At 43.9% G+C, this 128,521-nt stretch overlaps 1 protein-coding gene and 1 long non-coding RNA gene across 3 annotated transcripts; one reads left to right on the top strand and one right to left on the bottom strand.

Moving 5' to 3' along the window:
• Positions 1-21,909: 21,909 nt before the first annotated feature.
• LOC121824799 (uncharacterized) lies at positions 21,910-47,518 on the bottom strand. The gene is made up of 3 exons (XR_006066795.2): positions 47,433-47,518; positions 34,455-34,497; positions 21,910-22,678 (listed from the first exon to the last, which is right to left on the bottom strand). It is a non-coding gene; the product is annotated as an uncharacterized LOC121824799 (long non-coding RNA).
• A 123-nt stretch (positions 47,519-47,641) lies between these two features.
• Rtkn2 (rhotekin 2) lies at positions 47,642-111,253 on the top strand. 2 transcript variants are annotated; one of them, XM_076557055.1, is made up of 13 exons: positions 47,642-47,901; positions 55,585-55,781; positions 66,945-67,003; positions 71,184-71,237; positions 72,606-72,723; positions 75,798-75,992; positions 90,059-90,153; positions 95,528-95,634; positions 96,531-96,662; positions 105,017-105,179; positions 107,644-107,751; positions 108,986-109,324; positions 109,361-111,253. In XM_076557055.1, exons 1-13 carry the CDS (start codon positions 47,863-47,865, stop codon positions 109,570-109,572), a joined length of 1,818 nt encoding a protein of 605 aa, XP_076413170.1. In that variant the 5' UTR covers positions 47,642-47,862; the 3' UTR covers positions 109,573-111,253. The 2 variants fall into 2 exon arrangements, with proteins under 2 accessions (XP_076413170.1, XP_015846149.1); XM_015990663.3 differs by having other exon boundaries at positions 47,679-47,901; positions 108,986-111,253.
• Positions 111,254-128,521: the final 17,268 nt, after the last annotated feature.

Genomic DNA, 128,521 nt, shown 5'->3' with positions numbered 1-128,521 from the left:
CTATCAAACAGAGGATCTCACCTATGCTAGGCTGTGAAAGATAAGTACTCTACCTCTGAGCTACAAGCCCCAACTGAGTATATGAACTTTCACCCTGAGTTAAGGCTCACTAGAGAGGACTAATAATCCAGTCTCTTGATTCTAGAGCTTTCAGAGATGATAGAAACAGGAGGTACATAAATCCAATAGATAATAGATGTTGTGGCAGTTGGGCATTTGGAACATCACTGTTTGGTCTGTGGAAGTGGATTTTTACTTTTATTAGATTTGAATTATTTACATATAAGTAAAGTTGACATTTAAATCTCACATAGCTAATGATTATAATGTTGGATATTACAGTCACTACATCACATTGGACTTTACCCTGATGAAAAGAGAAATCTGTATCTCTTCCATGTGCATCCCCCTGGAGTCCTGAGAACTTTACCACATGCTCATAATTGCCGTATAAGTTGTGAATGGTTCCATGTGCAAACCCAAGAGACAGAAGAGCATCCCTTACCGCACCCTACCCCACCCTACCCCACCCCCAGTGGCCTCGAGTTAGTGAAGATGGGTCTAGAAATCACTACTCCTAGAATGTAATGATACCTTGACTGGATGGCAAATCCACTAGGAGACACACCTTTGGGTGAGGGCACTCTCAGGGGGCTTTAGCTGAGGATCAAAGACCCTGGATGTGGGCAATGCCATCCCATAGGCCGGGATCTCGGGCTAAATAAAGCCAGGGAAAAAGAAGAAAGCAAGCTGAGCGCTAGCATTCATTTCTCAGTTTCCCAACTGCATGTGCTTAGCGACCCGCCTCCTCCTGCTGCCATGACTTCCTGTCCATGATGGGCTACATTCCCTCAAATTATGGACCAAAGTGTGTCCTTCCTTCCAGAAGTTCCCTCTATTGGGCATTTAGTCACAGCAATGAGAAAAATGAACTAATACAAACAAAAAAAACAACAGCAACAAAGGCAAAAAAAACCCCTCTGCCTTTTCCTCCAAGTCTGCAAGTGAACTTGGGGGGAAACCTGTTACCACGGGAATTCCTAAGAGCTCAAATTTGAGTAGCCTTTGAAATTCAAACCCAAGTTTATCGGTATACATACTTTGCTCCCCAAACACTTCTATAAAATGGAAATGATTTATCCATGGGACTTTTTTAACCTCTTGGACCACACTTTGGGAATGCTGCTTCACAACACAGCTGAAGACATTTTAGTAAACTGGGGTAAATGTCACAGTAAAATAACGAATACTTCAACCATGAATTCTGCATGATAACTTTCCAAAATCAATTCCATTTCCTTAACTACAAAATTAATCATTTGATATTATTAAGCAAATACGAGGCAAGATTGAAATGATGATGTTCATTTCCTTATACGTTAATTTAAAAATATTTATTGAAAACAGTATAATATTTTTCTTGGAGAATGCAAGATTGCAGCTAAGAGCTGATTTGATTACCCAGCAACTAGGCTGCAAACCTTTCAAACACCTTCTCCTGTCTTTTTTGTTGTGAGTGTATCCTTTAACAGCTGAGCCATCTCGCCAACCCTTAATCATTAAAACAAACAAACAAACAAACAAAAAACATTGCTACTTCTTGAAGGCAATATTGATGTGTATGTGAACAAAGCTATCATTTTCTACTCACCTGGCAATGAGCCATAACTTTTCCAATGATCCAAGGGCAAATGACTCTTTCAAGTACTTTTATTAAAGAGAAGTTTTTGCTTTCTTAGGAGAAGGGCATTTGTTCTGTCTCCCTGTCTAATTTAACATCACAGAAATTAAAATTATTTGTTACTTCCACTGCCCAGGAAGCCTCAAAGGATTATTTCTAGAATCCATTTCGATGGAGCCAGCTGGTTGAGGAAAACCAACTAATTATCCAACCACTTAAAGATCTGGTTAAAATGTGAGATGATGTTTATTCCCAACTTCCTAGTCGCAAAAATTTTATTGTGACTAGTGGTCTCTAAAGATCGTTTTTCTTCCAGGTCACTCCTGGTGGATGTAAGACTGACAGGTTGGTGGTAGAGGGGTAGTCTTTTAAAGAGGCAGAGTCCTGGGTCCCCAGTCCAGAGTGATTTCAGTGGGGAAGGGGAAAGAAAGCCAATGCAGAGATTTCTGCTAAAGCTGCTGAAAGATCACATGCCAATCCCACCACTGAGTGGGGTCCTCTCGCTCACCATACACAGGTGGGACCTGGAGACCAACTGGCTAAGGAGGTGGTGGCCATTTCAGTGTTTTTGAGGACCATCAAGACATGAATTTTAACATGGCATTGTTCACAAGTTTTTGTGTGAGGCTCGTCAAAGGGATGCCTCTGGGGCTACCTCAGACAAGTGAAGGGGTACCAGGGAGAAGGGAGAGACTGACCTCCCTCCAGGATACCACTCCATTCTGTCTGTATATTGAGGTCCTTCTATTTTTGTTTTGGAAATAGGTTTCCACTGCTCAAGTATGCCAACACTGAGATCGGCCATGTAAAAATGGGACCATAGTGCAACCAGTGTCCACGTTTGAATTGTTTTTCACTGAACCTTAGGTATCAGACCTCACTTCTGTTAGGGAGATGTAAAAACACTTGAGAGATGAGTGTTCATTCTTTTTCTTTGAGTCCACAGGTGTTTGTTCTCCAGTTTCGGATTTTCAGACATTTCATGAACTTGAAAGACAAACTGAGCTTAAAAAAAAAAAAAAAAAAAAAAAAAAAAAAAAAAAAACTGCACCCCTGAGATATGGATGGGCAGATAAAAACCTCGGCTCTCAAGTGTCCTGTTGGTGCTGAGCTTGTTACAGCCTAAGTCAACAACAGGGCATGGCAGGAGGAACGCTCAGCATGACATCCCAGACTTGGCCCCTAAAGATCATGCACCCTCTTTCTTGTTTCCTGGACCCTTTTCTTCTTGGAGCCTTGACCTACCACATGAGACCCTGACCACCTTTGAGCTTGCCTTGCTGTAAAGGCCTGGGAAGGCCCCCAGATTACCAGTCACTGCAGATGCAAGGCTCTCAGTCAGCCAACCCAGCCATCAACACAGATAGATGAGTGAGGCCGACCTCAGTGTTCCAGACTAGCTCATTTTCCAGCTAGCTACCATCAGGCACACAGAGAAAGACAAGTAAAATAAACCTAGAGAAACCATGCTGAACTGTTAACTCTCAAGCTCATGGAAAGCTGTTACAAACAGCAAGTTAGACAGCCGTCGCTCCACACAGCATTAAGAGACAAGAGAAAAATATCAGACAGATAGGAAGTGGAATTGCAAAGTCGTGATGCTTTGTTTTTTCATCACAATATCTTTTCCTTTGGGTTGTGAAAATTTCCAACTAGGACCTGAAAAGAAAGGAAAAGAGAGATGGAGGGAGGGAGGGAGGGAGGGAGGGAGGGAGGGAGGGAGGGAGGGAGGGAGGGAGGGAGGGAGGGAGAGAGGGAGAGAGAGAGAAAGAAATGTCATCAGGGAAAGACCTTTGCCACAGAACAACATGTAATCCAGGTCAGGCAGGGCTACACAGTGAGACCCTGTCACAATCAGAGAAAAGGAAAGCAACAAGCTAAAGTAACCCAGAAACAGAGTCACCCCCCACCCCTTAGACAGCAGGGCCATGCACAAAAGAGCACAGACCAACGTGGGGTGCTTCAAGGTGCCAAGACACATTTCCTCAAGTGTATTAGCTTTGTGGCTTTCTTCAGCTTTGTCTAGGGAGAGCTCCAGGGATGTCCCGGAGTGCCATCCTTTCCAGGTAGCATCCAATACAACATTCCATCAATCTAGATCAAACTAGACCCAAGTGGGAATGAGTAATAGATAAGTTTCAAAAAAAAACGAGGCCCTTTGAGGGGATCTGTGAAGGTGAGCCACAAGAAACCAAGGCACCGCAAGTCAGCCCCCCAAATCCAACCTTCTGGGCATGTCAGCTGCGGAGCCTGAGGAGCCAAATGGCTGTCGCTCCCCAGCTGACACAGTGGAATCTTCATTTTGGAAGGTGCCAAAGGTATATTTTAAACTTTCTATTTTCATGTCCACTTGAATAGACGAAGGGTCTGCTGCAAGCTTTGAGAACTCAAGCTGTAAGAACAATCTTTCCAACTCATTCTCTTCTTTCAAATGACTCCAATTTTGGCAAATTTCATCTGCAATTTATCCACAAACGTTACATTTCATGGCTCCTAATTTAAACTAGAAAAGTGTTTTTTTCTTCATTCAGTGGAGAAAGCTCATTTTTTCCCCCTGGCATTGTTAACATGGAGTAAATGTCCTATGGCAAACTAAAATTCTTACGAGGATCCATTTTTGTTCTATATGAATGGCCAGGTTTCACAGCTGAGAAATGTAAACAAAAATATCTCACAAAAACATCTCCTGATGAGTTTAATCGTGGTGGTTCCAGCGGTACAGGTGGTGCTGTCCCCAACCTTGTCCCCAATTATCTACATAATAGGAATACATTGTGACAAATATTGGATTGTGCCTCTGCTATGCACTGAAAAAAAAACCCACAAAAGTCCTTTAAAATCAATCTCCTTTGTGAGTTGTTATTATTATTATTATTATTATTAGTAGTAGTAGTAGTAGTAGTAGTAGTATTTACTTCAGGTTTCTTTTCCTATAGAGCCTCCTTTAAAATGTTAGTATGGGGCCCAGAAGATGGCTCAGGCAATAAAGACACTTGCTGCCAAACCTTATAACCTGTATTAAATCTCTGGGAAGATCTGACCTCTAAACATGTACCACGGTGTGGACACACACACACACACACACACACACACACACACACACACACACGTACACCCTGGACTTTGTGTGTGTGTGCAAATTTTTTTTTAAAAAAATCAATGTTAAACTTAACATATACTTGTGCATCTCCCCCAAAGAAAGGTGACTTGTTTGTGGCTCTGGCTAGAAGTGTTACATCTCTGTGAGTCTCTGTGTGTGCATGTTTGCGTGTGTATGTAAGAGTGCTAGTCTGTGCACGTGGGTGTGGAGGCCAGGGGTAGACAGTGGGATGTCTTTCTCCACGTAATTTTTGAGACATGGTCTCTCACTGAGCCTAGAGCTCCACATTTTGGTTAGACTGTCCATCCAGCAAGCCCTTTGGGGTTCCCCCATCTCTTCTCCAAACCTCTGAGATTCTGAGGGCACCACCATACCTGCTTTTAGGTAGATATTGGGGCGGGGGGAAGTGTCAAAACTCAGGACTCCATGTGATAAATAGCAAGCCCTTTACCTCCTGAGCCATGGCCCCAGCCTGGGTCGCATCTTAAAACTGTATTCCTACAACACCCCGCACCAGAGAACGAGGATGGGAAGCTGCTGCTTCCAGTAAGCTTGTTTTGTTCTGTTTTCTGGGCGGAGAAAGTCATCTAGAAACCGAGGCTGAGGAAAGCGTGTCAGTTTTGGAACCACAGTATTGTGTGTGTGTGTGTGGGGGGGGGAACTGGGACTCATTTACACCCCTAAGCCCTTCCTCCTCTCACAAGGGGTCTTGTGAGAGTGCAAGTTGGTTCCTTCTGTTCAGTTGAAAGCTCCGCAGAGGCCTCACTCTCCACCTCCCCTGTTCCAAACCCTGCCCTTCTCCGAAAGCCCACCAAGTGGCAGCTCTTCCCCGAGAGCTGCTCAAGACTTCGCCTGCAGGGTAGTTAAGCTCGGGTCCCTAGACCTGCCATATGCATTCTCTTCCTCCCTCCTCCTCCTCCTCCTCACTCCTGGGGGGCTTAAGAGTCACCCTGGGCTGCTTGGCTCATTAAACCTGGACTTTTAATTCAGCTTGATCTGGCTTATTGTGTTGGTGGAGAATCCTACTACAGGGGATCCAAAAATACCACATTCATTCATTCATTCATGCACTCATTCATTCATGGGCACTGGATCTCTTACTTTAAATCACAATCCTTATCATGGTTGGCGTTTCCACACATTGCTTATTTGTTATGTATCTTTCCAACCTGACTGCAAGTCCACAAGGGCAGGGAACAGAGCAGCTGAATACCAGTGTATCCCGCTCAGAACTCACCCTGGCACCCCCTGTGCAGAGTGGAAATTCGAGGCGTATTTGTTAAATATAGGAAACGCCACAGAAGTGACAGAAATTCTTTTCCTATCCCGTCTCCCATCTCTAAGCTCCAGCAGTATCAAAAGGCCTGTTGACCATCAGCAGCGAGTGGCACCGGGCAAATGGCGCAGCCAGGGCTGGTGCCAGGGACCCGGGTCTCTAAAGACCTGGCCCCTCTCAGGACCACCCACTGACATTCATTCTCAAGTACTAGCTGTTTGTCTCATTCAGAAGCTGCTCCCAATAGACCCTGGCACTGTCTGCAGCTGACTTTCTGCAGAAGAAGAAGAACATTTAGAATTCTTTGTTTGCTAGACACTTGGTTTTAAACATATTTTAATCCTTTTTGTGTGTGTGTGTGTGTGTGTGTGTGTGTGTGTGTGTGTGTGTGTGTGTGTTGGCGGGTCCTCTCTCTGTAACTCTGGCTGGCCTGAGATGTGCTGTGTAGAGCAGTGTGGCTTAAGCTCACAGAGATCTACCTGCCTGCCTCTGCCTCCCAAGTGCTGGGATTAAAGGTATAAGGTACCACACCCAGTCCATTTATTTATTATTTTTTTTAATTTAAAAAAAAAACAGGATGTACCTGATAAGAAATTCAAATATAACTCTTCCAAGAGTCTGGTTCTATTTATTTCCTTCCGTCCTTTGTAGCAGGAATCTTAAAAGCTCTTATTAATAAAATCAAAACCAGGGCCAGTTATTGGGGTGAAATGCTAGATGGTCAGAGAGACAGAACAAGCCACAGCTAACCTCACCTGGTCAACTTCTCAGCTGATCTTGTTTCCTCAGACTGGAAGCCTCTGTGTCCTCATCCACATGGATCTCAGCTGAACTGTGCTGCTAGAAGCCTGAAAGCTTAACCAGCCAAATGCTTCTAGTTTCTGGTCTCCACGCCTTATATATCTTTCTGTTTTTTCCATCACTCCCTGGGATTAAAGACTCACTTCTTGGGATTAAAGGTGTGTGTCACTATGCCTGGCTGTTTCCAATGTGGCCTTGAACTCACAGAGATCCAGGGGGATTTCTACCTCTGGAATGCTAGGATTAAAGGTGTGAGTGCCACCATTTTCTAGCCTTTGTATCTAGTGGCTGTTCTGTCTCTGACCCCAGATAAGTTTATTAGGGTGCACAATATTTTGGGGAATACAATACCACCAAATTCCTTCATTTATTTATTTATTTATTTATTTATTTATTTATTTTTTGTTTTTGTTTTTCTAGACAGGTTTTTTCTGTGTAATCCTGGATGCCATGGAACTCACTCTGTAGACCAGGCTGGTCTCAAACTCACAGAGATCTGCCTGCTTCTGTCTCAAAGAAAGCTTCTTTTCACTTCATCTGTGGCCTTTCACTAAGGATTTATTCACTTGCTCCTCCCTCCATTCCTTTCTCCCCCTCTCTCTTTCTCCATCTTTCACTCCCTCCCTCCCGTGTGTGTGTGTGTGTGTGTGTGTGTGTGTGTGTGTGTGTGTGTGTGTTCTCAAATATTTTGAGAACAGATGGATGGGTGTTAGTTTTCAGAATATAGTTCAGAGCATAAGCAAATCTTAGTGGTTCACAGACATCACCTCAAAAGTTTTCTCATTTACTTGAGTAATAGATCCCTAACTCCTCTTAGAAACAACAAACAAAAATTTTGAAGGTCTGCTGTGGGATGGTCCTTCTGTACGCTGTGAATATGTGTTGCTACCATTGGTTAATAAATGAAGCCGTTTGGCCAATGGCGAGGCAGAATAAGGTTAGGCGGTACATTCAAACTGAAGACAGAGATAAAGAAGGGTGGAGTCAGGGCAGACACCAACCTGCTGCCCAAGGAACAATATACCAGCAGACCAGTAACGCCACAGCCACTGGGCAACACATAGATTAATAGAAATGGGTTAATTTAAGATGAAGGAGCTAGCTAGCAAGAAGCCTAAGCCACAGGCCATACAGTCTGTAATTAATATAAGCCTTTGTGTGTTTATTTGGGACTGAACGGCTGCAGGACCAGGGTGGACAGAAACTTCCATCTACAAAGAAAGGTCTTAAGATTAAAAAAAAAAAAAAAAAAAAAAAAAAAAAACCTCTGGATTATTTCTAAATGTTTCACTGTGTTGATTATCTCATGATTTCTTCAACCTTCCTTTGGTTCTTTCCATCTCTTTTTAAAATTAATTGAGAATTTCATGCAATGTATTTTGACCTTATTAACCTCTGTCCCCCAGATATACCCACCTTTCTCTACCCACCAAACTTTGTGTCCTCATTTGAAATACAGCCAGTTTGTGCTGCCCACAGACTATTGGATGCATGGCCTTCCACTGGAGCATGGTCAGTCTAGTGGGAACCCCACTCTTAAAGAAAACTGATTCTTCCACTCCCAGCATCTCTCAATGTCCACACAAAACAGCAAGCAAACAAAAAACCGTCATGCCCACCTTCCCTCTTCCTGATGCTATTTTGTCTGAGTGGCACTTGTTCAGGTCTTGTGCATGCTGCTGGCACAGCTATGAGTCCCTAAGTGCAACTGCTCTGTTGTGTTCTGGAAGGCAGCTAGGCTAGCCATTACATCACCGATGCTCTGTTGGTTCTGCTAACTCTGTTTCCTCACACTCTCTGGCTCTTATGGTCCTTTAGTCTCCTCTTCCCCAATGATCCTGGAGCCTTGGGAGGAAGGGATGTCATGAGAGTCACCAACCACTTTCTGATTAGATTTAAGGCCACGAGGTGAAACCCATTACTGGGGCCAAGAACCTGTGACCAGACAGGTCAGAGGCCCCAAGGGGGAACCTAGCTCTCCTCCTCTGCTAAACCGATGCAGTATTAAACCGACTCCCAGTGACTTACCATTAAGCCATAGATTAAGGCCACTGTCAGCCCTGTTTATGGAGCAGATGGTGATTGACCCAGAGACCTACAAATGACCAAGGTGTGGAGAAAAAGAGACCACTCAGTCCTAAGTGGTACATCAGCATCACCACGCCTCCCCTCCCCTGCGATGAGTCTGCTAAACAAAACATTCTAGAAACCACTTACCAGCATAAAAGTCATGTAATGTGTTAAAAGAATAGTGAATGTCCAGTTCTGAGAACTGATCTCAAACCGGGGTGGTTGGTTTTGCTCTCTAGGGAAAGCCACTGAATTTCTCTCTGTGTTCATGTTCTTGTTAGAAAAAAAAAATCAAGGTAAGAATTTTATTTCTGTATATCTCAGAGATGTTGCAGAAATAAAACCAGATAATACAGTGTTTGCTGTCAGAATATTGAACATCTAATCAATACATGTCCTAAAGTAGTTTATGAGCCTTTTGGTCCTGGTATCCACACCAAGTTCATGCTGATATGAGTTAAGGAAGGCACATTCCCTTAGACCAGTGGTTCTCAACCTTCCTGATGCAGCAACCCTTTAGTACTGTCCCTCATGTTGTGGTGACCCCCAACCCTAAAATGATTTTTGCTGCTACTTCACAACTGTAATTTTGCTGCAGTTATGAATCATAATGTAAATATCGTAGATACAGGATATTTGATTTGTAACCCCTGTGAAAGGGTCATTTGACTCTCAAAGGGGTCAGGACCCACAGGTTGAGAACCACTGCCTTAGACTTACTCTTCCTTCTGTAGTTTTGTGGTAAAGTTTTCAGTGATTATAGGGAGCCTATGTGTAACCTACCAATTGCAGCATACTTTCCTCTAATTCTGAGGAATGAATCCTTCCTAACCGACTTTTAAAAAAAGAAAATGCACTGATGTTTATGCCCACGATTTGTACTGCCTTCGACCTTGGTCAGAAAAGCTGCTTCTTGCAGTGGGCAACAGTCAATACAGAGACTCCTAACCAGTCAAGGTGCTGAGAAAAGTGTCTGTGAGGTCTCAGCCATAAACAAAGCTCCCCTCAGGCCCCACCGAGGTTCCGGAAACACCAGGGGAAGAGCAGGCACAAAGAGCGTAAGAGACTGAGGATGGGGAGGAGAGCTGTGACATGCTGTCTGTCAAGCTGGACCCGACACGCTATTGCACTCAGGAATGCACAGCAGTGGCGATTATCTGCTTAAGGCTTGCACAAAATCCGGTCAGTCAAAATTCCAGCACGAAGCAGGGAGGAGCTCCAAAAGCTCCGCCCCTAGCTGAGGAACTCTTGGCCATTGGTCAGTTGATAGTTGCTGAAGGAAGGAAAATTGGGTTTTATTGTGGGTGTGGCCATCGGTAGGTTGTCCATGCTTCAGTGGATGGTCCCACACATAGGCACATAGAAGTGGCCCTGATTGGACTTGGTGGGTTAATTTTGGAAAGAAAAGAAGAGGAGGAGCAGGAGGAGGAGGAGGAGGAGGAGGAGGAGGAGGAGGAGGAGGAGGAGGAGGAGGACATAAAGTTTAGAGAAGGACACGTTGGAGGTGAAATCTGGTAACAGTTGGAAGAGAAAAGTAGAGAGTGGAGATGACCATATTTCATTGAATACACATATGAAATTCTCAGCAAATGTGATTTTTCAAAGAAAACGTTTAGATGAAGAAGATCAAAATGTGCAGCAACACCTTTAAGAAGTATAATTTATCATCTAAATCAAGATAGTTTCAAGGGTGAATAAAGTAATTATTCAGAGGTAGCAAGCAAACCAAGGCTAACTTGAATAATACTTGGCATGAGGTCATCCAAACTTGAAATGTTACCCGAATTCTTCTAGTGTACATCAATACTGTGCCCATTAATGGTCTTGTGCCTTAGAATATGAAACTAGATAGATGCCCCATCCTTTTCCTTTAGAGATTAATCTTGTGTGTCTGTGCAAGAGACTGAACCCTGGGCTTTGCACATGCTCAGCAACTAAGCCACATCCCTAACCATTTGCAACTCAGCCTATAATAAAGCTTTTCTTCTACCAAACAAAGAACTACTAATATCTCACTGGAGAGTATAGTATACAGTAAATTCCTTAAGCTTGAAAACTAAACAACTCAGCCAGGCAGTCATGGCACACGCCTTTAATCCCAGCACTTGGGAGGCAGAGGCAGGTGGACCTCTGTGAATCCAAGGCCAGCCTGATCCAGGACAGGTTCCAAAGCTACACAGAGAAACCCTGTCTTGAAAAACTAAAAAAAAAAAAAAGTAAACAAAATAGCTACAGGAAGTCCCTGAAACTGAGAAGAATCATTAGACCTCCCCACAACCCCTGCCCTGAGTATATAACCTATAAGAACTGCATACAGATACTCTCACACAAGCCAAAATGCCTAGAAAACTGACAGACAAGCTGTGCTGCCTGGAAGAGGCTCAAACCAGCTGAGCCACCTGGAAGAAACAGGATTCAGCCAATCTGCCTCAAAGAACTGGAGACCAGTGAGACTGCCTGTAAGACACAGACCATCCAGCCTGCCTGGAAGAGGCTCAGACCAACTGAGCTCTGTGTAGAGAACACTCTCCAACCTGTCAGGCTGCCTGCAGGCTATGCAGTAGTGTGCTCTAGGCTTCCATCTTTTGTGAGCTCTCATCCATGCTGCAGTGGGCTTTGGTGATGGAACACTGGACTCAACTCTGCTCCCGTAAGTAACCCCACACCCATTTTCCTGTAATTAACCCCAATACAACTCACTGACTGACAAAGTTGGACTTTGGTGGTATCCTTATGTTGGTCTGTCATTTATTCCTTATCTGGGGGTGAGTGGATACTTGTTCACATTTCCCTAGGAATAGTGCCACACAATACCTGCATGTCCTGTCCTTGTAAGTGGCAGTGATCTTTGTCTTCTTTCTCTTAAAACAGTTTTACATTAGTTCCAGTTTCAGTTATGTGCAACTACAAGAAATCATAGCCCATTAAAACAGAAACTACAACCCATAAAAATGTTTGGAAGTTGCTGTCTCCCTGTTGCTGCAAAGACTCAGTGATGTCATATAGATTGTCACGTACTGTCTGTACCACCCATAGCATGATGGTGTCTCACTTAAGGGTGGCAAGACAACTCCTGCAACTCTAGGCATCACAGTCAAGCTCTAAGCAGGAAGAGCTAAGGGGATATAAGAAGAGCCTTCTGCCTAGAATAATTAGTGCACTCTTTTTAAGTCTAGCAGGAGAAGCCTTCTACAGGAGAAGGCTGCCTACATTTCATTAGGCAGGATCTTAAGCATCCACATGAATGCTTAATCCAATAAATCAGTGGGTCACCACCAGACTCATGAGTCACCCTTAGGCCTGAAGCAGAGGCCCAACCTTCCTATCAGGAGATCTTTCCTTTCTAACTGAATGTCTGACCACTCACAGGAAAGAGGAAAAAACAGTTGCTGAACTGATAACAGGCAGCGTGAGCTACCACACTTTCCCTTGGGAAATTAAAACACGTGAAACCTTACTTGGGTTCAAACTAATTCTAAGACTCAAAACTAAGACCATAAACTCTGAAAGTCTCGTAGCAACCAACATGACCATTGATCTGTAACTCAACTTTGTCCTACCCCTTCAGTGGGGCAAATGACCTCGGGTTCTGTCCCTCTGAGTTGGAAAGCCCTTCTAGGTGGAGGATGACCTCAGCTGTCAGCCTTCTCTGACTGACTCCCCAAGAGCCTTTCCCTTCCAGGGTGACCCTGTGGGCAGCTCCTTCGCCACCTTAATCTCCCTGCGATGGAAAAGGGTCCCAAAGAAATAAGAGACTATTCTATATGGGTTAAACTCCTAAGATGCAACCCACTAATAACTCCTCATGACCACACTGGGCCTTGAGATCAACTGTATTAGAATAAGAAGACACTAACAAGAAAAATTTAGGAGTTAATAATTCCAAAATTATTAAAGTGGAACCCCTGGAAGGTGAGTTCTCTCTCTGCCATCTTACTGCCTAGAAGTGTTTTGGCCTTGAATAGTACTCACTATTGGAAATGTATCATATTCTCAGATATGTTTTTTTTATTATTTGTGTGTGTGTGTGTGTGTGTGTGTGTGTGTGTGTGTGTGTGTGTGTGTGTGTAGGTCAGAAGTCAACCTTGGCTGTTATGTTGTTTTTCAGGTGCTCTCCATCTTGTCTTTTGAGGTAGGGTCTCTCACTATCGTAGGGCTCACTGATTGGTTAGGAAAGCTGGCTGACCAGGGAGCCCTAGGGATCTGAATGTCTTTGCTTCCCAGGTTGCTGAGGTTACAAGTGTATGCTACTCTACCTTGTTTTCTATGTGAGTTCTAGGGATTGAACTCAGGTACTCATGCTTTCAAGGCAAACCCTTTACCAACTGAGCCATCCCTTCCAAGCTAAAAATGCATTTGTAGTTTGTCTTCTAACATTCATAATTGTTTTCAATGTCTAAGCTTTCTCAGCCAGGCATGGTGGTATATACTTTAATCCCAGCACTTGGAAGGTAGAGGCAGGTGGATTGCTGTGAGTTCAAGGCCAGCCTGGTCTACAAAGGGAGTTCCAGGGTAGCCAGGGCTACACAGAGAAACCCTGTCTCAAAAAATGATACACACACACACACACACACACACACACACACACACACACACACACCAGTACATCCTGAATGCTTCTGCACAACCTAGGAGGAATAAATGGGGCTGTGGGTGAGAGACAAGCAAGGGAAGAACAGATCTCCACCCCCTGCTTGTGTGGAACATCTGTTTCGTTCCATTAAATGGAAAATCCGACTCACCACAGCACAACAAAACAAATCCTGAGCTGTAATTGAGTAGTTAAGGTTCAAAAGGAATTTTTTGAAAAAATTTTTTTTTCTTGGAAAGTGAGACTTCAGGAATTTTGTATAAGACAAAATATCCTCTTACCACCATTCAACGCTGAATTTCACAACAGCGTTGAAAGTGCTTTACATTCATTCGGTCTTAAAATATTGGGCTGGAGGGATGGTTCAGGAGTGAAGTGAGCTTGGTGCTCCTGCGGAGGACCCTAGTTCAGTTCTAAGCATCCATACTGGGTGCCTCATAACTGCCTAGAAATCCAACCCACAGGGGTCTAACACCACTCTGGCCTCTTGGGACTTGCACACACATGGCACACACACACACACACACACACACACACACACACACACACACACCTAAATAAGTTATAAACACAGTCTGTGGCTTTCTTTTTTGAGTTAGACAATGCTAAGTCAGCAGTAAGATTAGAGGAATAAATTGGGAAGTGAGTTTTTTTCTTCCTCCTCCTCTTTTCCCCCCTCCTCCTCCTCTTCTTTTCTTCTCTTCTTCTGGATGTCCATAGATGGGCTGCATCTCTTATCACAGGCTTCGGCTCCCACCAGACAGCCCTGTCTATACAGTCATGGCCACACTCTTTAAATCCTTCCTACACCTTGCTTGGTAATTGCTTCTTTCATTATGTGATCCTTAAAGCAGCTCATCTGCTGCCCATAGCATCAGGAATTTGAGGGGTAAACTAGAAACAGTGTGTTGCATTTTCAGTCCCAACAGATTCCAGCAGAAACTTATCATTTGGTTTATAGTCACTTAACATTATACCATAAGCACTTTCCAGTATTTTAAAATACCATTTGTAAACATTATCTCCATTGTTTCATGATTTAGGCATTCAATAATAATCAAACATTTTGATCAGTTCTGATTTTCTTGTCATTATGTAAGTGACCATGATGAAGATTGTCATCTGGAATTCCTACTTTGTTTAAAAACATTTTCTCCTGTGGTGGGGTTTGAATAACAATATGGCCTCCATAGATGATATATTTGAATGATTGGTCATCAGAGAATGGCACTACTTGAGAGGGATTAGGAGGTGTGGTCTTTTTGGAGTAGGTGTGGCCTTGTTGGAGGAAGCGTGTCACTGAGGGTGAGCTTTGATGTTCCAAGAGCCCAAGTCAGACCCAGTGGCTCTCTCTTCCTGCTGCCTGTGAATACAGATGTAGAACTCTCAGTCCTTCTCCGGCACCAATCTGCCTGTGTGTTGCCATGCTTCCCACCATGCTGATAACAGACCTGAAGCTGTAAGCAACCCCCAATTAAATGCCTTCCCTTATAGTCATGGTCATGGTATCTCTTCACATCAATAAAACCCCAACTAAGGCATTCACTCCCCCACCATGGTTTTGAACATGTTTGCATGTAGTAGTTTCTGAAAGCTTTGCTGAGAGCAGGCTTGAAGATTTTCATATGTACACTCAAGCTGTCCCCGTGCCACTTATTGACATGGCCATCTTTCCACCAATGCTTTTCTATGTCATCTTCTACATCAGCTCAGTCTCCATGAGCGCAAAGAATTATTTCCATGCTTTTGTCTGTTCCAGTGGCCTCAGTTATCCAATTCTTATAACCAAACCATATTATTTCAGAGCCACAGCCTTATAATAAGTCTTGATCCTCAGAGAGGGAGTCAGGATATGCATAATTCCCGAGCACCAATGCTTGCCCATGCTGTCCCTCTGTGGGAATATCTTCGGACAAACATCAAAACACCTCTATTGCTAGAGCCTCTTTCTTTTTTTGACAGAGTCATCACAAGTGGAAGCACATAGCATGTAGCCCCTTGAAATGTATTTCCTTCACTTGGCACCATGCTTCTGATAGTCATCCAAGTGGTTGTGTGAATCCAATCATTGCTCTTTTTATTACAAGTGCAACACTCTGTTGGATGGTGGTACTAGTTCTGTTTATGCATGTATCATTTGGGTTGTCTCCAGAGTTTTATTTGCTATTACAGAGAACAGCTATGAACAGTAGTGTATGTGTTTTTTTTTTTGTGGGGGAGGGGGCTGAACATATCTTTTCATTTTATTGGAGTGCATGAGTTGGATAGTAAGTGGATGTTTAATTTTGTGTATTGTGTAGTACACCACATTGAATTTCGTCAGCAAAGTTGGGGGACTGCAGAGACCAAGCCCTTGATTTTGGTATTCTGAACCTGACTAATAGATTTAAAGTGGTATCGACTGGTAGTTTGGGTTGGCATTTCCATTGATCTTGAGGCTCTTGGCATAAGCACAATTTCCAAAGTATGTTCTCTTTGGTGAAGTGAATGTTCAAGTTGTTTGCCTGTTTCTTAGTTGGGGGACTTACTGTCTTATTATTGAGAATTTAAAATTTCAGTGTGTGCATGTGTGCTGTATGTGTGTGTCTGAGGAATTGGTTTTCTCTCTTTCTGCTATGTAGGGTTCAGGGATTGAACCCCAGGTTGTTGGTCTTGACTACGAGTGTCTTTACCCACTGAATTATTGCACCAACCCTTACTGTTGAATTTTAGGTGTATTTTCTATACATAGAATATGAGTATTTTTATAGGACATATGATTTGAAAATGTGATGTCTTATCCCATAACTTCTCATCTTGTTAGGTATTTTTTCATAGAGCAATTTCTAAAATCTGATGAAGTATAAATTATAGGGCTTTTCTTTAGGGATTAAGCCTTTAGCATGAAATTTATACATCTTACCTAAATGAAGATTATTAAGACTTTCACCTATGTTTCAGTCTAACAGTTCTATAGTGTTGTTTTTACATTTAAGAGAACATTACACAATATATTTTAACTTAATTTCTAAGTTAGATATTTCCATTAAGCATCTTGTCTGTGTGTTTCCTATTGCTTTTGGTGGTCTTGGCTTTGCCTGTGGATGACCCGTTGCTAGTGTTGAAAAGACAACCCTTTCACCAATGACTATCCTTTGTGCCTTTGTCAAAAGTTCGATCAGACTTAATACTCATAAATAAGAGCTAAGCTAATTATGACAGTACTCGGGAGTCAATGATGGAGTAGGGGTGGTAAGATGGGGGGTGCAGATAGGTGGCGCTGAAAGAAGAAATATATATGCAGTTATCCACACGTAAAATATCTATGAAGTATGAATGGGAAGTATACTTTTTTGTTGTTTTTTTTGTTTTGTTTTGTTTTTTGTTTTTTGAGACAGGTTTTCTGTCTGTAGACCTGGCTGTCCTGGAACTTGCACTGTAGACCAGGTTGCCCTAGAACTCCCAGAGATCTGCCTGCCTCTCCTTCATGGATGCTGGAATGTTGTGTGAGAACTGTTCATATAATCAATCCACTGTGACAATAAAGCCACCTGAAATCAAAGGATAGAGTCCGTGACTGGCTGACTGGGATTAGCCATAGAGTCCTTGTAGGATTTAGGAGGTTTGCTAGAGGGACAGGAAGAGAGGAGGGAGGATTTCTGGGGCTGGTGGATCTCAAAAACTGTAGAGAGAGGGTCAGCCATTCGACTCTCTGCTTTCCTTGGATTTACCGGGTTTTTATCTCAGTTTCTGACTCCCGAGTTTTTATTATACTGGAACAATTTATGTAATCACCACACCAGGATTAAAGGCATGTGCCACCGCTGTCCAGTGGGGAAGGGTACTTTGAACAGCATAATTTTTGGTGCCTTCGGATCCACATCCATGTATTGTCTACTGTGGAATATGGATGGATTTGACATGTGCAGCAGCCCTTTTCTCTCACAGCTAGTGGAGCTTGTTCATGGTGCTTCTTCTCCCTTCATAATCTTCCTTTCTTGACTCTCAGTGCAGAGAGATAGTGGGCCACATCTCCCAGACAGGTGGTATGTGTTTGAGTAGCTGCTTTTTTGTTAGAAAAGTAGATGAGCAGTTTCCATAAACTGAAGAGAGATCTCTGCCTCTGGCGCTGTAAGATGTGGCACCAGTGACCACGGTGAAGCTTCAGAAAGTCACCCGAGAGCCTCAGAGATGGCAATGGCATTGAGTCGTCAGAGATTGGTATGATAAGTGGTGACTCCCAAAGACCTTTACCTTCCAAGGGCAGACCAAGCCCATCAATAGCAGATAGCAACAGCAAGAGCATGACGATCAAATTAGATGTTGTGTGTGTGTGTGTGTGTGTGTGTGTGTGTCTGTGTGTGTCCTCACATGTGCACAGGCACACATGCACTCTGTACACATGCGTATGGAGACCAGAGGTCAAGCTCAAGTGTTGCTCCATTAAGAACTCTCCAGATCTCTCACTGGCTGCGAACTCACCGAGTAGGCTAGGCTGCCTAGCCAGTGAGTCCCAGGATCCTCCTGTCTCAGTCTCCCCAATGTTAGGATTACAAGTGTTTCCAGGATTGAACTCAGAGGCCAATGCTTACAAGGCAAGCACTTTATCCACTGAGCCATTGCCTCAGGGCAGCGGTCAACTCTTATCCCCCACTGTTGTGGAGTCCAGAGCAGAGAGAAGGCCCCTTTCGGGCAATGGTAAACCAAGGAGCTCTATCCTTTGCGCAGCATAGTAAGCTACAGTGTTTCCTCTCCTCTCTTCCGGGTTTCCTACTGTACTGACAAATGCTGCTGACTAGCCAGTTCGTTCAGTAGAATGAAAAACACCCTTGTCTTCCAAAATAATGGCTTGGCTTCATCTACACAGGGTTGAAATTTCCTAATAAAAGGAAACGCCACAAACACATTTTGAATAAGCTGTGTGTGAGCCCTCTCGTAGATTTCTATGTCAAAGCCTGGAGAAAGCCCATTATTCCTCCGAATGAGTTTTCTGGTCACTTAAACAAATAGAACATTCCATTCCTCTCATTATCCGTCACAATGAGTACTTTCAAATCAGTGTATGACAAAGTTAATATTTAAAGCATTAATGTTGTCTTACACATTCACTATCAAACTTTGAAACAAGCAGACCTTTAGAAGATTACATTTATACTGTTTCAAATATTTTTTAACGTTCATTTTATTTTCTCCCAATCTAATTCCTGAAAGAATAACTGAAGCATGCTAAGAGGTTCTCTCCTTGGAATAATTTCTCGAGTCTAATGAGAAATGCACAGCACTAAGAATGCTAAGCCTCAGCACTGAAATCTTCCAGTGTTTACCCAACAAATATTAACTTTTCTCTCAAGTTCAAGTTTCGAGTTTCACAGGCACAAGAATTCCCATGCTGTTTTAAAGTACGGGAAAAATCAAGATGGGGAGATCAGAATCCTCTTCAAGTTCATCTTAGTTTTCTATTGTTGTGGTAAAACACTGACCAAAAACATACAGGGAAAGGGTTTATTTCAGCTTACAGTTTATAGTCCATTGTGAAGGAAGGGCAGGGCAGGAACCTGGAGGCAGGAACTGAAGCAGAGCCCATGGAAGAATGCTGCTTACTGCTTGCTCCCTACAGTTAGCTCAGTCTGTTTTCTTATACAACCCAGGACCACCTGCCCAGGGTTAGCACGACCCACAGGGGTCTGGGTCCTCTCACACCAATCATTAATCAAGAAAATGACCTACAGATTTCCCTATAGTTTGTTCTAATAGAGGCATTTTGTCAATTGAGGGTTCCTCTTCCCAGATGACCCTAGCTTGTGTTAAGTTGTCAAAACACACACACACACACACACACACACACACACACACACACACACACACACACACACAATTTCCCAGCACAATGTCTATAGTGAAAGATGTTTTCTAAGATGAAATTCAAGTGTTGTCTCTCAGGGCTGGGGAGATAGCTCATGGATAAATACACTTGCCAAGATGTTATCTATCAAGATAGATTCGTTCCACGATTGTATAAACATCAGGACAGATTTTTAGAATAATGTAAGTTTAAAAAAAAAATCCCAGCACTCTCTCTGTGAGTTTGAGGCCAGCCTGGGCTACCAAGTGAGTTCCAGGATATGTGCAAAGCTACACAGAGAAACCCTATCTCGAAAAAAAAAAAAAAAATGAAGAGGTTACCTGGCAAAAGTACTTTGATAACATGGCAAAAAGGTTAGGATGAAGCCGGGTGACGGTGGCGCACACTTTTAATCCCAGCACTCGGGAGGCAAAGCCAGGCAGATCTCTGTGAGTTCGAGGCCAGCTTGGTCTTCAGAGCGAGATCCAGGACAGGCACCAAAATCACACAGAGACACCCTGTCTTGAAAAACAAAACAAAAAATTCAGATGAAGAATAAATCAAAATTTATTAAATGAAATGCATTCAAAGAAGAAGTGATGCATTTTGAATAGGTCCAGATGAACTGCCATCTGACTTGTGTTCTGAACCTCTCGCTGTGGGAACCATCCCAGGAAAAACCTTGGAGCATCTTTAATCTACCTTGGTAACTTCGGTCCCCTGACTGTCTCCCCTTCTCTTTATGGCTTTGCTGTATATACTTTACAGTCTGTGAGTGCAGTGGGGGCTTGAGAAGTCAGATTCCACTTGTAACACCTACCTACGCACATCCTAGCATCTGGGGAGACGAGTGAATGAACCCCAGAAGCCTTGTATGAAGAAAAGAAAGTCAAGATGATTTGAGTTTTGGCTTTAATTACTTGACTGTTACCAAACTATGTCTCAGAGAAGCGAAGCAATGCAGAAATGACTGCTAATTCACCTCTGAACTTGAACAGCAGGGCTTCCTGGGGAATGGCTGACTGGGAAATAGTAGGACATCACCATAGAGACGACGTTGTTCACTTCAGGATGGGCTCCCAACATGACCGTTTCTGTGACCTCTTACTCTCAGTGGCTGCACTCAGGTGATCTCTTCCAGTAATAATCAGAAAACCCGGCCGGTTGTCACTTAATTACACGATTGATCAAAATCAAACACTGGGTGTTTAGCTCTCTGTTGTATGAATTGGACCGATCTGTGCCAAGAGCTTGTAAGGTAGTAGTAGTGAGACTCCAGAGCTGGGGAGACAGCTCAGGGGTTAAGAGCACTTACTGCTCTTGCAGAGGACCCAGGTTTGGGTCCCAGTGCCCACACGGTGGTGCAATCTGTAACTCTAGTGCCAAGTAATCTGACACCCTCTTCTGGCCTCTGGGGTCACCTACATGTGCATACATGCATGCACACGCACACACACACATATGTATATATAGCATAAATAAGAATAATTAGATTCGAAATATGAAAAAAACTTAGGAACTCATTAAAAGGCCATCTTTTCACTACTTCCCAAACTCATCAGCAGTTTGTTTAAAGAACTCATGAATAGCCACTGGCAGAGCTGGCACTAGAATTAGCCAAGTACATGGAGTTCACTTTTCCCTCTCCTTTTGCCTGACATATACTCCCATCACAACTACCTACTACCCACTTGTCGTCTTTCCTATCCTTGGAAGGTTTTGTACCAACTTTCTGTCACTTTAGGTGGACTCTGATGCCCCTCTGATGGTTAGTGATGGCTGTCAAATTGACAGGACCCAGGACTGGATATCTTGATACATTAGTTGATGATATAGGACAATTCCTCTTGATTGTAGGTTAGATCAATCCCTGGACCAGGAGTCCTGAACTGAATGAAAGTGGAGAGGGGGAGAGGGAGAGGGAAGGGGAGGGGGAGGGGGAGGGGGAGGAGGAGGGGGAGGGGGAGGGGGAGAGAGAGAGAAAGAGAGAGAGAGAGAGAGAGAGAGAGAGAGAGAGAGAGAGAGAGAGAGAGAGAGAGAGAGAGAGAGAGAACTGAGCACTAGCAAGCATGTATCCACTTCTCTGTATCCCAATTGTATACACGATGTGGCCAGCTCCCTCCAGCTCCTGATGCCTTGAGTTCCCCACGGTGAACTTGAGCTGTGGGCTTCTGGGACCACCTTCTCCACTAAGTTGTTCTTGTCAGAGTACTTTGTCACAGCTATGGGACACTAAGCTGAGACAGTCCTCTTCTACCTTTGCTTTGCAAAACCCTGTGTGTGTGCAGGACATTTATCCGTTTTGTCATCATTGTCTTCCCTTGTCTCCTTCATCACATTGGAAGAGGCAACGCTGCATGCCTTCATTTCCGGATCCCCCAGCACCTACATGATAGAGTATATCCAGAGCTCAGCGATGGATTTCTTTTTTCTTTTCTTTTTTTATTTATTTAATATTTTTATTTTATAATTAACTTAATTTCACATATCAGCCACGGATTCCCTCGTGCTCCCTCCTCCCATCGCCCAGCCCTCCTCCCAATCCATCCCCCATTCCTACCTCCTCCAAAGCAAGGTCTCCAGCCTGGTAGACTCAGCCGAGGCAGGTCCAGTCTCCTCCTCCCTACACCAAGGCTGAGCAAAGTGTCCCCGCATAGGTCCCAGGCTCCAAACAGCCAGCCCATGCACCAAGAACAGGTCCTGGCTCCACTGCCTGGGGGCCTCCCAAACAGTTCAAGCTAATCAACTGTCTCACTTATCCAGAGGGCCTGGTCCGGTTCCATGGGGGCTCCTCAGCCATTGGTTCACAGTTCATGTGTTTCCACTAGTTCCGCTATTTGTCCCTGTGCTTTTTCCAATCATGGTCTCAATATCTCTCGCTCGTGCAGTCCCTCCTCTCTCTCGACGACTGGGCTCCTGGAGCTCCGCCTGGGGCTCAGCCGTGGATCTCTGCAGATGGATTTCTTTATAAGCCGGCCAGTAGAACTGAAGTTTCTCTGCTCGCGTCGTTCTTTGTCACTTTACATCCTGTATGTGAGTTATGTCAACACCCATTTGCTTTCACTACTGCACTGAACATCTGGGCCCCATTTCCTTACTCTTTTCGTCTGCACTGCAGCCGCCTGCATTTTCCCCTGGCCAATCACCGCACTCTGTGTACGTTGGGTGGGACGGAAGCCATTGCTAGCCCTGGCAGTGGTCAGGAGACCCACTCAGTATGTGTGGTGCCCCTTTTGCCAGAGGATGCTGTCTGTACAGTGTAGAACTCGTCAAGTGACGGGACGAACTCTGGGCCTGCTCTGGGGATTTTTCTGTGGGATATTTCTCTTGACCTGAAACTGAAAGAGGATGTTAGTTTGAACCTCCATGGGACCAACAATGAAGCCAACACCAAGAAGTACAGAGAAACGTTCAGTGAGCTTCTCAATCTTTTGAAGCCAGTCACGCCTTTCGTCTGCAATGTGAGAGTGCTTTTGACTACACACAATAAAACATTTCATCGAAAGTGAATATGGAGGTCGGGAGGATGGCTCAGTGGTTAAGGCATGAAGTGATAAGAGCGTGAATGTCAGAGTCTGTGTAAGAGCTTTGTGGGCATGCGTGCGTGCCTGTAATGCAAAGCAGAATCAGGGAATCCTTAGAGCAAGCTTGCAAGACTAGCCATATTGGTGTGCTCTGGGTTTGACTGGGAGACCCTGTCTCAAAAAGAGTAAGAGAGAAGGCAATTAAGGAATATTCTTGAAACACACATACACACATATTCACATGTGAACACACACATTCACATACACACACATATACACACATGCACACACACATTCATATACACACAAGTGCATTTACACACACACACACACACACACACACACGGGAAGAAAAAACATTTCTTTTCCTCATGGAGCAAGGAGCAGTCATAGATTTTTCTAGCATCGATTCAGAAGAATAAATCAGTTCTTGGCCCACACTTCTTATGCAGTCTCTATAGCATCATATCCTCATGCAGTTATACCCAATAAAACTAGATCCTCCTGAAGGCCTCTCTCTCTACTTTAATCAAGGAGAAAAGTCTACACAAGAGTCTTAAGCAGATGTCTCCTATGTTTCATTGATTGGCACTGGCTTGTGTGCCCATATGATAGCTGCAAGGGAAGCAGGGTAGGGCGGGTGTGTCATATTCCCATCTCCACAGTGAAAGCCAAGCTCTTCATCAAGGGGAAAAGTGTTAGTAGAGGAAGGAAGACCATTAACAGGGATCCCATGGCTGGATCATTGGAGTCTTATTTAATCATTAGTTAATGTTCTTGGAGTTAAGTTTCTGGCCTTTGCAGCCAATCACATGTCACACAATATTTTTAAATTTATGTTTTTATTATAAAGTTAAAAATATTTCAAAAGCAATCTCTTACAAATTAGGACACTATCACCAAATAAATTCATAGTTATACAAGTTCATTTTCATAATAAAGGGTGATTTTATTACGTTCATATAGGTGGGCCAATACATTAATGTAGGCTGAGTGAAGCCATTAACGTATGCAGTGAGCTAATAATTGAGTTGTTAATTCACAGCCAAGGCTTTGATGTTAATATCAAAATACAATTACTTCATATTTCATATGGTTCTTCACCTTATCCTGTTTTCCATCTTTGAGTTTAAAATATTTTAAGAGTAACATATTCTTTTACCCACTACACATTCTCTAAGTGTATGCCATTCTATTGGCCACTTTTTCTCTTTTCAAAGATAATTTTAAGGGCCAGAGAGACAGCTGAGTGGGTGTTTACCACCAAGTCTGATGACCTGAGTTTGACCCCCAGAACCAACAAGGAAAAATAAGAGAACTGACTGTCATGGGCTGTCCTCTGATGGACACCATAGCATGTGCACAAAAACACACACACATGCATATACACACACACACATATGCACACCATACATGCACACATAAACACACATATGCATACCACACATGCACATATACACCACACACACATGAATACACACCACACATACATATATGCACACATACACAAGCATACACACCACACACACATACACATGCACACACATACATGCATATACATACCACACACACGTATATATACACACATGCACATATACACCACACACACATGTATACACACACACATACACCATACACACACACCACACACACATATATGCACACATACACAAGCATACACACCACACACACATACACATGCATACACATACATGCATATACATACCACACACACATACATATATACACACCAAACACACACACACACACACACCACTAGATAAAATACATGAAAAACCTAGATGGTTTTACAAAGCAAGCATGGAACTGAAAGCTGTGCTCTGAAGACCAGAATACTAGGACTTAAACATGTTCTTAAAAAAATAATAAACCAGGCTGAGCCTAGAAAAAATGAATTTCTTTAGTGTATTTTAAGTGACTAACTTTTAATGACTTGAACCATTATAAATTAGATAACCTTTCCATTTTCCCCTAAATAATCCGGTTTTATTTTTTCAAAGACAGGACAGATGGCTGTTATTTTCAAACGTAATTATAGCTGTATATGTGAGAGGCACATTACTGCCTTTCACACCAATTTTTTGAAAAAATTGCAGATAATTTTATAAGTGCCACATTTTCTCAATTTTCCTAACGGTTTTACCAGGGGGAGTTTACTTGGCTAGTTGAACTAATCTGGAATGAGCAGTTTATAAAATGAGACTTACCCTGATGTGTATAATAAATATACCCTAATCTTAATCTCATTGAGAATATCAACTTTTCTGACTATTTTAGTTTAGTCAAAACATAATTTGGTTGTGGCGCTAAGGTTAATCCTATTTTGCATTTTGGGACCTTCCTTATTCATCCACAGTTTTTCCACCTATGATATAGTTCAGCCTCTATGCTGAAATATAATTAAAAATTAGGGGCTGAAGAGATGGCTTGGCAGTTAAGAACACACACTGCCCTTGCAAAAGACCTGAGTTCAGTTCCCAGTACCCACAGTTACTAACTCACAAACACCCTTGACTCCAGTCCCAAGGTATCCCATGCCTTCTGAATTCTGAGAGGACCTGCAAATGCTTGCACATACCTATCCCAAATGACACACACACACACACACACACACACACACACACACACACACACACACACACACAGAGTTAAAAACAAAAGTGAAATGTTTTGTAAAATGATTACAATTGATATTAGTCAATTAGTACCTAAAATCTGAAGAATGGCAAAATATGTAGACAAACGGAAAAAAGGGGGGGAGGGGAGTGATTGAAAGCTAAGGTTGACCATGCCTCAAAAGTTTCTCAGGTCCACTGACTCTTCAGTAAGGATGGTTCTTAGTGGGACTTTTAGGGCCCAGGTCTTAGGGAGTCATCTTGAGCACTGTGTGACCTAAAGTAGCTAATTTAGTTTCCTCTCTACATGTCAGTAACACTTCTCCCTTCTGTGACCACCAAAAATGCCTCTAGACACTGTCCTGAGGGACAAAAATGACTCCATCAGAAGACTTTTACTTGTAATTCTAATAACAATCTTTCAGAAATTCAGAGTATTGTAGTGGGTAGCCATTCCAGCTTTGATCTGGAAGTTCTAACCCCCATTGAGGCTTCGGCAACTGTCACGCCTACAAGGTGGGCCAAGGGAGGCGCCTAGAGACCCCAGCTGGATGGGCCAGCGCTCTTTCGGTTCCCAGAGCCTGGATGGTTGAGGTTGACCGAGCAGAGTTCCAGAGAACACCGCTGGACTGCGATACACCTTCCCCAAACCCCGCGACCTACCTATCCCTTCACTTGTAAGTTACCCACTAAATAAATCTTCCTTTTAACTATGTGGCGTGGCCTTAATAATTTCACCAATAGAGTACAGGTGGTTTGGAGACTTTTTGAATTTCTATTGCTGAGATGAAACACCATGACCAAAACGCAAGTAGGGGAGTGTTGTGAAATATCTGTTTAACTATGCAAAGATATGTTACATTTGTTTAACTGTGCAAAGATGTGTTGCGTTTGTTTAACTATGTAAAAGTGTGTTGCTGTTTTACCTTGCCTGCCTAAGACACCTGATTGGTCTAACAAAAAGCTGAACAGGCAATATCGAGGGAGAAGGTATAGATGGAACTTCTAGGCAGGGAGGAATTTAGGCTCAGAGGAATAAAGAAAAAGAGATACCAGGGAGATACCAGGGACACACCAGGGGCCAGACAGACAGACATGGAGGAAGCAGGAAAGTAGGACATACAGAATGAAAGAAAGGTAACAAGCCCCTAGGCAAAGTGTAGGTGAATAAACAGATTAAAGTAAGTTAAAGGAGCTAGTGAAACAAACCTAAGCAAATCCAAGCATCCATAATTAATAAGAACTCTCTGTGTCATTATTTGGGAGCTGGTTGTTGACACAAAGAAAACACCAACTACAAGGAAGGAAACGGTTTATTTGGCTTACATTTCCAGATCACAGTCTATCATTGGAGAAAGTCAGAACCAGAACTCAAGCAGGGCTGGAACCTGGAGGCAGGAGCTAATGCAGAGGCCATGGAGAGGAGCTGCTCACTGGCTTGCTCAATCTGCTTTCTTTATAGAATCCAGGACTACCAGGTGAGGGATGGCACTACCCACAGTGACTGGTCACCTACCCCATCAATCACTAATTAAGAGAATGCCTTACAGCTGGATCTCATGGAGGCATTTCCTCAACTGAGGCTCCTTCCTCTCTTATGACTTTAGTTTGTGTCAAGTTGACACATAAAACCAGCCAGTACAGAGACATAATCCAAAAAAAAAAAAAAAAAAGTCCTGAACCTGAGCTGTACTATAGATCAAATAACCTTTTTTGTTTTATTTTGTTTTTTGTTTTTCCTAAAAAGCCATCGGCCCACTGAACTATGTGAGCTGTGTTTTGACCCTGACTCCCATGAAGTATAAAATGATGTGACGTGAGAACTCTGCTCTCACTTACCAGGTAGCTGACAGGAGGATATTATTGGAATTTGGGGATTGAGGTCATGGCTTCTAAAATTTTTCTGTCTATCAGAGAGCCCACTGAAGGACTTCGGAAGCAAGGATATGTTGTTTGGGATAGACTGTGAGGGCTGGAAGAGGGGATGAAAGAAGATTGGCTATGGGTGGATAGTGTTGAAGTCACATGACAGGTGTGAGACTTCATCAAATTATTCTCTTTAGATCACCATAGTTGTCACAATAACACATTAAAAATATTTAAGCATGTCTTTCTAGTAGTTTTAGGCTTTGCCTCCTTTTTAACAGCTTAACTTTTTTTTTTGTTTTGTTTTGTTTTGTTTTGTTTTTTGAGACAGGGTTTCTCTGTGTAGCTTTGCGCCTTTCCTGGAGCTCACTTGGTAGTCCAGGCTGGCCTTGAACTCACAGAGATCCGCCTGCCTCTGCCTCCTAAGTGCTGGGATTAAAGGCGTGTGCCACCACCGCCAGGCAACAGTTTAACTTTTTTTTTTTTTTTCCGAGACAGGGTTTCTCTGTGTAGCTTTGCGCCTTTCCTGGAACTCACTTGGTAGCCCAGGCTGGCCTCGAACTCACAGAGATCTGCCTGCCTCTGCCTCCCGAGTGCTGGGATTAAAGGTGTGTGCCACCACCACTGCCTGGCAACAGCTTAACTTTTAAAGAAAGCGTGATTTAAGTTATTAATTACTAAGTATATCAGAAACAACCACAATGCTTTCATTTTCACATCAATTGAATAGATATATTGATCAATTTACAACACTATTACTAACCCCTTATCTTCTTCTATTAAGGGAACAGAGCAAAAACTATTCCATCAACTCTGGGGTCCACAAATATTTCAGTTACATTTCACGTTTTAAATATTTTTCAAGTGATTTTGAAATTGTCATTTAAAAACCCAACTTGGAGTCAGACATGGTTGCATATCACTGTAATTCCAGTTCTCAGGAGAAGAGACAGAAGGATTGTAAATTCAAACAAGCCAACCCAGGTTGGAGGACTATCTGCCTATTGCCATATTTGTAGGTTAACTTAAAAGTCCCAAGATTAAGGAGTCAAGTTACCTCTGCAATCACTGAGGAATGAATTAAAGAAAAGAACATTTTGGCATCACAAGGCATTTAGTTGAAAAAAAAAAAAACTAGTAATTTCCTTTCCTATTTTGAAAAAGTCTGAATTTTGTTAACAATTTCTAGTGTTTCAGAAGTGGGCATGTCTCAAAAATCTTATAACTGCCTTTACAACCATAATATAAAATATTAATTTAGTGGCCATTATTTTTAATCAATGTAATCTCTGTAGTCTAAATGTTGACGGCCACCTTCCCAGCTCATGTCTAATAGTCAATGAGATGATTGGATGAAGGTGAGGCTTGGGGGGAAGTGATTAATGATGGCTCCACCCTTGTGAATAGAATTAACAACCTTATAAAATGAAGAAAAGGAGCTGCTTTCTGTTTTCATCATCTGAGAACAGAGAGAAAGCACAGCCAATAAAAAACAGATCCTCAGTAGACACCAGATCTGCTTACAACTTGGCCATGGGCCTGCAGGACTCCAGCTCCAAAAAATAATTCTGTATAACTTCTAAATTCCTTAAGGTTTTATTATAGTAGACATACAGACTAATACTGGAATTGGTATTAATAGTGGATGTTTCTATACTACCTTAAAAAGTGTGAAAACCACTTTGGAATGGGGTAGAGGCAAAATGGATTTGCCTGTGTATGTTGGAAAAGGTTTCTGTACTGACATGAATGGACCCTGATGACTTAGCAGAGGACATGTCCCCAGTCCTTAGAGATTACCCCAGTCACTGTGATCAGAATGTGGCTGGAAATACAGATGATAGTTGCCATTCTGGTGAATTCTCCAAAATGAAAAAAAAAAAGGCTGCGCTTGTTAAAGTGGCAATGACCTTGCCTGAATTTTGTATGCTGGTCTCCTGAGGAAGCCAGAGCTTGCTGATGATGAGGCAGGCTAGTTGACAATAGAGATCTGTTCCATTCCACCCCATTCTAGTCCATTTGAAAATATGATACAGTTGGCTATAGAATGAGATAGATCTGCTTGCAGCTCCAGTCAGGATATTTGAGGTGCAGCTGGGTGATTTGGGCAAGTTTCTTTCTACATATGTACCTGCTTTGTGTTATAAGGATTACATAAAATAAAACATACAAAAAACTAGACGCCATGGTTGCAAAACAAAATCCCCAAACCAGCAGTAGGGGCATCTGCGATTGTCCTCTGTCCCGAGTGTTTACTTCTTCCTTCATATCATACAGCTATGGAAAAGATTATTATATTTTGGAAAAGATATTATTACAAATGCAAAATTATTTTTCTTCAATTTTCTACTATGTGCATATGTGTGTACTTGAGTGTATGTCTGCGTTTCACATGTGTGTGGTATCCAATGGAAACCAGAAGAGGATGTTGGATCCCTTGGAACTGGCATTACAAGTGATTGTAGGCTGCTATGCGGATGCTGGGAACTGAACCCAGGCCCTCTGGAAGAGCAGCCAGTGCTCTTAAACCATTGAGCAATCTCTCCAGCCCCCCTACAATTTCAATTTTATTTTTGTTTTGTTTTGAGACAAGGTCTCATATAGTCCAGGCTGGCTCCAACTTCACTATGTACCTAAGGATAACCTTAATTACGGGACCTTCAGTCTCCACCTCCCAAGGGCTGGGATTAGAGACGTGCAGGACCACACAGGCACTTAAATCCAGTTTTCAATGGAGTGAATGCTGAAAGGGTGAAGGAGAAACTCAAGGAGATGATCTGCTTCCAGCTCATTTGTACTGTGGCCAAGAGAAATAATCAATGTGTGAGTGTGTAAGCGACCATGCTGAAGCCACTAGGGGAAAATATGACTTTCCAATAACAGAAGTGAAAGAAGAATAGGACCACCACCACCCCCCAATCAAATTAAACGATAATCTGTACATTAAGAAAGTAACCGCATGGTGGAATTTTCCAAAACAGATTGTGTCCCCAGGATAATGACCCTGCTTATCTTTGTTCTGTAGTTATTTTTTTCTTCTTTTCCTCCCCCATTTTAATGTTCACTTATAACTTAGCAATTGCTAAGTGATGTGGTAAATTACCAGGATGCGTAACTTCCACAGCAACACAGGAAAGGCTTAACTCTTTGTCCCAGGCCCAGCATCCCTTCAATAGGCTGACGGTTCAAAGGTCTAACTCTTACTCAAATGTATCCCACTGCTGTAGTGCACTAGATAACAAGACTCTCTTGGATCCTGGGCTGAGGAAAAAAACATCAAAGAATTAGATTCTTAACCTCCTGGAATCTAGCTTAAATTAACGGGAGCTTTGAGTGCCAAATATTGAGTCAAAACAAACAAACAAACAAAAAATGAGGGCCAAAATGATTAAGAAATTAAAGATTAATGCCCTCCATTTTATGCTTTTAGTTAAACATTTTGAAAATTAGTTTCCCCTAACCAGTAGAGCAATAATGAGGGGGATGTTTGTACTCTAAAGTCAAATATGATTAATTTTAGAATAAGTCCATTTTAAAATGTCTTAGAACTAATAAAATTACCCCCTAGAACTATCCAGTTAGTGTGCAGTAATTAAAGAGAAAATAAGTATGTAAAATCTATGGGATAAAAACATGATTTATAACATCCAGGAGGATTAAGAACATGCAAGAGAATCACTAATTTCTTTAAAGAGTTTCAGTTTATTAGAAAATGGAAGTGTGAAACGACTTGGATTCATTTCATATTGACCCACGCTAGGGGGAAAAAGCAAACTGGTTATTAGGAAGTCAAATGAGAGCGAGCCAAGAGGAAGAGTCCATCTTCATTGATCACTAATTAATGTCTACTGGTTTTTCTTACAAGATATTTGTAATAAATTAGTAATATTGAAACGGCTTCAATAATTTTGCCAAGTGCTTGACATAAGTTATCTTAATGATACATGAAAGACATCTTGTTACCATTCTGGAATGAGTAACTTCATTCTTACAAGCATAAATATCATGGCCATAACAGCAGATGCAGACATGCTACCTCATTTTTTAAACAAATTGCTCTGGTATCAGACATTGTTCCTAGTGCAATGCAACCTTTTGATATGAATCTTGTTAGCTTGAAGTCTGCAGTGTAGCCACAGGAAGAAATAGTGGCTCTCAATATCATTTAGTTCAACATGCAGGGTTTCACAAAGTTTACAGGAGAATGGAGGTGGGGGTAGGGGGTTGAAAGGCTTTTTATTATACTTTACATCTGAAAAATTAAAGCCTTGCAATTGAGCAGATGAAAGCCTGTCTGGTTATTCTTCTAACAATGCCCTTTTCTACTCAGAGCTGAAGATGAATTCAGCGGTGCTGAGCCCGGCTGGCTTTGGAGAAACAGATGCGACTATTGTTCAAGATCTCTCTTAAAAGTGAATGCTTTGCTTGGGTCCTGAAAACTGTTGCCACCGTCGGGAAGGGAAAAAAAAAAACATATTGTGTCAGAGGACAAGTGAATGTATTTTTTTTTCTGTGATGGGCGATGCTATACCATACTAGTCATGGACCTGTGACTATCCTGACCACTGGGTACCAGCAGATCAAAAAAATGTGGTATAAACTGACAGGTATGTAAGGCAGAAGGACAAGGGACACAGCAGATTTTACACAAGGGGCATCTTTGCTTTTCCACTCTTTCCTTCTCATTTAACTGTCTCGCCTCCAACAACGGCTGGAAAAAAGAAACTACAGTAAAAGCCTTCTATACATTACTCTTATAGCCGAGAACACAAGGCCACAGTCCCAGGGAGGTAATGCCCCTGGGGGAAGCCACTACCAGTTCATGCCCACTGGTCGATTCTGCCACCCAAAGGGCCACATCAGCACATGTCCTGGAATGTTTTCTTATGAGATACAATGATGGCACTTGAAGATGTCTTATGGCTCATCAGTCTGCCTAAGAGATAACAAAGCTGCCAATGTATCGTATTTGTAGAGATCATTAGAGGAAAATCATGCACCCCCGTAGCCTCCTAAGAATACTTAATAAGTATTCTCTAGTTCAATGCTTTCAGATAGAAATCAGGTGGATGTTTACTACACAGAATATTTCAAAATATGTGGAGCTACACAAAAGAAGCCTGCATTTAGTGGTGAGAGAGATGACTCAGTAGGTAAAGGTACCAGTCTCCAAGCCTTAGGATGTGTAGTAGATCCCCAGGCCCCACATGATGGAAAGACAGAACTGACCCCTGACTCCCACAGTTGTTTTCTGACCTCCACATGAACACTGTGGCTTACACGGTCAAGCATGCGTCACACACACACACACACACACACACACACACACACAAGTATGGGAAAAAATACTTTCCAAAATTACCTTGAACTAAGAATCCTATAAACAAAGGCCAGGTAAGCTCACTTCAATAAAGATATTGAACTTTGGGAAGGAAGTCTTTGAGCAGGGAAATCTCTTGATCTTTTTCATATAATATTTCTTTACTATTTATCTGACAGTATGATAACTTTGTGAAAGCATGTTTTGGCTCAACACTTTCAAATGTTAATCGAGGGTATGCTTATGGTGGAATTTCCATATTAGGAAGGATCCCTTAAAGCTTGCTGAGGGTAAGGGATCTCTGCCAAATGGAACTCTAAAGCTGAGATGTTGGGGCTAGAAGCAATAAAGAGCACTCTCTGATGATTATGTTCTCCAGCTTGCAGAGACATCCTTTCCAAAGGTCAGAACTGGGACCACAAGTGATGAAGATTCCCATGTTGCTGTTAGATGCTCTTTTAGTCTAGGATTACTTATTTCAACTGGAAATTTTAATGTATGTTTTAAAAATGAATGGTCACCTTTTATTATGTAACCAAGAAAGAGTTTGAAGACATGAAATCATCATGTTCACGGCAGAGTAAATTGGCAGGAAGGAATTAGAACAAGCAAGTTTTCATTTTGCATTAAAACATCACTTAAATGGCTAACCCGGGCATAACTGCAGAGTGAAGTTTATTTAGCCCTCAGACTGTAGCTCAGAGAGGAGATAAAGCTAAGTTTTCCCTACTTTGAGTTGTGTGTCAATTCCCAAATGCCACCCCCACCCTCTTCCCTCACAGCCCTTCCTCACCACCACCACCCCCCACCACCAACCGCCTGTGGTAGATGAGTAGATCTAGCTCTCTGGGTATTAAAGCAGCAAGAACCATTTTGCAATTCAAAAGAATATTCCTTTGAGGCAGTGATTTTGAAAGCCGAGCTTTCTTTTTAATTCCATTGGCCATTAGGACAATAGGAATTAGACATGATTAGCCACTGAGTACATCTGCCGCATTGACCCACTTAGGAAGAGAGATTTGTTTTGGTGGGAGGGACTTGGTAACGTGAAATTTTCTCCTTTTATCTTTCTGTTTAAAACCATATTAATTATTCTATAGTGTTATTGAATATGTAAGTGGTACTGCTGAATAAAAAAATAAAGCACAGCTTTAAAAATTTAAAAATATAGACCGTCAGTTTAAGAGAAAATTACTTAACAGCTAATTTGAACCCAAATGGCCAGTGAAGTTTATTGACAGCTCAAAACACAATTTGAATCTTTTGGTCTTCCGAATGCAAAACTAGAAAGGACAGAGAGGGGTAATTTGTTCCAGGTATTTAGTAAGAGGAGGTACACACGGTCTGGTGTGTAATTATTCACTCTCCATTGTTATTCTTACTGTGGTGCCCATCAACGCAGCACTTCCGAGCATTACCGTGGGGCCCTGCCTGACCCGTTTGGACATTTCATATCACAGCAAATGGAGGGCCCCAAACAACAATGTCACAAGGCCCAGGCAGTGGTACCTCCCTGCTGACAGTTGAAGTGATGGGTTTATAGTCTCTGTTACCGAGGTAGAACCTGTTAACCAGCTTCCCAAATTCCCAAGTCATGACATCTTCTCCCGTCCTTCTGTTTGCCAGAAAATGATAGAAAAGGCTTGTTCCAAGATTCCGTTTTTGCTTTTTGTAATAGGGTGGTCTCATTGGGAGATAAGGATCAGCCCCCCTCCAGGGGCTCGGGAAGGAAAGGCACTTGGAGCTTGAAGTGGTTTAGCACACTCACCTGGAGAAATTGTGGTGGGTAAGCCAGCTCTGTGTTCGCTTTCCTGTAACAAAGCATAAAAGGCGATTATTTTCTACACTGAAACAAACTCTTGTCTCCTAAAATCGGCTTTGGTTTTATTTTTATTCGTCAAATGGTTAACTTATGATAGCGTTTCAAAAGCTTTGGGGCATCTTGGAAGCAGTAGGGTTGTCAGAGAGGGCGTGTGTGGTCATTGAGATGTTTTGGATGGCAGCGGTTCCACTCTGCTGAAATTTTCAAGCCCTTCATTCCACAGTTATCTCACTTAGACCATGAGTTTGGGGGTTCCTCCGGTGTTTTCTTCGTGAGGTTGGCATTTAACATATGAGAGTACACTGGCTCCATGTTGCAAGAGGTACTCTAGGCAAGTATTTGCACATGCTTTACATTTCTCAAACACCTTCTCAGGACACCCAAAACAAGCCTGGGGAGCAGACAGGAGAACTTTTAGTTCTACTTTATAGGTTAATAAACTGGGGTTCAGATTTGAGATGGCCCATCAAATGCTTATTAGGTAGTTGTAGCTAGCACCACACTGAAATCCTTCCTCTCCCCATTTGGGACGTCTGACTGTTAGCTTCAACTGTTTATCTTGACAAGATGTGGAGTCACGTGGGAAGGGAGTCTGGGAATTGTCTAGATCAGAATAGCCTGAGGGCATGTCTGTGGGGGATTTTCTTGATTACCTTCGTTGATATGGGAGGGCTCTGCTTAAAAGTGGACAGCACCATTCCCTGGTTCCGGGTCATGGATTATTTAAGGGTAGAAGCAGCAAGCTGAGCATTAAGCATTCACGTATGTTCCTCTTTGCTCTTCCCTAGGGATGTGCAGTACTAGCCGCCTTGACTTCTCTATAATAACTCTCTAATAAGCCTCTGTAACCAGGGACTGTGGGTAAAAATGAACCCTTCTCTCATAAGTTGCTTTTTGCCAAAGTGGATCATAGAAACCCAGATGAAACCAGGGCCAGACTTGCATCCCTCGGGGTGAGGCAGGTAATGCTGTTGCACTGAACTCCTCAGATGCATAAGCTCAAAGCAAAGGCTATGTTCTCATACATGCACCCCAAGATGACTCTTTAGTTCTCCCATTCTGAAACCTAAGCTATCACACCATTCACAGTCTGGAGACTTGCCTGTCCTTGGAATAAAGACAAAGAAAACTGCAACAGAGAGCCAACACACCCCTGCTTTTAAACCTGTTTTCTCAGCCTCTTCTGCCCATGGTTCGTCAGCTAAAAATCTCACAGAATGCCTGCCTCCAAACGGGCAAACCTCTGATGAAGCAGTACAAACCAGAATTATTTTAAGATGTTGTGAATTATGTAACAGGCACAGAATACTCACTCCATTCCCCCTCCTTTGGGTTACAGGCACTTGCAAACTGCAGGCGAAAACTCAGTTCCGTGGAGGGCGAACAGGAAGCTCACATTTGGGATCTTGAGTGACACACTGTAGCTCTTACCTCAGGACGATTTGTGCTTCCTGTATGGAAGTGTTCTGAGCCCCAAACCTGTGAACTTAACAAGGAAAGCCGCCTGCCCCCGTGTGTCCAGTACTCAGTCGGGATGTGTTTATGAAACAGCTTAGGCACTATTCCCATGTAGAAAGGAGAAATCTGGCTGTCGCTGGGAAATCTCATAGAGAAAATGTTATAGAGATCTTCTGACCCCAATGCGAGGGGAATTTTCCTTGAGCTGAGGCTGAGAGGGGACTTTGCCGTCCATTATTCTTCATGACCCTTGGTTCTCTTCCCCCGGAACCTATCTCCTTTTCTGTTTTGCTCAAAATGGGTCTTTGCTACTCTGTGTTCCCTGGTGCATGTGTGTATGTGGGAGTGTGAAAGAGAGACTGTGTGTGTGTGTGTGTGTGTGTGTGTGTGTGTGTGTGTGTGTGTGCAGGTGCCTGAAGAAAGTGTCAGATCCCCTGGGGCTGGAGTAACAGGCAGTTGTGTACCACCTGAAATGGGTGCTGAGAACTGAACCCTGATCCTCTGCAAGAGCAGCACACATGCTTAGTCACTAAATCGTCTTGTCAGCCCATGAATGTGATATTTTTATATTTAGCTAAGAATCTTAGCTAACTGACCTCATAGCCTTGTGGCTCCCCAGTAAAAGCATATGCTCGTCCTTCTCATAAGTAACTGTGGACAGATAAATAGAACACACAAGCAATAGTCAAAAAACCCAAACGAACAAGTCCCTGTAAGTAAATGCCAGAGGAAGTGACGTTAGATTAATATCCTCAGTAACTGCAGATACCAGGATGACGGATACAGAACAATCATGAAGTACAGAAATAAAAAGAAAGTCACAGAAATGAGTGGTCAAGAAAAGAGAATTCAAAATGATTAGTGAAGCCTGGGTGTGGTTGAGCAAGCCTATAATCCCAGCACCCAGGAGTTTGAGGCAGGAGGATGGAGAGTTCTGGGGAAGCCTGGGCTAAATAGCAAGAAGTTTCTCACCACACTCCTAGAAACCATCTAGGAAAGCTTTTAAAAGCAACAAAAATGATATTGTTATACACGAGAGGTGCAACTATGGATATAAACTTGATAGTTTTAAGAGGAAATGGGACGCAGATGAAGATACGTTTAGACCTTTGTGGGGAAACTGAAAGTTTTATCAAAATACATTGACGATCTAAATCTTCAACATATGTCTGGTTCATTGCCATGTCCTTGAGGCTTGGGTCCTGGAACCCTGGCTAGGGGTGGCCAGGGAATGAAAGGACAGACACATGTACAGCAAAGCTGGGGTCACTTGGGGTTCTCTAGAGCTACTGCCTGCTGACCAGACCCTCAGAATATTTATTCGGTACAGCAAATAAGAAAGGATTAGATGGTGTCCATTGGAGGTCTCTGTAAGCCAGAAGTCTCTGGCTGTAACCACCCAGGAGGAGGAAGTCACAGTTGCTAGTCTTTAAATACATTGGTCAACAGCTCATAAACAGACAAGGAAAGCTTTGCCATTCTTCTTGAGCCTGGCTCATATAGGTTAACAGCTTTGCCAATTTCTCATGGGCCCATTGGTCTTGGAATCCTTGACATACTGTGCTCACATCAAAATGTGAATTCACGCCGGGCGGTGGTGGCGCACGCCTTTAATCCCAGCACTCGGGAGGCAGAGGCAGGCGGATCTCTGTGAGTTCGAGGCCAGCCTGGGCTACCAAGTGAGTCCCAGGAAAGGCGCAAAGCTACACAGAGAAACCCTGTCTCGAAAAAACAAAAACAAAAAAAAAAAAAAAAAATGCGAATTCACTTACTCGGGGTTTCCTCCACTCCCTACAGTTCATAGACTGAAATAACCATCGTGGGGCCAGCAGGACGCCTCAGCAAGCAAAAATTTTGCTCTGGAAACCCAATGTCATGAGCTGCATCCCCCAGGAACTATTTCTTAAAATGTTGGTTTGCATTGGGGCCCATCTGTAATCCTAGCATTCCCACAGTGAGATGGAAGGCAGAGATGGGAATTACCCAGAGGTACTCTGGTCAGCTAGCCTGAGAGCCCAGCACGGCAGAGACGAAAGAGACCCTGCATCAAAAACAGCTATCTTTTTCACATGGGCACTGCGATACACACACACACACACACACACACACACATACACACACACACACACACACACGGCAATAATATTAATAATAAAATGAAACTAAAAGGAAATATTCACTATCCTAAGCATAAATGAGTTTCATTTTTATTACATTTATTGTGCATGTGGTGGGGGCATGCATGCTTCAGTGGAGGTCAGAGAACACCCTATGGGTGTTAGGTCTCTGCTTCTATCATGTGGGTCCCTGGGGTTGAACTTGGGCCATTGGGTTCAGAGGCAAGTCCCCTAACCCCAAGCCATTTCATTGGCTCTTCAATTGGTGTCTAATTTGCTCTTTCCAGACCTAAGGAGTTGAGTCAAAATCTTACATAAAAGAGCACAGGGCATAAATAGGAAAGATACTCCAGAAAAAGGCAGTATGTATCTATAAAGAGAATATTTCTAGATCCAAATGAGGGAGAGAGAGGCTGTATCTCTCTAATTTTTGCCTAATTCATAATAGCAATGCAGCTTGAGAACAAGTTACCCTGACAAACTGTTGAGGATGTCCTGGAAAGCTGGTGGGAGATTGCTGTGGGGAGCAGGATGGGAGAAGAATTTGCGGAGGCAGATTGGGTTCCAGGGCAGGGTGCCCTCTGCTCCCCACAGATGTATCCAGCTATAGTGGGAGGTTGAAATTAGCAGTTTCCAGAAAATATGCAAATATTAATACAAGATTAAAAAAAAACTTTACGCATACTATCTTTTAGGTATTGACCATGTATTAGAGATATGCTTTCATAGTAACAAAGAACACAATTCCTGGTGCAGTGAAAATAAAACCTATTAAAAGTGTAAGCATTATTTCTAGTAAGTGTAGTTAATGAAAGAGGTGATACTATGGTTCATTTAAAAAACAAAAACATTATCTCTGGACCCAATATTTTATTCTTCCCTTCCTTCTAAAATATGTGTATTTCCCCAGAAATGTACGCTAATGTAAAATACATTATGAACAAGAGATTTTTATTGCTCACCTTGCTGTGTTTTTCTGCAACATATTTGTATAAATTGAAATCTTACACACCTTCCCATTTTTTATGGAACGGACAAATCCCTTCTCCTCTGATTATTTCTGTCTCGATGAGTAAATATTACTTATGCTAGAATGCAACAGGGTTCCGCTTCAATTCCACACCTGGGGTTCATTTTTATAAACATGAGCATTAAGCTCCTGGTTCACTGCTATAGCAACATCAACACCAATGACCTTAATCATCCCTTCAGCTCCAGATGTATCTTTATAGCCTAGAGCAAAGCAGTGAGATCTTCCTTTTGTTGAGTGGGAAAAGGAGATTGTGAAAGTCCAAGATTAACAGAAGGTCCAGGAAGTACAAAGTTACTGTCAGGACAGTGAATACAAGCTGAGGAACTTGATAATGGGTTCCTTAGAACTGTTACATCATTATAGAGATGAGGGAAGAGTGCTGATTCATCAAAGTATACCCCTGACTGACTTAAGAGCTCCATGAAGAGCACCCTGGTGGTAATGTCCCTTGATTTCTTAGGAGAGTGTGTAAGGAGGGTCACATTAGCAGTAATAACTTCTGTATGCTGTAGTTGAGTTTGTTGTTGTTGCTGTTGTTTTTCACTTTTTGCACTTTGGGGGCTTGCCGCCCAGCTCCCAAATAAATACATGGAGACTTACTCTTACTTATAAATGCCCAGCCTTAGCTTGGCTTGTTTCTAGCCAGCTTTTCTTAACTTCAATTATCCCATCTACCTTTTGCCTCTGGGCTTTTATCTTTTTATATTCCTTTCTTCCCTTCTTACTCTGTGACTAGTTGTATGTCTAGATGGCAGGCCCCGGGAGTCCTCTCTTCTTCTCTTCTCTTTCTCCTTCTCCCTATTTATTCTCTCTGCCTGGTGGCGGCCCCACTTGTTTCTCTCTGCTCCCTAGCTATTGGCGGTTCAGCTCTTTATTAGACCATCAGGCGTTTTAAATAGGCAAAGTAACACAGCTTCACAGAGTTAAAGAAATGCAACATAAAAGAAGGCAACACAGCCAGGCGGCGGTGGCGCACACCTTTAATCCCAGCACTTGGGAGGCAGAGCCACGCGGATCTCTGTGAGTTCCAGGCCAGCCTGGTCTACAGAGCGAGGGATCCAGGACAGGCACCAAAATTACACAGAGAAGCCCTGTCTCAGAAAAAAAAAATGCAACACATCTTTGTATCATTAAACAAAGATTCCACAGCATAAAAGACTGTAACACATCTTTAATATTCTACAACAGTATGTCTTAACTTTGCCCCCACTTGTGGACAACTCATCCTCTTGTGAACTCCCTTGGATAGCCACTTCCCCAATAAAGCTGTGGCATACACAGCCAGCTGTTTTGCACCGAGCATTATAGCATGGTGCCCGGTTTTCAAATTAAAAAGGAAGTGTTAGAAATAGATCAAATGTCAAGTCAAGGTAGTCCCAAAGCTGTATCATTATTCTGCCAAGGGAATACTTTTGCCAATTCCATTTATTACCACCAAATTTCACATGGATGTTTCATGAGGTATAGAAGGCCAGGGAAATTATGGGGACGCAGGAAGGAAGAAGAACCTTCATCCTAGGGTCTGTAAAGCCTTCTGCCAGCAAAGAGGCAGGAATTCTGCACAATCAACATCTTCCATGATGATTCCTGACATAGAAATAATATTCCTTTCGCATACAGACATTTGATGTCAAAGTAACAATGGTCCAGGCTTAAGGCTTGAACATGTACAACCTTGGGTAGCAATTCATTCATTTATTTCCCAACATGGCCTTCCAATCTCAGACAAAACTCCTTACTTACTCTTCAGACATCCTACCCTCCTGCATCCTGTGGGTGAGACTTCTATCTTATTAACCATGCTTCTACCACAGTGATTCTCAACCTGTGGCTCTTGACTCCTTTGCGGGTTGAAGAACCCTTTCACAGGGGTCACTGAAGACTACCAAAAAACACAGATATTTACACTATGATTCATCACTGTAGCAAAATTACAGTTATGAAGTAGCAATGAAAATAATGTTATGGTTGGGGGTCACCACAACATGAGGAACTGTATTAAAGGGTCGCAGCATTGGGAAGGTTGAGAACCACTGGATGTTCCTCGAAAAACTTGCACCAATCTCATTTAAGTTCTTAGCAAACCCCTAAAGATGGTAACTTTAGGTGCCTCGTGAGATGGTTCAGCAGGTAAAGGCTCTTTCCTTGCAAATCTGGGGCCTGAGTTTGGTCCCTGGAATCCACCTACAGGTAGAAAGAGAAAACCAACTCCACATAGTAACTAGCCATTATCTGATTGGAATTAAGACCCACTCATGTGATGGAACCCATGCCTGACACTGCTCAGGTGGTCAAGAATCTGAGGCTGATCCAGGCGAGGGACCTGGGGGAAAATCAAATACTACGGTAATAGTACTGTTCTGCTAGAGGAACCTAGCAGTAAAATGACTCCCAATGACACTCTGCTCTACTTAAAGATTGGTGTCTCACTCAGCCATCATCAGATAAGCTTCCTCTTGCAGTTGTTGGGAATAAGTACAGAGACCCACAGCTGGACAATGTGCAGTGAGAGACTTTGGAACACTCTGACCTAAATGGGATGTCTCCATTAAATCTCTCCTCTCGGGGCTCAGGGAACTTTGGAAAAGAAGAGACAGATTGTGTAAGAGCAAGAGGGGATGGAGGACACAAAGGAAACAAGGTCTTCTAGACAGAACAGGGTTGATGCACATAGGAACTCATAGAGACTGTGACGTGACTAGCCACCTGAGTTCCTGCCTTGATTTACCCACAATGACGGACTATACCTGGGAGCTATAATATGAATACACTCTTTTCTCCCCAAAGTTGCTTTTTTGTTAGAGTGTGTAGTGCTGTTTGCATCATCTCATTCCACTTCTAGCTCGCTCTGCTTCCCCTTTGCAGTTGAAGATGGGATCTCTCAGCTTCCGGCTCCAGCCATGCATACCCCGCCATTAAGGACTCTCCCTCTGGAACCGTAGCCAAAATAAATTCTTCCACAAGTCCTTTTGGTCATTGTGTTTTATCCAGCAACAGAAAAGTAACCAAATGCACCAAGATTACACCCCAATTACCTATGCCCTCTGTGGTTGTTTTTGCTCTTTCACTTTTATGGAGGACCCGCCACCCAGCTCCCAAATAAATCACACATGGAGATGGAGGCTTATACTTAATTATAAATTGTAGCTGGAGAATTTCTCTCCAGCTTCCACCAAGTCCCGCCATTCCCAAAACCCACTTATAAAATAAACACACAGACCCTTACATTATTTAAACTGCTTGGCCATTAGCTCAGGCCTATCATTGTCTAGCTCTTACTCTTATATTTAGCCCATTTCTATTAATCTATACCTTGCCATGTGGCTCGTGGCTTACCAGCATCTTCAGATGCTGCTTGTCATGGCAGCGGCTGGCAGTGTCTCCCTGACTCAGCCTTCCACTTCCCAGAATTCTCCTCTCTCCTTGTCCTGCCGATACTTCCTGCCTGGCCACTGGCCAATCAGTGTTTTATTTATACAGAATGATATCCACAGCGGTAAATGCCTGGCCTTACTTTGGCTTGTTGCTAGCCAGCTTTCTTAACTTAAATTATCCCATCTATATTCTGCTTCTGGGCTTTTTCCATTCTCTTACTTCTGTAAATCTTCCTCTTACTCTGAGGCTTGCTGTGTAGCTGGGTGGCTGGCCCCTGGAGTCCTCCTCCTTCTCTGCTACTTCTTTCTTCACTCCTTCATCTCTTTTCTTCCTCTCCTCTTATATTTCTCCTTCAATATATTCTCTCTGACTGCCAGCCATGCCTATCATTTCCCCTGCCTTGCTATCGGCCAGTTCTTTATTAGATCACCAGTGTTTTAGACAGGCACACTAATACAACTTTACAGAGTTAAACCAATGGAAAATAAACAAAAGTAACACACCTTAAAATAATGTTCTACAACAGTCCTCTAACGAGGCCCCATCTCCTAAAGTTTTCACTACCTTATGGTAAGCCATCAAATCAATCAATGGAATGATACATTGATGAGGAGAGAGGACTCACAGTCCAATAATCTGCTAAAAGCCACATCTCTGAACATTGCTGCAATGGAGACCCAGTCCTCAACATTTGAGCCTTTGAGAAACACTTCAGACACATACCCTTCAAAGCATTGTCTTCTGTGTTAAATGTAAACTTTTTATCACATGGGTTCCAACAAAAAATATAGCTTCAATTCTCTGTGGCTGAAGTGAAAAACAAAACTATATCTACTGCAGTCTTCTGAAATTAGCTTTCTTCATTCTGTGAAATACCAACTTACCCAGATAACACACAGTTATGGTATGTTCCTTTTTAAAGATGTATGTCATCTGAGCAGAGTGCTATAATTTATTCACAGTCTTGAAATACATACTTAGGTTATTTTGGTATTTTTTTTCTATTACAAGCACAATGTTGCCAGTACAGTTTTGCAAGCATTTTTTTAAAGGAAAGGATATATACCTATGAGTGAAGAATTTATATATGGACACACATATGTATGTACATACATAGATTTTCAACTTTAGATTTTTTACTTTTCTCCCAAAGTGATTAGGCACATTTACATTGTCTTTGCTAATGTATCATATCGATCAGATTCCCACCTTCCAAACCTTAGCATTATTGGATTAGTATTGATCAACTTACTAACCATAAAATATTATCCCCCTCAATCTTTCATCTGCAATTTATAGGCTAATAATAAGCCTGAGCAATACTTATATTTTATTTGCTGTATGGATTTAATGTCTGCCATGTAGTTTGGGTACTTTCCAGCTGGATCTTTTGAGACTGTATTGATTTTCAGTACTGGGATTGAACCAAGTGTCTTTGTTGGGTACTTTGCCACTGAGCTAATATCCCCAGCCCCTTTCTATTTTATTTTGACGGGCTGGCTAAACTGTCCAGGTGGCCTCAAACTTTTAATTCTTCCTCAACCTTCAGAACAGCTGAAATGATAGGCATGCACCAGCCTTCCCCTGCCCCACACTTCCTTCACACATATTCTCAATATTGTCAAAGGGAGGTGATGAATCTTGACTATTTCTGAATAGATATGTCTTTCCCAATCCACTCTTAGAGTTCTTTGGGTCACAATGGTTGACTTCAGTTGCTGGTATATTCTTCCCTTACTAGTAATGGCTCATGTTTGTGGGATGAGAAGTTTACAGGACACTTTTGAAACCTTATCTCAAGGGACTGTCACTGTCTCAACTTGGAAAAAAAACAACAAACAACCTAGCTATTAGCATTCTTGTTTTACAGGTGAGGAAACTAAGCAGCCTTCCTAACACTGTAGGGCTAAGTCCTCAGACTCAGCATCCTACATCCTTTGTAAGATTATATGATGCTTCAGCTGTTTGTAGATTATGGCTTATTCATTTAAAAAATATTCTCTGCTTAGCATCATTATCCATTTCTCTCTCTCTCTCTCTCTCTCTCTCTCTCTCTCTCTCTCTCTCTCTTTCCTATCATTTCTTCTCCTCTCTTCCTCTTTCTCCTTCTTTTCCCTCCTTCTTCCCCCTCTCTCTCCTTCTCTTTTGTATATAGTACAAGCATACAACTCTTCTTTAGAGTCCATTTTAGTTCCATTATCTACAGAATGAATAGATAAGTAAATAAAGCCATAGGTAATTTTCTATAAATTAAAAAAATATTTATTTGTTTGTTTCTTTATTGTGGGGGGCAGGGTGGACATTTACATGCAGAAACCTGTGTGTGGCCAGAGGACAACTTCTGGGAGTGAGTTCTGTCCTTCTACCATGTCGGTCTCAGGGACAGGGCTCAGGTGTTCAGTCTTGGCAATAAGCTTCTTTCTTTAACTGCTAAGCTATCTCAGTGGCCCTCCAAGAAAAATTTCCAATTGGAATTTTTTTTGAGAGTCTTGAGTTAAATTAAAAAAAAATAGCAGGAGTTGCCTATTCTGTAATAAACTTTTTTTTTTTTTTTTAAGCAATGGTCTGGGTACAGTTGGGCATGTTTGAATCCCAGCACTCCAGAGGCATAGGCAGGGGGCTAACTTCAAGTTTGAGGGCAGCGAAAGTTAGGAAGAATAATAAAGGAAAATATACTTTTAACACTTGTTGTCTTATTTGGTTGCTTTCTTTCTACCACTCTCTATTTAATTATAAATTAATCTCCATTTGTTATGGCTAATTTAAATCATGCCAAGGTTAGATTTAGTACTGAAATGATCCCCTTATTCAACCTCCAGCTGAAGCAAATCTGAGCAACTGGGTGGCTATCTAACATCTTCTGGGAGAGCCAGAAGACAGGGAGTTGAAGGATGCCTCAATGTAGCTCGAAAATAGTTACCAAAAAAGTACTTATTATTTTCTTCTAGTTGCAAAATACATACATTGCTAGATCAATAAATTCTCAAGTTCATACAACTACTTCTTGAGTAGTCTTTAACCTGTTTTATTTTATTGTTGACAGTGTCCCCTTGTAGCCCACACCAGCCTCAACTCATCTTGTAGCCAAGGATAGATAACTTGAGACTTTTGATCGTCTTGCCCTTACCCCTGGAGTACCAAGACTATCCGCATGTAGCACCAAACCCAGTGTATGCCGTGCTGGGGGAATGAACTCAGGGCCTTGGACAGACTAGACAAGCATCCTGTCAACTGGGGCACATCCTCAGGCACCCCTCTTTAACCTCTGGCATTTTGATGGTTGGTTCTATTCTTACATGTATTATAGACATTGAAGAGAACTGTGTTTGATGAAACCAGCAGTAACAAGAAAGGACCTGGGGATAACTAAACAAACAGAAATCCTACTTTGAGGTACTCTAATCACCAGCTAGTTGGTAAGCACTTCAGTACTTCTGGGACACACCCCTTGATGACGAAGAAAGAGATAGGCCCACATCACTTCTTCCACAAAGAGAAAAGTCTTTAACATCAACTATCCGTGGTCTGCCGGTAAATACTAACATGGCCCTTTCTTGATTTCTTCCTAGGATTATTACACCTACAGTACTCACCCACCAGTATTTCCACATCAGCATCCAATTTGAAAATGGTCATCGCTTTGTTTTTCTCAAGGTGCTGCCCTGGGCTCATATTTTGATTTGGAGTCTGAGAGTTGTGTTACACTGTGTGTCTGAAGATGAGTTCTCTTCTGTGTGTATTTCTTTTGTGAGTCAGGTATTATGCCTGGCTCCTGCAGCTCACGGTAGCTGGGGATAATCACACCACAAAGTGGTAGCACAAGAGAGCTGAGTGTTAAGGCAAGGGGCACCTAATGACCATGGAATTCAGACCTGTGTCCTGGGGGGAACCGGGTGAGTTGGGTGTTGGTAATTTTGAGTTTCACATACTTTACAATTGTGGGTCGGTCATTACAGGCTGTGAATGTAAGAGTCACCCCTTCCTAACTGGGCAGCTTCTAGAATCACCTAGTCCAGAGGGTCTCAACCAGGCAATTATCCACTTGAGAGGAAAAGGAAAAAGTGTGTGTGTGTGTGTGTGTGTGTGTGTGTGTGTGTGTGTGTGTGTGTGTGTAGGCATGTCCATGTTCTGGTGTACATGTGGATATTACTTTTGGGAGTCGGTTCTCTCCTTCCACCACATGGATCCTGGGTATCGGAACTCAGGTCAGGAGGTCTGGCATCAGGTACCTTTAACTAGCTGAGCCATCTCACTGGCCCTCTCATTTTAATTTTAAGAAGTACATCTTCCAATTAATTGCTTTAACAAAGAGGTTTGTGAGTAAGATGACCATATAATTGAAAGTCTACTTTGGGACAAGGGTTAAGATAGGCGGGACTTTGGGACAACAAACCCGACAGGCGATGTCCCAGGTAAATAAATAAACAGGGTCTGACTGCGTGGAGAGGGAAGAGTGCCCCAGGCCTTTCATGAGATGAGGTAGGAGGGTTGATTTGGTAGAGTCTTCTTCCCTCAGGAGGACAATGCCCAAAGCTCTAGACATTTCCTGCACAAGATAAGCCAAGGGATAATTTTAAACACTTTACAGGGGTGTGTACATCCTTTAATTAAAAGTAGTGTTGGAGCTGGAGAGTTCACGGGTAGGCCAGTTGCTTGCCCTGCTGGAGGCCCCTAGGTCAATCCTTCAGCATCTCCCCCTTCCTCCGTCTTAAGGAAAGACTGTGCTAACGGCCAGGCTTCTGGAGAGCACTGTTTGCTGCCACTTTAGAAGGGAAAAAACCCAGAGACAGAAGCCCCCCAAACCTTACTAAGAGCATGATCTCTGGGTAAAGACACGTTTGAGAGCCAGACCATGGGCCCTTATGTCCCTGTGTGGTCCGTGCAGTCCGGTCTGTGCAGACCGGTCAGTCCATCCCTTTCAAAATGCAGGAGAAAGCTTACCTCAAAACCTGGCAGGAAAACCATCTGCCTGAACACTCAATGGAGAGAGACCTTGCTGAGGTTCCACCCCGCCCATGGGCTCAGGCCCCGCCCACTTGCCAAGCCACCAAGTTCTTACCTCAAGCTCCGCCCACCGCCACAGACCCCACCCACCCGGGCCGGCACGCTCGGCTCAGACCCCGCCCACCACTCTTCTCGGCCCCGCCCATGCCCCCCGCCCGCCCTTAAGGCCAGCTGTTGCAGAGGGGTCCGTTCAGAGCCCTCGGGTCTTCCGTCGGCCTTGGCCGCAAAGCCTGTAGTGCGCGTGCGCGGCGTCGCGGACCGGGTTTCCCCCGCAGCCCGGACTTGGTACAGCCGGGCGGTTGGTGCGGTCGGCAGCTGCAGCCCGGGGCGCGCTTTTCAAATCGTTCCCCGACTGACTTGCACCGACATGGAGGGGCGGCTGCTGAGGGGCCTCCCCGCGCAGCAGGTGAGCGAGGCCGGGGACTGGCGAGCTGGAGCCTGGAGAGAGATCAGGAGGCGAGCGTGCTCCGTGGCTTTGCACGCCCCTAGGCTGCACCCAAGGAGGAGACTGAGGCCGGGGCTGGAGAAGGACACCGGGGCCCTGCTCACCTGCGGGTACTCCTCAGGCTTGCAAAGCCGAGGTGGTAGCTGGGGAGCGGGGTGCCGGGGTTGCTCCCAGCGCCTCCTCGTCCTGCACCGCTGTGCATCTAATAGTGTGGGCGTGCATCAAGCTGGAGGGGGGCGGGCGGCGGGGTGGACGCTCAAAAGGGATGTTCTTAGCTTTACGGGAAGATAGAAGTTTAAACGAGGATTCTTGAACAAATGCTAGGAAAAAGGGAGGACACTGAATTGCAGACAAAGTCACTGTTTTTTAGTCACGTAAAATGAGTTCAAGCCTTTTTTACTCAGCGTAGTAGAGAAAGATTATTTCTTGACCACATCAGTTAGTCAAGTGTTAAAAGTATACTTCCTGTTCATTACTTTTAGCCTTTTAATTAAAAGAAAACTCAAATGCCTTTCAAGCTACATCTTCACTTCCATTTTAATTTTCACCTTCTTTTACCGGCTTCTGAAGTATAGTAATTTGCGCTATATACAGTTGCCAGATTTGTGGGTCAAGACTGGAAGACTGCTGTTGCATAGAATTTCCTTAGCAGATAAGGCATTGTTAGGAAGTAATTCCTCTGTAATTCTCTGAAAAGTTGAGCAGGCTTTGAGTCAATTGTGCAAACCGTATTGGTGGTAACAGGTGCTGTTTTCTACTAACATTCGCCAAACGTTCAAATCTCCTGTAAATTATTTCTTCTTATTTTGTTACGTATTTTAGCTGTCCTGTTTGCGTATTCCAAGGATAACCTTGCACTCCTGAAGCTCCTCTTGTGACCACCTCCCTAGTGTGGAGATGATATGAGTGCCCCACCCCGCCTGACCGATGTGGAGCCAGTCAAACCCAGCGCCTTGTGCATTCTAGACAAGCACTCTGTCAACTGACACAGACTTGATTTTTAGTGAACTGAAATAAGATCTGTTGAGTTTCTTGTAGGGATCATGTGAGTGCTGGTGTGTCCAAGTCCAAATGTGTTTATTAGTGTGTGCTGCAGCGACATTTAAGAATAGTGGAGAAGAGAAAGAATAAGAAAGTGTGGCTGTTTGTAAGGAAAATCACACACACACACACATACACATACACGTGTGTGTGTGTGTGTGTGTGTGTGTGTGTATGTGATACTTAAATATTATATATAGCAAATATGGTAAAACTAGTTTATATTAATATGGTAAGATATAATTGTTAGTAATTTCTGAGCATTATAATATCAAAATAAAATGCAGAATTGGTTTTTCTTTGGGTCTTTGAAGATAAACAACAAAATAGTAATAGGTTTCAACTTCACAGGAATACTGAGCCAGGAAGAGAATTTTATACTTGACTAACACTAAATTTTTATTTGGTATGTGTCCCCCACGCCCACCCCCCAAAAAAAACGAAATCTATGATCTAATAATAGGATGAAGCCAGAGGTTCGGTCCTTTGAGCTCTGCTCCAACCGTGGAGGTGTCTGGGAATAGCGTATTGGTTTTGGAGTGAGATCCAGGTCAAATCACACTCTGCTGTGCAATTCCCGATGACCCACGGCTTGCACTGAGTCCGGTCTCCACAGTCGCAGAGTGGCTGAAGTGCCTGTCTTAGGAAGGTCTTGGGATTTGATAGCCTCTCTATCTAAGGGACAGGACTAACACTTGTCCTGTCCTCTGAGCAGCCGAGGCAGCCACCTAACCCTTCCTTGTAAAGTTTAAGCTCCTGCAAAAAGCACCAGTACACATCAAGTTTGAGAAGAAGCATTTTGTCCCTGTAAAGTGTTTTCAGAACGTGAATGAGATTTTATCCTCGGTTCTCTAGACTGGTTAGTGTCAAAACAATTTCTTACATAAACAGTTCTTCAGTGCGTGGAATTTTGTTCAGAAACAGAGGTTAGGGCTGGTGAGAGAGCGCCAGGGTAAACGTGCTTGCTCTACGAGGTGGTGACTTAAGCTGATCTCTGGGACCTGTGGTGGAGGGGGAGAGCTGGCTCCCCAAAGTTGCTGTCTGACCCCCACATGAATACCATGGTACTACAAGTATCTGTGTATGCACACACACACACACACACACACTCACACTCACTCACTCCCTCTCTCTCATAATAATAATAAATAAAATGTTTTTAAAAGTAAACATACTCTATATAAGCTGCTTTTAATTTTCTTTATCTTCCCCTTGGTCTCTTTGCCAGCGTGGCATGGTTACAGTTGTTAGGCGGGCAGTAATTTCAGTCAGAATTACTTATGGAGTATTTCTCTTTTGTTTTTCCAAGCTCCCCATCCCTGCTTTCAATGTTCAAAGTCACTTCTTAGGATCAGCGATAAGGCCATTCTCTGTCTTTGTGCTGTTCTAGCTCTTAAACCCTGTCAGACATCTCTTCTCCATAATCTAGATGGGCTGCTTGTAATCTTGGCTTTTCTGTGGCGGTAGAGATCAAATTTAGGACCCTGTGCCTTCTAGAGATGCATTGCACTGCTAAACTAGCTCTGATCCCTCTTCCCTGTGTGGGTTCACACGTGTAGAGTTATGCTTGTCTTGTACACAGATGTGCAGAGTTACACTTGTCTGCACACACGGATGTGTAGAGTTACACTTGTCTATGCATACACATGTGTAGAGTTACGCTTGTCTGTGCACACACATATGAAGGTCAGAGGTCAGCTTCAGTTCTTTTATTCTCCACTGCTGCGTTGTTGATTTTTTTATTTTTAAGACAAGCGTTCACCATGTAGCCCCTGGCTGGCCTGAAATTCAGTATGTAGAGAAAGCTGACCTGAAATCACTGAGATCTGCCAGTCTCTGCCCTCTGCCTCCCCTGTGCTGAGATTAAAGGTGTATGCCACTATTCCTGTCTCTCTCTCTCTCTCTCTCTCTCTCTCTCTCTCTCTCTCTCTCTCTCTCTCTCTCTCTCTGTGTGTGTGTGTGTGTGTGTGTGAGAGAGAGAGAGAGAGAGACAGACAGACAGAGAGACAGAGAGACAGAGACAGAAGGAATCTTCTACTGAACCTGGAACTTTCCATTTGCTGCTAGCCTGATGGCTAGTAAGCCCAGGATCTATGTCTTCGCCTCCCCGGCACTGGGGTTACAGGGACACACCGTGGTGCCTGGCTTTTCTGTGGCTGAACTCAGGTCCCCATGCTCGTACAGCGAGCCATCTCCCTATCTCCCCATTTCTACTTTTACGTATCTTCAAGGTTTATTTTTATTTATGTCCATATATGTGTGTGTGTGTATGCACATGTGTGTGGGGCCCCTGGGAGGCCAGGAGAAGGTGCTGGCTTCCCTGGAGCTGGAGTCATAGGTGGTTGTGAGCTGCATGTTGTAGGTTTTGCCAACCAAACTCCTCACTGAGGAGCCGTCTCTCCAGCCCTTACCTTCTGCTTCTAAAGCGTCCAACGTTTCCGTTTCTAGCTTGGCTCTGCTCACTCCATCTTCGCTGCTCACTTTAATGACGTGTCGAATCAGGACAGCGACGTGAGTTTCTGTTTGACCTGATTATACGCATGCCCTTATTCAGAAAATGGAACCCTGGAAAAGAGGATGACCAGCCCCACTCTTCTCGGGGACTTGCTTTCCAACGACGCTCCAGCAGGATGCATATGGAGTGCCTTGTCTCATTGTCCATGGTCATCCTTTACTCTGCCTGGCTGCGCCCTTCGGGCCCAGGCATTAACAGTGATGATTTAAGTTCCTCAGTCCTCTTGGAAGACAGTCAGCATCACTGCATGCTCAGTAGACGCCCCTTTTCTCATGATCTTTATTCTCACGGGATCGCCCCAGACATCAGTTTCTCCCCAGCAGTACCATGTACACCTACTCAAAAAAGACTAGTCCTTCGGCTCTATAAACCATTACTAAGCTAATGCTGGTTAGCATTGGTCAGAGGTTTCCTTCTTCACAGACGTGTGCTAACAAGTTGTGTGGGAAGCATAAGATTGCTGTAGTCGTGGACACCGTCAACTGAGTGTGTGCAAAGACGATGTGTACATACACTTAGCAGTTAGTTCGCCCTGCTGAGGCAGCCCTCTTCCATCTGTTTGATGAGCCACAGGGAAGGAGGCATGGTCCAAGTCTGTAGTGCGGATTCACTGCAGTGGGGGTAAAGGGGAACATGGTAAATATTTTCCATTTTGCTGACCACGGCCTTTAACTTTCTCACCCTGACCCATTGTAGTTGGAAAGTAGCCACCGCCAGGATGGGAGAGAGTGATTCAGAAGGACTTCATTTATGCGCTAGTGTGATTCAGCACAACTTTATTTACAAAAGCGGGCACCCACCAGGCTCTAGTTCGCTAACTCCTGCCGTAAAGGACGACATTGTAGTAATAACTGCCACACATGCCTCATTTCCTTGGTGAACATCAACTTAATCACACGGATAAGCGTTTGTTCGTTTTTTTTTTTTTTTGTTTTAAGGCTTTAGGGTCCTTAGCTCTACTGTTTCCCCAGCCACTGTGATTTTGTGAGTCCTTTTCAACTGGTGAAGTCTGGAGAAGGCTCTCCTCCTTGATCAGCTGGACACCCTCAAGTCCAGGCTCGGGTGTTGTGTGGCTGTGGCCCCCTGCTGGTTCCTTCTGGTTGTTGCAGTTTTAAGATGGCTGGATTTCACTGTCCGACAATAGATGTTCACCCAAGCCACTAAAGCGAAGCTGCGACCCTTTCATACAGTTCCTCATGTTGTGGTGACCCCCCCCCCCGACCATAAGGTTATTTCATTGCTGCTTCAAAACTGTAATTTTGCCACTGTTAAGAATCATCATGTAAATATCTGATATGCAGGTCTGGGGTTGCGACCCACAGGTTGAGAACCATGATGCTAGAGGCCCTTAAAGGAATGCCCAGCCCTGCCTCCATAGACCCTGATTTATGGGGGTCAGGTACTTTAATCAGGCTCTTTCTCTGTGCCTCAGTGGATTCTCAGCTGTAGCCAGCTTTCAGAACCTCTGCACCAGCTCAGTCAACTGTCTCATTGCTGCGTTTAAAAGGCAACGCTGAATTTCGAGGCAGCAGATGGCATTTATTTATATTTGCACCGCGGGGTAAAGCCGTTCATCCCAGCATGCACTTGCTGGCGCTAACCAGCCCGCCACCGTTCATGACTGCAGACATGTGGGTCACGTCGATGGTTCTTATAATGAACTGCGGATGACGTGGAAAGAGAAACAGTCACTGGGCTAACGAGTCCTACACAGGTGACGTAAGAGTTGGGGAAATGCGGTCACGCGCAAAGAGAGGATACCGGCCCGGGACAGCGTTTATACGCCGGTGCCCCAGCCTGAGTTAGCACGCACTACGTGACGGGGTTCGCACTACGTGACGGGGTTAGCACGTGATGAGTCTGTGAGGTGGTGACGGAAGGTGATGATTAATCGGATTTGCCCTCTGCGGTGAATATCTCGGCTGATTCATCCTGGAGAGTCAAGTCAAGCCGTCTAGCAGTTGGCTCTTGGGGGTGACCGTCAGAAACTGTCAACTCTTCTAACTGGCGTTTTTTCTTCCTTTTTGGAATGATTGTCTTTTTAATATTCGGCACTTTCATCATTAGAGCCTCTTGGCATTTTTAAGTTGATGTACTGGTGCAGCGAGGAAGTAGTAGCTTTTACTGCCGAAGCCAGGATCGTCACTTGTTTTAGAACTAGACACACACGAGTTACCTGCTTGCGCATACAGAGGGCCTTGGTGACTTACAGTATTTACAAAGTTACTGTGCGTGAATTGAGAACCGTGCATCTTGTTTATAAACTTTTAATGATATGAATGAGACTCGTGTATTGAGCGAGCCCATTATGTTGCCATTAAATGGAACAAAAGACCAAGAACCAGAAATTCAACAAACGACAAAGAAATTTCTTGGTGACTCCGAAATAAGCTGGCCCAGAGCTGAGCCTCTGTCCCGGCAGCCGAGGCCCCTGGCATTTTCCAGGCACGGAGCTTTTAGCCTTGGCTTCTGAGTTTTGTTTCCACTGTTGACTGTGATGACCAGCACAGTTACCTCTCTGCTGTTACCTCGGCTCCTTTATTCAGCTGTCTGCTCAGAATGTTTTTCCTTGGTGAATTCAGTGTCCTTCAGCCATATCCGAACCTCCTTGTAGCACGCATGATCTGTGTATGTGTGCAGTTTGTGACTCACAGTTGTTAGTGTATACTTAAAAAATATTTTTATTTATGTGTGTAGGTTGTGTGTGTGTGCACGTGTATGTAGAACAAAGAGGGTGTTGGTTCCCCTGGAGCTAAAGTCACAGGCAATTTTGAACTGCCAGGTGTGTGTGCTGGGGACTGAACTCTGGCCCACTGTAAAGCAGCAAGCATCCTTAATTGCTGAACTATCATTTCTCCAGCTGCTTAGTGTACGTTTCCTAAGGCTACCATAGCAAAGGTAACAACTGACCAACGTGTCCTCCCCCGGATCTGGAGGCCAGAAGTCAGAAGTCAATGTGCTGGCAGTGCCATCCCCCTGTTCAGGCCCTTCCTTGGCTCTCCCAGGTTCTGGCTGCTGCCATTAACCTGCTGTGTTCCATCTCTGTCTTCACATGGTCTCCTCGTGTGTCTGTCATCAAAGGGCCTGCTCTCTGTGTGTCTTCATACAGCCAATCCCATGTGTGTGTCCACTTGTCACTGTCTCTGTGTGCCTATGTCTTTATGTGGCCTCTGTGTGTGTCTGTGTCTTTATGTGGCCTCTGTGTGTGTCTGTGTCTTTATGTGGCCTCTGTGTGTCTATGTCTTTATGTGGCCTCTGTGTGTGTCTGTGTCTTTATGTTGCCTCTGTGTGTGTCTGTGTCTTTATGTGGCCTCTGTGTGTGTCTATGTCTTTATGTGGCCTCTGTGTGTGTCTATGTCTTTATGTGGCCTCTGTGTGTGTCTGTGTCTTTATGTGGCCTCTGTGTATGTCTGTGTCTTTATGTGGCCTCTGTGTGTGTGTCTGTGTCTTTATGTGGCCTCTGTGTGTGCCTGTGTCTTTATGTGGCCTCTGTGTGTGCCTGTGTCTTTATGTGGCCTCTGTGTGTGTCTGTGTCTTTATGTGGCCTCTGTGTGTGTCTGTGTCTTTATGTGGCCTCTGTGTGTCTCTGTGTCTTTATGTGGCTTCTGTGTGTCTCTGTCTTTATGTGGCCTCTGTGTATGTCTGTATCTTTTCCTATCTTTTTGTGTCCTCTTTGAGTCTGTGTCTTTACATGGCCTCATCAAGATTTGAAACCCATTCTAATCCAGTGTGACCCCATTTTAATTAATAACAGTTGTAAAATTCTGTGTCCAAATAAGGGCGCCTTTTAGGGTTCTGGGTAGACATGAATGTTGAGAACTCTATTGAGTTAATGAAGTTTACAGTAGTTTTGTTTTTCTCATCTTTGATTTTATTTTGTTTAGCCAGTATGTTGGAAAGAATTCCTAATAATGAAAGAAAATTAAGAATTTTGCAAATAGCTGTATTTTTATAGAGTGACAAGTCAAACACTTTGATTCGTTCTCAGAATGGTATGAAAATAAGCGATGTCTAGTGCATTTCCCATTGCCTGTCTTCAGTGTAGTTCTAGACTATTGCTGCCTCATATAAACGCTTCTCTATTTTAGGGCTGCAACATCCGAGAGAAAATAGACTTAGAAATCCGAATGCGAGAAGGGATATGGAAGCTGCTCTCCCTGACTACCAAAAAAGACCAGGTTTTACACGCAGTCAAGAACCTCCTGGTCTGCAATGCCCGGATAGAGGCATACACGGCGGAGCTCCAGAGGTTAGAAGGACGGATTGCGAATCGACCTGGAAGATGGTTAGTGCTGTAGCATGCCTACTCTTTAATGTGCTTCGGTATTTGAACAGACGACACAGTGTCATTTAAGTGTAAGTAAAAAATGTCAGGTCACCAAACCTTTTAAAGGCCAACATGGAAGTGCCAGCCGATACCACGGTTGTGTGGACAGCGGAGCCCAGAGCGGACTCACGGAACAGCAACTCCTGTTGAACGAGTTCTCTCCTTAGCGTGGGGCTCTGAAGCGAAAGTGTTTTAAGAGCAAAGACTGGGGAGTGTTTTCAGAAGAAAGGACAGAGATGGAGAGAGAGTGGAATCCACAGAAAAGTGTCTTTAAGACTTTAATTACTGGTGCTCGGGAGGCGGCTTAGTGGTTAGGAGCACTGGCTGCTCACAACCATCAGTAACTCGAGTGCTAGGGTAACCTACGCCCTCTTCTGGCTTCCTCTGGGCTCCCGGCATGCACATGGTTCACATGCATACATGCTCACACAACACCCATACATCTGAAATAAAAATAACTCTTAAAAAAAATTAATTGCTTAGAAACACACCATGCTAATTGCTTATAGATGTCTATTTACCCCAAGACTAATAGCAACTGAGATCAGTTGAATTGAGTGGGCCACAGATCATAAACATGTAAGTGGAAGGAAACTTAAAATAGACAAGCACAGCCCTTCCTATGGTGAGCAAGTTCCACAGAAGGGAGTGGTGTCCTCAGAAGCATTGCCAACCAGTTCCAGTCAGGGCTCGCTGCTTTGTTTCTGGTCCTGAGGTCTCTTTCGCTCCACGTGGCCCTTGTGGAGCAGGTAGAACATTTGTGTATCACATAGTATCCTATCCCACAGACAATGCCAGCCAGCTCTTTTCTGGACCTTGGGTGAACTCACTTTAGAGGCTAGATTTCAGGGTCTCTTAGAATCGCATTAATCTCCCATGTTGTTTGTGGTTCTGGTACCAGTGAGACGTCTCTCTGTGCTCTAGTGGTCATTGGGTGGGGCACTGTGTCTATTACATTCCTTAAAAGTAAGATATGGACAGGTCAGACGGGTTTCTGTAAAAATAAAACAGGAACAGGGGTGTGATACAGTAGATACCTAGATATAAAGTGGCTTGTTTGTCACTGGCCTACCTTACTGAGGATGCTGTGACCTACCTTACTAAGGATGCTGGAACCTTCGTGCCTCAGCCTTGTGTTGCACGTACATTATGGTGTGATGAGGTGGTGCCTCTATGTGGGGTTATAGACATGTACCCAACGGGATGCTTTAGTACTAAGCAAATCTCCTATTTTCTGCATTCTATGCCCCAGCATTACTAATAAAAATATCCCACTGTCATCATCTAGGAAGGTGTTTGGAGGCTGATGTTCCCAAGCCAGGTCATAGGTCACCGAGAGGATGTGCTACGCCAGAGTTAGATGCTGACAGCACATGGCAGAGCAGAATGTTTTTAAGACAAAGCTTGCGCATCTGGAATGGGGTAAAGTTTGATTTATAGACTCCTCAGCTTTGATGAGGATTTTTTTTTATGGCGAGAGATCATTTAAATGGCAAAATTTGAGAAGCTTTGGTTTAAGAGAGTGTGAGACCAGGCATTCACTGTTATATTGTCTCTCTAGTCCTGGGAGAGTCTTCTGGGACTGTTCACTGCTCTTAAGCATTTGTGATCAGTTGTGAATTTAGCATGTTGTTAACTTGGCATTGCTTTTCTGGAGTCGATGACTTATAAAGATATCAAGAGAGCCGAGTCCACATTAGATTTATATAGCAAAGCTGGGGCAGGGGAATTGAGACTCTTAGTTGAAAACATGTCCACATTTGTGGGGGTTTTTTCCTCACTAGTAAAAATATCTTCTTTTCTATGCATGTACCTATTTTATATTTTCATCATCCATATGAAAGCATTGTAACTCTTTCCTGATATTTCCTGGGGTTTACAATGATTCCTGACTATCCTATGTGATCCACCGATTTCCGGTTTTCCTCCTTGAGGAAAACTAACCAGCTTGAGGCCACTGACCAAACTATAATGAGTATTATAGCACTTGCCTCCTTGTTGGAGAGAAGCCATCGCGAAGCTGGTGGAGAGTCCTCCCATAGCGTCTTTACTTCCTTGGAGAAAATGACGTAGACTCCACCCTTTGATCAGCCAGGTTCACCCGGCTCCCGCCAGTGGCAGTGAACTTGGTAAGCACTGTGCTCAGATGTCCCTGTCAGAAGAGCGCAGTGTGACAGTATGTCGTCCCGGGGCAACGGAAGAATCTGGAGCAAACGTGTTGCCTTTAGATACCATACCCTGTTCCTTAGTTTGTGTAGGCTCTGAGGGAGAGAAAAATGCTTTCATGTATACTTATATACATATGTAATATATATTACCATTAGTTAAAATACCATTTTAATGAGAAAGACACTGGTCTAACGCTTCTAAAACTTCACAATAAAATGTCAAGAATTACTATACCATTACTCAAAAGCAGTGGTTCTCGACCTTCCCAATGCTGCGACCCTTTTAATACAGTTCCTCATGTGGTGCTGACCCTCAACCATAGAATTATTTTCACTGCTACTCCATAAGTCTAAATTTGCTACTGTTATAAATTATAATATAAAGATCTGTGTTTTCTGATGGGTTTGGGGGGGGGGCACGACGCACGGCTTGAGAACTACTGCTCTACATCTTTTTCCAGAGCAGAATCAAATCAGAGGGCAGTCGGTATGGCTGAGGAACATCCGATGTGAACTGGATCTTGTGGACTGAAGGAAACAGTCCCACCAGATGAGGAAGAGGAGGAGGAGCGAAGCCGCTCCCCCAAAAGATATAGCTAATGCAAGCCTAGAGTAAAGGGTGAGCTAAAGAGGACCTGGAAGAGATGCTCTTGGTTGCCGAGCTATGTGGGGTTTATTGGCAGAAGACCTAGACTGCTAGGTGAGGTGTGGGACCACCGGGCATTGTGATGCCCGTCTTCACTAAAGGTCTGGAAACCAGGACTGTGAGCCTGCCCAGGGCGCATAGTGCTCCCAGAGCTAGGTCAGGGACCTGAAGACTTCAAAGTCTCTGTACCACCCCCCTGCTTCCAACCTAAAACCACCCTTGTTTCCTCTACCTCTCAACGCTGTCACGTGATTACAAGGTTTAATGTGCATCTTTTTAAAAAATTTCCTCTTACCATTTTAAGCGAAAAGAATCCATGATATAGTAGTATTTGGGGGAGATTGTATGGAAGCAGAGGACTATGAGCAAAATAATGGAAATAGCCACATCTGAAGACAGATAGTTAAGACAGGGAGCCGCAGAAACAGCAATGATCTTGATCTGGTTCTAATAATGAAATAGCTTTTGTGTGTTTTGTTAAGACAGGACCTCAGTGTGTAAACCGGGCTGGCCTAGAACTCATGGCATCCCACCTGCCTCTGCCTCCCTAGTGCATAGGTTACAGATGTGTGCCACCATGCCTGGCATGAAATTGCTTTAAAAAAAAAAAAGTTTACTTTATTTTTAAATGATGTGTAGGTGTGAGTGCATATATGAGTATGGGCGACCTTGGTGACCAGAAAACGGTACCAGGTCCCCTGGAGCTGGAATTACAGGCTGTTGTGAACCAGACTCAGGCCCTCTGCAAGAACAGCAGCACCTGCCCTCTGCTAAGCAATCTCCCCAGCCCCTGAAATGACTTGAGTGAATGAGTTTCCCTGGGCCTTACTACTGAGCCTTCACTTACCGTGTTCTGTTTCATAAACCGCCACTGACGGCTGATGAAAACAACCAGGTTGTCTCGCCGTGTTAAAAGCCTTGAAAAACCGGGGCTGCAGGCCACCTGCGCCGTGTGCGTCGACTTCATTCCTGTCTACTGGAGTAGTGCTGGGCTTGTGTCGCGCTTGGAGGAACTGAAAGCAGAGGGTCATCGCTCTGCAGTCAGGGAGGGGAGGGGACCACTTGCCCTGTTCCCTTCCTGAGTTACAGTGAACAGTAAGATTCACTTTGAGAGCAGTGAGCTGTGGGCTGCTTCCCCTTGACGCTTCCTTTCCTGCTCCGGGGTTCTCCCTGGCTACTGTTGCTCACAATGTCCCAGTGGGCCCACTTCTGCCTTTGGAAGAACCGCTTCTCCGTCCTGAACTCTCTTGTAGACAAACATCCGCAAGTGTTCACTGAGTTGGCCATTAATTTTGTGGCACGGGTGCTCATCCACTGCCTTCTCTCCCTCTCTCTCTCTCTCTCTCTCTCTCTCTCTCTCTCTCTCTCTCTCTCTCTCTCTCTCTCTGTGTGTGTGTGTGTGTGTGTGTGTGTGTGTGTGTGTGTGTGTGTGTATTGTTCTGTTGAAGCCTTTGAAAATGAGTTGCAAGTGGGACACGTGCACCTTAATAGTTTGGCATGTGTTTATCTTCAAGAACATTCTCCTGCATAGTCAAAATATGATTATATGCAGAATGTTAATAATTTTCTATACTCACCTTTATCCAGTTGCTCAAAATCTCTCCTAGTTGGGGTTATCTGTCTGTCTGTTTTTGCTAAAATTTGATTTGGTGTCATGCAGTGCATCTGGTTACATCCCTTTGGTTTCTATTAATTACCCTTTTCTAAAATTCGCTTTTCATTTATGCTTTGAAGAGTCTAGACATTAAAACCTTCTAAATATCCTACATTCTGAACTTGTATGGTAGTTGCCTTAAGTTGTCCTGGGGCCTTCTCCATATCTTCTTTACTAGAGCTGGAAGTTGACTGTGGGGCCCTTTGGGATTGAACCTCCTTTGGCCTTGCACATGGTAGGCAAGCTCTCTACCACTGTGGGATTGAACCTATGACCTTGTACATGGTAGGCAAGCTCTCTACCCCTGTGGGATTAAACCTATGGCCTTACACATGGTAGGCAAGCTCCCTACCACTGTGGGATTGAACCTATGGGCCTTGCACATGGTAGGCACGCTCTCTACCCCTGTGGGATTGAATTTATGGCCTTGCACATGGTAGGCAAGCTCCTTACCACTGTGGGATTGAACCTATGGCCTTGCTGCTGGGCGGTGGTGGCACACGCCTTTAATCCCAGCACTTGGAAGGCAGAGCCAGGCGGATCTCGTGAGTTCGAGGCCAGCCTGGGCTACCAAGTGAGTTCCAGGAAAGGCACAAAGCTACACAGAGAAACCCTGTCTCGAAAAACCAAAAAAAAAAACAAAAAACCTATGGCCTTGCACATGGTAGGCAAGCTCTCTACCACTGTGGCATTGAACCTATGGCCTTGCACATGGTAGGCACGCTCTCTACCCCTGTGGGATTGAACCTATGGCCTTGCACATGGTAGGCACGCTCTCTACCCCTGTGGGATTGAACCTATGGCCTTGCATATGGTAGGCAAGCTCCCTACCACTGTGGGATTGAACCTATGGCCTTGTACATGGCAGGCAAGCTCTCTACCCCTGTGGGATTAAACCTATGGCCTTGTACTTGGTAGGCCCGCTCTCTACCACTGTGGGATTGAACCTATGGCCTTGTACATGGCAGGCAAACTCTCTACCCCTGTGGGATTAAACCTATGGCCTTGTACTTGGTAGACCAGCTCTCTGCCACTGTGGAATTGAACCTATGGCCTTGCACATGGTAGGTAAGCTCTTTACCACTAAGCCCCATATTCGGCTCTTTTTCTGCTCTTTATTTTGCAGTAGGGTCTCACTGAGTTGCCCAGGTGGACCTTGAATGGGGGACCCTGCCTCCGCCTTCCCAGCAGCTAGATTCTAGGCCTGTTCCTCAACACCTGACTCAGCCCCTTTCAAATGGGACTGACTTCAGCTTCTTGTCACCTTTTTCTCTCTGTGCCTTTTGTAAGTGGAGCCTGAGTGCAGTTCCTGGTCAGACAAACCTCCAACCACTCCAACCAGCCTCGAGTTTCATGCTTGGCTTTCAGAGTATGGTAGTATCCCGCAAGCTTCAAAGTCAGTGGCTTTATCATCCATCTCTAATCCTCACCTAAATCACTTAGTACAGAGGGATTTGCAAACAGTGATCATTTGATGCTCTCCCTTCGGTCCCCATTGACTGAAATTCTTCCTTTGGACCTCCTGGATTTGTCTGTTTTTCATAACCGCCTCAGTCCATACTCTCTTGGGTGTGGCCGTCTATGGTTGACCCACATGGCCACACCATGGAAGAAAACTGATTCTCCCTCCCCCAGAAGCATTTTCCAGTAGCTCCTCCGCCAGGAGTGGGAGCCTCATGAGCCCCTCCCACTCTGTGCTGGAATGCTGACCGGCTTGATCCTGTGCAGGTCTTGTGCAGGCAGCCATAGCTCCTGTGAGGTCATGAGTGTAGGGTCCTTGTCATGTCTATAAGACACTATTTGGTTTTTGGTCCTCCCTGACCTCTGACTCCTAACAGTCTTTCCTCCTTCCAACTCTGGGTGGTCCCTGAGCCTTGAGAGAGGGGTTGTGTCATTTCTACTTTGGTAGCGTGGATAATATTTATATATTAAAGCAGTCATCTCCACCTGAGCTCTAGACTTCAGTCTGCTATTAAGCAATATAACATTCACTGCTTATCACTGTGCTTGCTGTCCAATGACATTGGACATTGTGCTGTCCAATACTGTCACAAGCTAGTAAATTTCACAAATGAGTGGTTTTCTTTCTCTTCACATTCTTGTGTATTTCAAGTATTTTCCCTTAGAATTGCTACTTAAAAGGGCAGTGTCTCCCAATTGCAAAACTTTCAGGCCACATTTTCTTCCCTTGAGTCTTGAAAATCTTCCATGACTTAGTATTTTTTTTTAAACTAATGTTTAATTATCTTTCTGTTGTAAACAGCTTGGCCTTTTTGCCTGGAGACTGAAAGTAGTGTTTGTGTTTGTGTTTGTTTGTTTTCAATGTTGAAGTGGAATGTGTGTGTAAGGTGGACTCTTAGGCTTAGTTAGGGATACACATACATACATACATACACACACACACACACACACACACGATTCTTTTATTTCTTGAAAAAAATTATTTTAGAAAATGAACTGTTACTATTATCTAGTTGTTTTTTTTTTTGTTTTTTTTTTTCTTATTTAAGAACTCTTACCACTTTCACAGATGTTGGACCCTGGCCCCATCTTCCGTGACTGTCCCTTGTGATCTCTTAGCACCCAATTATCTTTCTTCTTTCGGTCCTTTTTCTTCTGGCCAGCTGCATCCCAAATTTGCTTTTCAGTGTTGATCTCGGAACTGACTCGACTCCCTCCAGTCCTGCTCCTCATCCATTCCACCGTGCAGCTGCTGCTGCTTCATTCTCCCCTCGGAACGTCTGGGTTTTCCGTTCCTGCCGGCACATTTACCTCCTTGGTCTCACGGCAATGACCTCTTTAACTGCCGGGAATTCATTCTGGAGCGTTGTGATGTTCGAGTTTTGTTACTTTCTCTCTTTTGGAGGTGTGGTTGCTAGAACATTTTTTTTTTTTTATCAGCAGACTCTCTCCAGTGGCTGTGTGTGGATCTGAGGGTCTCTTTTTGGAGATTGTTAGGGTTGTTCATAATAGTTTAGTGGTGTTTCCCTGCACCAAGACCCTGGTGGGATGTTGTTAGAAGGGCTTCCTTGGTTTCTTACTCAATAGTGCTTTGTTTTTAGAGTAGTGGACCATACCTTCAATAATGATGCTTTTGAGGATATTGGTTAGTTGGCTTTCTGGTTCTTGGATATGACGTTATTTCTTGGGGTTCTTAAGGTTAGCTGTGTTCTTTTTATTTTCATGCCAAACTTTCATAGGACCTCTTTTTTTCCATGTGTGTGTGTGTGTGTGTGTGTGTGTGTGTGTGTGTGTGTGTGTGTGTGTGTTTGAGACAGGGCTTCTCTGTGTAGCTTTGGCTGTCCTGGAACTCGCTCTGTAGACCAGGCTGGCCTTGAATTCACAGAGATCCACCTGCCTCGGCCTCCCAAGTCCTGGGATTGAAGGTGTGCATCACCACTGCCCACCTGTCTCCTCCACAGTATTAACAATTGTTGAACCTAAGTACATTTCCACCCCCCAGGATCTAGTACTGTATTCCACAAGCTTTATGCACATTTTCATCTCTTCCAGGCTATTTTAATGTCAGCTAATGGTTCCCTGACTCTGTGGGACGAGGTCTCCAGGAGCTGGCTTTCATGTCTTCCAAAGATAGTGGTATTTGTGGCAGCCTGTTTTCTGGCTGTGCTGGTGATGGACGTTACAGGAGATCTTGTTTTTCTTGTTGATATGAAGGTTCTGGTGGGATATGTAAAGAGTGTCTTGGATGACTGTTTCACAGGAAATGCAAGTCAGACTCTGATCATGTTAGCAAGTGGCTTAATGTATCTTCCCCCTAAGCCTAGGCTCAGCCAAAACATCTGTCCTCACACTGCAGGCTCCTGTTGGTGTGACACCTTAGAGAATTCCACAGACTTATGCCTTAGAATTGTCGCTTTGTTGGGCAGCTGTGGGAGCTGACTAGGTATGTCCCTTCGGTCTCTGTGGGTGCTGTCAGACAAGCAGCAACTCACTGAGGGTGGTGGTGAAAAGTCCAAAGCTTGGGTCCAGATCTGCTGCATGCATCATTCCAAGGATGCGGCTGCCTGCCCTTCTCGACGGCAGTCCCAGATGCCCCTGGCCAGGTGAGGCGCTGTTCTGGGTGGGGCGCTCATCACATAGCAGTCCTCCTCCGCACTCACAGAGCTTAGATTTTAGCACTGTCCTCTGCCGGCCTCCATCCCCCACCCCAGCCACTCCATCTCTTCTCAGCTTAAAAGTCTGAAATGCTTTATTTGGCTTTGTTAAAAAAAAAAAATAATGCTAATTAGAGTCATTTATAGGATTTAATTACGTGTGTCATTCAACATAATTGTGAGTTTTTAATAGTGCTGAAATAACTCTGTGAGTTGGATGTGATTGCCAGCCCTCACACTCCAGTCTCCCACTTTATTGCTTACGTACTGTAAGTTAAAAGAAGAAAAGGCATAGATGGGAAGGAAAAATCCTGTGCTTCTTGTAGTAGTTCTGTAAGGAAACATGTATTTAAAGATCTGCTGAATTTATTTCTTAAATTTTCGATAGTTTGGTGTCTCTGGAAAGGGGATGATTATATCACACTTGTGGTATAATCTAGGGTATCATGACTCTCTTACCATCATATGTCATAGCTTTAGGGTGGCTTTAAATTCTACACTATGTGTTTCTGAGTGTTTTAGTTTTCACTTATTTGCGTAAAAGGTGGAGGGTTTTATACCATGCTTTCAAATGACAGAATACCACTTAGAACCCTGTTACTATTTCATTAAGAAAATGTAAAATATTGCTGTCATTATGCTATTCATTGTTCCAGTGCACCAATTTTGGCAAAGAAATGCTGTTTAAAGCCCCCATATGGAACAAAATAACACAGACCGAGCTGTGTTTACACAGAGCATTTTCATACAGATGTTTGAGCCACAGAGTGGCAGATTGGCTCCCTCTGTTGCTCATTCTCTGTACCTGCAGGCAGAAAGCTAGTGAAAAACAGTTGCCTTTTATGTGTTTATCGCTTAAATCAACATTTAGGGCTTGGGAAGTTACTCAGTGGTAGAGTAATGGGCCCTGGGTTTGATCCTCAGCTCTGAAGAAAAAAAATGGCGTGTACGGGTCTTCTGAAGAAAACATTCTAAACCGGGTTTGCTTGGATGAGGGTACACCATTTCGTGCCTTTGCTCTTTGCTCAGGTTGAGTCCAGTTGCAGCATTCAGAGCCGAGGGACCATTGCAGCTTTCAAGCACATATATCGTTAACGTAATAAAACCATATTTAGCGTTTCATGGTTAATTTGGATAAATTGGGGAAACATCCCCACTTTTGCACCTAAAATGGCATTTTTGAGCGTATTTAAACTGGAAATAACTGAAGTTTCAGAAAATCGAGGTTTGAGTTTTCTCGTATTTTTTTTTAGACTGACTTAATTCTGAAAAATGTTATGGTTAATTGGATTTATAGGATAGTTTGAGAGTATTTTTTTTAAATGTATCAAAGCTTTGCAGGGATCTGTTCTTTCTTGGCATGATCTGGGTCCTGGAGACCAAACTTGGGGCCCCAGGTTTGACTTCAAATGCCTTTATCCACTGAGCCACCTTGGCTTCCCTCGCTTGGTTAGTGGGACACAGTCTTCACAGGTAGCACAGGCTGGCCTTAAATGCGAGATCCCCCAGCTCGAATGGCGTCTCCCTTTAGCTAGAGTTTTCCTGCCTTGCCCACAGTCAGGACAGATCTTTGTCACCCGCCAGTTCCACAGCCGCTCAGACCCAACCAAGTAAACACAGAGGCTTATATTGCTTACAAACTGTATGGCCGTGGCAGGCTTCTTGCTAACTGTTCTTATAGCTTAAATTAATCCATTTCCATAAATCTATACCTTGCCACGTGGCTCGTGGCTTACCGGCGTCTTCACATGCTGCTTGTCATGGCGGTGGCTGGCAGTGACTCCTTCTGCCCTCCTGTTCTTTCTTTTCTCCTCTCTGTTAGTCCCGACTATACTTCCTGCCTAGCCACTGGCCAATCATTGTTTCATTTATTGACCAACCAGAGTAATTTGACATACAGACCACCCCACAGCATCTCCCTCTGTTTTGAGTGACAGGAAGTCCTAACTTTGGGAGCGAGGTTGTCGTTCATCTCAGGACTTCCTTGAAAGAGGTTTTCCATTTTCCTGTCTGCTTTCAGTTCTCTCGTATTAATCCATTGTGTGCTCATTCTTTGGAACTTATGGGAAATGAGATGTTATGCCAACTGCATGTAAATTATAGCGTAAGGTGAGCTGGGTTTTTTTTTTTTTCCCTAGCCTCAGGGATAGCAGCCCCACGGCATGACTTGGGCAGCACCTGACCCCTTCAGGCCAGTGTAGCCAATGAACTCGAAATGTTGGTTTTGCGATCGCAGTTCCAGGGACAGGGACGATACTGTCCATTGTGCTGAGTGTCAGCAAGGCCGCCATCATAGTGGCACCAGTACACGTTATCAGGAAGTTTAATAGTTTATATAAACTCAAAAGACAGTGCCTCTGCATCTCCATGAAGCGAGATGGCTGTTGATTAAACATCTTTTGAGCCAAATAATTCATGCTAGTCATGAATATCCATAGGTATGTATTGATTTTAAAGTTCAGCTATTTGTGAAAGACTTGAAATAACTGCTTATTTAAAAAGACCTTTGTTGGTGTCGATGTGTTTTTCTCTTGACAGTGATGTGAGTTGTGAGAGGCGAGAAAGACGGCCCTGCAGAGGGAAGATTGCCCTGTCAGGTACGCTCGGGACGCGCCACCGTGTGGTTGAATATGTTGTTGTTAAAGTGGCTAGCATGGCTGGCCTTGCACACTCTGTGTTTCTTGTCTCTCCGTTTATTGTCCATACCTCCATCAGAACATTTATTCTAAATATTTTATCATTATGTGCTACAGTGGCGTGGAACTTTGTGCTTTGGGGTAAACCACGTCACGTTACCTACATCGGGCGGTTTTGTCCTCTGTTCTGGCTGTGGGATGTGTGGAAGGTGTGTTGAGTGACCTGCTTTCTCTCCCTGACTTTTCTATTTAATGATTTCCAAGATGCAAGTTTCCTGGGGGGTTGGGACCGTGTTTATCTTGCTTATCGCATTATACCAAAGCCACCATCCCTGGCCTTGGCTCCTGGGGATTGCACAGTGAACGTTGGGTAGATGACTGACCACTTTCAGTTTGTAAAAACCAAAGGGCCCCAGCCCCGCCAAGTTTTCCATTCTGGCCCAGTTTTCTCTGTGGCTCTGTCTTCCGTTGCGCAGGCCACGTGCTTTGGGCAGATACTTTTTTTCCTTCCTTCGATGGTTGAGACACCTCCTTGGGTTGTGAAACTGCGGTCTTTTCTCCAGGATCCTGCCTGCTCATCTCTAAACCCTCCCCTTCTCACTCAGGCTGGAGTGATGTTTCCGGTCCGCAGAGTGAGAAGGCACCTGGCCACTAGATGGCGCTTAGGCTGTGTAGTCTCCGTTTCCTCCAAAATGGCAGGGCCACCCAAGACAATGGCATAGAGATGCCACGCGATCAGCATGGCAGGCTTGCAGATATCCCCCTCAGCACAGCCTAGATACACAGTGTGTCCTGCGCCGTGCTCCAGTCATAGCTGGCTTATTCCCCTGGCCCGAGGTAGAGTGCCTAGCTGCCGCGTCCCGGGGGCCTGCCTCGCACGGGACTGTCCCCCACCTCCATCGCTCCCAATCATGGCTGGACAAACGCTACCATGCAGGGAGAACAGACACACGTTTTATTTGGGACCTTTTTGGAGAGAAATTGCCCTCAGCTGAGCTTAAAAAGTGCTGCAGGTTATTAGAGGAGCCGCACAGAAACCTGTTGCCTGTTTGGTGATGGTTTGTGTTCAGGCTTGGTCTTCCGCTTGCCGCCAACGCAAGGACCCCTCTGTATTGCCTGTGTCCAATAACTACTGTGGATCCTTAGAGGAGATTTTCCACCCTCACTTAAACATTGTCCTCCTTCCTCTGCTTCTCCTAAGGCACCACCCTGTAGGCAGATGAGGTAGGTGGCCTGTCCTGTGAGCTCTGTGGTTGTCTTGTCATCCGCTGTCGTTTTGAGAGTGCTTGTTTACCGCCACTGCATTTAGAAGGGATTAAAAAAAAAATCTGCGGTGTGGGTGTGGGGGTCTTTTCATGATCACAGATACCTTTATACAGAAGCCGAGGTCGTCTTCCCCAGAGCATGTTTTTTCTTCCCAAGACATTTTTTAAATGAAATTAAGGAAAGAGCCCCCCGGAGAGGGGATGTGTATGTCATTAACGTGATTTTGACTCACTGGACATTTGCAGCCAGGTGTCATAATGTTCCTCAGATGGCACTGTAAACCGGACAGACGTGGGGTTTGAGTCCCCTGTACCTGCTTCCACTGGCCCCAGAGCGTCTTAACTATAAAAAGAACAGGTTCGTCTCCGATCCTTTCTGCGGCAGGTAATGGCACGGCGGCTGTTGGTGTGTGCTTTCACTAACTCCCAAATCAGTGACTAAGCCAAACCAGTCAACCGCACACCCCAGTGGTTTCATTTTTCGTTTCTTTTTTTTTTCATTTTTCATATGTGTGTATGCATGTGTGCATGTATGTGGACGTGTGTAAGTGCATGCTCGTATATGTACATGTAGGGTCCTGAGGCGGAGTCATCCTCAGTCATTCTTCCACTTTATTGATTAATTTTGAGGGAGGGTCTGTCGGTCAAACCCACAGGTAATGAGGAGTCTCTAGAGCCAGCTTTCTTTGGGGACCCCCACCCTCCCGAGGCTAGAGTTACAGATGATTGCCACAGCCATCCTGCATGTAAGTGGGTTCTCGGGACCCAAACTATGGCCATGCAGCAAATGCTCAGCCACTGAGCCATTGACCAGGTTCCCAGTTTTCTTTTTACAAAATTATAGACGTGATCTACCAGGTTAGCAATCCTGCCTGGGCTGTCTTAGGTTGCCGTAAACTGTCAACGAAGAGAAAAAAAACCGCAAAGGTGGACGGCTGTAAGCTACAACCCGGGTGGTCGTTTGTCAGAGTCTGGGGGTTGGTTTCTGTCAGGCAGAGCTGGAACCTTTGCTCTCTGAAGAGCACTCGGCCCACCGGGAAACAGATGAGAATCTTCTCTCCCTCCCTTTGCTTTACAGAGCTGGGATGAGCCTGGCCAGAGCAGGATTGACCCCAGGCTGTGGGGGAAGCAGCTAAGGAAGCCTGGGTCAGGGTCCTTCCACGAGAGCATGACTAGGTAAAGCTTGCCCACCACAGCCAGGACAGCTGCAGGGAGAAACCGTTGACCATTGTGGAATGAGAAGGGGCAGCCATTGCGGCCAAGCAAGAAGGGAGTTCTGACAGGCCATCAGCCGAGCGGCAGTTATAAGACAAAGACATTCCTATTAAAATTAAGAACAGAATAACAATGTCTATTATGTCAACATAATTTAACACTGGTTTGGGATGGTAGTTAAAATAATGACTGAAAAATGAAGCTATTGGAAATGAATAGGCAGACTGGATACTTTTTGAGGCTAATGGATGGCAGATGGATGTGACCTCAGGGCAAGTTACTGAGACACTTGAATTAAAGCATTTAATAAAATGTGACTGGATCTAGGATAAATAAATAAAAAGTGGTAGTTTTTCTTAAAACCAGCAATAACTTGCTAGAGAATATAATGGAAAAAAAGTGTAATTTACAATAAGACAACAACTCCCCTTAAAACATTAAATATACAAGAATAACCTTAATTAAAATGTAAGGGTAGGAGCTACAGGCGGAGCTCCGTGGGAGGTTCTTCCGAGCCACTGGACCTGAGCTCCAGCCTGCACACAAAAAGCCAAAGTCAGAGAAAATGTCAGAAAGTAAATATATTGTGTGAAGATAAACTATTGAAAAAGCTGTTACTTCCCCGGGGCCAATGAGAGGGCACAACAGATAAAGGCGTTTGCCACCGACCCTGATGACCTCAGTTCAATTCCTGGGACCCCATGGTAGAAGGAGAGAACCAAGTTCTACAAGTTGCCTCTGACCTACATACACACACACACACACACACACACACACACGCACGCACGCACGCACGCACGCACGCACGCACGCACGCACGCACGCACACACACACAGATATACACATACACAGATACACACAGACAGACATACACATGCAGACACAGAGAGAGAGACAGAGAGAGAGAGAGACAGAGGGGGGAGAGTAGATGCAAAAAAAAAAAAAAAAAAGTTTTGAGTTCCTAAGTTGAGAGGGAATTTTGACCAAATTGTAAAACTCATATAAAGAACCAGTGACAATCAGATGCCTCCGAAGGACAATTCTAGCACGGCGTTGGCATCGGGAGGTGTCGTTGTTGATAACCGATTTGGTTCCATCCTTGAAGTGTTTGGACTGGAAACAGACAGGGGCTCATAATGGTGCAGCTGATAAGGAAGGCATCATAAAGCTGGGCCGGGTGGGGGCGGGGGAGGGCACAGACGTAGAGCTAAAAATCATGATTTAAAAGAATGTGCTTTCACTTTCAGTACCCCCAGATTTCACACGCATTTAAGAAGTTCTAAAATGATCACCTATAGAGCTAGAGAGACGGCTCCGTGGCCAAGTGGGTATTGCTCTTGCAGAGGACCCGAGTGGGGTTCCCAGCACCCACATGAGGGCTCACAGCCTCTTGCAACCTCAGATCCAGCGCCCTCTTCCAGCCTTCGTGGGCACCAGGCATGCAAGTGATGCAGAGACATGCATGTGTGCGAAACACCCATGCACATAAAAATAAACAAGACATTTTAAAACTCAACTGTAAACAATAACTAGAAAATGTGTCGTGTATATTTCGTTTTGGCTTCAGTGGGCACAATCTACTATGGAATTCAGGGGTTCACCTCACGAGTGAAATAAAAATGATCAAAATAATTGTCTTTTTTTTTTGCCTTCTTTATAGATATTCGAATACCACTGATGTGGAAAGACTCTGACCACTTCAGTAATAAAGAATGTACGTATGTTTTTCACTTTGTAATCGGGAGTGTTTCCTTTAGTGCGCAGGACACAGATTTATGATCTCCGAGGACAAAACTCTGTAGTGCTGAGATACAGTGATGCCATTTGACAATAGGCCGGTGTTGGTGAACTGTTGTTCTCTGATTTGGGGTCTGCGTATCAGTTCCCTGGTGGCACATGCCAAGTACACTTTCCCATCGTTGATGGGAACCTGAGTGATGGGCTCAAGGTGGAGAGATAGGGAGAAAGGTAGACACACACACACACACACACACACACACACACACACACACACACACACACACACACCAGCCACACATTAAAAAACGGCCTGGAGTAAGTCAGCAAAGGTGGTATTACTGTTTTGTTCTCCGACGAAGGCCTGGGAGGTCTCTGCTTTGTTTTGTGAGGTTATTTAACAGGATGTAATGAAAAGTTTTCAGCTTGGTATGATCTTTTTTTTTTTCTTCACTGTTTTATTGGCTGTATGCAGTCTTCACAAATCTCTGTGTTGCATGGATCACGGACATTAACCTCAAACGTGTCCTAGCTGTGTGAGGCAAAGCCTGAGTGACCTGACAGTCCCTTATCTGCCTTTGTCTCGTGTGATGGCTTTGTTCTTCATATTCTAAAAGCTGAATGGGATCGGGCATAATTAGTTTTATATGAGGAATTTAAATCAGGTTAGTGTTTGTTTTTCAATTAGGACATAAAATTTACTTCCCCAAGGAAGGCGTGTGGGAATTGAGTCAATCCTCCTGATTACTAGGGAGAATAAACTTTTCCTAAAGAGCTACGTTCTCTCAATAATGAGGATTCAGCCCTTTAATCACCTAGTGTTTTTAAGAATGTCACCAAACTGAAAGGCCCAACAGTGCTGTTTTTTGCATCCCTCTGTCTGTTTTATTCCTGCTTTTTGTATTCCCTTGTCTTTTTTGATTGCACTGCCTACTTTTGGTTGTTTGAGGTTTGGGGGTGGTTTCTTCCCTTTTAGTTTGGTAGAATTTGGCTGATATTAATGTGCCTGCTCTTAAAAAAAAAATCACTTTTTTTCTTAAGATTTGGACATCAAATAACAGAGGGACTCGTTATGTGTGGTGTCTCATTTCCTGACAGGGAGTAGTAGAGTTGGTTAGTGATCAGATCTGACTCTGGGGATCTCTTTGGGATGCTGAGGGGTCTGATGTTTGTTTTTGGCGCTCCTTGGTTTGGGGTTGGTTTGAGTTGGGGTTGAGGGGCCGTTGCATACACAGGAAGCAGCGGCTTGAGCTATGGCGGGTCCGTGCTCAGTGTGTGAGTCGAGTGTCTCACACGGGTGTGATTTGTCCCACTGGTGATGGCTTCTTCCGTTGTCTCTCTCTAGGCACACAGCGCTATGCCCTCTTTTGTTTATTCCGGATGGGAGCTGAAGTGTTTGATACCGACATGGTGATTGTGGATCAGACAGTCACAGATATATGTTTTGAAAACGTCACCATATTGTAAGTGTCTTCAATCTTTCAGGAGTGAAATCTGAAGTTCTGCTTCTTTGTCTTATCTGTAAAGAAGGGCCGAGGGCTGATTACTACTGTCTTTGCTTGCTGATGGCCTACATCCTCATGGGCCTTGGATCCGTTTCAAAGCATTAACAGCTTTAAATGTTTAAAAGATAGACTTTTGGGGGGGGATTCAGAATAAAAGAGAAATCATGTAATTAATACAAACAGCAAATAGTTGACTTGTTGGCTATGATAAACTTTTTATAAATATTTGTATTTCTATCACTAACAAGCTGTGAGGTTAATGGCATCTCCCTTTATATTTAATGTATAGTGAATTTGAATTTGGGCATAAAGCTGATTTTTTTTTTAACTTCACAGGAAATTTAGTGCCGAAAGTAATAAAGTGATAGAGCAAGTTTACTTATGAGTTGTTCTCTAAGTTCTTATCATGGTGTTGGGGTGCTCTTTCTCTTACAGTGGACTTCTCGTGCATTCAAATAATGAAGGACAGCCTGGCTGTCTTGGGGGCTGTTTTATTGTCCTGCTCTGTGCAGGCTCATTGTATGATGGTCATCATACAGAGAGACAGAAACAGCTCCTTGGGTAGCCGTGGAGATCATGTTTAACCACCATGAATTTTTCCTGGCCTCTCTTTCAAAGACTTCGCTGGCCTCCCTCCTCCTTGTGGGATTTGTTTCTTGGGAGCCTTCAGGATGCCATTTCCGTATCGAGTGGCCGTAGCTGCCGAAACTGCTCACGTGGAATCGGTAGCCCATCCTTTGCCGTGACCATTGACACTTGAGACTTCAGAGGCCTGCTTTGCCGGTCACGTAACACTGACAGGACCATGACAGATAGCATCTGTGGCTTCTGTGCGAGTGTCCTGGAGTAATTGTATAGGACAAAGCAACATGTCACCCTGGGCTATTAGCAGCAGCACGGGCCGTTTTACAAGTTGTGTCTAAGCCAAAGGAATTTAGTTATGTCCCACCTCAGGAACAGTCCCAAGCCATTGTATAATTTAGGCTCCAGTGTATTTCCTTCATTATCTCTATATCTTTATTTCTATTTTCAGATGTTGCTAATGACATTTTGTTTCTTGCCAAAATTATCCCACTCACTCACTAATTGGCCCCTTTCTTCACATCACTCTGCCATTGTTTGTCTTTTACCACAAAGACAAAAGTTAGATGGACTCCCCTCCCCCACTGCAGGAAGAACAATACAAATGACTTGGAAGACAACATATGATTTATTGGAGGGTTTTTTTGTATAAATATTTTAAATTGGCCTAAAAATAGCTGCTGACAAATGTTCTAAATGTTAAAAAATGTGCTTTTTGTTATGATGCTTGTTTTTAATAAGTCTTCAATATTTATGAATCTCTGGTTTTCTTCTAAATATTGACATTTGTTACTCATTACCAGGAATACTGTATGTTTAGAAGTTGCCAAGTAAGAAAACTATAAAAATATCTGGAAGTTGGTCCTTGGCTCTCTCCAAACTGTAGATTGGGCCATTTGAATTGTAAACCCCGTGACTGACTACTTTCTGTCTTCAGGTCTTGTCTTCAGGTCCCATCTGCAGATGGATGCGGTCCTCAGTGTGTTCTGCTCTTCGGAACAACACAAATGGGTTTCTGTGCACATGGTAGCTTATTGTGCCTAAAAAGTGGGAAGCCGGTCTTTGTGCTCCCTAAACCATAGCGTTTCTATTGATTTCTCTATCTGTTGATTTCCTTTGTGTGCATGTTTGGGGGTGCGTGGGGGAGTCAGGGGACACTTGTGCAATGCAGCGGGGTGTGGAGGTCAAAGGACACTTCCCAGGGAGACCTTAGCCTTTTACCTAGTGTGAGCCAGGACCTGGTTTTTACTGGTCACTGTTGCATGTACCAAACAGGCTGGCCCGTGGGCTTCTGGGGATTCTCCTGTGTCTGCCTCCGGTCTTACCGCAGGAGTGCTGGAATTACAGACATGGGCCACCACATCTGATGTATGGGGTTGGGGACCCAAACTAAGGCCCTTATGCTTGTTAAGCAAGCACCTACCCACTGAACCATCTCCCTGGCCAAACTGGAGAATTTCTGAATTGGGTTTCAGTCAATGCCTGTCGGGTCCCTTCTGCTTGGAGGCACGGTACTTCCTGAAGACCCAGCCTTCATTCATCAAGGCAGTGCCTGCCCTCTGGGAGCCTATGCTTTCAAGTACACCCCTTAATCTTGGCTCTTGTGGTCCTTTGTGGTCCTTTCCCTCGCTGTAACCAATCAGTGAGATGTTGATAGCTGTTGGCGACAGTGAGGCAGTGGATTGACTGTCTGGGTAGGAAGACAAATGGGAATTTGAGGTCCCATGGATTCTGTTCAGGAGGGATAGTTCTTTCAGGAAATTACAGATATAATATAAATTCTTTAAAAATTTTGACGGTAAAGGACTGTGAAGGAGAAAACAGCAGGATCGGAGTGCTTTACTCTTTGTATTTTTTAAGTATTATGCCTGTGTATGTTGGCTCAACTGGAGTAAAGGACTCGCTCGTTTGCGTGTGTTGTGTGTGTGCCGTGAATGTGTGTGGGAGTGTTTATGCACATATGTGCATAAGTGTCTGGAGGCCAGAGGACAACTTTGGGCCCTGTCTACTGTGTTTTTAAGACAGTCTCTTGCTGGCCTAGAGCTCACTGATTAGGTTAGGCTGCCTGACCAAGAGACCACGGGGATCTTCCTGATTCCACCTCCCTAGCTCCTGCCACTGTGTTTGGCTTTATTTTTTTTTTTTTTTTTTTTTTTTTAAAAAATGGGTTCTAGGGAGTGAACTCAGGTACTCATGGTTGCTTGGCAAGCATTTCACCAAAAAAAAAAAATCATTCCCCAAGTCTCCAAGACTCTGGTTTAGGAGCTAACAGCCCTAAAAGTTACAGTGACCCTCTAAAGCTGTTCAGAAACTAAATAAACGTGGAAACTGTGTCTCCTCACGTATGTCTTAAATGCCGATGTTTGAATGTTGTTAAAAACGTCTAAGGCATTGCAGTTTTATCTTCTCCTGAATTCGACTCCCAGCATTCTGACGGCTCTCGTTCTCAGCCACGACGCCGGACCAGACTTCCGGATAAAGGTGGAGGTGTACAGCTGTGGTGCGGAGGACTCCAACTTCACCAACACCCCCAGAAAGCTGGCTAAAAAGTTGAAGACGTCCATCAGTAAAGCCGCCGGCAGGAAGATAAGCGCGGCCCTTCAGGAAGAGAACCCAGAGGCGTGCCTGCTCGTCAGCTCCGTTGCGTAAGCTTCCTAATGTAGCATGTGCGGTCTTTTCAGAGTATCGCCTTTAGACGTGTGTTTGGTTTTCAACGGTGCAGCATCCTGAAACGGAAGGAAACCACGCTCGCGTGGTATTGACCCAGCTGAGATGCCCTTAGCCCCTTCCTTTGAAGGATGGAAGTCAGGTGACCTGCTCTGTAGTTGTTTGGAATTCCACATCTACCAGAAAGACGAAGTGTTTTTCTCAAAGGGGGCCTGTATGTGTCAAGTAGCTGCTTCCTGAAGGTCTGCTAAGTGGATTTCTATATGTGTGCCATTTTTTTAAAATGTTTTATCCCTTTAACAAACCAATACAATATTATTATCACAATTAACGATTTTAAAAGTAAGTCCTTATGTAACCTCATAGTCTGTACTCAAATTGTACAGTCCTGAAGAAGTCCCTTTGAGGTGTGTTGGTTCAAATCAGGAGCAAATGAAGTCAGTAATGACACATTTGAGTGAGTCTAAATTTTAGGCTTATTTTAGTCAGTTACAATTCCATCCACTGGTTTTACTTGGCCTTATTTATGGAGGAGACCAGTTCTTGTAGGGTGCCTGTATTTGTAATCTAGCTGACTAGCTCATTGTATCTCTGTGTTCTTGTTAAAACATTTCCCTGCCTCCCGTGTTTCCTGCCCCCTTGTGATAGATCCGAGGGACTGGTTGGATCAGGTTCTCCTTAGGGCTCTGATGCTTTCTCTCTTTAGATGAACTTTGATTGTGTTTTCCCATCAGGAGGCCCCGCCCCATGTGTGAGTTCAGGAGTTTCCAGCCCGATGTGTCCACTATAAAGCTGGCTGCCTGTCCTCTAGTCGATGCTTTTAGCGGCCGTTGACCATGGCTCATGGTTTTGTTGGAGATTATAATGCCATGGCTCCCTACACATGGTCTGCATTTCTTCTTTTGAATGACTTCTTCGAGAGTTTCATACATGTGTTTGATCGCACTGGTCCTCTGTCCTCTTCTCCAGCTCTCCCCAGATCCATCCCCCACTTCCTACCCACCCAACTTTGTGTGTCCGCCCCTTCCCCAGACCCTTCAGGAGCGATCCCTGCTGCCTCAGTGTTCTTGGCTGTGTGGATCATGGTTGGTTTACCAGGGAATACAGCCTTAGAGAATGCTGTCCTCTTTGCCCGCAGCTAACAATCTCCAGTGGCTCCATGGCTAGTGGTGAGCTGTGTGTCCCACTTCGCTCTCCATGCTGGGATTTGGTCTGGCTTGGGCTTACACAGTGGTTGTGCACCCTGTCACAACCATTGTGAGTCCATACGAGCGGCTGCCCTGCTGGGCCCCTGAGGTTTCCTCGTGGTCATCTGCCACCTCTGGCTCTTAGATGCTTTTCACCCTGTCTTCCACAATGGTCCCTGAGCCTTGGGAGGGGGGAGATACAGTGTCGATGGCCGGCACTCCTGCAGAGAAGGAGGTGTATGCCTTCACCAGCTCTCCGGCTGCCAGGGCAAGCAAGTCAGTGGAGAGGGAAGAGAAGAACAAGAGGACTCTTAGACTTCAGCAAGTTCTAGATCTAGTGTGGGCTGGTCACAAGCATGTGTTATTGGAGCTCTCAAGTTTTTGCACATTGGTGTTTTCTCGTGTCGTGTCATAGTTCACATTCTCCGTCCTCTGTCACGGGAGGCCTTCAGAACGACCCATGCATCCTTTCATGGAGCTGAGCTTGGGAGGTGTCCTTGCTGCATGCCGCAGCTGGCTGTTCCTTGTTCATTGTGTTGTTTCCTGCTGAGCCTGGAATCAGCATTTCTGCCCAGAGCCCTGACTTCCCTGGTGTGATTTCTTTAAACATTGTGTTTTTCTCCACAGTTTTGTGTCTGTGTTTCATTGGGAAAGCGTTGACTCGGCCACATTCCTGGAATTTTTTTTTTTGTGTGTGTGTGTGGCTAGTAGAGCTGGCTCTTCAGCATGTCCAGAAGGGTCTCTAATTACAGACATAAGATATTCTAAGTGTTGATCCTGGAAGCCTCAGTCATCAAGATGTGGCTAAGAATTCTTCCCATGCCAGATGTCCTGATGGCTTTCCACTGCATTGTTTTGATGTCTTTTGTTTGTTTGTTTTGTTTTTGTTTTTTCAAGACAGGTAGCCCTGGCTGTCCTGGAACTTGCTCTGCAGACCAGGCTGGCCTGGAACGCTGAGATCCACCTGCCTCTGCCTCCTGAGTGCTGGGATTAAAGGCGTGTGCCACCGCCATCCCCTAGCTTTTTTTTGATGGTTTTGATAGAGGCTGGAACTAAGAACTGTGCTGTAAGCCGTGACTGACTGCACAAGTGCCTAATGGGTAACACTGTTAACACTAGGGATTTGCAGTATAATATTAGGTATATTTTTGATTAGAGTTCATTCAGATTTACCAAAATGCCACATATAAGTCATTGAATTGCTTTTATGATCCATGAATAAATGCATCTTAATTTGAGGTCTGAAAAACAGTCCCAAAAAAATGCTCTCTAACACAGATGTTAAAACAGAGGTAGGGGGCCTTTGTTTTTCTTCCTTGAGATATGTGTTTACATCAGGATCCTGTTGGGGGTTTGCTGGACTAGGATTTAACTCCATCATAAGGTATTTGTATTCATTACTTTTCTGTTGCTGTGCTAATACACTGTGACTGAGGTGATTTGTAGAAGGAAGAGTTTATTTGGGCTTATGGTTCCATGGAGTTAGAGTTCATGATGGCAGAGCAAAGGCAGGCAGGCAGGATCAGGAAGCTGAGAGCTTACATCTTAAAGTGCAAGCCCAAAGCAAAGAAAGTGTACTGGGAACTGCGCAAGGCTTTGAAACCTCAAAGCTCACCCCTGGTGACGTGACATGCTTCAACAAAGCCACACATCCTGAGCCTCCTCAAACAGACACACCAACTGAGGACAAATCATTCAAATGCCGGAGACTGTGGGGGACATCTCATTCAGACCGCCACAGTAGTAGAAGCATTTCTTATTTATAGAGATTACGTTGATTCCACTTTCAGATCAGGATACCTTGGAATGGAAAGAGACCATGGCGGTAATTACCTTGTTCAGTGGTTGCATGTCCAAAGAGCAACGCTGCCTAAGAACTGGCAGGACCACAAGGGTCTTCCAGCTGCACCTGCATGCTGCATTTTTCCTGGGCCCTTGTCTCCTCCTCTGGAAGGCAGAGGTGCTTAGCCCCGCCCCTTGTTTGGGGGGTTTCAGACATCCTGAAATTAAGTGACAATAATGAACAGAATTCTAAACACTTGAAAACTGCCATTTGATAATGAGTAACTTAATTTTTTATTCTATCACTTATTGACCCAAGGCAGATTAATATACCCTTTGCCCTGCCCCACACAAAGAGAAAAATGATAATAATGCAATAATGTCTAATTCTATAGTATCATTATGAAATTCAATAAGCTAATTCTTGGACTTTGTACATGGTAGGTATTTAATAACTGTACCTTTACGTTATTGTTACTGTTTTTTTTCCCCAGGGTTTTGTTTTTTGTTTTTGTTTTTTTCTGAGTTCTTGCAGAAGCACTACAGTTAGAACCTTGACACGGGACCACACAGTGTAGATGTGCTTTCATGTTCAGCACCCTTTATAATTTTGTAGAAGATAAAAATGTAGATGAGGCTGGACCCTCTGTTAGGCCTGTATTTCTCTGTGAAGCATGGCGGTTTTCCTCGTGGTCTCCTGTTTGTCAAATTGCTGCTCAGAGGGACAAGTGTCTTCCTCTTGATTCTTCTAGTCACATTTGGCTCCACGATTTGCACCTGAATTCAAATACTAATTTTTTTATAGACATGTTTCAGGAAAGTTTGATTATTTTATACCACTAAAAATCTGTCAACAGATGTGATAATACCACTGATTGCATTTTACCCAGCCATGTTCTCTGAGTTCCAGCATTTTCTTGGCCTTCAGGTTTGAACAAAGAGTATGCTGGCTCACACACAGCCTACAACTCCTCTAAACATTCACTTTGGTACTTGGTAGGAGTTTGTGAATAGCATTGGTATTCAGAGAGCATAACAGAATATATTTTTGCTTTTCTAATACAGATCAAGTTCAGTGTTGAGACTCCCACTGCAGGGCTTATTTAGTCTTTAACCAAAATGAGTGCATATAAAATAGTATGTATCTAGGAGATGGTATGTGACCAAATATAGCTATTTTTTTTCTTGACAAGAATGCATTTTTTTCTGACAGCCATCTAAGTAGTCTTTATTTTTCATATTACTTGAACCCTCCCCCAATATTATAGCAATCAGCCTACTTGATAGAAAAAAATGTAGCTGATTAAACTTTTGGGAACTCAGTATTAGGGTTGGCGCAAAGGAATGAGTGTAATGTTTTAGAAACAAAATGTTATCCTGACTAGAATGCTTTAAAAGTGAAGTCATTGTTGGTTTGGAAGATGCCCATGTAATTAGTCATGGGCTAAAAATGAAGCGACTTCAAATACCATCATAAAATGGTATTGTTGGGCTTCAAGAAGACAGTGAACATTTTTGGTAATTTTTAGTATGTTCCCTGATGTGACTCATTTTCTCTTTTTATCTGTGGGATTTAGGCTTGATGAAATCTCCTTAGCTAGATTTTGCCAGTTCCTCTAACAGCTGAATTAACTGTTTTATGCTTCTCGGTGACCAGGACAGTGTTCTTTGTTGTTGAAGCACACTCAAAACAAAAATTCCACCAAAACCTGTAGTATCATTTGTGATATTTTAATTGACTAAAAGACAAACTAAATTTAAAAAAAAAAAACAAGCTACTCAGGGGAAGAGATGGCTTCCTAGTTAAGAGCAGTGGTGCTCATTAGGGCCAACACTTGTCTGTGACACCAGTTCCACGTCATCTTCTGGCCGCTGAGGGTGCCGCACACACATGGTGCACAGATGTACCTGCAGGCAAAACACACACATATAAACTAAAGAGAAATACCCCCAAGAAGGCACCGTGCCGCCTCTTAAATCAGAATGCAGGTATAAACCAGTGCTCCTAACCCATCCCCAGCATGAAGGGGGCCTTTGCGGTTTGAAACAATGCTGTTAAAAGGTTGATGGTGGGAAAGCAAAGATGATTTCTAAATTTCACTGAGGAATCACTCAGCGTCCACATAGAGCAGGCCTCGGAAAGGACCACGTAGCAGCTAAGTCCTGAGGGCCCTTGGGCTTCAGAGCTTGCCAGTCACTCTGGATTCTTGCATGTGGTCACTGTGTTTTTGTTTTCTTTAAAAAGAGCCCTTTAATTTTAAGCTAGCTGTCAATGAGACATAAAGACAGCCTGGCATAGTGGGACACCCCCCCCCCCCCCCGTCCTTAGCTGCCAACGAGTCAGTTACATTCTCTGAACTCCATGCGCTTCATTTGCAAAGGTGAATCAAAAGTATCTCTACCCTGCTCATCCCGAGCCCAGAGATGCTGTCTCCCGGGGCCTTCAAGGAAAGGAAGTGGTCACAGTTCTGCCTGCCGTTCCTCCCAAGTAGGCATAGCCCTGAGATCTCTGCCAGCCGTTGGTGTGCAGAGGTGGTTTTCAGCTGCCACCACTTAACCACCCCAACCATGTCATCGGGAAAGTGGCAGGAGCTTCAGGACTAGAATCTAGAGAATGTTGTCGTGTGCACCTGCTCCGGAGAGGATGCTGTGTGCGTCTGCGCGGATGTCTTCCTCCCGGGCTCTTGAGCTCCCCCCTGTGCTGTGTTCACGCTTCTGCTTAGGCTGCACCCCCCAGCCTTCCTCCGAAGTCGCTCGGTAGTTGACCAGTTATCTTCCCTGCCCACATCATCTGTTGGCTGTATTCTAGCGTACCCATTTTAGAGGGGATTATTTATTAGCGCCTTTCTTTTTCATATTGTTCTTTTTAGATGTGCCCTTCCTAGGACCTGGAGGGTAGTGTTGTATGTATTTATCTGTTAGTATTTGGGGAAGGAGATTCTTGGGTTGGGTCGTGTTTTAAAGCCTGTGCTGGTTAGTTTTGTTGTTGTTGTTTGGTTTTTGTTGTTGTTGTTGTTGTTGTTTTTCTTGTCAACTGGACACAAGCTAGGGTCATCTAAGAAGAGTGAACCCCAGTTCATCAGATTGGCTTGTAAGCAAGTCTGTGGGGTGTTTTCTTGATTAATGATTAATGTGGGAGGACCCAGCCCAATGTGGGTGGTGCCACCCCTGGGCAAGTGGCCCTGGGGTATATAAGAAAGCAGGCTGAGTGAGCCATGTGGATTAAGCCAGTAAGTAGTCCCCTTTCTGAAGCCTCTCCTTCAGTTCCTGCCTCCAGGCTCCTACCGTGATATTTTTCATGACTGACCCTAGCTGTAAGATGAAATAAACCCTTTCCTTTCCAAGTCCCCTTTGCTGTGGTGTTTGTCACGGCATCAGAGAACAACCTAACCAATACAAAGCCTAAGAAAAGAATTTAAGCCTGTCATTCAGTCTTTGTATACATTTTTGCCTAATCTACCATTGCCCCGATGCTCCAAGTGAGCATACATGCATGGGAGCTCTCGGCACCAGGGGGCAGATCTCTAGTTCCTGTGGTCTCTCGCTTTACCTCCTAAAGGATTTTGCAGAATTTGCTTTCTTCCCTAACCCGGGAGATCTCTCCATTCGCCACTCAGAGCTGATCCTTATGTTCCAAATGCTGTGGGTACTCTTGACCATCACTGAATTCGCATGCCCTCGCCCCGCCCGATCCACTGCCCACGTCACTTGCTTCTGTGTGTCTAGGGCTCATCCTCTTGAGCACTAGTTCCCACTGGACCTGTCTTCTCAGTCAGTGACTGAGACGCTCCCTTCCCAATTCCTGCCTCCCTGGGCTGTCGTTAGAAGTTTCCTGTGTCCTGCCCAGTTCACAGTCACTCAGACCCCAATAAACACACAGAGGCTTATATTAATTACGAACTGTGTGGCCATTCACTCGGGCTTATCACTGCCTGGCTCTTACACTTAAATTAACCAATAATTCTTATTTATGTTTAGCCATGTGGCGTGGTACCTTTTCTCGGTTCTGCCTTGTCACCTTGCTTCCTCTGTGTCTGGCTGGTGATTCCTGACTCAGCCTTCCTCTTCCCAGAATTCTCCTCTTCTGCTTGTCCCGCCTATACTTCCTGCCCGGCCACTGGCCAGTTAGCATTTTGTTTATCAACCAATTGGAGCAACCCATATTCACAGCATACAGAACAACATCCCACAGCACTTGGCCATCAGCTTTTTTTTTTTCATTTTATCATCTCCCAAATATATCAACATGCTGAAGGACCTCTGTAACTCTTGGTCTAAGGAATCAGTTTCCATAGTCCGCTCTCGCCTTCCTCTCCTCCCATTCTCTTGTGTCATTTAGTTGATGTTTAATCATATCTCTTCCATCCTGGCCCACGGGAAGTCCTGTGGAGATCAGCCAGGCACCCACACTCTTGTCATATCCGATGCTGGTGTAAGCCCAGCTGGCCACTGCCTGAGAAGTAGGCTTTGACCGTCTTCTTGGTTTTTCCTTTGCCTTAGTGTGTAGTTGGAAGATCTCTCCAGTCCCACCAGGCCCACACACTCCCGTGACCTGCTTATAAAATAATCACTCAGAAGCTTATAATAATTATAACTGCTTGGCCATTAGCTCAGGCTTATTACTGACTAGCTCTTACACTTTTTTTTGACACACTTAAAACTTTTATTTATAATCTAGAATGATTGCAATATATATTACAATACTATTCAGTTCTACATATCAGCCATGGGTTCCCCTATTCCCCCCGCCCCCACACCCTCCTCTTACCCCCAGCTTACCCCCCATTCCCACCTCCTCCAGGGCAAATCCTCCCCCGAGGACTGCAATCAACCTGGTAGACTCAGTCCAGGCAGGTCCAGTCCCTTCCTCCCAGACTGTAGCTCTTATACTTAAATTAACCCATAATTATCATTGGTTAGCCATGTGGCTTGGTACCTTTTCTCAGTTCTGCCTTGTCATCTTGCTTCCTCTGTGTATGGCTGGTGATTCCTGACTCAGCCTTCCTCTTCCCAGAATTCTCCTTATCTGCTTGCCCCACCTATACTTCCTGCCTGGCTACTGGCCAATCAGCTTTTTATTTATCAGCCAGTCAGAGCAACATACAGCATACAGAATGACATCCCACAGCATTAGTGACTGCCCCTTGCCTGCCTCCTTTGCTCATTGCTTGTCAACTCGGTCTTAAACGTTGTATTTGATCATCACCCTTTATTTGGTTTTCTAACTTTCATTAAATTTCATCTCGTACCTGAAATTCCCAAATGTAGATGTTTGGTGTCATCTGCCTCTAGACTCAACACCTGCCTGCCTGCCCAATAACGGGCACTTAAATTGAATTACTCCAAACTCGATTCCATATCCAGTCCTCCTCCAGTCTGCCCCGTTTCAGGTAATGATTCCCTTTTCCTAGTGGCTTGAACACAAAGCCTTGACGCGAGCTGTGTTCACGCTGACTCAGCTTGGAGAACGCGTGAGGAATGTTACCTCCTTCTGCCCTGTCCCAGTTAATGCTTCTGTTTTCACTCTCATCCCCGAGGTCTGTCCTCCACACAACAGCTACAGGGACCACTGCATTCTGGTAGAACTCACGCCGTAGCAGTGGCCTCTATCTGAAACCCACCAATCTCCAGGTGTCACCTGGAGAACAATTTGGCATCTTTACGCTGCGCTCCGGTGAGGGCTGTGTGTAGCTTCTGCCCCTCGCTGGCCCACTGGACACTGGTGTTACTGCACTTCTCCCTCACTGCTGGGAATGTCTTTCTGGATGCTATGAATGTGTTGCTCTGATGGATTGATAAATAAAATGCTGATTGGCCAGTAGCCAGGCAGGAAGTATAGTATAGGCGGGACAAGCAGAGAGGAGAATTCTGGGGAGTAGAAGGCTGAGTCAGGAGGTGCTGCCAGCAGCCGCCACCATAAGAAGCAAGATGTAAGGATAAGCCACAAGCCACGTGGCAAGGTATAGATTTATAGGAATGGGTTAATTTATGATGTAAGATCTAGCTAGCAAGAAGCCTGAGTCATTAGGCCACATAGTTTTAATTAATATAAGCCTCTGTGTGTTTACTTGGGTCCAAGCGGCTGTAGGACTGGCGGGTGAGAGAGATTTGTCCTGACCACGGGCCAGGTGGGACATAGGAAAACGTCAGCTACACCTCACTACAGTCCAGCACCTCTTGGGTGTTTGAGCCACACCTGACCTGTGCTCCCATGGCCCTCCCTACTCTGACCATGGCTCCTTGCTCCCATTCAGGTCTCTGCACAAGCTTAGCTTATGTGTGAGGAGCCTCCGTCTCTGCTCACCTGAGGTAACCTCTTTTTACCTAGTCCTCCTCCTGTGCCTCAGTTCGCCTCACCTACCTGATACAATTACGTATTTTTTTTTTTTTCAGTTTTCCCTTGCTTGCAAGAGAACACGCCTCCACCCTTCATTGCTTACTGTTGTAGCCTCGGTGACAAACTCAGACAGCTCTTCCTCATTGACAGCAATCTTTTTCCAAGAGGCAGCACATTCTGCATTCAATCATTGATAGGAAGTCTGTTTCTTTTTCTTTCACAAGGGAAAATGATATTGCTTTATCAATTTAAAACACTTATAGTTTTCAAAAGATGTACTCGCATAAAACAAATGAGCATCTGGGGAGAATGCTTCATATATTATACCTTGTTACCACACAGCTGGCATCGTATTAGCAGGCAGCTTTGTGTGCTCTTAGCTCTCTCCTTGTGACTGCGGTCTTTGGCTACTTTGATTCATTCTCCAGTCTTCTCCAGTACTTCCTTAATTTTGCAGGGGTCACGGGGGACTCACATAGATGTTAGGGGAAAGTAAGAGCTAATTAGGAAAGGCTCTGTGGAAACGTGCATAGTGTGAGTCAGTGCTAGCAGAGGGTAGCCCACATGGAGCAGAGGATAGCTCACACAGCATGAGAGGTTAGTGGCCTCAGCGGCGATGTGATTCTCAGTGACCTTGTACAAAAATGTGCAAGTCTGGCGTCCCCGCAGCTGCTCAGAATAGCTGAAATTGTGCTCATGCCTCACTCTGTTGAAAGGGTCGAGTTGAAATATGGAGATAAAGACAGGAGTTTTCCTACATGAACATTAACTGGTAGCACTGTGTGTTGGAAGTTATTCTGATCAGTCAAAGTAAGGATTATACAGTAAAAAACCAAGAGGGGCTGGGGCAAAGGCTCAGCAGTTCTGAGCACTGGCTACTCTTCCAGAGGACCTGGGTTCAACGCCTAGTACCCACATGGCTGCTCACAACCGTCTGCAGCTCTGGCTCCAGGAGATCTGATGCCCTCTTCTGGCCTCCATGGGCACCAGGCACACATATGGTACACAGACATACATGCAGGCAAAACACTCCCTGCACGTGAAACTTAAAACATAATTTTTTTCAAAAGAAATTTCGCCAGATAACGTTCTCTGGAGCATCCTTTTATTTTAGAGGAGGTGCATACGTCCCTGTATGCTTGCTGTGTGAGCATTTTATACTGTAGAGATTCCATAAAAGAATGCCTACGTGCTTGCTAACTGTGTGCATATTTTTATTATGGAGATCCCATTAAAGATTTAGTGGGAGGTAAGTTTGTAAAAACATCACCTGGCACAGTGAATGAGAATTCCCATCAGACCTCTCTTTTCCCCGGAGGTGGCCTGTGTCTGTGTGTGAACGCGTGTACCTTTAACACACTCCTCGATGTTTGGAGAGAAAAATAATAAAACCATAGAAACTCATAAAATTAAGGTTACTAGCATAGAAAATACAGTTGTTATTTGTGAACAGTTTTTTTTGGGGGGGTCCTTTTTTGGGCATTGAACTTAGGCCTCACACACACTAGGTAAATCCTTTGCCACTAAGCTACACAACCCCAGCCCCAAATTCAATGTTTATAACCATTGACTGATCAAGATACAGATTTCATCTCCACAATGTCTAAGAATTCTGGCCAGTGTACTATAGTGAGTAGTGAGACGTGACAGCCTCGGCTCCCCACACAGCGGGTAGGAAGTACAGACCTTTCAAGTCCATGACCAGAAGGCGATTGCGTTTGTCAGACAAAGCCATCAGGAAATAAAGTGGTGAAGGCAGATGCTAACAGTGTACGCTCGCTCGCACAGGGAGCAGAGGCCGGCAAGGACAATGCTCCACTTTAATTTGTATTGAGGTGTTTTTAAGAGGAGATTAAAAGAGAGAGGCTCAGAGTCGTGGAAATGGAAAGGTCAGTCAGCCACAAGGAGAGTGCCGAGTGGGTCTGGGTGCAGCTCACCTGGTCTTACCAGCTGGGACATCAACAAGTTAGGCTGTCCAAACACACTGGGAGACGGGGACCCACCTGTCCTTAGCGGTGGGCTGAGACCAACATGAAGTTCTTCATGCAGCCTTGAGTTTTCTCGGCCTCAGACCGTGAGCTCTTAGAATATTGGTGTTGAATTCTACATAGGCCCAGGCTGAGGCCTAGTTCAGTGGAAGGCTCAGAGAAGCCTGGCTAGGGTTTGGTCAAGGTGGTCTCTGTCAGAGCCTACCCTGGGAAGTCCATGTAGTTCTGGGTCTCACTACCCTTCTCTCAACTTGGCATGATTTCCCCTGCCTCATAGACTTAAACGCACCCTTCCTCTAGGGCTCATGAAGCCTAGTGTCTTCTGAGCTCTACCTGCATTTCCAGCCTCGGGGTGCCCCATGAGTACCGGCCACATGTCTGCTTCCATTTCTGCTTTGTAGCTGTTTGCCCAGCTCTCCCTGCACAGGCCACGTCTCCTCAGAGTATCAAATCATCTGCTCAGCCAGATCTGGAGTGTCTATGTGTGTGCTCCAAACACTTGTCACAGTCAGGGGTCAATACTGAGTATCTCCCTTGATCACTCTTCACCTCATTTTGGGGTCTGTCCCTCAACCTGGAGCTCATCCATTCCGTTAGCACGGCTGGCCAATGACCTCCAGGGATCCACCCATCTCTACTACCCGGTGCTGAGGGTGCAGACATGTGCCCCTTGATTTTTACATGGGTCCTCATGCTGGCAAGCTAAATCAAACACCTCCTGAGCCATCTCACCAGCCCTGAGATCTCTTTGTGACTGCCTTACGTACCACTTCCTCAGAGACACTTTCTCTGACTTACCTTCCTAGCCTGGCGCTTCTCACCCACTTTGTTCCTTTCGTAGAAAAGGCTTCATCACCACTAGAAGTTGCTGGTATTTCATATATTTGTGTTTGTTGCTATTTACTCCTTTCCCCTCCTGCCCATACCGGAATATAATGCTGGATCTTATTTACAACTGAATGCCCGTCACCTAGCACAAGACTTAGCACATTATAGGGATTATGTAAATGGGTTTCTAACAAAGGCAGACCCTTCATTGAAACATTGGTGTTACAAAAAGCTTACAGATTTTATTGCCAAAATATAAAGCCATAAAGATGCTAAATTGGTTAGTAACGTGTACGGACTCTAAATCTGTCATCCATGATACAAATTTGAGGATGGGGAGACCCTGAGATAGGTCTCACTATGGAGTCCAGGACCACAATCTTTGGGCTCTGCCTCCAAAGTGCTGGTATGATAGGGCGTGACACCATGTGTGTCTTGTGTAACTAAACTTTTTTCGTTTTTTATTATGGCAGAATGTATGTGACTTCAAGGGACTGTTTTTTAACAGTTTTTAAGAACACAGTTCAGAAGTATAAAGTATGTTTGCTTTGCTGTCCTGAACGACCCTCCCCACCACCTGTCTCTACAACTTTCTCATCTTCCTGAGCTGAAATTCTGCACCCATTCAGCACTGACCACCACTACCCCCCCCCCCTTTGCCTATTCACAGCCACTGTTCTACTTCCTAAGGATTTGACTGCTTCCGGTGCTTGGTGTGAGAGAAATTGTAGAGATTTGTCCTTCTGTGGCAGAAATACTTCACTTAACATAGTGTTTTCAGGGGTCATCCATGTTGTATGTAGGATGTGTCAGAATTCGCTTCCTTTTGAAGGGTGGATAATCCTTTGCAGTGTGTGGATAGGTGATTGGTAGATAGATTGATAGGTAGGTAGGTAGGTAGGTAGGTAGGTAGGTAGGTAGGTAGGTAGATGACATTTATCCATTTCTAGATGGAAATCGGCCAGCGGTTTGGATAGAGAACACGCAGAAGAAGGAGAAGGTGGAAACTAGAGTTTGAGCTCTCTTGGTTCTGGGACAAGAGAAGACATGTGTCTCCTGCAGTGTCTCCAGCCAAAAAGCAAGGTCCGCTAGTAGCCACTCTGCCTCTCTGAGCTAGCAGGTGTTCACCCCAGCCTTTGACTCCTGAGTCTTATTGATAGGGACTTGATAAACCTACGCATCATGGCCATGGCAGAGCCCAAGCACTGTACCAGAGCCCGAAGCTCCACCAGGCTGTGGCCTGGGAGTCTGACGGGGGCTGCTGAGGGGCCGTGGGTGGCAGACGATAATTAGAATATCAGCAGATTCTAATGTGCAGCCACAAAGCCAACAGAAAAACATCAGATGGACACTTGTTTTTTTTCAGCCTCTCAGGTCCTGTAAATAATGCCTCTGTGAACATAGTGCTCGTATGTTTATTTCCATCCTTGTCGTCCATTCTTGTGGGTATGTATTCAGAAGCAGAACTGCCGGATCACCCTGCGATGGCCTCCTTTTTCAGTTTTTGGAGGAACCACTGCCCTGTTCTCCCCAACAGCTTCTTGCTGCCTCATGCTCCCCCCTTTGCAGACTGGCAGTTCTGCAAAGTTCCAGATCCTCCTTCGCCCAGCCAGCGTCCCTTATTCCTTATGGTCTGTGCCCACCACCCCAGATTTGTTTCCACTGGTGGCCATTTTTCCTAGTGGTAGACATTCGACGGCACCTTTTTGTGGTTGGTTTACACTAGAAATGTTCAAGATGTTTCTGCTGCTGTCTGGGGCCCCTTGTGTGTTTTTAGAGAAATGTCGTCTGAGTCATTTGCCCTTTTTTTTTTAAAAAAACAACAGGTTGTTTGTTATTTTTTTTTGTTGGACATTTGAATCATTGACATCATAGATATTGCACGTAAGAATGTTTAAAGATGCCTTCTATCTCGTTCTCAGAGGCGCGAAGTACCATCTGCTAGCTCATACCACCCTGACCTTGGAAAGTGTCGGGGACTGCTTCAAGACCCATAATCTGTCTATTAACGGCGATGGTGAGTGCTCTGTGTGTTATTTATTGTGTGTATCAGGTCTGTGCATGTGGTGACGCTGACTTCTAATTTTAGCATGCTCCCCTGGAGGGGATATTGACTTTAAAAATATACACATGGACGACTCTGGTTTTTTTTTTTTTTTTTCCCCAGCTTGTCTCTCTCTTCCTCAGAGGAGAAAAATAAAGGGTTTCTGTTGCTGTTGTTTTGCTAACCCTGACTTACAGTAGAAAGAACTGAAGTATTCCATGTCCTTATCTGTGGCTCAAAGTTGATGATAGTCCACTCTGCTAGCTGACAGTCGGATGCGTCTGGACTCAAAGTTAACGATCAGGACAAGCCACCCCTTCTGTTGGTAGAAAATAGAGGCTATGAAGGAAGCAGGGTGATGTTCATTTTTAACTCCTCTCTAAATAATAATGCTAATTTCATTTTTTTTTTTCTGAAGGGAATCTCTGGGCACGTGTCTAAGAACCACAGGCAGTAGGGATGGTCTGTGAGCACACTGCCAGCTTATACCTCCGATGAGAAACACAGAGCAGTGTTGGGCAAGGAGCTCAGTGGGAGGAACCGAGTTGCACACTCGTTCATTTTCTAGGGGGAAGGGTATGAAAGTGTGCATATGGCTACCACTTCCTTCATGCGAACTGCTGTAAAGATCAGAGGCCCCAGTGCTAATGGGATGGGTGATTTCATGGTGACTTTTAAAAGTTATAGTAAAATTTACTCAAAACAGAGGGAAGGTGATGGGCCGTAAAACACATAATTGAACCATTTTAAGGAGAACCTCTCCGCACCCATTCTCACTGATACCACATCCCCTAGGAACTCTGGGTGTGGATGTCCCAACTTGGGTTGCCTTTCTCTCCCTGCTGGTCTTTCATGACTCTGCTGTCTGTATGTCCTTCCCCAGACGCTGGGATTTGGACCGTGTGTGGACGGAGGTGTTCAGCCCTCTGAGTGGCAGGTATCTGCTCCTCCTCAGGGTGCACTGCTGCACTGCTTACACCAAGTTGTCTTAACGTGGCTGCTGGCTCTGCTTTCCTGTGTCCTGAGTCACTTCCCAAAAACTGTTTTCATAGGTCCACGTGGACTCGGTCTGAATGTGAGTTTTATGAACATGGAATCCCCGCAGTATTGTCTGCCCCTAATCTATTTCTTATCCTGACTTCTTTCCATCTTCTCTGTTTTAATGCTCATTCCTGAGAAGAGGCCCGTCAGCCTTTCTCACTAGCATGCTCATATTTGTTAGAAATAACAGTAGATATTTATTTACACAGTCGATGTGACAGGCGTCGTGAACAAATCGAGTTGTGCATTCCAGTTTTCGTGGCTACTCGATTTGCGTTGTCTGATTTGAGCCTTTGTTAACTGATGCACATAATTTTTAAATTTATTTTTACACACACACACACACACACACACACACACACACACACACACACACATTACAGGCCTGCCTCTTAAACAAGGGGTAATTACTTTTATCATTCAAATTTTCCTCTCTTGGTAAAATTACACATTATGTTGTAATATCTTAGAAATTACCCTTAAATTGTAATCACCAAAGTAAACAGTAAGAGCTTGTTTTCTCTTTTCCCCAGACAGTGTAAAAACTTTAGAACAGTTAGACTCCATTCCCTTAATCAGTGAATTCTTGCTGAAGAGTATAATTCTGTTTGTTTTTAAATTTCACAGGATACTCTGGGCTTTGACCATTGACCTCGTCTTACCCCATGTTCTAAGTGTCCATGGGGCTTACTTGACTTTCATATCTTGAATTTGGGATTACTTTCTTTCTTTCTTAAGACACAGTCCTTAGAGTTTCTTTTAGGAAGTTTTTTTTTTTGGGGGGGGGGGAGGTGGCGGCTGGGATTTTGACTTCACTTTTGAAAGCCATTTTTATGGGAAGTAGTTGGCACTTTCCTTTCCTGTTCATCCTGTCCTCGTGTGCCCCTTGGTTAGAAAGGAATGATGAAGTATTTTGACAAATGTTTTCGGCACAAGGATTGGAAGTGGCCTTGAGATATGGACAGAGTGGACTGTGGGAGTGAGGCTGCCCTGAGGTGTGATCAGAGAGGCAGCTGGCATGTGCCAGGGTACCCATAGGATACACACAAAGACTCTGCCTAAGGCAGGTGGTATTTTTAAGTGGAGAAATTGGTGCTCAGATGTTGAGTGTCCTGGAGGCCCTCTTTCTTGTGAGAGGCATAGAGAAGCTGTGATTGTTATTCCTCAGTAGTCTGGAGCTGTAGACGCCTAGAAAAAAAGTAGCAGGTGATGGCAGAGTAGGTGGAGCTGGGGACCAACATCTGCATCCAAGGATGATGTAGGAAGGGATTCTGCCTTCAGCACCCCCCCACCCCCCCGAGGGTACTGCAGGAAGGGATTCTGCATCCAGCATCCCCCCTCAAGGATGCTGCAGGAAAGTATTCTGCATCCAGTGTGCCCTCTCAAGGATGCTGCAGGAAGGGATTCTGCATCCAGCATCCCCCCCCCTCAAGGATGCTGCAGAAAAGCATTCTGCATCCAGCATCCCCTCTCAAGGATGCTGCAGGAAGGAAGAGTTTTTGCTCCCTTACATGAAATCTGAGCTCATTTTATGAGATGCACATTATGAGATGTGGTGTGTTAGGTTCAAATACATTATTGATTGCACAAACTTTATGGACTTGTCTTAGAATCCAATCATTTATAATTCTGTGTCTTGAGGAATTACATTCTAACTTAAAAAATAAGCAACTTACAGATATTTACAGCATAAGCCATTCATAAATTTGAAATTCCTGTATAAAAGAAATTTATGTGTTACTCAGACGCTTGGCTGTGTAGAGTTTTTATTTTGTTTACTGCTTATTTTAGAAAAGGTGACTCCCACTTACTGCTTTGTGTCTGTACTTTGAAAATCACTGTGTGTTTTGTGTAGATGTGTGTATCCTACCAGGTCGCCTTTGCTAAGTCCTTAATAAAAACAGATTGGATTAGTCCCAGAAGGTGTGTTGTGTGGTAGTCTATAATAGGCTGATGCGTGGGGGAAGTTGTTAAAGCATTTACGTTTTAGTTGACGCTCTTTATTTAGGCTGGTTTCCCGCCTTGACTGATAACTAAACTTTGGCTACCATCTATCTTAGTATATGCTCAGTGTCCCGGTCAGTTTCTGATACCATCTTGACAGACCTAGGAAGAGAGAGATAACCTCCCTGAAGAATCGCCTCCATCAGATTGGCCTGTGAGCATGTTTGTAGCCCATTTTCTTGATTGCTCCTTGACATATCAAGGTCTGGCCCACTGTGGGCGGCACCAACCCTAGGCAGGTGGGGCGGGGCTCTATAAGAAACCTAGCTGAGCAAAAGCCAGAGAGCAAGCTGAGAAGCAGCCTCCCTCCAGGTCCCGGCCTTGTGTTCCCCTCCCCTGGCCTCCCTCAATGATGGACTGTCACCTGGAAGTGTACACTGAAATGAGCCTTTCCTCTCTGAATTGCTTTTGGTCACGGTGTTTATCACAGCAGCAGAAAGCAAACCAGGACACTAAGTAACTGTACGTTTACCCAAACCAGTATTTTTTTCAGTGTTCCTAAGGCTCTGAGTAAATCATAATTGGAGCCAACAGCCAGCTATCAGGATGCAGTGAACATTCTAAAATCCTTTTCCAGGTGGGACAGCCTGAGTGAGGTGAGGGCATGTACCGGATGTTTGTTTACACCCGATGCACAGAATAAATTGTCCAGCGCTTTCCTTCCATATGGGGAGGAGGAATAGATGCCTACTGCTGCACTGCATCCTACGTCGAAGGAATGCCATGGTGTGCTCCCTTTTCTTCTTTTTTGAAAGAACTTTAAAAAATAATCTCAAACTTAGAAGAAACTTTCAAGTTCATGGCCAAGATCTTCCCCCAACACAAACACATGACTCCAAGTTGCTTCCAGCATGCTTCACAAACCCCAAGAATCTTAACATGTATTGAGTACTGTTGAGCCATTTGGCTGCCTACCACCACCACCACCACCACCACCACCCCTGCGCCGCCCCCAGCACCTGTCTCAGCAAGTGAGGCCCTTCCTAATGTGCAGACTCCATGCTTCTTGCCCTGCTCCGGTGACGTTCTGTTAAAAGGATGCAGCGCCTCGGCACCAGTTCCTAAGTCTCCCTCCCGACTCTCACAGCCTTGGCATTTTTAGAGCGATCCGCTGGTTATTAAGTAGGCGGCCCTTGTTTGTGTTTGCAGGATGTTGGCTCCTTCTGTGACTTGAGTATCTCCTCCTGGCCTTGCTTTCTGCCTGTAGGAGGCGGGTGCCTTTCCTGTCAATCAGAGCATCGAATGCACCAGAGTCCTTGTTCCCTTTGAAGTTGCATTTGTTGCAGATGTAGCCACAGGGAGCCACCCAAGAGGCTTCGTGTTATTTTAAGGCCTTTCTTGGAGTACTTTCTTGGCCCCTGGAATACCGAAACATTCCAGCCCATCATGCACTTTCCAACCTGCTCCGTCCGTGATGGGGAACCTTGGTTTCTGCTCCCTGTCACTTAGTGTTCCCAAACTGTCTGTCACTACTTCATGGTGTCTTCTCACTGCTCTCAGGGGCTGGACCGCCCATGGAACGTGCTCACTCTCTTTATTCGGCTTGGTTGTGACTCCTAACATCTGGCCCCCTCCGTGGCCTCACCTTAGGCATATGCACCCTTCTCGTTCTGCTTCTTCTCGGCTAGACAGACCCATCTGAGCTCTGCCTTGGTGTGGACGCCCATTGGCCAGCTCTGATGCCTTATGCTGGCCGTCCTCCTCTCCCTCCTCCTCCTCTCCCTCCTCCTCCTCTCCCTCCTTCTTTCCCCACTCCTCCAGTCCCTCTTCACCCTGCTTGATACCGTCACCCCGGGCAGACCTCACGGTCCCCTCCCTGCTCTCGCCCGCAGGCTCACACTAGAGACGACTTCTCATGGCTTCTGATTACTTGTTCAGTAGGGGAAGAGAAAGAAGTAGGGTTGAAGTGTTTACATGTCTTAACTTGGGTGAAATAATGTTCCATTTGGAGGCATAACCTTGCTAATTTTAATGAAAATTAGAGTAAGAAGGAAAGTTCGGTGAACACAAATCACTTTATTAGACTATCGTCTAAAAAAAAATCCCCTGAACAATTACTTTTGAATCAAAAGACTAAGGGCCACTCTTCTTCAGTTGACCCCACCGTGGGTCTGGGCCCGCCCTGACTTCTCCACACGCTCATATATCCTTTAGTGTGCCGTCAGAATTCAGGTAGATGAGCCTATATGTAAAAATTAACTTTGAAAGAATGTTATTGTAGAAAGGGGGAAAAAACATAAAAAGAACAACCTTAAATGTATATTTATACCTGGTTTTTCCCCTCCCTCTCTTCTTTACACAGAGGAGTGTTCCTTTTGGCTCCCGCTGTACGGCAACGTGTGCTGCCGGTTAGTGGCCCAGCCAGCTTGTATGGCTGAAGATGCGTTTGCAGGATTCCTTAATGAGCAGGTAGAGGACTTCATAGATCTGTGGAGGGCCAATCGGACTCCTAGGACACAGGCATTCACTCCAGTGGCCTTGCTGGAAGTGTTAGCTTCTTTAATATTACTGGACATGAACTGTGGAAGGTGTGGGGTGTGGAGAGCGGCCACAGGGGACGGCCTGCTGCAGTCTGGCCGACTCTGGGGCTGATTCTCCAGTCCCCTCTGGTTCCCCATCCCACGGGCACAGGCACAGGACCGTGGCAACGGTTGTCTTGTGGAAACTGACTCCGGCTGCCCAGCACCGTTCACATTAAGGCCTTCTGGCAGACAGAGTTTGGCACAGTTTGGGCCTCAGGGCTTCCAAAGCTGCCTCTGTGCCACCTACTCCTGATTTATTTATAGCCATAGTTATTTATATTCAGTAAATAATTAATTGTGGGCTTCAATGAATCAATAGCTTTTTTTCTAAAAGACTCCATTAGGAGGAAAGAAAAATTTGCATTCTTGCTAGGTAGTCAACATTTTCTAGTGTTCTGAAAGAGGTGAAGGGAAATTATTTTCAGTGTAGAGAGAGTTATTTTTATAATTTCCCCGAGTCCTTTGATGAATTGCAATGTAATTCTAAGCACTAGATTTTAATAGACCAGCTTTCCCAAATCTGTGTTGATTTATGATTTTGTGTGTGTAAAATTGTGTGGTAATAATTACCTTCATTTTGCTTAATGCTTCTGAGAATTCCAGACTTCCCTGCCCTTGGATTTGGGGGTACTCTGACTTACTGTGCAGCCAATGAATGGCTAATTCTGTCGCATTTGAGAAGTTCTAAGCCTCAACTGCTTGTGTAAATACCGAGCTGGGTTTAGAGTTAAGGTGGTAGTGATTTAGATGGATGGTTTCTTGACTTTTTTTTTTTTTCTCCAGCAAACAGTCAACGGTCTGGTTGGCTGGAGGAGGCTGTACTGTGCTCTGAGGGGGAGCAAACTCCACTGTTTTTATGGACCAGAAGAAATTGAAGCTAACGTGGAACCAACTCTGGTGGTTTCCATTGACAAGGTGAGTGGCCTGATCTTCTGCGGTAAGCACCACACCATTGAGCCATAGCTCCAGACGACTGAGATGCTGAGTTACCAAGGGCACGTCGGTTCATGACGTTTATGTTCGTGTATGTTCTTGACACCCTTGAAGTCATAGAGAATAGGAGGAAAGGATCGTGGGCATAGGTTATTAACTGAATGTTCCGTCTTTGCGTGGTAGGGGTTATTGATGAGACGGAACACTGTCTAGTCCCTAAGAACATATAATGATGGAAGTGCATGCTAGCCAGAGGCGTGCTAGCAGGAAGTGTGTGCTAGCAGACCGCTAGCAGAGTTATGACCCCACATTGATAAGATATTTGTGGGAGCTGGAGACTTGGCTCATTGGTTGGGATGGCTTTCTGCCCTTGCAGGGCTGGCTACCTCCTTTTGCGGATGTACTCTTTCTGTTTGACAGGCAAAGAAGTGGACATCACCCTTGTGTTGAATTTGCCGAACTAGTAAGGAATATTAGGCGACTTACTCTTTTCTGAGAAGGTAGAAAAAAAAAAAAGAAATCCATGAGCTGGGTTTATTTATTTATCTTATTTCTTGGTAGACAACACTGCTCAATAGGTTTGAAAGGCAGAACTAGACTTTTCCCGTCCCCATAGCCATTCTGAGTGGGATTTCAAAGTGACATGTAGCTCGGGACAGAAGGAATCCAAGCTGGAAGCAGCAGGCAAAAGTGCAAGCCTGTGCCCGGTCTTTCCCATCTGAATTCAGGAGGGCTTTGTGCGGAAACGCAGGTCACCACAGTCAGTGCGTCTACACTTCCTGTCTGAGGGTGAAGATGTCATTCGGGAAGAGCGGCAGCAGGCTCTGCCTCCTGACAGAGCGCCCCTCTTCCCAGCTGATGGGTCAGATAGCCCAGGTGGCTGACGATGCCGTCGTCCACCAGCAACAAGTGACCCGGGTGCCAGGAATCTTCACGCCTGGCAAGGCCCCTGCTTCTGCACAGCTCACCATTGTGCGTTCTCGGGGACATTATTTACCCAAGAATTTATGTAGGTTTGCCCTTAGACCTGGAGGAGACACAGGTGACATTTGACGACCTCTACATGCTGGAAAGCGCTTTATTAACCAAAGCTTTACCCGTTGCCCCTAGGGTGGGAAAGAGGTTTAAGTCTTTGAGGTCAGCAGTCTGTTTTAAGTCCTAGACATCAGCCATTTCAGTACGTTCCCGCTGGAACGTCAGTCTCAGAAGTGTTCTCAGGGGGCGCTTCCCTCTGCAGCTCTTCCCTTCCCTCCCTTGAGTCCTCCCATTCACCTCAAAACTTCCCACTCAGAGTCAGGGTCTCTGGTAGTCAGACCCGTCCTGCTGTCCCAGGCACATTGCCACTCCCTAAAACATGATAGTTATGTAATGGTTTATGCAGTTTTTCTCAATTCAGAAAGTGATTCAGATGCACAGAGAAGTTGGAAGAAACATTAGCGTGACCAGCCTCGAGCCCAACGCATAGATTTGACAGAACCATGGCCTTTGTGCTGTCTCTTCACTGGCGTCGTACCTTGGCTGACACAAGGCTGACACTCCTCCCCCTGCAGAACAGGCAACTTCTAAGACTCCTCTTTCAAGCCTGTGTAACCATGCTGGTGTTGTAGCTAGCTGGGCAATGTGGCGGTGTGGTCCAACATATAGTCCATCTTTAAATTTCCCCGTTGTTGTCTACAATGACTGCTGAGCTCGTGTTTTCAATGCAGGACTGTATCTCGATTGGCTTTCTTTCCCAGACAAGGAGCAACTGTCTCACTGGTACCATGCTGGCCCAGGGACTGTGTTGTGGTTTATATGGACGGTTTTCTCCAGCCCCTGCCTCATTCTCTCTCATTATGTGATAAACTCATACATTTTTGTATCTGTCTATTTACTTGGCTTTAAAAGACATAGTAGATTTCTTTTGATTACCTTTTCTCATGATGTTCAAAAAACAGTTTTGTTTAAGGCCGCTCTAAAGGTGACGTGAGCAGCTAAGTTTGGTCGCCGCTGCGGAACGTCCATTCCAGTTCTCCGCTTGGCTTGCAGGGTCTGCTCTCTGACTGTAATTCTTGTCCTTCTAAATAGCATTTCCTGTAAGGCCAAGTCGGTTCATTAATTTTCATAGGGAGCCATCTGTGGAAGCAGTCACATTAAGGGAAGAAAAGCCTAAAAGCTATTCCCCACCCCCTTTCAATCCAAATTTGAAAGGGTGATTTACTTCAAAGTGATTGCTTCGACTTCAGAAACTTCGCTCTGAATGTTGTGGAGCAAGACACTCAATGACGGGTACACAGCAACAGTCCCCTGTACACTGTGGAAAGTGCTTGATTAGCTGAGGCTTTATCCGTGGTTGGTGGGGTGGGAAAGAAACAGGAGCCTTTGAGATCAGCAGTCTGTTTTGATTTAAATACTATACATCTGTCATTTCAATAATGTATCTATGCTGAACCAATCAATAACTCTACTTGGTGTGATAGGTTATATTGAATTGTCTTGAAGATGCTTTTAACTATTGTGTTTATCAAGAGCTTTAGAGAGCCCAGTTACCACAGATTGCATGGCATGTTTTCCTGTTTGTGCTAGTCATTTTAATATCTGAACCCTTTCAGCTACTTATGTGTCCTTTATTGAATCTAACCAAAAACAACTGTTTATTTAGTAGCCTTTACCTTAAGGTGTTTATATCTGACACTATTGACAAAAATTGAAAGTAACTATTTCAGACTGGTATTGGCCATGCCTGATGCTTGGCTTAATCGATGACTGTGCTTCACCCAGTTTAGATGCCCCATTTATGCCTGCGGATGTGTACTTGCCCCATCACCAGACCTCTGTGGATGCCAGTGTTGGGTTTAAACACCACTGTCCTCATCCCCAATCAACCTGGCTTGAGACCCTGGCATTTTTCAGACCTCACTTGTCTTTATGACGTATTGTGAGGAAGGAATGAAATGTTGCCTGTGGCACTAAGAGAATTTTTACAACATAATTTAGTTTTAAATTTTTCAAGACAGTCAATACAGACTCGTGTAATTGAGCCCCTTTGAACTATTCTGTTTAGTCAGCCTTTCCAGAACTCAAAGCAGCGGCCCATTGAAGTCCTGAATGTGCATCTATGGTGCACATACTTTAATTTTTAATTTTCCAAACTCTGCAGAATGATACACATCCATTTGCTGAATTTCATTTCTTTGAGTACCCTTTGGGTTACTTCTTGCCAGTAGCGGAGTTTGATTATACAAAGAACAAGTAGGACATTTCCTTATAATTTCCTTGGCTTGTTGCCAAGTGATAAAAAAAAATCTTTCTTCAAACCTTTGCTGTTATCATGGTGTTTCTTATGAAATTTGGGGGCTTCTAGCACATTTCCTACCAATAGCTGATCAATTTCATCATTAGCTTGTGCTAGATAGGGCCTGGTAGACCCATATGGAACCTGATATGTGTTGTATACAAGGGATGATTTCTATTTTTAATTGCAATTGAATAAATAACAAAGTTAATTCTGAATCATCTGGAATAAGTTCAGTGGTTTCAGTATGTAAAACAACTCTTTCTGCATATTGAGTCAGTAACTATATTAAGAGGTTCTGAAAAAATCTAATAATACCATGAGAATAGCATATAATTCTGATTTTTGAAGAGAATCATGAGGGCTTTGAGCCACTTTACTTACTTTTCCTGACTTATAACTTGCCTTTCCTGATTTATTTGCATCAGTATAGAATATAGGGGTTCTAGAAATATGTGTTCCTTGTACAATGTGGGGAGGAATCCAATTAGTCCTTTTTATAAACTGAAGTCACTTGCTTTTGGGATATTTGTTGCTAATCTCTCCAAAGAAATTACTTCAAACTCTGCCAATGTTCATTTTATACCCATAATGAAGCAATTTCAGGATTAGTAAAAGGTACTACAATTTTTGTTGGGTCCATTTCTGATAATTGACAAAGTCTCAATTTTTCTTTCAGAATTAATTCGGAAACCTTTTCTACATAGGTCTTTAATTTTTCAATCGGTTTGTGTGGTAAAAATATCCATTCTAAGATATTATCTTCTCTGCATAAGAATTCCTGAAGGAGAATATGTAGAAGGTAGTATGACCAGGATACAATCCAGTTCTGGATCCAAGTGACATGTGCTCCTGTAATTTCTCTTCTACCAAAGCCAATTCTCTTTCAGCCTCAGCTGATAATTTTCTTGAACTATTTAAGTCCTTGTCACCTTGTAAGGTTTGAAATAAATTATTTAGTTCTTGAGTTGTCAACCCAACTGTGATCTGTAGCCAGTTAATATCTCCCAGCAGTTTTTGAAAATCACTAAGAGTTCATGATTCATCTCTCCCAAATTGTGCTTTCTGTTGTTGGATTTTTTTTATACATCTATTTTATATCCTAGGTAATTAATATAATCTCCTCTTTGTATTTTTTCAGGAGCAATTTGTAATCCCCAACAAGGCAAAAATTTCTTTACCTCTTCAAACATTTTTTTCTAAGATATCTGAGTCTGAGTCAGCTTGTAAGATATCATCCATATAATGATAAATTATAGCTTGAGGAAACTGTTTACGAATTATTTCCAAAGGTTGTTGTACAAAATATTAACACACAGTAGGTCTGTTTAACATCCCTTGTAGAAGAATTTTCTACTGATATCTTTTAATAGGCTGGAAATTATTATAAGTAGGTACTGTGAAGGCAAATTTTTCTCTATCCTGTTCTTGTCAAGGTATAGTTTAAAAGGCAGTCTGTTAAATCAATCACTATAATATACCATCCTTTAGGTAATAAAGAAGGCAAGAGAATTCCAGGCTATAGGGAGCCCATTGGCTGGATCACCTTATTTATGGTTCTAATCTATTAGCATTCCCAATTTTCCAGATTTCTTTTTAATGACAAATATAGGAGAATTCCAAGGACTGGTCGATTCTTCAATATGTTGATCATTTAGCTGCTCCTGCACCAGCTGTTTAATGCCTGTAATTTTTCTGATGGCAAAGGCCATTGTTCCACCCAGACAGGTTTGTCAGTTAACCACTTTAAAAGTAGGACTGTTGTTGCCTTTGAAAGATGAGCAGCTGTTGTGCCTTGTCCTTATACAACTTAAAAATTCAGTAACTGTTCTTTATAATACCTTCTAATATCTTTCTCAGAAGCATACCTTAGTTTCTGGTTTGTTTCTAAGATTGGAGGAGTGTTAATCTGTGTTTTCCATTGCTGCAACAAATCACATCTCTATAAATTCATTGCTATGTTAACCACATACGGTTTTAATTTTCCTGTCTGTCCTTCTGGCCCTAAACACTCACCCCATTTTGCACTTTGTTTTACCTGAGGTAAAGTTCCATTCCCTAGGAGCGGAATATTTACCTCCTGAAGAGGCCAATCTGGATGCCACCATTTTGCTGAAATTAATGTTACATCCATGCCTGTGTCTAGTAAACCTTCAATCACAGTGCCATTCATTTGTATTTTTAGCTTTGGTCTTTGATCATTTGTATGCCAAAAATACTTGTTTTATGGTCTCTCCTGAAAAAAAGAAAAATTTAATCTACTAAAGCTGTTCTATCATCTAGAGCAGTATGATTTTTCACAACAGGCATTAAGTCTTTTAATAGCTCTGTGGAGGAGTTTCCCCAATGCTGACAGGGAATGATTAGCCCAAATTTGATATGGAAGCCTGAGAGAGGTCCCCTAAGATGTTTCATGATACCAAAGGGTTCCCTTGCCTGTTCCATGTTAATCTGCCTTCATTAGTCCAGTGCTGGCCTTTATCACACATTCTGTTTGGATTATCTCTAGAAAAAGCATTGTTCCTAGGAACACCTTGCTTACAATCCCTTTTCAGATGACCTGGTTTATCACAATTAAAACATCTAACCTTTTGATTTTTTTCTTAAAATTTTTAGAAAAAAATTCTTCTCCCATCCAAGTTTCATCATAAATATGAGATCTAATGTTGTCTGCATTTAGAATCCATTTATCTATTGGTGCTGATCTTGCCTTTAAAGCCTAACCACCCTTTACATTTCGAATTAGCATTTTTCAAAAGCCAAAGATTCAGTTAGTATTTGTCTAACTTCTGGATCTGATATCGTTTTAGTTACAGCTGAAGTCAATCTTTATTTAAAAAAAAAAATCAATGAAAGCTTCTTTTGGGTCTTGTATAATTTTAGTAAATGACTCATTCCTGTTTCCTGGTTCTTCAACCCTGTCCCAAGCATTCAGAGCTGCTATATGGCACCTTATTTATGCTTCTTCCCTGATCTCATGCTTGTTTTGTTTTGTTTTGTTTTGTTTTGTTTTTGGAGACAGGGTTGATGGTTGGTTGGTTGGTTGGTTGGTTGGTTGGTTGGTTGGTTTGTGGTTATGGCTTTAAAATATTCCTTTAATAGACAGTATTTTAACATTTTGTTGTTGTATAAATGATTACTTAACTGAGATTGTAATGGGTCTTTCTTTGGACTGAATTAAGTATGAAAGCTTGGCTTTAGCTTAGGCTTGTTCCCAACTAGCTCTTAAAACTTTAACTAACCATTTATATTAATCTACATTTTGCCACGTGGCTTATTACCTCTCCTCAGTCCCGTATGTCCTACTTCCTCAGTGTCTGGCTGGCTAATCCTCCACCTCAGATTCTTCCCAGAGTTCCTATCTCTGCCCCTAAGTCCTGCCTATCCTCTCCTGCCTAGTTATTGGCTGTTCAGCTCTTTATTAAACCAATCAGAAGGTGCCATAGGCAGGTGAAGAAGGACTGAGACACATCTTGACACAGTTTGATCAAATATCCTGCAATGCACGAGATAATTCACACAGTTTATTACTTAGAGATGGGAATATACAAAGACCTTGTCACTTTAAAATCACTGTGTTGACCCTATGTCCCACTGCAATCTAGTGACCATCTGCGCTCCCTGATTTCCCAGTGACCACCAGGCAGACCCATCCCAAGATGGCTGCTAGTCCTTGTGTTTTGTAATATTCTAAAAGTTCAAAGACACACGGATGTTTTCTGCAGCATACATATTCCCAGGGGATTCTAGAAGAATTCAGTCCTCTAGAAATGAATTCCCTGTATGGTGCAGATGGTGTTCAGCTGCCAGGCTTCACCCATTCTTCAGGGAATCAAGTTTTCTTCCAACCCCATTACTTCTCTGATCTCACGTCATGGTCACTGCAAGTGTGTGCAAGTGTTTTTTGGGTTTGTTGTTGTTGTTGTTTTTCTCCCCACTCCGAATTGGTGTTTGTAGCTATAGGCCAGTACAAACATTCTGTACACATTGCAGCAGGCTTCACTGCCTCTCTCTAGACAGGACTGTATTCACAGGAGCCATCAGGAGCTGTTGGGTACTTAAGTGAGACAGCTAGAATTGAGTTGTGTTCTTAAACATAAACTACAAACTGAATTTTGAAGAATGAAAATGAAAAAATAATAGAAAGTATCTATTTTTATATATCAAATATGCCATTAAAATTAACTTCGCCCACTTTTACTCTTTAAATGTGTTTGTAAAAAATTTCTAAATTGCCCCTGGCTCCCATCATGTTTCTACTGGACAGTGCTGCCCTCAGATGATGGAAAAGGAATCTTTTGTCCCAGACTGCCTTCCCCCAGTATTCTGCACTCTAAGCCACATAGGGTTGCTGTTACTACTTGCCTGTGTGGGACTTGGGGACAGTCCCCCAAACCTTCTACACCGTGAATCTCATGGCAAGGCCCTACCCGATACCACTCAGAAAAAGACTGTGATTTCCAGCAGGAACGAGACCATTGCCCTTGTGGTAGAATGTTGTATTCAGCATTGAAGGAATAACTTGAACATGGGAATGTCCATAAACCTCATGGATCTCGAGCTGTAAGCATTACCAGTGAATGCCATGTGTGAAGTGAAGAAAACCTGTTGTTATTTATACAAATTGCTCCATTTTTCTACTTTGACTGATAACACTGTAATATGTATGACTATGAGAATAGAGAAGAAACAGACGTGACTGTTGGAAATGTAATTGATACTTTAATCCACATTAAAGCCATGGCACATAAAAATGGCTTTATAGCAATTTTAAGATATATATAAAAGGCAGGAATCTGAGATCCTAATGGAAGTTATATTCTAAAAACATAGAACATATCATATACATGTATGTGTACAGTATACCCAAAGAGAAAAAGGTCTCTTGAAGACATTCTAGATTTGAGATTGAATACTGAAAATTCTTCATGACATATTTTAAATTCCAAATTAGCAGCCGTAATATTATACACTTTGCGTAAATGTGGTAGCTAAGCAATAAAACATTTGGCCATTTCAGAAATAGTCTCTTATGAACCACCAATTTTATCTTAATTTTTAGGAAACCAGAATTCAGGCCATGGAAAAGGATTCAAAGAAAATACATCATTTCTCTGTCGTCAACACTGTTGCTGGGCAAGCAGTGACTCACATCTTTGCGGTTGACAGCCTAGAGGACCTTCAAGAGTGGATGGGTGCCTTCCGGCAGCATTTCTTGGATCTTAGTAAGTAGATATTTGTGTTTTCTAGTCGTGTATTCACAAGGCTTGGGAAGCTGGACACACAGAGGTCCAAAGATTAAAATAAAGAATTTGTACCGGGGATGTTTTTTCCCCTGGAAACCTTGGTTATGTATCACAAATCTTTTCCAGAGAACGATCATCCATCCTGAGATCATAGTGTTCAAAAGAGTCTCATTTTTGGTCACCTTCTGCTAAGTGCATATCTGTTGTGATGACATCTTGTGCTTCATCCAGAGATGAGTTTTAGCCCCATGAATGTCCTTTTCCATCTCAGTAGCACAGTCCAGCGCTGTGCATAAAATACGCAAGAGTCTCGGGTTTCACTCTCCATTCATTGGAGCCTTGCTTACAGGTAGATTCTTGGCCTTAGTGATAAACGGAGCAGCCTATGTGTGATCTGCGATTTTAATTTTGAAAATGGAGACTGTTGACGACGGCTACTCTGATCCATTTAAGCCTCCTGTTAGAGTCAGCCAGGATTTCCTGTCTACAGAATGCTACAGATTTGTGCCATGGAGTTGTTTGCAAGCAATGGGGTGATTTCTGGACCACTGTAAAGAGGCGGCACCTGCTGTCACCTGGCGGTACCCAGGCCTGCTCTGATGTGCAGTTCAGCAGGGGTCGGGGTGGAGGTTGGGAAAAGGAGGCAAGGACAGGCAGTGAGTGTGAACATGGCTCGGGGTTCCACGGCCCTGAACAGTGAGTAGTGTGGTGGAGGCAGCAAGTCTAACAACCTCAGTTCCGTTCCTAGGATCCCTGTGGTGGATGCAGAGACCAACTCCTACAGATTGTCCTCTGACCCTCACAGGCGCCACAGCACATATGTGCTTACGTGCACATGTTTGTGGGCACGCGTGCATGCATACACACACACACACATACACACACACACACACTAAATATGTGTAATAAGGTAACACAGCATTGTGGGAAACACCTCCTATCTAGAGCAGATTATGTGAACACAGTATATCCTTCCTGATATTTACCTTGTGTTGACAAATCGGCTATCGTGTATTTCTATATATCCAGACTTAGTCAGTGCAGAATGCTTCCGGCATAAAATCACCTCTGACACCAGGAGCATGTGGGACGGGACAGGGTTAAGGTCCCATCTGCAGCATGGTTAGCATTCCATTTCTAGTGCAGCCATGAACTACTTCATCTCCAGGTCCCCGGGCGGAAGTCACCACTTCACATTGTGGTACGCCTAAGAGCGTGAAAGACAAATGCTGGCCCCTTTTAAATGAGTCATAATTTTTCATCATATATGATGTTTCCTCACTGCCACAGAGGTGGAAAAAAAAGGCTTTTGCATATTTATTGAAAAAGGAAGGGGGTGTGTAAGAGGTCAGCTCTAGCTTCTGGCTTCAGGTCCCGGGGAGGAACCTTTGCAGCTGTGTGTCCTGCGGGGCCCGTTTCCTGTTGGTTTGCTGTGTGGCAATCAGTATCCTCATAAAACACCCCGATGTGTTTTTGATGTGTCTTAACTAGTTACGGTAATGGATTCAAAATGTAGGCGTTTATCACCATGTGCCGTGACAACAAAATGAATATGTAATTAAGTGAACATGAAGTGTCTTTGAAATTTTCAGCCATGGAAAGCTACCACGTTGGACAGATGGAATATACACATTGAAATTATTCAAAAAAAAAAAAAAAAAAAAAGGAAAAAGAAATAAGTCAACCTGAGAAGGCATCTGGTGTGTGTCCCTCCCTTTCTAGTGATGTGAGATAGAGGGTTGTGAACCCCGCGACTTCTATGATGTCACTGGATGGTCACGTGCTATGCAGGAATGCAAGTCAGCAAATACCAATCTTTTTTTTTTTTAATCCACAGAAAAGTCTGAAAACCTTAAGGCTTAAATAGTGAAACAATGAAAATAAACATTGTTGATGCCCACACTTTGAAATTTTAATTTAATAGTTGCGCTATTAAATAATTCTTACTTCTTAATTAAAATTTTCAAGTTAAAGATTTATGAGGACTTGAATTCTGTATTTCTTCTTCCATCCGATGACAGCTGGATTTCAGTGGGGTTTTATCTCCCACGTCTTGAATACTGGATGTTTTCATCTAAAGTGTAGAACAGAAGCCGTGCACACTTGCACAGTGAATTCCAAGGTTAATATGATTGCCAGTGGGTTTGTGTGGTAGTGTCCTGGCTGATAGCCTGGAGATCTTAGTGTCTACCCAGAACTGTGGGTTTTTTGGTTTGTTTGTTTTGTTTTGTTTTTTAAATGAATCTATCATGAAGAGTCAGCTTTGGAAACTGTAGATTCTACCAGGTTTTTATGCATGCTTCTGGAAAGCTAGGGTTTATTGATACATTTTCAACACACACACACACACACACACTCACTCACTGTTGTTATTGGCGGAAAATGAAATACATAGCTTCACATTTATATTTCAAACTAGCCTGCTCCTTTCTTTCTCTTGTAGGCCAATGGAAGCATTGTTGTGAAGAACTTATGAAAATTGAGATTATGTCGCCACGGAAACCACCTTTGTTTCTAACAAGGGAGGCGACCTCCGTGTACTACGATATGAGTAAGTGGAGCTTGCCTCCTCCGAGCCGCAGGGTGATAAAACCAGCATTGTCCACACCCCAGCCGCTCATTCTATTGACATTAAAATGCTAAAATTTTCAGGGCACAATCAAATTGAATAAAAAAAAAAAAAAGGACTGTGATTATAGACTGAGGAGCTCATGTTTAATAGATGAATTAATACGAAATTAATGAATGCGTATTTTTCATAGTTCAAATGCTCACGATCAAACAGAAAACGCCAGGCTGAAAAGAAGAAAGTACTGAGCTTATGAGATTCAGAAAATGTAAAAGTAAAGAGTCTAAGACGTGATCATGTTCAGTCATTGTTTACTGGCTTTGTTTTTGTTTTTTGTTTTTTGTTTATTTGTTTTTGTATTACAGACAGGGAAATATTAATGAATGGAAGCATTCGTGTCTGGTCAAAAATAACTAGTTAGGTCTCATATTTAAGAAATTTGTCTTTCTTAAATTTTTTTTATTTCACTTTCCTACACTTTGAATGGTGTTTAATCTGTGGGGTGGCCTCCAGGATGATACTCACAAGCTCATCTGGAGAGCAGTGTCCATCTATTCCACTCCTAATGTACTTGCAAGGATGTGTGTGGTTGTGTGTGTGGTTGTGTGTGTGTGTGTGTGTGTGTTTACAATCATAGATTCCAAGAGATGGCTTTAAAATGTCACAAATTCGATCAGCAGACATTTATCTCAGTTTCCTTATTTTTTCCCCAAGGAAAATTTTACCCAGCATCCTTATCACCAGAAAGTGAGGGCTTCGGACTCCTGCCCTGGGGCTTTGGTTTTGGAGGTTTTGTCCTTCACCCTTAGCAGAGACTTCAGGGGTCTGTAGGAAAAACTCTTGACTCATGACCTCCATCCCTGTTCATATAGCAAACTTCCTGGTAGGCAAAGTAAAGGCTTACATGTAAGAAAAGTTACCGTACGATAAATATTTATTAAGAGTTCAAGAAGCGCTCATGTGTGTTCTGTATGTGTGAGCGTATGTATTTTTCATATGCAGTGTATATTGTATATATGATATTTATTGTATATCTACAGTACAGTACATGATAGCCTTGTTTTAGGACCTTTGTGATAGGATTATTTTTACAAGTAAGTGTTTTTCTTACTTATCACGCTCCCAAGTTTTTGATGGTTGTGATAGGTAGCATATTGACTTGGAAAATAATAGCTTATTTGGATAAAGTACATATGACTGTTGGGTTTTATTGCAGGCATCGATTCACCTGTGAAACTCGAAAGTTTAACCGACCTAATACAAAAGAAAATTGGAGAGACGAATGGGCAGTTCCTCATTGGTCAGGAGGAAGAATCCGCGCCACCCCCGTGGGCCGCAGTCTTCGATGGCAATCATGAAATGGTCATCCAGAAGAAAGTGTTGTCCCCCGAGGGCAAACCGACCCCTGACGGGAAGAGGAAAAAGAGGCGAGCGCCACTTCCTCCTACAGACCAGCCTCCCTTCAGCATGAAGACGCAGGGTGGCACCGATCAATCCAAGGACAGCGGGGCCCAGGCCAGCGCCTCTGGAGCCTCGCCTTCAGACCCCAGACCGCCTTCAGACCCCAGACCGCCTCCAGACCCCAGACCGCCTCCAGACCCCAGACCGCCATCACCAACGCGTCTCTCCCAGAAACCGGTGGCCGCCCCTCGCAAACTTCTCCCTGCCAGGAAAAACAGTTCAGCTGGTGATGAGCACACGGACACAAAAACCAGTTTTGAAGGCAAGCCGGTGCCTGCTCCAAGGCAGAAATCCCTCAGAGGCATTCTGGACCCTCGATCATGGCTGCAAGCCCAAGTATAGGCAGCCTGTGCTGTCTAGATCCCAGCTGTGAAGAGCAGGTCAGAGGTATTGTGTGTGTAATGTTACATAATTGTATAGGTAAAGACCATGGTGATTTCCATGAACCATTAATAAGCTATTAGATACAGAAAAGCACCTTTTATGAGAGAATTGAATTTCTCTTTTACTTCTCATTTCCAGAATATAAATGATTTTTTTTTCTTTCCCCACAGAGCAAAAGAGCAGTTTCTAGACAGTATCCTAATTGTTGGAAGGGTTAATTTATTCCTAACATAGTAGCAGGCCATGAATAAGCAGTAGGCAGAAGAAAGCCTTGATGTTTCTTTTGGAGAGAGATTGTCTAGTAATGTAGAATGTGTTAAATACCAGCCATATTCTCATTGTGAGAATTTTAATACTTAATGGAATGTTTCAAAGGTTTTATTCAAACCACAAATTACAGAATCCACCCAAGAAAATTTCCCCTTCAGCTTTCTGGAATTCTCATCTAACGGTTCGCTGGCGCCCCTCTATTGTTTAACTTGATGGTTTATAGGCTTGACCTTTTAAATTCCTGGGATAAGTTTTAGAATATTAAATTCTTTGTCTTTAAAGGGAATTAGTAATCCGCCATTCAGAGTCATTTCCTTGATGAGCCCCGAAATCCTGTTGACTCTGCCGCTCATCAGTGAGGCACACGCTTATTAGTGAGAGAAATGGATATGAAATGTCCCACATTGCTCGGCTTGCTGTATGATGTTAATCTCCATTGTGCCCTCTGGAATTCGGGGAGGCAAGTAGCTGATTAATGTCTTAAAATTTATTTAATACTTATTTTAAAAGCAGATGACAGATTAAAAAATCATCAGAAAAGTTGACCATAGTAATTTTCAGGATTAATCCCTTTTCAGATTTTTAATTAGATTTCCTTTTTTGAGTAAGGGTGGATGTCTGGTATTGATATTATTCATTAAAACTAATATTCAGTAATCACGTTGGCATCATTTCCATAGGAGGTAATTTCCATAGCAACTAATCATAGTGACCTAAACAGGATTATGAATTGAATGGGGGATAAATAGCGAGAGGATGAATATCTTAAATGGACAAAAGAAGAATCCACTTTTTATAATAACCCTTTTTGTAAACAAGAACAGCAGAACGGTTTTAAAATGTCATCAGAATTTCCAAGTAAAATGTCCTAGAAGATGTCAAGCTCAGTCCTGAGAGTCCAGGACCACCCAAGCCCTAGCTGTCACCATATGCCATCAGGCTGTAGGAAGTAAACTACAGATAGAACGGGATCACATCGCCATCGTGTGCAGTGAATGTCGGGCCCACAAAAGCATTAATGGAACCTTTCACCATTTTAAGTAGCAGAAGAGGATATTCTGTTGTTCTGTTTTGCCTTGTTTTTGTTTTTCATTCCGACACTGTGTTGTGACTGCCGGGTAATACATACACTATTGCTAGCCCAGGACTCCCAGGAAGAAGTGGGACCCAGGAACACATTAAGTCTCTCTCTGGTGTCACCTTGGTTCAGGTAGAACACCGGGCAGAGACGCCTACACCCACGGAAACCTGAAGAGTAGATGGATGTGGGGGTTTTGTGTTTTGTTTTGTTTTGTTTTTGTTTAACTGAAAGGTTCTCAAAAGTTTTGATGGTGATTGTCGTTCCAATAAATCAAACCCTTAAGTTCCATTATAGTTCAAAATGCCTTTTTTTTTTTCAAGCCCTCACTGCCACCTCCAACAATGTCTGTGAACTGTTGGTACCAGTTCTTCTTTGCTGGTTTGTTTATTTGTGCTAGAAGATGCCGCAGCTGGCAAAATTGCTTCGGATCACTGGCACCCAAGTGCCCCCACCCCACCCCCAGTGCCCTTCAGTTGCCGTGTTCCTTAATTACAAACCAGTCCTTAAAAACACAAGTCACCGTCACCTTCTGATTTCCTGTAACAAGTTGCGGCCGGAAGAGTTTAGGTTGCACAGGCCAGAGAGAGAGAGAGAGAGAGAGAGAGAGAGAGAGAGAGAGAGAGAGAGAGAGAGAGAGAGAGTGAGTGAGTCCTGGAGACATCCTAGAGGAGTCATGTTCTCAGAGGGGAGCTTTGAACCAGGTCTGAAATCAGGTTCCTTCCCAGAGCCCCATGGGTGAACCCCCTCCCCAGCCCCGCCCCCCCTTTTCTGGAGGTCCAGCTCCGCGTCACTCTGGCCCTCAGACGCTGGTCCACCTCCATCCACCCCACATCAAAGAGCAGTGAGGACAGAGTTGTTCTTTTCCTTCTTCCCCACCTCTCCCCTAACTCTTCACACCTTCCCTCCCCCTCCCCCTCCTCCCTCTTTCCTTCACAGCCTAAAAATATCTGAAGATACTGACTTAAGAACTGTCCCGGAATTTTCCAGAAGTACTCTCTCATTCACTGAACTGGAGCGGCGATGGAGGGCCGTGCCACGTGGTGTGAAAGGCGCCAGGGCTTCGTAGGAGCTGGTCCCCACGTGGCCTTTCAGTTCGCCGCTTTGCTATCAGAGCTTGATAAAATTATAATTGGAGAAACCTAATAGAAAATAGATACTTTAAATTATGGTACTTCTGATGATGGGAAGATAATATCTTGGGCAATTGCGTCTACGTCTCAAGGTCTAGGGTATACATTACAACAGCATTTGCAGTGATATCATTTTTAATTGCTGCAAAAATAAAACCCCAGTAATTTTCCTATTTTAGCATCTTTCAAAGAGAAAGAACGCGTAAATGTAAATATACACTTCTCAAGCTAAAACCTATCAAAACGACCAAGCGTGGCAGCGCTTGCTGACTTCACAACATCGTAACTGTCTGCACTCCTTCATACACAGCCCCTTCAAACAGATATGGCTGTGTGTGGAACCTGCCTCTGCCCTTTAGGATAAAATGTCTCTCACTTGGCACCGTTTATTAAAAATGAATAGGCACCGTCTTGGCTTAGAGACAACCTGTGTAAGGTAGGTGGGCAACAATGATCTCAAGTCTTTCTCTTAGGTACCTCAGCCACCTACTGTGAAGTTAATTAATGCAGACCAACATGAAATTATAGGGACGTTTGGTGTCATTTATGTTAAATGCCACCACAGTGGGGACAGCCATGTTAGAGATGCAGCAGATGCTGGGAGCAAGCGGGGGAGGCGGGGAGAAAGAGGCTTCTGCTTCTGTGTCTCCTGGTCAGAACTTACCAGAACTCAATCGTATGTTCAAGAGTGGATTGGTGGATAGCAGATAAGCTGTACTTAATGACCATTTGCATTCTGGTAGTTGTCCTCTCTGTTCTGTTTCAAAAGCTTTTCTATTTTTAAATTGTGTGTGTGTGTGTGTGTGTGTGTGTGTGTGTGTGTGTGTGTGTGTGTGTGTGTGTGTGTACATGCGCCAATGGAGGCCAGAAGAGGTCGCCAGACCCCTGGAACTGGATCACAGGTGAGGTTCCCAGCGTGGATGCCAAAGAACCGAACCTGGGTCCTCTTCAGGAGCAGCAAGTACTCTTAACCACTGAGCCATCTCTCCAGAGTGAAATGTGTGTTAACTACCTTATTGCTAATAATAGTTTTATGAAAATTGTTGTTCAGGACTGTGCATTTTCCTAGCTAACCCTGGGGAAAATACTACTTTTGAGTTTCTTAAGGGATTTGTTTGTTTGTTTTTTAAAATTATGTTTATTTGTTTATTTATAAAGGTGCAGTGCCACCGCCTACATGTGGGGTCTGTTGACAACCTGTGGGAATCGGCTCTCTCCTTCCACTAAGTGGGTCCTTTGAATTGAAATCAGGTCCTTGAGTTTAGTGGCAAGCACCTTATCCACTGAGCCATCTAGCCAGCCCCACCTTTGAGTTTTTAAAAGGCAAGATTTCATTTGAAAGTAGATTGTATTATTTCCTAGCATGTTTATATAATTAGCATGTCTAATCATATGTGGATCAAATGTCTGGATTCAATAGTATTAATTGTATCAAACTTTTTTCTTTAAGGTCAAAAAATATTTGAAGGAAGTCTAAGTCACGTGATTAAAACTTGTGTAATAATTAAAGGACATGATTCCTGAAAATGTTTTCTAGCATGTTCTCTGAGGTTCTCCCTCTGGGCTGAACTAATGGAGATGGACAGACAGTTAGCTTCTGAGGAAACCCACCCTCAGATATTAGGAAACTCATTATCAGGCACCTTGAGGTCTTTAGCAGTTAACTATTTGCATGGAATCCCTAGCAAAATCTGCGTACTCCAAAAAAGTCTTTTGAGGTGGTCCTGTTTTGAATTTATCAGGCTAGGTTTTCCCCAGGCTGTAAGTCATTAGCCACAAGGAAACACCTTGTTTTAATTCCCCTCCCTCCTACATAATTCATTCTCTTGGAGCCCTTCAGGTGGAGAGAAGAAGTCTCTCCTCGAGTCTCTCATTTCACTATTCTATTTCTAAGTGTGTTATAGGGCCAGAAATCATCTACATTTCTTTCTTTAAAAAAAAAAATCCATTTTTCTCAGGAGAGAGACTAACTAATCAGTAGGCATGGATAAAAACAGAAGTCCTTAAGGTTGAGCAAATCAAAAAATAAATAAATAAATAAAATAAACTGTTACAGAAATGTCTGAAAGCATTGTTCCTCCTGTGAGTATGGGGAGGGGGCGGGGGTGCTGATTCTGGCTTGTTTGACGATTATGTAAGACCATGCAGAAAATTCTGTTTTCAGTGGGTAGCAGTTTGCTTTGGGGAAACATGGTGATCTCTCACCTCGAGTACTGAAGGAGAGATCAGTTGACAAAACGGAGTCTGCCTGCTTAATTACGCTGTGTCACAAGCGTGTGTCAGGACACCCAGATAAGCCCTGTTGAAGGTGGAAGAGCTGTGTTGTAGGTCAAAGTATCTACGGAAAAGAAAACAAATAGGGCTGAGGAGATGGCTCCGTGCGCACGAAACCCTGGATTCGGTCCTCGGTGTTCACAGCAGCAGCCTGGCAGAGCCACGTGTGCCTGTAACCCCGGCACGTGGGGTCAGAGACAAGAGGAGCCTGAGAGATCACTGGGCTACATCATAGGCTTCTGGTGCGGTCGAGGCCCTGCCTCAAGGCAGTAAAGGCAGGGTGTGGTGGAGAAAGACACTTGACATCCTGCTCTGGCCTCCCAGTGAGCAAATGTGGGTGTGTGTAACACACACAGAAAAACAAACAAACAAACAAACAAACAAGCAAAAAACAACACGTTTCGGTAGCATGAATCTTAAAAAGTTTTTATTAATAAGAATCAAACCTGAGGCCAGTTATTGGGGTGAAATGCTGGATGGTCAGAGAGACAGAACAAACCACAGCTAGCCTCACCTGGCCAACTTCTCAGCTGGTCCTGTTTCCTCAGACTGGAAGCGACTATGTCCTCATCCCAGTGGCTGTCAGCTGAACTGCTGCTCGGAAGCCTGAAGCTTAACCAAGCCAAATGCTTAACCAGCCAAATGCTCTAGTTTCTGGTCCTCACGCCTTATATACCTTTCTGCTTTCTGCCTCACTCCTTGGGATTAAAGGCTCGATTTCTGGGATTAAAGGCGTGATGAGTCACCATGCCTGGCTCTATCCTTGAACACATGGATTTCTGCCTCTGGAATGCTAGGATTAAAGGTGTGTGCTACCACTGCCTATCCTTTATGTTTAACATTGTGGCTGCTCTGTCTCTGACCCCAGATAAGTTTATTATCATGCACAATATTTGGGGGAACACAATACCACACATTTCCTTTTGGAGTTTGTGAATCGATACACTTTTGTAGAGTTTAGTTATCTGAATAAATACACATTTTAACTTAGCCTAGGATGCTTATCATTTTTCATTGAAAGAAGAAAAGGTATTGAGAACAGTCTAAACTCAAATTCTAAAACCAATGGGTTATATATGTGGAATATAGACCTGTAGGCTGAGAACTGTAGGACTGGACCGTTATGTTCTGTGATTGATTTTCTGTCCTTAAGTCACTATTTTTTTTTAACTGTGTGTGTGTGGGGGGGGGGGGTTGTGCACATACATGAGTATGTACGTATCCATGAAGGCCAGAAGAGAGTCTGGGATCTCCTTGGGGCTGGAGTTACAGGTAGTTGTGAGCTACTGTGTGGTGGCTGGAAGCTGAACTCAGGTCCTCTGCCACAGTGGTCCATGACTCTTCCCAAGTTCTCTGCATCAGCAAGATGTTCTCGCAAACTCGGAAAAGGCACTTTAAAGTCTCAATGAGTCGCCTAGCCTGAGCGTATGAAAGGCATTCTCCAATCCTCTGGGAGAATCCAATAGGTTCCCAATAAATTATCCCACTCGAGTTTCCTCTTCGGCTTCAGTTCCATTATGTTGGTTTCTACTTGAAGAAATGGAGGCCACAGGGAAATAGAGTGTTGAAGACCGAGTCACATACAAGGGCCAGTTTCAACACCACCTCCTCCCATCCTTCCTCCCAGATAAATACCAGATAGAGTGGCTCTCCTGTTCACCTTGCTAGCGATGCTGTCTGCAGCCTTATGATCAAGTCAGTTTGGGGTCTACCCTAATCCTCCCTTTGCTCACAACAGCCATCATCACATCTGCCCTGGGCAGAGCTTCCCGGAACCAAGATGGCTTTTTAGTTCAGGCTTTATTTAGATGGCCACATTTCCGTGAGAAGGAGTTTGGAGGTGTGTCCAGTGGGCTTGCTCAGGACGTGCATGTCACTGTCGTGTGTATTGGGGGTGTTGGTATCCGGGAGAGAATGAAAGCATTCCTTCTAGATCATGACTGAGGATGCTCAAATCCTGTCCTGGCTGCAGCGGTCCTATACCTCCAGGGGGTCCTCTGTAACGGTGATGATGACTGTCCCACCACCCCACGGAGGTAAGGCATGACGTAGATGAACCCAGGCTGTTCTGCTGTGTCGGGGACTAGCAGAGGCTCACTTGCTGGGCCCTGTCCCAAGAACATCAAGCTGGGTGCTATAGGTTCTCCAGATCAGAGAGAGACATTAGCAGTCGTTCCTGGCCTCTTACCAGTTAGGAAGGTGGAAAGGTGAATGAATAGCTTGTCCAAGGCAGTGTGGCTTAATGAAAGACTAGAATCCAGTTTCCTTTGTTCGTAAACTGAAGGATCTCTCCACTCACTCTGCCATGCCAGTAGTGAGGTTGGCTTCTCCTATAGCTTGCCTTAGTTTCTAGAACTGACATCCAGGGCTCTCTATGTAGTCCAACCTAGCCTACCTTCCTTCTACAGGGGGGTCCCGTGGATTGAACTGAGGAGGTCATCAAGCTTGGTGGAAAACATCTTTACCCTCTGAGTGCTCTCGCCAGCCCTGTGCTAGTGCCAGCTTTTTTTTTTTTTTTAAGATTTGTTTATTTATTATGTATACAGCATGTATGACTGCTGGCCAGAAGAGGGCACCAGATCTCAGATTACAGATGGTTGTGAGCCACCATGTGGTTGCTGGGAATTGAATTCAGGACCTCTGGTAGAACAGTCAGTGCTCTTAACCTCTGAGCCATCTCTCCAGCCCTGAGTTTAAAAAAAAAAAAAAAAAAAAAAAAAAAAAAAAAAAAAAACTAAAGAGAGTGAAGCATTAAGTTGTCTCTGTAGTGGATACCCCGCGGGACTGAGTTGATTGCTTCTCTTCTTTGTAGAGAGGTGAAGGAGAGGCCTGAAAGCTTGGAAAAGGTGACCCGTGGGAACGAGCAGATTGATGTAAAGGGTAGGTACTCTAGGGCAGAACTCAGATACACGCCTGTTCAACTTTGTAGAATGGACTTTTGTTTCCCTCTGAGGGAAACCTCCCTCCCTTCTCTCTCTCTCTCTCTCTCTCTCTCTCTCTCTCTCTCTCTCTCTCTCTCTCTCTCTCACTCACTCTCTCTTCATCCCTTGCTCCCTCCCTATCCACCCTCCAATGCCAAAGTCTTTCTTAAGTAGTCTACTATAAGAAAGAAAAAAAAACTTAGTACAGGCTTTTTAGGGAAAGTAGAAGTAATCGTGGGTTATCCTCATCTACGCTGAACCATCACACAGAAAGCAGCCCAGGAATTAATGCTCCATAAAACCATAAGATAGAATTCCCCTTTAGACTAATTTCAGCCCCAAACAGCCACTAAAAGAGTAGAGGAGTCAGAAGGTGCTGGACCAAATGTCTCACAAGTCTTACCGACATCAATGGAAAGTCTAAGTTTTCCGCCATGGATTTTCTGAAAAGCATTCAGCAACACCCTACAAGACCCAGTGTGGGGAGGTTGTCCTCTGTCTGCACTGCCTTCATCCCTGCTGTCTGTGGGTCTCTGCTAGCTGCCAGGGCATTTGAAGAGGGAGAACAGAGGCCAGTCTCTCACCTCATGGGACTGCAAATTAGTTGGATTGATTCTTGGAGTTCATTTCTAGTGTCAGTGAAAAAAAGCTGTTTACTGATCAATAACCAGAAGTAAAATGATTATTTTGCTATGTACTTTTGCCCTCCTCCAGCTGTGTTCCCAAATAAAATATTACTTAGACCTTCACTAAATAAAAGATCTGCGTCATAGGAGGAGGTGAGTGAGGAGCATTTGTCCACCCGTAATCCATGATGCTTCCCCTGCTCTAGTCCCCAGACTTCCAGCAGTTTCTTTGGGGGACTTTTACATCTCTCAGAATGATTTGAACACTGGTTTGATGTTGCTTAATCAGTCTTTTTCTTTTTTTCTTTCCAAGACAGGATTTCTCTGGGTAGCTTTTGAGTGACTAACTCCACTCTATCTGGTTGCAAAGAACCTTCTAGAACCTAACATTTTGGCTACTTAGTACTGAACCACCCAGTTGGAAACCCTAAACAATGCTTGTCTCAATAAAATACACTATACATACACAGGGAAAAAAACATTTTTCTCTTAAAAAATTTTTGGTTTTGTTTTTGGAGATGGAATCTCATGTAGCCCAGGCTAGCCTGGAATGTACCATCTTTTTGCCTCAACTTCCCCAGCACTGGAAAGACAGGCACCATCCCACTGGCAAGCATAGACTTTTCAATAAAGACAAGCGATCTTGGGACAGGGGAGATGGTCTGATGGATAAGGATGTTTGCTATGTAAGCACGAGGACCTGCCTTTGGGTCCCCAGCCCATGTCAATGGTTGAGTGTATAACCCCAAACACATGTATAACCTCGACACTGGTGGGCATCGGTGGCAGGATCACGGCAGGTTGCTAGTCACTCACACATCTGTGCTCACATACACACACACACACACACACACACACACACACACACACACACTTAAAACAAAATGTTAAAGCTCTTTCATTTCAGCACAGGGATAGGGTTTGTATTGTTTTTAGTTATGAAAGGATTGCAGGAGAGGGCACCAGTGTTAAGAGCATCCTATGGTATAATTTTCCAAAAGCCCCGGTGATGCCTGGGATATGATTGTGGTTGGAGTATGTCCCTTCAGCCCCCACGTCTCCTGCTTCTCTGTGGAAGGCAGAGTTGCTGTCTGTGGCCCTCCATGTCCATTCCTTCCTCAAATCAAGAGTTTCTTTTGTCAATCTCGCTGAAAGCTGATTCTTCACTCACCCACCCATAACAAGAGAGAACACTGCAAACTGTGGACGTGCAGTTACTATAACGACCCTTAACTGGGTTATGGAGAAAGGAGCCTTTTCAATCCCTCATTGTCCAACCGGCCACACTCAGTGAAAACTTGAATTGTAGAAAATTCCCAAATGCAAAACAGTATGAAAAGAAAGTATATGTGTTAAGAACAGAGGAGATAGAGAGACCGAGACACAGAGACAGAGAGAGTGAGTTTGGGGGGAGGATCCCAGAAGGAAACCAGGCACAGAAATATAACTGACAGCCATGTTGTTAGAAATGACTGGCCTTTCTCATGTTCTGCGCATCTTACAGTCTTATAGTAAGAGTCTAGCAGCCTCCACAAGCTGACCTTCAGCTGGTCAACTTAAGCCTGTTAAGGCCTAGACCTTATAATGTGGTGCCAAAAAGGCCTTACCCAGCATGTTATCAACTATATGTAAAGTTCCAAGAAAACAGTGAGTACTCAATTACTCAATAAAATTGTTACTTTGGCTATGATTATTGCCTCAAACCTAGTCATTGTTACATGCACAAGACAAGCAGGTAGACTGTGTAGGGAACTTTCAACTTCAAGGTTAGTGGGGAGTTAGGGGCCATGTGTAACAGTACCATCAATTCAGATGTTAGCTTATCCAGGTCTCTCCCTAAGAGAACCAAACCAAAGGCTTCCTTGTATGATGTTACCCTGTAACTAGGAAGTGAGTCTCAATATCTTTGTCAATGTCTTTGAAACGTTTGGGGAAACAGATGTGGTAACTGTTGAAAGATAAAATGAAAGCTGTTGGTACCCAGAACTGACATGAGGCATGTGAGTGTCAGATTGGGGAATCATAGGCAGTGAGAAAGATTTTAGCAAGATTTCATGTGAGTGGTAGAGGGTGACTACCTAGCAGCTAATGGTTGGTTTCCTGTGACATCAGACACATGGTATACCAGTGAGTGGTGAGGTTTATTTATTTTTTTATTCGTGTGTGTGTGTGTGTGTGTGTGTGTGTGTGTGTGTGTGTGTGTGCAGTGCTCATAAGGACCAGAAGAGGGCTTCAGATCCCCATGTAACTGGAGTCATCCTATGTGGATGCTGGAAACGGAATTTGAGTCCTCTGCAAGAGCAGCCAATGCTTTGAATTTTTGAGCATGTCATCTCCCCAGCTCTGGAGTGGTAAGCTTCCTGAATGAGCATTAGCCAAAAGAAATCTCCAGAAAACAAGACTTCCATTTTCTGTTTAGTCCTCCCAATGCCTGTTTGCTCTCCTAACTCATCTCTTGTTTGAGATCATTGCAAACTAATTATAAAATGTGAACAGAATATTTGCATCTTGGTACACTTGCTTATTGAGGCATCTTTCTCTGGAGAAAATGTAATTCCTTAATCTTAGTACATCAGAGCTCTTTAAGCAGAGAATATACCTCAAAGGCAATCCAATTTCTCTCACAGGCAGAAGCCATGTCCCAGTCTGAGATTAGCTAGCTTCTGACAACATGTTCTTTGTTCTGGTTTTATGTGTGTTGTGTATGTGTACATATTCATGTGTGTGTACCTGTGTGTGCATAAGTGTGGCCAGAGGTTGACCACAGGTGTCATCCTCAATTGCTCTCCAGCTTCGTTTTTGATGCAAGGTCTCTCACTGAACCTGGAACTCACCAATTTGGGTAGAGTGGCTGGCTAACGGGTTCCAGAATCCTCCTATCTCTACCCACATGCTCTAGGATAGGATTACAGGTGCGGAGAGTCATGTGCAATTTTTATAGGGTCCTGGGCACCCAAACTCTGGCTCTTACGCTTCAGTGGCAAGCAGTTTATCAGCCAAGCCATCTTTCTTTTATTTTAAGGTTATTTTCAGAAGATTCAGCCCTCTTTATGGTAAATTTCAGTTCTAAGAGGTTTTCTTACCTATCCAGAATCCATTATCTTGAAGCCAGCAACACTTTCTACTGATAGCCTTTATGCCTCTTGACTGGCCAAATTTCTGGGTTTCTTCTCATCTTTGTGGGGTTACAGATGACTTTCTTAAAATAGTAGTTGTCTTGGGGTTACTATTGTTGTGATGAAACACCATGACCAAAAGCAATTTGGGGAGGAAAGGGTTCATTTCACTCACAGTTCCGTGTAACAGTTCATCATCAAAAGCAGTGGGGGCAGGAACTCAAACAGGGCAGGAACCTGGAGGCAGGAGCTGATGCAGAGGCCATAGAGGGGTGCTGCTTACTGGCTTGCTCCTCGTGACTTGCTCAGCCTGCTTTCTTATAAACCCAGGACCACCAGCCCAGGGGTGACCCCACCCACACTGGGCAAGGCTCTCCCCCGTGAATCACTAATTAAAAAAATGCTCTACAGGTTTGACTACAGTCCAATCTTATGGAGGAATTTTCTCAATTGAGGCTCCCTCCTTGCTAGTACAGTAGCAAACTATATAATTTCCAGAAATTGGTATCACCAGTCACCTCCTGAGTCTTCCTTAAGAAGCACCTTAGATACTGCATGAGGCTTTCCATACGGAAGTTCATGCAACAGCATCAGATGAGTATGTGGCAGAGCCATCATCATTTATTTACATGCAGTGTTTGCCAGAGACTCTATTTTGAAGTTACGTGTTATTTGGACAGTCCTTTTGTTGCTCATTAGCCAATGGCCCTGGTAAGTATCTTGCCCATGGAGAGAGAGAGAGAGAGAGAGAGAGAGAGAGAGAGAGAGAGAGAGAGAGAGAGAGATTATTACGAACCATTATGGCATTCAACACCGATATTTCAGTTACTCAACTAATCCACCCACTGATAGACTGAACTTTGAATTGAACGCTTTGAAGACTAAAGTCAAATAAATCTTGGTACAAATCAAAGACTGCAGAAATCTTATTTGACAAGAGGCATGGGCAGGAATGCTAAAATTCAGGCTGTTGAGGGGAGAAATACTCATTCCGCGGCATACTTAACTAAGAGTGATGTATCAAGATGCCTCCTGGTGAGAAGGCAGAAACAGGTCTTGGTTGCTGCACCTTTTTCTATTGCAGCACCCTTGTACTGTTCCGCTCTCAGGAACATGAGTTTTTTTGTGGTAACTTAGGTTATTTGATCAACTTATCTCAAGCCCCACCCCACACTTCCTGTGTGCCAGGTAGGCACTGAGAACTCTCAGTATTGTTTTCAATATGAGTCAAGTGAATGAGAGGCCAGTCACACACTCCACATTTCACTGAAGCCTTCAGGGAAGTGGGGGTTAGAACACAGTGAACATCTACTTTAATAAAGTGGAGCTGCAGGACGGAGTGGCGCACGCCTTTAGTCCTGGCACTGGGAGGTAGAGGTATGTAGAGCTCTGTGAGTTTGAGGCCAGCCTGGTCTATGCAGTGAGTTCCAGGAGAGCAAAAGCTATATAATGAGACCCTGTCTCAAGATTAAAAACAATATATATATATATAGCTGTGTATGGTGATGACCTGTAACCTCAGCACTCAGGAGACTGTGTATGGTGGTGACCTGTAGCCCTAGCACTCAGGAGACTGTGTATGATGGTGACCTGTGACCCCAGCACTCAGGAGACTGTGTATGGTGGTGTACCTGTAACCCCAGCACTCAGGAGACTGTGTATGGTGGTAGACTCTAACCCCAGTACTCAGGAGACTGTGTATGGTGACCTTTAACCCCAGCACTCAGGAGACTGTGTATGGTGGTGACCTGTGACCCCAGCACTCAGGAGACTGTGTATGATGGTAGACTCTAACCCCAGCACTCAGGAGACTGTGTATGGTGGTGTACCTGTAACCCCAGCACTCAGGAGACTGTGTATGGTGGTAGACTCTAACCCCAGTACTCAGGAGACTGTGTATGGTGACCTTTAACCCCAGCACTCAGGAGACTGTGTATGGTGGTGACCTGTGACCCCAGCACCCAGGAGACTGTGTATGGTATTGTACCTGTAACCCCAGCACTCAGGAGATTGTGGTAGGAAGGCTGCTTCGTGTTCAAGGCCAGCCTGAACTTTAGTCATTTCCGGGTCAGTCTGGGTACAGAATGAGAGCCTGTCTTAGTAAAAGGAAAAATGAAATGATATCAGTGTCACAGCTTAAGAGGTTGCGGTGGATCTCTCCATCATGGGTTTTATGAGACTTGCTTGTGTTCCCTTGACCCATTCCATCACATATATTCTAAAAGTTATATATGCACGCGGGCATGTACATACAAACATAATGTCTATAAATGGTAGAGAAGACAGTTAAATTCAGAATTGAGATGGGTACATTGAGGGCAAGAGAGTAAGCTTGCCTTGAAGTCACAAAGACCTGATCACCGGAACCCACATAAAAAAGTTAGATGTGGCAACACACGCGGTAATCTCAGCACCGGGGAGTGAAGAGACCTTGATGGAGGCCCAGGGCCTCTCTGGCCTGCTTGGCAAGTTCCAGGCCAGTGAAAGATCCTGTTCGAAAAATCAGAGAAACACACGCACAAGGTGGATGGCACATAAGAAATGCCCTTTGGCCGCTCCATGTATGCACACATGGACACCCACAGAAGTATGTGAGCACACATACATAGCATGTATGCATACATTGCCCTCCCCAGTTTCCAGCGCCACTTTCTAGAGACCTCAACAACGACTAAGATTTTAGCATCTGTTTCCAACGTGTTTTTAAAAAGTGTGTGCCAATCAAACATGAAGAGACATGCTCAGCTACCTATATAGTCACTACCCTTGCAAGTCTGAAGGTCATGTTCAACTCTATGTCATTTTTTTTTCCCCTCAGGTTCCTTCTTCCCCAGCCCAGCCTCACAGTTTTCATGACCTAATGAATACAACTCCCCCCTTCCAATTGCTTGTATCAAAAGAATGTGTCTTTGGCTCCTCCTCTCCTGAATTTCTGTGCATGGCTTCTCAGCAAACCTTGATGGGCATATATCCGCAGAGCCCGGCCACGTGTTACATCGCCATTGCTTTTACCTTCATTTAGGCCATGGGCATCTCTTGCTTGAGTTACTCCTGTAGATCGCTCTGCTTCTCCTTTGAGGCATGTGCTAGGGCAGGTTGCCTACTCAACTCTCCAAGGAAGAGAAAGGCCAGCAAGCAGCTAAGGGTATTAGGCACACTGCACCCCTGAGAAGAGCTAGAAGGTTGACCATTTACAACCAAAGTTATTGTTTATCCCATAACATAAAAATGCCTTCAGGGCCTGGAGAGATGGCTCAGCGGTTAAGAGCACCTGACTGCTCTTCCAGAGGTCCTGAGTTCAATTCCCAGTACCCACATGGTGGCTCACAGCCATCTGTAGTGGAGTCAGATTCCTTCTGGTATGCTTGAAGACAGAGCACTCATAAACGTAAAAAAATACATGGATAAAAAAATCTTTAAAAAATAAAATGGCTTCAATGAGATCTGGCTAGCTGTTCCAGGAGACTGGATTCTCCTGTCTCCACCTCCCACCTCACCGTAGGAGTTCTGAAATTACAGATACTTGTGCCACGTGTCCAGCTTTGACACTGGGGTTCTGAAATTTGGATTCAGGTCATCACACTGGCCGCAGTGAAGGCTTTTCCCCTCTGAGCCATCTCCTCTGCCAAGATTTAGGACCATTCTCACCTACCACAGGAGTCTAGAGCACAGGGTCCTAATAGCGCTGGAGTGTCCCATCAACTTTAGGAAATACCATGCTCCATGTTCCTTCCGTTTGAAGTGTTTGCCCATCTCCTTTGTTCCTGTCTCCGGTTGTGACTCCTTTGAGGACATGATTAGTTGTTAAGTGTTTGGAGATCTTTCCCTTACTGGCTTCTATTTAATATTCTATCAGAGAGCGTGCTTTCTATATGACCTGAATCCTTTGTGCACGTCTTGAGATTTGGTTCGTGGCTTAGAGTGTAATCTTTCTTGCTACACACATTCCGAGTTCACTTGAAAAAACGAGTCTATTCTGCTGCTCTCAGGGGGAGAAAAGGTGTTCTCTAATTATCAGTAAGATCCAGTTAGTAATCTCCTATAAGCCTACAAAATTTCATCCAGATGTTTAGTCGGTTACTGGGGTGGGGCGGGTGTTAAAATCCTGGACTAATTCTATGGATTTGTTTATCTTTTCCTTGCAATTCTATCAGTTTTTGTGTCATTTATTTTGAAAGTCATAAATATTTGGATTTTTGGATTCTGGAGGAATTGATCTTTTTCTTGTTCTGAAATGACCTTCCTTTTCGTTTTTCCATTCATCTGCTGTTTTTGTTTTTTTTTTTTTTTACTGTCCAGTCCACTTTCTTTTGATTAGTGATAGTATGGTGTATCTTGCTTCTTTCTTTTCTATTAACTCCATTTATTCTTTATATTCAAAGCAAGGTTCTTGTGGCCTTCTACAGAGAGCTCGTGCTTTTTCGTAGAGCCTGAAGTCTGCTTTTCACTGATGTATTTTACTTTTATTCGTCTGCAGGTGTGCATCTCTGCGCATGTATGTGCACATATGTGGGTGCCCTCAGAGGCCAGGAGAGGGTGTCAGCTCCCCTGGAGCAGGAGTAACAAGCAGTTGTGAGTCAGCCTACTGAGAGCTAGCAACCGAACTGGGGTCCTCTGCAAGAGCAGCAAAGATTCTTAACCTCTGAGCCATCTCTCCAACCCCAGAATCGGCTTTTTACCTGGGCTGTTTGGATCTTTTGCTTGATTTTTGGTTTGGGAGTTTTCTTTGCAATTCTATCAATTTTCTTTGCTGTGTGGCTCTGGCTAGACTGTAACTCGCTAATACAGACCAGGCTAGCCTCAAGTCTGTGGCAGTCCTGTCTCCAAAGCATTAAGAATGCAGGTATGAGCTACCAGGCCTGGTTGTTACGATCATCTATGTTCAGGTGGTAATTGGTGTGACTCGGTTTAAATTCGTCACATGACTTTCAGTTTTCTTCTGGTCCCCACCTTTCCTCTACCCTGCTTTCTTTTGAATGAGCCAAGTTTGTAAAATTATTCAATTAATCAGCTTTATAAATATTAAGCAGTAACTTTGCGTTTTCGTAGTTCCCCCAGGTATATAATAAAAGTCATTTTAGTAGATAAACAGTAAAGTTGGTCTGCTCTATTGCAGCCTCCTCCTCAGCTGGTTAGAGAAAAGATGCTTTTTGATTATGTCCAGTGTGCCCGGTACCTCTCCACACTTCCACCACATTAGCTCATGTGACACAGTTGTGTAGCACGTGATACAACAGCATGTGAAGTTTGGAGCACTAGTCTCACTGCACACTGAGGTTAAAGAGATGTCGTCAAATCTGCTCACAATAGCACAAGCTGGTCCAGGACGAAGGCAGGATGGACCTCCCTCCAAAGCCAGCGCGTCTGAGATTCACACTGGTGATCTCAAGTCAATAAATATCCCATGCTGTTATTACCTGGTTTGAGAATTTAAGTTCTTGCTGTTGCTTTTATTGTTGCTGTTTTCCCTCGAAAACCTGTTCGCCGTGGCTTCAGCGTTGAGGATTTCCATGCATTTCTAATCCTCTGTGACTTGGAGGGCTGCCATACCTCACAGGCTCACAGAGTGGCTCTCGGTTCCCGAAGATTCATTGGCCAAGAAGGAAGCACAGCATTTATTGTTCTAAATATTCTCCCCCCACCCCAGATGTTATATTTAACTCTACCATCTTTCGGGTTCTCTGGGTTTTAAATTCCTCCCCCAAAACTATTATTAGCAAGATGTAATTTATTCATAATTTTTAAAAATCTGCCATTTTTATTTAATGTAATGTTTTGTTTTCTTTTTGTCAAAAAGCTATCAGGCTAAAGAATCAGATTTGTTTCTTGGATGATTTCATATTGTGTGGATGTATGTTTGGCAGGCTGGCATACATGTGGCTATGAAGGTACCCCCTCGGCTTTTGGTGGTGGTGGGAGTGGGTGTGACCTTTTGACAACATCTGTAGGTGAAAGGATTATAACAGTAACATTAAAAAGATACCCTGTTTGGTCACTGTGTTGGCATATATCCTGATGGGAAAAGGTGTGCAATCACAACTATTGGTAGTTTAATGGGCGCCAGGCTACCCTACCATCACTATATGCCGTAATACATAGTGTCTAAAGGGGAGGGAAGGTGTTAGGGGAGGGGAGAGAGGAGGGAGAGAGAGAGGAAAGGGAATGCAACGGAAGGGAGGGAGAGGGGGAAATGAAGGGAGAGCAGAGAGATTTTGATTTATTTAATGTCCTGAGAGAACCCGTAGCAATTAGCAATTTTATTAAGCATTGGCCCTTGATTACTATAGTGTTCTATAATGTTCTGTGCGACCAAAGAGGAGGCGTGCAGAGCCCCTGCAGAAAGCAAAGCATGATGACCGTGCTGAGGGGATGTGGCCATATGGTTGTTTGTGCTATGAGTTCAACCAGACTCTTGCCTTTGTTTTTACTTGAATAAACCCGTATGTTAAGCATGTGTAGTTCTCAAAAATGAACCAGGTCAACCTGTCACGGCAAGACACGCAGCTTCAAGTATTTGTTGCTGGTGTGAAAATGAAAGCCTTCCAGGGAAAATGAGGACTCTGGAAACCCCCCTCTGCCGCCTTCCATGAGAGGCTTCCTGGTGTCTGTAACTCTTCCAATGACTGGCAATGACATTGCAAAATGTGACTCTTCGTATTGCATGATGAAAGGTATCGATGTTTGCAAAACCCGTGTCAGCCCATCATAGAGTCCAGATTTCCAGTGCGAGAAGTTACAAAAACCCTGCATGCTGTGAAAGGTCAAGAGAGAGCCTTGGATACTATTGTGACAATGCAAAGTGTTCATGGACATGACCGCACTGCAGCGACTATCCCTTGCCAGCTTTTGGAATGTGACCAAAAGCAATAGCATGTCACAGGACAAGACTACTAAGGAGCGCTTTCCTTTTCTAAACACAGAGCTGGGCAAGGCCTCTGTTCTACATGAACTCCAGCCAAGCCAGCTTACCGCGACAGATGAAGTGCAAGGGCAGACACTGAGAGCCCGGCAGTTGTTTATTTTTAATCAAGCCAGACATTAAAAAGATTTGTAAAAATACAGACAGACAGATATAAAATGATGTTCACTTCTCACATATTTCTAATTACCATTTTGGAATTTCACTTTAATTTTTAAAATATTATCAACATTAACATAGCATAGTTTTTTTAAGGTTTATTTTTAAGCATGTGTTTGTGTCAAGGTTATGTGCATATGGGTGCACTCCCCATGGAGGCCAGAGGAGGGCGTCAGATTTCTTCTGGAGTTACAGGAGGTTGTGATCTGCCTGGTGTGGGTGCTGGGAATTAAATTCTAATCCTTTGGGAGAACAGTACGGGCTCCTAGCTGTGAGTCATCTCTCCAGCTCCAAGGGGAATTGTTATTGTTGAATGAACTAAAAAAAAAAAAAAAAAAATAATCTTATATCTCTCTGTGTTTCAGTTTATAATAGAGTAAATGTCAGAAAGAGCCAGGAGTCAAGGTTGCT

This window comes from Peromyscus maniculatus, chromosome 21 (assembly GCF_049852395.1).
Source record: "Peromyscus maniculatus bairdii isolate BWxNUB_F1_BW_parent chromosome 21, HU_Pman_BW_mat_3.1, whole genome shotgun sequence".
NCBI classification, from domain to species: Eukaryota; Metazoa; Chordata; class Mammalia; order Rodentia; family Cricetidae; genus Peromyscus; species Peromyscus maniculatus.
This window is presented reverse-complemented; position numbering and strand designations above follow the sequence as displayed.

Bases quoted from the DNA above. Each gene is read 5' to 3' on its own strand.
- Rtkn2 (XM_015990663.3), top strand. From the start codon at position 47,863: ATGGAGGGGCGGCTGCTGAGGGGCCTCCCCGCGCAGCAG. The intron at 67,004-71,183 runs GTACGCTCGGGA...CCTTCTTTATAG, and splicing joins AGGGAAGATTGCCCTGTCAG to ATATTCGAATACCACTGATG. The intron at 72,724-75,797 runs GTAAGTGTCTTC...TCTCGTTCTCAG, and splicing joins TTTGAAAACGTCACCATATT to CCACGACGCCGGACCAGACT.